Below are 144,179 nucleotides of genomic sequence, written 5' to 3'. Positions count from 1 at the left end.
ACCACATTACCCAGAAATCCTCATAACATGATTGTTCCACACTTTATCCAGCCAGTAAAGGTGGATGTTAGCATTGGTTCAAATAAACTTTTGAACAGACTTTCTCACATAGGGTTGATATAACTTTGTTCTATTGTATGGAAAGTATATGAATAAACAACTAATCCAAAATAAATATGTGCTTAGAGAGCCCACATACTTTCTTAGGAAACACACTGAAACTAGAAAAACAGAAGAGGACAGGCATGCATAGGTCATGATACCAGAGTCAAGCTTTTACATATTGTCATTTCACATGACCAGAGCAAAAGAAGCCCGGTCTCCAGATGACAGAAACCTGGCACCTAAATATGTATTTACGTATCGGTATCTGTAAAGGAGTGTGAGGTCATGAATGCTCAACGTCAACAAAACAAAGGAACTGATCGTGGACTTCAGGAAACAGCAGAGGGAGCACCCACCCCTCCATCTACTTCGACAGGACCGCAGTGGAGAAGGTGGAAAGCTTCAAGTTCCTCAGCGAATACATCACTGACAAACTGAAATTGTCCACCCACACAGAAAGTGCAACAGCACCTCTTCAACCTCAGGAGGCTGAAGAAATTTGGCTTGGCACCTAAAACCTTTACAGATGCACAATTGAGAGCATTCTGTCGGGCTGTATCACCGCCTGGTACATCAACTGCGCCGTCGACAATCGCAGGGCTCTCCAGAGGGTGGTGCAGTCTACCCAACGTATCACCGGGGGCAAAATACCTGCCCTCCAGAACACCTACAGCACCCAATGTCACATGAAGGTCAAAAAGATAATCAAGGACAACAACCACCCGAGCCACTGCCAGATCACCCCGATATCATCCAGAAGGCGAGGTCAGTACAGGTGAATCAAAGCTGGGACAGAGAGACTGAAAAACAGCTTCTATCTCAAGGCCATCAGACTGCTAAACATCCATCACTAGCATATTATAGGCTGTTGCCTATATACATAGACTTGAAATCACTGGCCACTTTAATAATGTTTACATATTTTGCATTACTCATCTCATATGTGTACACTTCACTCTGTCCTGTTCTACTGTATCTTTGTCTATGCCGCTCTGACATTGCTCACCCAAATATTTATATTTTCTTAATTCCATTACTTTACTTTAGATTTGTGTATATTGTGTGTATTGTTGTGAAATTGTTAGATATTACTTGTGAGATATTACTGCACTGTTGGAGATACAAACACATGCATTTTGCTATACCCACAATAACATCTGCTAAACATGTGCATGTGACAATTAAAATTGGATTTGATTTGATACATTTCTTCATATAGCCAGTGTCATTCAAGACCTTTTTCGCATTCTCATGTTTCCCACTTGGATTTCATCACGGAGCCAGACACAAGGGGTTTCTCTGGGTAATCTGTAATTAAAAGGTACAGTGGATGTAGGAGAATATTTTGAACCATAAAGTTCAAATCCCAATCATCAGTGACATAGTATTAGTTAACAGAAGGATAATACAATGTTGTCACTACTGTAGTTACATGCTTTATTACACAGTTAATGCAGTAAATGAGCAATTTAAAGTGTTACCTAATATTATTGCAAAAGATTGCCAGTTACACATCAACTAAAAATAATATAACCAAAAATTAAATCCTGGAGCACACTAATCCAAAGTTTACAGGTGTTCAATCTTTCATTGTTAACCAAGGTACGATACGGCATTTTAGAAGCAGTGGGAGTCAGCTGCTTCCCCTTCTCAATTAAATTCAGTGGTGTGTAGTGGTTAAACTGGTGTTGTCCATCTCAAGTTTTCCCCTCGATGTCAGATGAGCATACACCCCCGACTCCCCCTGACTCCACCCTCTAACACCCCCCCGCCCCCCCACACAGCTGTCCACATTCTCAGGGAAGCTGTGAAGGCCAAGCGTGCAGCCACCGAAATGAGCTGCTAATCCCAGTACAGGCTCCCAAACATATTACAATACCAAGGCCATCAGTCCATCAGCCACTGGGCGTGCACACACACACACACACACACACACACACACACACACATCTGTCTGAGTGCCAGTTGTGTATGGCTATTTGTTTGGCCATGTGTTTGCCCAAGTCCAATTGGTGCAGCAGAGAAGATTCCACTTTACCAAACAAGTGTTTTGGGACTCTGTTTCCCCACTCACTGGAGCGAGGTCATTGCGGGCGCTTATGAAAGTGAAATTAATACGAGCTGATCTCCATGGATGAGAGGTCATGCCCTGTGTCTCTCGGGAGTGTGGACATCACCTGGGACACCTCAACCACTAATGCTATCAGCATATTCAACACCATGGCTGCTTCCCAAATAATACGCTATTCGTAGTATAGTGCACTTTTCACCAGAAACCATTGAGCTCTGGTCAAAAGTAGTGCACTATAAAGGGAATAGGATGCTATTTGGGACACAGGCCAAATTTACCATTCCAGACACTGCTACACAGGATGACATAAAGGCCCAAGGAAAAAAATCCACTCAAGCCAGGTTCACAGACATCAATAAATAACTAATTTGAAGACAACTCACTTTCAAGACAATAACGAAACGGAAACGTTGATTAAATATAGATGACCAGTTGAAAATATGTACAATAATAAGGTTGCTGATTAGTTTAATTGCAAAGGTAAGTTTTTGTTTGAATATGACTATCATGCATTTTTAACCAGGAGAAAGGATTCCAACAATATTTTAACAATAATTTAAATATGAATCACTGTCACAGAGTTGGCTTTTGGATATCATAATTTAACCAATGTTTGGGGGAATTGTCATCAATAACCACTTTTGGGCAACTTACTCTTATATTTATTCAAAACAATGAAGAAATACTTAAAATACTGTCAAGTCATGGCTGTCGTTAAATACTGTTCAGTTGAACTAATCGGCGAAATTAAGCTATCGTGTTGATGTCATCATTTAAAGGAAGGATAATATTGAAAACAATTCTAGATCATGTATTACCTGTTTATCTTCACCTGTTTTCTATACGTATAATATTATGTGCACTGTGGAAATACCAAATGGACATACCATATGTACCTTTTGAGGAGAGAAACGTCAACATCCTTTTCACCAGCATGTGCAGACGATATTGGGTTGAAGTGAGGCATGCATGTGGTCAGATTGTAATAAACCCCACAGAGGGTCTCCATGAAGCCTCAATTTCTTTTGAATTCCACAGATACCTTAGCTGTCTACAGGCATAACAAGAGTGATTTTTCACAGCTACCTGCCTGTGACACATTTTCCACTTATCCATCAGCAGGCCTCCAAATGAAAGCAATTGCTTCATCTGTCCCTGTGATGTATGGACAGTCACGTGTAAGAGTGTGTGTATCCAAGCTAAATATAAACATGCACATATGACTAACAAAGGAGAATTGGACAAAATAACAATGATGCATAACATGGAAATACTTTCATTTTCCCATCTTTTGCGTCTTTGCTGCTGAAATTTTCTTTAATTCATTGGATGTAGTGATCACAGTATAGTAGCCTTATCTAGGAAAATCAAAGTTCCACAGGCTGGGCCTAATATAGTGAAAAAGAGGTCAAACAAGGAGTTTTGTAGTGATTCCAATGTTGATGATGTTAAGAATATTTGCTGGTCTGTGGTGTGTAATGATGAGCAATCAGACGCTGCACTTGACATTTTTATGAAATTGCTTATTCCAGTTACTAATAAGCATGCACCTATTAAGAAAATTACTGTAAAAAATGGTAAATCCTCTTGGATTGACGAGGAATTGAAAAATGGTACGGTTGAGAGGATTGACGCAAAAAGACTGGCAAATAAGTCTGGCTGCACAACCGATTGGCAAAGGTATTGCAAATTGTGTAATTTAACTGAATAAAAATAAACTACAGTATGAAACAAAAATACATGATAATGAATGATAGTAAAAAGCTTTGGAGCACCTTAAATAAAAATTTGGGGCAAAAGGCAAACTCGGCTCCATCATTCATTGAATCAGATGGCTCATTCATCACAAAACCCTCTGATATTGCCAATAACTTGAATGTTTTTTTAATTGGCAAGATTAGAAAACTTAGTCACGACATGCCAGCAACAAATGCTGACACTACACATCCAAGTATAATTGATACAATTATGAAAGACAAGCATTGTCATTTTGAATTCCGTAAAGTGAGTGTGGAAGAAGTGAAAAACATATTGATGTCTATCAACAGTGACAAGTCACCAGGGTCTGACAACTTGGATGGAAAATTACTGAGGATAATAGTGGACTGTATTGCCACAATTATTTGCCATATCTTCAATCTAATCCTACTAGAAAGTGTGTGCCCTCAGTCCTGGAGGGAAGCAAAAGTAATTCCGCTACCCAAGAATAGTAAAGCGCCACTTTACTGGCTCAAATGGCTGACCAATCAACCTGTTACCAACCCTTAGTAAACTTTTGGGAAAAATTGTGTTTGACCAGATACAATGCTATTTTACTATAAACAAATTGACAACAGAATTTCAGCACGCTTATAGGGAAGGACATTCAACAAGCACGGCACTTACAGAAATGACTGATGAGTGGCTGTGAGAAATTGATAGTAAAAATGTTATACTTCAGTGAGGCTTTGACATTATTGATCATAGTCTGCTGATGGGAAATGTATGTGTTAAGGCTTTACAGCCCCTGCTAAAGTGTATTCGGAAAATATTCAGACCCCTTTACTTTTTCCACATGTTGTTACGTTACAGCCTTATTCCTCATCAATCTACACACAATACCCCATACTGACAAAGTAAAAACAGGTTTTTAGAATTTTTGCAGATTTATTAAATATAAAAAACGTTGATAATAAATGTACATAAGTATTCAGACCCTTTACTCAGTACATTGTTGAAGTACCTTTGGCAGCAATTACAGCCTCGGGTCTTCTTGGGTATGACGCTAAAAGCTTGGCACACCTGTATTTGGGGAGTTTCTGTATTTGCTATTTTCAGGTCTCTCCAGAGATGTTCGATCAGGTTCAAGTCCGGGCTCTGGCTGGGCCACTCAAGGACATTCAGAGACTTGTCCCTAAGCCACACTTGTGTTGTCCTGGCTGTGTGCCAGGTTGTCCTGTTGGAAGGTGAACCTTCGCTCCAGTCTGAGGTCCTGAGCACTATGAAGCAGGTTTTCATCAAGGATCTCTTTATTACTTTGCCCGTTCATCTTTCCCTCAATCCTGACTAGTCTACCAGTCCCTGCCACTGAAAAACATCCCCACAGTATGATGCTGCCACCACCATGCTTCATCGTAGGGATGGTGCAAGGTTCCTCCAGACTTGACGCTTGGCATTCAGGCCAAAAAGTTCAATCTTGGTTTCCACAAACCAGAGAGTCCTTTACGTACCTTTTGGCAAACTCCAAGCGGGCTGTCATGTGCCTTTTACTGAGGAGTGGCTTCGGTCTGGTCACTCTACCATAAAGGCCTGATTAGTATAGTGCTGCAGAGATGATTGTCCTCCTGGAAGGTTCTCCCATCTCCACAGAGGAACTATGGAGCTCTGTCAGAATGACCATTGAGTTCTTGCTCTCCTCCCTGACCAAATCCCTTCTCCCCTGATTGTTCAGTTTGGCCAGGCTGTGGTTCCAAACTTCTTCCATTTACGAATGATAGAGGCTACTGTGTTTTGGGGGACCTTCAAAGCTACAGAAATGTTTTGGTACACTTCCCAGATCTGTGCCTCGACATAGTCCTGTCTCAGAGCTTTATGGACAAATCCTTCAACCTCATGACTTGATTTTTGTCAACAGTGTGACCTTATATAGACAGGTGTGTGCCTTTCCAAATTAATTTATTTTACCAAAGGACTACAATCAAATTGTAGAAACATCTCAAGTAAATCAATGGAGCTCAATTTCGAGTCTCGCAGTAAAGGGCCTGAATACTTATGTTAATTCTGTTTTTATTTTTAATAAATGTGCCAAAAATTCTAAAAACCTTTGTTTTGTGTGTAGATTAATGAGGATTTTTTTATTTAATCCATTTTAGAATAAGGATGTAATGTAACACAATGTGGAAAAATGTAAGGGGTCTGAAAACTCTCTGAATGCACTGTATATTGTGATTAAAGAGTTACTTGTCTAACAGAACACAGAGTGTGTTCTTTAATGGAAGCCTATCCAACATAATCCAGGTAGAATCAGGAACTCCCCAGGGCAGTTGTCTAGGCCCCTTCATTTTTCAATCTTTACGAATGACATGTCACTGGCTTTGTGTCTATGTATGTGGATGACTCAACACTATACACGTCAGCTACTACAGCAAGTCAAATCATTGCAACACTTAACAAAGAGCTGAGGTTAGTTTCAGAATGGGTGGCAAGGAATAAGTTAGTCCTAAATGTTTCAAAAACAAAAAGCATTGTATTTGGGACAAATCATCCACTAAACCCTAAACCTCAACTAAATCTTGTAATAAATAATGTGGAAAATTAGCAAGTTGAGGTGGATACACTGCTTTGCGTAACCCCGGATTGTAAACTGTCATGGTCAAAACATGTTGATACAACGGTAGCTAAGATGGGGAGAAGTCTGTCATTAATAAGGCGCTACTCTGCCTTCTTTTTTATTTGATTCTTTATTTTTAATTCACCTTTTTTTAACCGGGTAGGCCAGTTGAGAACAAGTTATTATTTACAACTGCGACCTGGCCAAGATAAAGGAAAGCAGTGTGACAAAAACAACAACACAGAGTTACATATAAACAAACATACAGTCAATAACACAATAGAAATATATATGTACAGTGTGTGCAAATGTAGGGAGGTAAGGCAATAAATATGCCATGGAGGTGAAATAATTACAATTTAGCATTAACACTGGAGTGATAGATGTGCAGATGATGATGTGCAAGTACAGATACTGTGGTGCAAAATAGCAACAGGATAAATAACAATATGGGGGTGAGGTAGTTGGGTGTGCTATTTACAGATTGGCTGTGTACAGGTACAGTGATCGGTAAGCTGCTCTGACATCTGATGCTTAAAGTTAGAGAGGGAGATATAAGACTCCAGCTTCAGCGATTTTTGCAATTTGTTCCAGTCATTGGCAGCAGAGAACTGGAAGGAAAGGCGGCCAAAGTAAATGCTGGCATTGGGGATGACCAGTGAAATGTACCTGCTGGAGCGTGTGCTACGAGTGGGTGTTGCTATGGTGACCAGTGAGCTGAAATAAGGTAAGGCTTTACCTAGCATAGACTTATAGATGACTTGGAGCCAGTGGGTTTGGCGACAAATATGTAGTGAGGGTCAGCCAACAAGAGCATACAGGTCGCAGTGGTGGGTAGTACATTTGGCTTTGGTGACAAAATGAATGGCACTGTGATAGACTACATCCAGTTTGCTGAGTAGAGTGTTGGAGGCTATTTTGTAAATGACATCGCCGAAGTCAAGGATCGGTAGGAAAGTCAGTTTTACGAGGGTATATTTGGCAAGGAGGCTTTGTTGCGAAACAGGAAGCCGATTCTAAATTTAATATGCCTAATGTGAGTCTGGAAGGAGAGTTTACAGTCTAGGTATTTGTAGTTGTCCACATATTCTAAGTCAGAACCGTCCAGAGTAGTGATGCTAGTCGGGCGGGTGGATGCGGGCAGCAATCGGTTAAAGAGCATGCACTTAGTTTTATTAGCATTTAAAAGCAGTTGGAGGCCACAGAAGAAGTGTTGTATGGCATTGAACCTCGTTTGGAGGTTTGTTAGCACAGTGTCAAAAGAAGGGTCAGATGTATACATAATGGTATTCTCTGCGTAGAGGTGGATAAGATAATCACCAGCAGCAAGAGCAATTTTTTTTTATATATACAGAGAAAAATGTTGGCCTGAGAATTGAACCCTGGGGAACCCCCATAGAGACTGCCAGAGGTCCGGACAACAGGCCCTCCGATTTGACACACTGATCTCTATCTGAGAAGTAGTTGATGAAACAGACGAGGCAGTCATTTCAGAAGCCAAGGCTATTGAGTCTGCTGATAAGAACACTGTGATTGACAGAGTTGAAAGCCTTGGCCAGGTCAATGAAGACGGCTGCAGAGTACTGTCATTTATCGATGGTGGTTATGATATCGTTTAGGACCTTGAGCGTGGCTGAGGTGCACCCATGACCAAATTGCATAGTGGAGAAGGTAAGGTGGGGTTCGAAATGGTCGGTGATCTGTTTGTTAACTTGGCTTTAGAAGATTTTAGAAAGGCAGGGCAGGATGGATTTCGGTTTATAACAGTTTGGGTCTAGAGTGTCTCCCCTTTTGAAGAGGTGGATGACCGTGGCAGCTTTCCGACCTTTGGGGATCTCAGACGAGAGAGAGGTTGAATAGGCTAGTAATAGGGGTTGCAACAATTTTGGGGATAATTTTAGAAAGAGAGGGTCCAGATTGTCAAGCCCAGCTGATTTGTAGGGATCCAGATTTTTCAGATCTTTCAGAACATCAGCTGTCCTGATTTGGGTGAAGGAGAAGTGGGGGAGGGGACTTGGGCAAGTTGCTGCAGGGGTTTCTGAGGTTGGCAAGGTTAGGTGTAGCCAGGTGGAAAGCATGGCCAGCCGTAGAAAAATGCTTTTTAAAATGCAATTACCGATTATCGTAGATTTATCGGTGGTGACAGTGTTTCCTATCCTCAGTGCAGTGGGCAGCTGGGAGGAGGTGCTCTTATTCTCCATGGACTTTACAGTTTCCCAAAACTTTTTGAAATTAGTGCTACAGGATGCAAATTTCTGCTTGAAAAAGCTAGTCTTAGCTTTCCTAAATGACTGAGTATATTGGTTCCTGACTTCCCTGAAAAGTTTCATATAGTGAGGGTTATTCGATGCTAATGCAGAATGCCAAAGGATGTTTTTGTGCCGGTCAAGTGCAGTCAAGTCTGATGTGAACAATAGGGCAATATCTGTTCTTAGTTCAATTTGTTTTGAATGGGGCATGCTTATTTAAGATGGTGAGGAAAGCACTTTTAAAGAGCAACCAGGGATCCTCTACTGACGGGAGGAGGTCAATATCCTTCCAGGATACCAGGGCCAGGTCGATTAGAAAGGCCTGCTTGCTGAAGTGTTTTAGGGAGTGCTTGACAGTGATGAAGGGTGGTCGTTTGACTGCGGACCCATTATGCATGCAGGCAATGAGGCAGTGATCGCTGAGATCCTGTTTGAAGACAGCAGAGGTGTATTTAGCGGGCAAGTTGGTCAGGATGATATCTAAGAGGGTGGTTACGGATTTAGGTTTGTACCTGGTAGGTTCCTTGATCATTTGTGTGAGATTGAGGGCATCTAGCTTAGATTGTAGGACGGGTGTTAAGCATGTCCCAATTTAAGTCACCTAACAGTACGAACTCTGAAGATAGATGTGGGGCTATCAATTCACATATGGTGTCCAGGGCACAGCTGGGGGCTGAAGGGGTTATATAACAAGCAGCAACGGTGAGAGACTTGTTTCTGGGAAGGTGGATATTTAAGAGTAGAATTTCAAATTGTTTGGGCACAGACCTGGATAGTATGACAGAACTCTGCTGGCTATCTCTACAGTAGATTGCAACTCCGCCCCCTTTGACAGTTCTATCTTGTCGGAAAATGTTATAGTTAGGAATGGACATTTCAGGATTTTTGGTGGTTTTCCTAGGCCAGGATTCAGACACAACTAGGACATTTGGGTTGGCGGAGTGTGCTAAAGCATTCAATAAAACAAACTTAGGGAGGAGGCTTATAATGTTAACATGCATAAAAACCAAGGCTTTTACAGTTACATAATTCAACAAATGAGAGCGCTTGGGGAATGGGAGTGGAGCTAGGTACTGCAGGGCCTGGATTAACCTCTACATCACCAGAGGAACAGAGGAGGAATAGGATAAGGGTACGGCTAAATTATTTAACAACTGGTCGTCAAGTGCGTTCAGAACAGAGAGTAAAAGGAGCAGATTTTTTGGCGTGGAAGAATAGATTCAAGGCATAATGTACAGACAAGGGTATGGTAGGATGTGAATACCGTGGAGGTAAACCTAGGCATTGAGTGACGAGGAGAGAGGTTTTGTCTCTAGAAGCACCATTTAAGCCAGTTGAGGTCACTGCATTTGTGGGGGGTGGAACAAAGGGGCTAGCTAAGGCATATTGAGCAGTGCTGGAGGCTCTACGGTAAAATAAGACAATAATCACTAACCAAAACAGCAATAGCCAAGGTATATTGACATTAGGGAGAGAAATGTGTAGCCGAGTGATCATAGGGTCCAGTGAGTAGCTAGGCGAGCTGATTGATTCAGACAGCTAGCGGGCCGGGGCTAGAAGGCTAGCAGATGATTCTCCTGGGGACGTCGCAACGGAAGAGCCTGTTGAAACCCCCTCGAATGGATACGTCGGAAGAACAGTCGTGATGGATCGGCGGGGCTCGGTGTCGGCATTAGAAGGGTCCAGGCCAATTGGAAAAATAGGTATCGTAGCCCAAGAATTGGCTGAAGGACCTCTTCAGGTAGCTGGGAGATGGGCCTAGCTCCAGGCTAGCTCCAGGCTAACTTGTGCTTACTCCGGGACAGAGACTTTAGCCAGGAGTAGCCACTCGGAAGCAGCTAGCTAGCTGCGATGATCCGGTGTAAAGGTTCAGAGTAGGAATCCGGAGATGTGGTAAAGAAAAATCCGTACGATATGCTCTGGGTTGATATTGCACTGCGCAGTCTGGCAGGAATTGAGGCTGGCTGATGTCAAGTTAACGGTGATGAATGCTAGCAGTGGCGAACTGACTACTAGCTAGTAGCTAGTTAGCTGGCTAGCTTCTGATGGGGGTTCCGGTTCTAAAGTGTAAAATATAGCAGATCTGTACCATATTGGGTGAGGCGGGTTGCAGGAGAGTATGTTCAGTCCATAGACGGAAATTGAGATTAAAAATATAAAAATTACGAAATACATACCAAGAAAACAATATATACATAGGACGGGACAAGACAAAACAGACGTCCGACTGCTACTCCATCTTGGATCAATGTTCTTAACAACACTATCAACATGGCAGGTCCTACAGGCCCTAGTTTTGTCATACCTGGACTACTGTTCAGTCATGTGGTCAGGTGCCACAAAGAGGGACTTCAGAAAATTACAATTTGCTCGGAAAATTGCAGCACGGCTGGCATTTAAATGTACACTGAGTGCTAACATTAATTATATGCATATACATCTCTCAAGGCACAAAATGGAGGAGAGATTGACTTCATCACTTCTTGTTTTTGAAAGAAGCGTTGACATGCTAAATGCACTAAGGTCTCTGTTTAAACTATTAGGACACATGTCAGACACCCATGCCACCAGAGGCCTCTTCACAATCCCCAAGTCAAGAACAGACTATGGGAGGCGCACAGTACTACAAAGAGCCATGGCTACATGGAACTCTATTTATTCCACATCAGTTAACTGATGCAAGCAGTAGAATCAGATACTCAAACCCATTTACAAATACACCTTATGGAACAGCGTGTGAAGACACATACACACATATGCACACACACGCTAGCACACTCACTCTATTCGCACGTACATTGTAATATTGTTGTTTGGTGGTATTATACACTTTGTATTGTAGATATGTAGTGGTGTAATAACATTATATGGGCTCCTGAGTGGGGCAGCGGTCTAAGGCACTGCATCTCAGTGCAAGAGGCGTCACTGTAGAACCTGGTTCGAATCCAGGCTATATCTGGCCATGATTGGGATTCCCATAGGGCGTTGAACAATTTGCCCAGGTTTGGCTGGGGTAGGCCATTATTGTAAATAAGTTAAATACCTTGCCGAGTTTATTAAAGGTTAAATTAAAAAATATGATGCACAGTTTTATCTTTTGTTTTTTTTGTGATGTAAGTGCCTTAATGTGTTTGGACCCCAGGAAGAGTGGCTTCTATCTTGGCAGCATAATGGGGATCCTAAGAAATACAAATATAAATGATCAGCTTCAGTTATACATCCATGGGAAACATACACGTAATAAAATAAAAAAATAAGTAATTATTCTACACCTGTAACATATTTTCAGGAGTTTGAAGGCTTTTTTAAATGCAAACTACCCATCTTAAATGCAAGGAAAACTTTAAACCCATCCACTTAGATTTTAAGTCCCCCATATGGTCTGTGACTGCTGTAGGGTCCTGTTCCTTATAGTGCCAAAAATCCCCATCTGTCTGCTCTCTGTTTCTACTCTCTAAGCGGAGCTGACTGGAAGTGTCAGGTTTCAGACCCCACATTTGCATATGGAGTGACGTGTCACATTCTCTGGCAAGTGAGCCCAACTTGAGAGACAGCAAATTAACAGTGACAGTCTAGCGAGTCCAGCTCTCACTATGATGTTCCTTGATGGATTTAGAGCTCTTAACATGAAAATATACTAAATAATTTCAAATAATTTAAAGAATACTAGAATACTTGCTAGATTACAGACACGTAATATAGATCGGCAGGTAAGGGCACTCTCGGCCTCCCCGAGTGGCGCGGTGGTCTAAGACAATGCATCACAGTTCTAGCTGTGCCGCTAGAGATTTTGGGTTTGAGTCCGGGCTCTGTCACAACTGGCCGCAACCAGGAGACCCATGGGGTGGTGCACAATTGGCCCAGACTCGTCCGGGTTAGGTGAGGGTTTGACTGGCAGGGATGTCCTTGTCCCATCGCGCTCATGACTCCTGTGGTAGGCCGGGCGCAGTACACGGTCGCCAGGCGTATGGTGTTTCCTCCGATACATTGGTGCGGCTGGCTTCTGGGTTAAGTGGGCATTGTGTTAAAATGCAGTGTAGCTTGGTTGGGTTGTGTTTAGGAGGATGCACAGCTCTCAACCTTCACCTCTCCCAAGTCCGTACGGGAGTTGCAGCGATGAGACAGGACTGTAACTATCAATTGTATACCACGAAAAAGGGCAAAAAAAAGGTAAGGGTGCTCTTGAGCGGCTAGATGTTCTTTATCATTCGGTCATCAGATTTGCCACCAATGCTCCTTATAGGACACATCACTACACTCTCTATACTCTGATAGCTGATCATCTCTGTATACCTGTCGCAAGACCCACTGGTTGATGCTTATTTCTAAATCCCTCTTAGGCCTCACTCCCCCCATCTGAGCTACATAGTGGCAGCCCTCATCCTCCACACATAACACGCATTCTGCCAGTCACATTCTGTTAAAAGTCCCCAAAGCACACACATCCCTGCGTCACTCCTCTCTTCAGTTCCCTGCAGCTAGCGACTGGAACGAGCTGCAACAAACACTCTAACTGGACAGTTTTCACTCTATCTCTTCATTCAAAGACTCAATCATGTACACTTTTACTGACAGTTATGGCTGCTTCGCTTGTCTCTATCTTCTTGCCTTTGTGCTGTTATCTGTGCCCAATAATGTTTGTACCATGTTTTGTGCTGCTACCATGTTGTGTCATTGCCATGTTGTGTTGCTACCATGCTGTGTTGCTGTGTTGTCATGTGCTGCTGCCATGCTATGTTATTGTCTTAGGTCTCACTTTATGCAGTCTTGTGGTGTCTCTCTTGTCGTGATGTGTGTTTTGTCTTATATTTTTATTGTTAATCCTAGCCCCAGTCCCCGCAGGAGGCCTTTAGCTTTTGGTAGGCCAGTCATTGTAAATAAGAATTTGTTTTTAACTGACGTGCCTAGTTAAATAAAGGTTAAATAAAATAGAAATAAAATAAAAATAGCACTTTCTCTTGGTCACAGATGGATGAAATCACGTTGTGCTTAAATATAAAGTTGTAACGAAGCTGCACACATTTGAATGGTGTCTCTGCACTGCTCAGTGGACATTTAGTAGAAAATTATCTGTCGACGGTTATATGAAATTTTGCCAATATGGCACTGTCACTAAGTATGATCATATTTATGTTACGGTTATAAGAAAAATGAAATATTATAGTAAATTCTTTATAATTTGACTGTTACTATATTTAGAAAGCATTTCAGTCATTTCTAGTCCTATTGCCATACTTTTGTTGAATAGGAAAACTTTTTTTTCATAAAAATTTGACTATGTACTTGAGCTTGTGTTCTGAAAAGGGACTATCACTCAGCAATTTATAACAATTTTTTACCAGAAAGGAGAGTTCTAGACCTTCCTAAAAATATGCAACATTACCAGTTATTCTTTATGGCCATCTCATGAAAAATAGTTACTTTTGGGGATGTCTATTTTAACGGAAATCTAAATGTTGCCCTATCATTCAACTGGTTTTCAGGAAATCCCATAGATTGGGGTTGAGAGGATTGTGTAGAGAATCAGCAAATGCCCTAATGACAGTGCTGACATACAGTGTGCTGCCCCCATTTGTGGGGCTATGTGGTGTGTCAGGGGCTTGTGGGGGGGCTGCTGAAAGACCGGCTGGAGCCTGAGTGATCGGTTGTCAGCAAGCCACTCTAGTTTCAGACAGAGTCCAGGCTCAGGTGACTCGTAGGGTTATGGACCTCCATATAGTTTCAGTACGGGCCTCGGGGAGCTCAACCACTTTTCCATCCCGCAGTCCTGATGGAGGCTAAGTCTTTTACGTTTACTCACCGTCCTAAAAAATATATATGCCGTCCAATTGCAACTGCCACAGCTGACGAAGGCAAAGGGCAAACTGCATGGCCTGAACATGTTGGCTGTAGACATGTTGGCTGTAGACGATTTGTTGGCCTTGTTTTTACGTTTCTTTCATGAAGATGCCAATTTTATAAAGGTTTTTAACTTCAACTACTTGGATGGTCTATGTCAAACAGCCTCAAATTTTTATGTCAATGCCACAGCTGACTATAAGAAATTTTGACTGTAAATATAATAATAAACCCTGCATTACTTTGCACAAATCATACATTGATTCACAACTCTGATAGATAACTGTCAGTCATCGCCTTAATTTTTAACACAATACAACGTCGAGAGTGACAGCAATGGACAGTACAGGGCCAGGTTTCCTGATAGCGATGTATGTTAATTCTTACCAAATAAAAATGCATTTGGCACATCATTGCGTATATGTTAGTCTACACATCATGAAATATAATGAGACAAATTACAGACAGTAGCCTACAAGTAGCAGCATATAACTAAATTGAGTTATCATGAAATGTATTTAAATATGATTTAAATAGGCCTATAGCCTACTGTTGATATTTGAATATAGTCATGTCGGTTTTCATTTGAAGCATATTTTTATACGTTGCTTGTTTGTGTCAATTGCAAAGACATTGGCAACTTTATATTTGTAGTCAACTTTGTTCTGAAGTTGTCAGAGGTCACAGAGAGATGGATAAACCATGTGATTCTATGTTTAGCGGAGATCTTCTGTGTATAAAGTGACGCTGGCCCAGGTCAAAACAATGGAAATGTCTTCCAAATTATTTCCAGTTGACAGCGTTCAGTGTAACTATTATCATACCGAAGCATGTGGTACAGTCACTCCAATTAATACATGTAAATAAAATACACTAATAACCTAAATTAATTATTCAGTTTTAACACTGATGTCAGATACATTTTTTCATACCTTGAGGTGAAATAAAAAGCCTCTTCATTACATCTAACCACAATATTATTAATTTGTGTCATTATCCACGGAGACAAAGTGAGTGATGTACATTTCAGCATGTAATTGCTCATCCAATCTATTCTACAGAGTAGGATTGTCTGTCTGTAGCTTATTTGTTTAATTTCCACACAACAGGCATTGGAATATCAAACATCAGCCCACGTTGCTACTTGCTAGACTCTCAGACCAAAAGCTGCTACCTGAAACCATAATGGGTTCTTTAGCTTGTCCCTGCAGGATAACCTTTTTTTGGTCAAGGTAGAGACACACATGTAATTATTTTTTTTATTTCAATCAAAAAGGGTTCTTCAGATGAATGTTTAATATAGAACCCTCAAAGAACCCTTTTAGAACCCTTTTTTCTAAGAATGTATAAGGTACACAATGTTCCTTGTTTAAAGTAAACTAACCCTATATCATGCATCTTGTTCTCTGTATGCAGGGATGCTTCAACTAACGAGGACATGCTGATGTTGTTTATATTGTTTTATGCTGATTTTATCTTCATATTGCATTTGGCCCACTGAGTTGAAACCCATTCAAAAATGCAGTATGTATAATGAGAAGGTATTGACCCAGCCTAATGTGCATGCATTGTACTGTCCTCCTTGAGGTGTTTCTAACCCAAATTAGACAGACAGACAAATTCCATTTAAGAACTACATGGGTCAGGAAATAGCCTCCTAGCTCCAGTGGTTTATTGAAGTCACATGGGCATGAAGTCAATGAATAACCCGTTTTTTTTGAAGTCGAGGACTTCATTTTATTTTGATCAAAATACATTTCAAAATACATTTTTATTGTGCCTTCTGGAACATGTGAACTTTCATGTGCCTTAATAACAAATGTGTATGCCATCTGTAAATAAGAATAAAATAGTTAAATTCCAAGCCTTGTTGGTTAAGCCACAGAAAAACACTGCTTTAAAAAAAATGTATTGTGTAGTGGAGCTGCAAAAGTGTTTGCTCTCCACTTTCTGGAGGAACGAGTTTTGAAATCAGTGGAATTAGAGTATGATAGCTACATCTTCAAACTAAGGGCAAACGTGGCATGGCATCAGTGACAGGGAGACGTGTCCATCATGCATGATGATGTATACGGTTAAGATAGTCTAGATAGCTACATTTTCAGATATTACACGTTTCTAATTTTGACAGAAAGTTGTTTAATTTCAATCAAAACTGTACTGTTAGCTTGCTAGCTAACGGTAGCTGGCTGGCTCCCTAGCTAACGTTATGTGTATGACGTTATTTTTCGTATCCCAGAACCGTTTGCTTTGCTAGTTAGAGTCTAATGTTAGCTAGCTAACATTGAACCTGGTTGGTTAGCTCCCAGCAGATTCATCCAGGGTAGTAACAACATGATATGGCACTATGTTCATTGTTTTTTAACTTGCTAACATTAGCTGGCTGGCTTGTTAGCTAACTTTACGTGACGTGTTTGATCTTACATGTTATTTACCTAGCTAGGTTTATTGTTTACCTAGTTAGCTACATGTCTTAAGCTAAAGTGTACAACACCAGTTGAATATGGCCGGTGTCAGTAAACATCGGCAAAAATCCGTAATGAAATTGTTGACAGCAGAGCTGGTTAGGCTGTTTTCATGTTACCCAGAGGTAAACAAATCATTGGCCAGAGCTTCAAGTGTGCGCCCTGAACGCTCCGAGAGCCAAACGAGATGGGTGGGGCTAAAGCTTAAGAGGATGTGAAAGATGCTGAATGGGTGTAGACAAAGAAGAGCTCTTCACTAGAGATCACAACATTCAAAGGCCATTTTCTCAAAAGTGTTTACAAGTTTACAAGTTTATCAACTTTCAAAGCAGAATTACTTTCCCATTGTTCCTCAAAGATGCAGTGTATTTTTCCTGGAGAAAAGTTGCACACTCCACAACAATTGAATAACACCCCATTTCTTAAAAATGACACCCCATATTGTGAAATTTCAAGTACCATATACCACACCATATACCATTTTGTAGCTCTGAGTCTCTACTTTTATCTAATGTAAAAAACACAATTTTGAATTTTGCCACATAAGACCAAATCCATGTGGTGAGTCACATATTACTGACAAGTTATCAATACATAGGAATGACTGCCTAACAACAATTGCCAGTACCAAATAGCCTACTGTAAGATAGAAAAGCATAGCTGACAGCTGTGTTCTATACAGAAATGCAAAAATAAATGTTACATGTTAAATGCTTCCAGATATAGTTAAATTAACTATTAATTAAACATTTGAATACTCAAAAGCAATGCTTATGCAGGCATAACAAAAGGATGACAGCATATCATCATGAATACATCACTGACCTTTTCTCTTTGGAAAAAAAGTTTGTCCTCCGTCCTCTCTGTTCCGTCCTCTCTGCTCCATGACCCGGAAACTGATAAGTGGTTGAGTGGTTGAGGAGTGTGGCAATTCGTTAGTAGGCAAATGGAAGATGGTCCTCCCCTCCTTGATAGACTCCTTTTGGCTAGGAAGCACAAGTGTTTCCTACCTCGGAAGAGTTTTGATATCTGCCACACTCCCTTTGCATCAGCTGTTGCCTTGTTGGAGGAGAAAAGCATGCACACATTTAAAAATGAAATATATAATTATATATAATTATAATTATATATTATATTTTATATAATATATAGAAATATTTATCCTTTTATCTATAAAATGTCCAGAACAACTAACTTAATCTGTTTTCATCACGTTACACAAAACATATTAAGTTACATATGAAAGAACTTCTCATTTCATGCATTTTCGTCCATGTTCACTCTCCTTGCTGCCTCTCCTCGATTACCTTTGACCTTTTTCTAAAGGACACAAGAGAGGACGGAGAGAGGATGCAGTTGTTTAATGGCGCCGGAGGGGACGGCTCGCGGTTTAAGGGCTCCTAACCGACTGGGCTATTTTGTCATTTTTGGGGGGATTGTTTGTAACTCATTTTGTACATAATGTTGCTGCTACCGTATCTTATGACCAAAAAGAGCTTCTGGACATCAAAACAGCGATTACTCACCTCGAACTGGATGAAGAGTTTTTCTTTAATATGAGTCCGACGTGAAGGATATACTGCTTTGTCGAGACAATGCCCAAATCTCCATCATCAACGTGAAGAAAAGAAGTAGAAAAAGGGGGAGGAGGGCAGGGTTCCTTGTAAGAATTTGCTGATGAGTAGATAAACGACCACTACCCTCGGTATTATTGACCAAAGTGAAAACAAACTGAAAGATCCACGATTAAGACTATCCTGCCAACAAGATATTAAAAACTGTAATATTTTATGTTTCACTGAGACTTGGCTGAATGACGACACGGCTAATATAGAGCTGGCTGGCTTCTCTGTGTTTCGGCAGGACAGAGCAGCTACTTCTGGTAAGGCGAGAGGCGAGAGTGTGTGTCTATTTGTCAATAACTGCTGGTGTGCAATGTCTAATAGTATTGCTCGTCTAAGGTAGAGTACCTCATGAAAAGCTGTAGACCACACTATTTACCAAGAGTTCTTTGTATCCGTCTATTTACCACCACAAAATGATGCTGGCACTAAGACTGCACTCAACGAGCTGTATAAGGCCATAAGCAAACAAGAAAAAGCTAATCCAGAAGCAGGGCTCCTAGTGGCCGGGGACTTTAATGCAGGCAAATTTACATCTGTTTTACCTTATTTCTACCAGCATGTCACACGTGCAACCAGAGAAAAAAAAACTCTAGATCAACTTTACTCCACACAGAGACGCATACAAAGCTCTCCCTCGCCCTCCAAGCAAAAACTAAAGCAGGAATACCAGTGACTCGATCACTACAGAATTGGTAAGATGATGCAGATGCTACGCTACAATAAGTTTTTGCTAGCACACACTGGAATATGTTCTGGAATTCAGCCAATAGCATTGAGGAGTACACCACCTCAGTCACGGCTTCATCAATAAGTGCATCGACGACATCATCCCCACAGTGACCGTACGTACATTTCCCGACCAGAAGCTATGGCAAAATCCACACCGAGCTTAAGGCTAAAGCTGCAGCTTTCAAGGAGCGGGACACTAATCCGGACACTTATAACAAATCCCGCTATGCCCTCAGACAAACCATCAAATAGGCAAAGTGTCAATACAGGAATAAAAAACAAGTGCTTGAAAACTATTACGGACAACAAAGGAAAACCCAGCCGTAAGCTGCCCATTGACTACCAGATGGCTAAATGCCTTTTATGATCACTTCGAGGCAAGCAACACTGAAGCTTGAATGAGACCACCAGCTGGTCTGGACGACTGTGATATGAGTTCTGTTATACTCACAGACATTATTCAAACAGTTTTAGAAACGTCAGAGTGTTTTCTTTCCAATGCTAATAGTAATATGCAAATATTAGCAACTATGACTGAGGAGCAGGCCGTTTGATATGGGCACCTTTCATCCAAGCTACTCAATACTGCCCCTGCAGCCATAAAAACGTGCATTTGCTATCTTGCATGTGTAATTTAATGAAAGTTTAATTTTTATAGTAATTTTATTTGAATTTGCAATTTATTTGCAATCTGCATTTTCCCTGGCTTTTGGCCAGATGGGATGCTAGTGTCCCACATATCCCAGGCAGGTTAAACGGGTCAACATTCACAAAGCTGCGGGGCCAGACGGATTACCAGGACATGTACTCAAAGCATGCGCGGACCAACTGGCAAGTGTCTTCACTCACATTTTTAACCTCTCCCTGGCCGAGCCTGTAATACCTACATGTTTCAAGCAGACCACCATAGTCCTTGTGACCAAGAAAGCGAAGGTGACCTGCCTAAATGATTACCGCCCATAGCACTGACGTCGGTAGCCATGAAGTGTTTTGAAAGACTGGTCATGGATCCAAGATGGCGTAGCAGTCAGACGTCTTGTTGCGTCGTGTCCCTTGTATATATCGTTTTTTTACATATTTTTCTTCGCATATCTTTTAAAACATTTTGCTAAACCTCAACATCTAAATACTCTCCTGCAACCCGCCTCACCCAATGTAGCGTGGATCTGCTTTTTTTTCTAAAGTATTTATATTTACTTCGGATCCGGAACCCCTCAACTGAAGCTAGCCAGCTAACTACCAGCTATCAGTCAGCAAACCATTGCTAGCGGTCATTAGCTAACCGGTCATCAGCTAACCTTTAGCTCGGAAAGCTCTCGCCAGTTCGAACAACGCGACTCTAACCAGAGCATAACGGACCTATTATTTTTATCCCCGGATTCCCACCGCAAATTTTCAGCTGGATCTTCACAACTAGCTAACTAGCTAACCCCAACCCCGGATGATTACTCCTGGCTAGCGTTTCCATCCACTTAGCTTGAAGCTAGCCCGGCCAGAGCTCCTGTGCTACCACCGAAGCATACTCCTGGGCTACAATATCCGGACCTACGACCGATGTCACCGCATGAAGAGGCATAAACAGACTCACCCCATCGCGACGTCCCCCAAAGGCTAACTTTCTAGCCCTTGCTATCTGCTTGCTTGCTAATTCGGCCTGCTAACTGCTAGCTTGCTTAGCCCCGGTCCGATAACTGCAAGCTTGTTTAGCCCCGGCCTGCTAACTGTCTGAATCGCCGCGTCCCCAGCCAGCCCAACCACTCACTGGACCCATATTTACTTTAAATCTCTTTTCGATTTTTAATTAGACCTGCCTCACCCAATGTGATGCGGAATCGCTATTATTTTTAATTTTTAGAACACATTCAAGAACCTCCAGAAGCTAACCAGCTAACTAGCTAAAAGCTATTTAGTCATTGTTAGCCACTGCTAGCGGCTTTTACCTTCTGCACAGCCAGCCATTTTTTAAAACCTGGATAATACTCGCCAGTCTAGCTTCCCTGCCCCATCCACCGCTGCCCTCTGGACACTGATCACTTGGCTACATAGCTGATGCATGCTGGACTGTCCATTAATCAAATCAAATCAAATCAAATTTTATTTGTCACATACACATGGTTAGCAGATGTTAATGCGAGTGTAGCGAAATGCTTGTGCTTCTAGTTCCGACAATGCAGTAATAACGAACAAGTAATCTAACTAACAATTCCAAAAAAACTACTGTCTTATAACACAGTGTAAGGGGATAAAGAATATGTACATAAGGATATATGAATGAGTGATGGTAGAGAGCAGCATAGGCAAGATACAGTAGAGGATATCGAGTACAGTATATACATATGAGATAAGTATGTAAACCAAGTGGCATAGTTAAAGTGGCTAGTGATACATGTATTACATAAGGATGCAGTCGATGATATAGAGTACAGTATCAACGTATGCATATGAGATGAATAATGTAGGGTAAGTAACATTATATAAGGTAGCATTGTTTAAAGTGGCTAGTGATATATTTATCATTTCCCATCAATTCCCATGATTAAAGTGGCTGGAGTAGAGTCAGTGTCATTGATAGTGTGTTGGCAGTAGCCACTCAATGTTAGTGGTGGCTGTTTAACAGTCTGATGGCCTTGAGATAGAAGCTGTTTTTCAGACTCTCGGTCCCAGCTTTGATGCACCTGTACTGACCTCGCCTTCTGGATGACAGCGGGGTGAACAGGCAGTGGCTCGGGTGGTTGATGTCCTTGATGATCTTTATGGCCTTCCTGTAGCATCGGGTGGTGTAGGTGTCCTGGAGGGCAGGTAGTTTGCCCCCGGTGATGCGTTGTGCAGACCTCACTACCCTCTGGAGAGCCTTACGGTTGAGGGCGGTGCAGTTGCCATACCAGGCGGTGATACAGCCTGCCAGGATGCTCTCGATTGTGCATCTGTAGAAGTTTGTGAGTGCTTTTGGTGACAAGCCGAATTTCTTCAACCTCCTGAGTTTGAAGAGGCGCTGCTGCGCCTTCCTCACGATGCTGTCTGTGTGAGTGGACCAATTCAGTTTGTCTGTGATGTGTATGCCGAGGAACTTAAAACTTGCTACCCTCTCCACTACTGTTCCATCGATGTGGATGGGGGGGTGTTCCCTCTGCTGTTTCCTGAAGTCCACAATCATCTCCTTAGTTTTGTTGACGTTGAGTGTGAGGTTATTTTCCTAACACCACACTCCGAGGGCCCTCACCTCCTCCCTGTAGGCCGTCTCGTCGTTGTTGGTAATCAAGCCTACCACTGTTGTGTCGTCCGCAAACTTGATGATTGAGTTGGAGGCGTGCATGGCCACGCAGTCGTGGGTGAACAGGGAGTACAGGAGAGGGCTCAGAACGCACCCTTGTGGGGCCCCAGTGTTGAGGATCAGCGGGGAGGAGATGTTGTTGCCTACCCTCACCACCTGGGGGCGGCCCGTCAGGAAGTCCAGTACCCAGTTGCACAGGGCGGGGTCGAGACCCAGGGTCTCGAGCTTGATGACGAGCTTGGAGGGTACTATGGTGTTGAATGCCGAGCGGTAATCACGGTACTCCATTCTGCTTGTTTATGTTTTATCTGTCGGCCCCAGCCACACTCAGGCTCTGTGTGTAGTTAATCCGACCCTCCCTGCCTAGTCAACGCCATTTTACCTGCTGTTGTTGTGCTAGCTGATTAGCTGTTGTTGTGTCACCTACTGTTTTAGCTAGCTCTCCCAATTCAACACCTGTGATTACTGTATGCCTCGCTGTATGTCTCTCTCAAATGTCAATATGCCTTGTATACTGTTGTTCAGGTTAGTTATCATTTTTTTAGTTTACAATGGAGCCCCTAGTTCCCCTCTTCATACCCCTGATACCTCCTTTGTCCCACCTCCCACACATGCGGTGACCTCACCCATTACAACCAGCATGTCCAGATATACAACCTCTTTCATCATCACCCAGTGCCTGGGCTTACCTCCGCTGTACCCGCACCCCACCATACCCCTGGCTGCGCATTATGGCCTGAATATATTCTACCATGCCCAGAAATCTGCTCCTTTTATTCTCTGTCCCCAACGCTCTAGGCGACCAGTTTTGATAGCCTTTAGCCGCACACTCATACTACTCCTCCTCTGTTCCGCGGGTGATGTGGAGGTAAACCCAGGCCCTGCATGTCCCCAGGCACCCTCATTTGTTGACATCTGTGATCGGAAAAGCCTTGGTTTCATGCATGTCAACATCAGAAGCCTCCTCCCTAAGTTTGTTTTACTCACTGCTTTAGCACACTCTGCTAACCCTGATGTCCTTGCCGTGTCTGAATCCTGGCTCAGGAAGGCCACCAAAAATTCTGAGATTTCCATACCCAACTATAACATTTTCCGTCAAGATAGAACTGCCAAAGGGGGAGGAGTTGCAGTCTACTGCAGAGATAGCCTGCAAAGTAATGTCATACTTTCCAGGTCCATACCCAAACAGTTCGAACTACTAATTTTAAAAATTACTCTCTCCAGAAATAAGTCTCTCACTGTTGCCGCCTGCTACCGACCCCCCCTCAGCTCCCAGCTGTGCCCTGGACACCATTTGTGAATTGATCGCCCCCCCATCTAGCTTCAGAGTTTGTTCTGTTAGGTGACCTAAACTGGGATATGCTTAACACCCCGGCAGTCCTACAATCTAAGCTAGATGCCCTCAATCTCACACAAATCATCAAGGAACCCACCAGGTACAACCCTAAATCTGTAAACAAGGGCACCCTCATAGACGTCATCCTGACCAACTGGCCCTCCAAATACACCTCCGCTGTCTTCAGGATCTCAGCGATTACTGCCTCATTGCCTGTATCCGCTACGGATCCGCAGTCAAACGACCAACCCTCATCACTGTCAAACGCTCTCTAAAACACTTCTGTGAGCAGGCCTTTCTAATCAACCTGGCCCGGGTATCCTGGAAGGACATTGACCTCATCCCGTCAGTTGAGGATGCCTGGTCATTCTTTAAAAGTAACTTCCTCACCATTTTAGATAAGCATGCTCCGTTCAAAAAATGCAGAACTAAGAACAGATATAGCCCTTGGTTCACTCCAGACCTGACTGCCCTCGACCAGCACAAAAACATCCTGTGGCGGACTGCAATAGCACCGAATAGTTCCCGCGATATGCAACTGTTCGGGGAAGTCAGGAACCAATACAAGCAGTCAGTCAGGAAAGCTAAGGCCAGCTTCTTCAGGCAGAAATTTGCATCCTGTAGCTCCAACTCCAAAAAGTTCTGGGACACTGTGAAGTCCATGGAGAACAAGAGCACCTCCTCCCAGCTGCCCACTGCTCTGAGGCTAGGTAACACGTACACCACCGATAAATCCATGATTATCGAAAACTACAACAAGCATTTCTGAACGGCTGGCCATGCCTTCCGCCTGGCTACTTCAACCTCGGCCAACAGCTCCGCCCCCCCCGCAGCTACTCGCCCAAGCCTCTACAGGTTCTCCTTTACCCAAATCCAGATAGCAGATGTTCTGAAAGACCCGTACAAATCAGCTGGGCTTGACAATCTGGACCCTCTATTTCTGAAACTATCCGCCGCCATTGTCGCAACCCCTATTACCAGCCTGTTCAACCTCTCTTTCATATCGTCTGAGATCCCCAAGGATTGGAAAGCTGCCGCAGTCATCCCCCTCTTCAAAGGTGGACACACCCTGGACCCAAACTGTTACAGACCTATATCCAACCTGCCCTGCCTATCTAAGGTCTTCAAAAGCCAAGTCAACAAACAGGTCACTGACCATCTCGAATCCCATCGTACCTTCTCCACTGTGCAATCTGGTTTCGAGCCGGTCACGGGTGCACCTCAGCCACGCTCAAGGTACTAAACGATATCATAACCGCCATCGATAAAAGACAGTACTGTGCAGCCGTCTTCATCGACCTTGCCAAGGCTTTCGACTCTGTCAATCACCATATTCTTATCGGCAGACTCAGTAGCCTCGGTTTTTCGGATGACTGCCTTGCCTGGTTCACCAACTACTTTGCAGACAGAGTTCAGTGTGTCAAATCGGAGGGCATGCTGTCCGGTCCTCTGGCAGTCTCTATGGGGGTGCCACAGGGTTCAATTCTCGGGCCGACTCTTTTCTCTGTATATATCAATGATGTTGCTCTTCCTGCGGGCGATTCCCTGATCCACCTCTACGCAGACGACACCATTCTATATACTTCCGGCCCGTCCTTGGACACTGTGCTATCTAACCTCCAAACGAGCTTCAATGCCATACAACACTCCTTCCGTGGCCTCCAACTGCTCTTAAACGCTAGTAAAACCAAATGCATGCTTTTCAACCGTTCGCTGCCTGCACCCGCACGCCTGACTAGCATCACCACCCTGGATGGTTCCGACCTTGAATATGTGGACATCTATAAGTACCTACGTGTCTGGCTAGACTGTAAACTGTCCTTTCAGACTCATATCAAACATCTCCAATCGAAAATCAAATCTAGAGTCGGCTTTCTATTCCGCAACAAAGCCTCCTTCACTCACGCCGCCAAACATACCCTAGTAAAACTGACTATCCTACCGATCCTCGACTTCGGCGATGTCATCTACAAAATAGCTTCCAACACTCTACTCAGCAAACTGGATGCAGTTTATCACAGTGCCATCCGTTTTGTCACTAAAGCACCTTATACCACCCACCACTGCGACCTGTATGCTCTAGTCGGCTGGCCCTCGCTACATATTCGTCGCCAGACCCACTGGCTCCAGGTGATCTACAAGTCCATGCTAGGTAAAGCTCCGCCTTATCTCAGTTCACTGGTCACGATGGCAACACCCACCCGTAGCACGCGCTCCAGCAGGTGTATCTCACTGATCATCCCTAAAGCCATCACCTCATTTGGCCGCCTTTCGTTCCAGTTCTCTGCTGCCTGTGACTGGAACGAATTGCAAAAATCACTGAAGTTGGAGACTTTTATCTCCCTCACCAACTTCAAACATCTGCTCTCTGAGCAGCAAACCGATCGTTGCAGCTGTACATAGGCTATCGGTAAATAGCCCACCCAATTTTACCTACCTCATCCCCATACTGTTTATATTTATTTACTTTTCTGCTCTTTTGCACACCAATATCTCTACCTGTACATGACCATCTGATCATTTATCACTCCAGTGTTAATCTGCAAAATAGTAATTATTCGCCTACCTCTTGCCTTTTGCACACAATGTATATAGACTCACTTTTTTTCTACTGTGTTATTGACTTGTTAATTGTTTACTCCATGTGTAACTCTGTGTTGTCTGTTCACACTGCTATGCTTTATCTTGGCCAGGTCGCAGTTGCAAATGAGCACTTGTTCTCAACTAGCCTACCTGGTTAAATAAAGGTGAAATAAATAAATAAATAAAAACATCAACACCATCATGCCAGAAACCCTAGACCCACTCTAATTCACATACTGCCCCAAAAGATCCACAGATGATGCAACCTCTATTGCATTCCACACTGCCCTTTCCCACCTGGTCAAAATAAACACCATAATAAGAATGCTGTTCATTGACTGCAGCTCAGGGCTTCAACACCATAGTGCCCACAAAGCTCATCACTAAGATAAGGACCCTGGGACTATTCACCTCCATCTGCAACTGGATCCTGGACTTCCTGACAGACCGTCCCCAGGTGGTAAGGGTAGGCAACAACTTCTCCCTCAATGTGAGCAAGACGAAGGAACTGATCGTGGACTATGGGAAAAGTAGGGCCGAACAGGCCCCAATTAACATCGACGGGACTGAAATGGAGCTGGTCGAAAGTTTCAAGTTCCTTCGTGTCCACACCACCAACAAACTATCATGGTCCAAACATACCAAGACAGTTGTGAAGAGGGCACAACAACACCTTTTCCCCCTCAGGAGACTAAAAAGATTTGGCATGGGTCTCCAGATCCTCAAAAAGTTCTACAGCTGCACCATCGAGAGCATCTGACCGTATGGCGCTACAAAGGGTAATGTGCAAGGCCCAGTATATCACTGATGCCAAGATTCCTGACATCCAATACCTTTATACTAGGCGATGTCAGAGGAAAGCCCCAAAAATGGTCAAATACTCCAGTCACGCAAGTCATAGACTGTTCTCTCTGCTACCACATGGCACACGTTACTGGAGCACCAAGTCTAGGACCAATATTCTCCTTACCAGTTTTTACCCCCAAGCCATAGGACTGCTGAACAACTAATCAAATGGCCTCCCAGACTATTTACATTGACCCCCCCCCCTCTGTTTTTACACTGCTGCTACTCGCTGTTTATTATCTATGCCACTTTAAATTACCTCGACTAACCTGTACCCCCACACATTGACTCGGTACTGGTATTGTTATGTACATTTCTTCTTTTACTTTTTGATTGATTCAACTTTAAAAATGTTATTAATTTATTTAGTAAATGTTTTATTAACTCCATTTCTTGAACTGCATTGTTGGTTAAGGGCTTGTAAGTAAGCATTTCACAGAACATGTGACAAATAGAATTTGATTTGAGTAAATCTAATTGCAAAAAGGCCACTGTCCTGAGAAATTAGCTTAATCAATTGAAACACTTCCTGCTTCTTGTTTACAGCGCCACAGAAGAAAGTACCATAGAAGAAAAATACAATTAACTAGGTGCCAAACATGATATGGCCTTCACGAAGTGCATACAAAACCCGAATGAGAGGCAGAACATGTATTGTAAACCACTGCACAATGGAACTCTTTAGTTGGATAACATCACTCCACTGTTGTAGTAACACAGATGTTACCTTCTCCAAGGTTCTCAATCAAAAACAATAATTTTAAAGACACTTTCAGCTAAAGAGCAAGGAATTTATTTTACTGGATTCCTTTTACATACATACATAAATTAGTTATGCATCTTAAATGCAGTACAACATTCATGCAAACAACTGTGTGAAATGGCTTATAGTGCAATAGCCATGACAACATGTCATTTTTGCAGAAAGGAAAATACAACAGTGCACAGAGGATGGAAAAACATTTCTCAAGTTGTGACTGCAACATAATTAAATAACAGATTTGGCTGACCTAATTATGGTTGTCTCTGCATCAGCATGGCATGCACTGAAAAAGCCAAATGATGAATTAGCAGTTGTCTGGGAAAGAGAGCGCCTGAAGGGGGGACGAATAGCCTACCTGCAACTGTATTTGATTAGAAAATACACAAGCAGGTGTAATAGATGTGATCGTACTTCGGAACTCTCTTTTTTTTTCAACGAGCCAGCCAACGGTCCCAGTTGATTGGTGTTTATTCACTTGCATGTCAATATCAGACTGGGTATTTAAACATCACAATGACAAAAAAAAGTACAAAACACAATACATTTAAGTACCTGATGATAGAAACAAAGAAGCACATTAGATGTGCAGGACAACAGTATATTGATGGCTGTAGATTCATGATTCATATGTTAGTATGAACATAACTGAATTAGCAGTGAGATAATGTGACCATTACAAATATAGCATGCTAGCTACCTCGCTCTTCCAGAAATAACATACAAAAGCACATCCCAGGAAATCCCCAATATCTAAAAGGTACCTTACACACACACACATACACTGAACAAAAAAATAAACACAGCATGTAAAGTGTTTGTTGGTCCAATGTTTCATGAACTGAAATAAAATATTCCAGAAATGTTCCATACTCACAAAAAGCTAATTTCGCTCGTATTCTGTTCACAACTTTGTTTACATCCCTGTTAGTGAGCATTTCTCCTTTGCCAAGATAATCCATCCACCTAACAGCTGTGGCATATCAAGAAGCTGATTAAATTGCATGATGATTACACAGGTGCACCTTGTGCTGGGACAATTAAAGACCACTTTCATTGTCAGTTGTGTTACTCAACACAATGCCACATTTGTCTCCAGTTTTGAGGGACCGTGCAATTGCCATGCTGACTGCAGGAATGTCCACCAAGTTGTTGCCAGAGAATTGAATGTCCATTTCTCTACCATAAGCCGCCTCCAACGTAGTTTTAAAGATTTTGGCAGTACGTCCAACCAGCCTCACAACCACAGACCACGTGGAACCACACCAGCCCAGGACCTCCACATCCAGCTTTTTCACCAACGGTATAGTCTGATACCAGCCACCCGGACCAAATAATTTCTGCACAAACTGTCAGAAACCGTCTCAGGGACGCTCATCTGCATGCTCGTTGTCCTCACCTGGGTCTTCACCTGACTGCAGTTCGGCGTCATAACCAACTTCAGTGGGCAAATACTTACCTTAGATGGCCACTGGCACACTGGAGAAGTGTGCTCTTCATGGACGAATCATGGTTTAATCTGTACCGGGCAGATGGCAGACAAGAGTGTATGGCGTCATGTGAGCGAGTGGTTTGCTGATGTCAACATTGCGAAAAGAGTGCCCCATGGTGGTGGTGGGGTTATGGTATGGGCAGGCATAAGCTACAAACAACAAACATAATAGCATTTTATCGATGCCAATTTTAATGCACAGAGACGAGATCTTGAGGCCCGTTGTCGTGCCATTCATCCGCCACCATCACCTCATGTTTCAGCATGATAATGCACAGCTCCATGTCGCAAGGATCTGTACACAATTCCTGGAAGCTGAACATTTCCATTGCCTGCATACTCACCAGTCATGTCAACCATTGAGAATGTTTGGGATGCTCTGGATCAATGTTAACGACAGCGTGTTCCAGTTTCTGCCGATATCCAGCAACTTCGCAAAGCCATTGAAGAGGAGTGGGACATTCCACGGGCCACAATCAACAGCCTGATCAACTCTCTGAGAAGGAGATGTGTCGCGGTGCATGAGGCAAATGGTGGTCCAACCAGATACGGACTGGTTTTCTGATCCACACCCCTACTTTTTTAAAGGTATTTGTGACCATCAGATGCATTTCCCAGTCATGTGAAATCCATAGATTAGGACCTAATTTATTTATTTAAATTGACTGATTTGCGTATACGTAAAATATTTTGACATTTTTGCATAATGAACTGATATACATAGTAAATATGAATACAGTATTAAATAGAATACAGTATTTCAGACCATGACCATCTGCATAGAATTATCAGACTGGGAAGAATTGATGTTGGAGATCTCCCCCTATCTCCAAGCATAACTAATGGCATAACACCTTATTCATATGTCAGTTCAACAAACTAATAGGAATACATAAACTTGCAGTGGCAATTGGAAACATAACCAAGCCTGTTGCACCTGGGACGCTGGCTGGTCAAACAGAAAAGCAGCGTTAGCCTGGTTATCTGGTACCTCCTGACAGCTCACAGTGGGAGACATGTCATATCTGCACATAAGGCGGTGAATGACAAACAAAACTGCTTATTGTGTTCCATGTGTACAGTAAGGCCCAGGCACAATACCATATATCACTGAATAGAGGGAAGCTCAACTGGGTAACGACAGACCCAGGCTATATTTACTGCTTGAGACAAAGAGATAGAGAGAAAGGGGGGGAGAGAGAAATTGGGGGAGAGAGAGCGAGAGGAAGAAAGATTGGGAGCTGTTTCCTCTATCACTCACAGAAAATAATAAATCACATAATAGAAGGATAACCTGCTGTAAAGAAAGAGAGGGTTAGAGAGAGGAAGAGAAAAAAAACCTTCAGCTCAACTCCAATTCCAAAGCTCCTGTCTCTCTATAAGATGTCAGATAATTTCAATTAAAAAGGGGTTTTGTGAGACAAGAGGATAAATACTTCAGAGGGGGACCTGTCACTTTGGAGAGGTGGCTTTTTTTGTGAGAGGACAGGGCGGCTGAAAATGAAGTGAACTCAAAGCCCCCGCTGCCCGGGAGCACGTGATGAGCATTATTGCATTAGCCTCTCGCCCAATCACATAATGAACTCTCTGTCAGCCAAGACAAAAGTCTGGCCACACCCCTGCAGCTCCTTAAGGAGCTGGAAGAATATGAACAGCAGGATTAACAAAGAGGGGGCCTGGAGGAAGAAGCGGGGTGGGTTAGGTTTGTGGGGGTGCTTTCTCCCAGTAAGAGATAGTAAGATTCGGAGCTTAGTGTTGTCAAATGTTTTATTCATCCTCTGCCGTGAGTGCTGCCAAACAGATTACCATGTTTACTGCAGGTCTCATTTGAGAGATAAATCTTTTAATGGTGGAACTGGCAGGGTGGGTCAGCAGCAACCCAAAGGCCTGTCATGTCACACTGTTGTGAAGAACAGAAGAGCGGCAGCCCTAATGAAAAGGGAAAAAGAAAATGAAGGAAAACGTCCTATTAAGCCAAGGTGTGTGAATTAATGATAGCTTTGAGCAGACAATGATCAATATGCTCTACCTCTCCCCTGGAGGAGCACCTGTAGCCGGATCGAGCTATTTTGGTGGCATCACGTCAAACAATTTGAGGGATGTTGCAGGGTGAGGGCCTGGCAGAATTTACCATGTACTTTGTTGTAACTCAGTGGAATTCTTCCCTCTTCCTCTCGTCTACTCTCCTTTTGTTCTTGTCTATTACAGAGGATGAGATGAAACTCCTCTGGGCCTGGAGTACTGGAGAAACCTCATTTTCAGTGCATAATCATCTACAAAATGCAATACCGTGGATGTAATTTTTAAAGACAAAAAAAGAGAAGGAAAACAGGAAACGAGTGAGCTCAAAACATGAGGGGTGGAAAAAGAAAGAGGCAGCGGGTTTCCTGACAGCTAGCTAGCAACCTATGCTGGTTTCTTAACAGTATTTTATAAGAACACCTGACAGTCACACTGTGTTCGCCCAACATTCGTTTTCCTAGCCTCTGTTTCTTTATCAAATAAACCTTCAGATTCACTGTAAGGCTCCCGCTCTCAGTCAGCACGTTGGAAAGAGACTTAGCCAAGTATTCCACACCATTTCCAATTAATGAAACCTCTCTTGGCAGGAAACTAGTAAATTACTATCAGGACTATTGTTTCATTTCTCCAGATGAGCTCTCCATGGTCATAATTTCTTGCTCAAGACAGAATTGATGACAAACTGGCCCAGTTAAATAATAGGTCACTAGAGGAACATTAACTAGAGGAACATTTATTTTAAAATGTTGTCATTTTGTATTGCCAATTTATAAGTAATCTACATTATGTCTAAAATAAAAATGAGAGGTTTAGGATTTTCTGCCAAGCTGCAGAATGCAGATGTACGAACTCAAGGTACAAAGCACAGAGAGGGTGAAGAATTTGTATAATAATAACTTTTTAATTGAATGAAATCATCACAAAACTTTGAAAACTGGTAACATTAATTGAAACAAAACAAAACTTCAGTTTCTTCTTCTTCTACTAGCTCTCCAAGATAACAGCCTCTAAAGCGATCTACGATATGTAAGACTTTCAAGTGAACTCAAGCTTAGGTGTGAATCTCAGAATTAACATAGGTCTTAACCTAGAATAGCAGGGAGTTGTCATAAAGATCATGAATATGCAAGTCTATGAACTAGTTTGATACCTAAGAATAGCCAACAGAAGAGGTGAGGGTAACATTTCATTGGCAAAGATTTATCACTGTGTTCAATCATTTCTTTGTTTGCTGCAAATAGTATGGTGTCCATGTTATGAGAGCTGCAGTGTCAGCCGGCTTTGTTTCCATTTTACCAATAGTCTCTCGCCTATTGTGCCCGATGCAGCTAAATCCAGGTCTTTTTCTAAATGTCGCTTTTAATTTATCTTACTTCGAATGTATTTCTTGCACAACAAAATAAGGAAATAACAGGAATAACAACCTTCATCATCAATACACATATTTCAGCTTAACATGTTGCATCCTAGGTTGTCTGTGAGATGAGTGCCTGCAAGACAAAGTGTGAACACCCTCCCTCTGAATCATAAGGCAACACACTGAAATACACAAATGAAAAGTGTTTCATTCTTTCTAGACCATAAGTTAATAAAAAATCCACTCTGTTGGCACCAGACTGTCTGACACAAATTCAAATTGATTCATAATTGAGTTTGTATGGATTTTTTATCCAGCTTTTGCTGGTTACATTAAGGCCTGACTTGTCTCCTTTTGCAGTGGAGTGTACAGCAAATGTAAACCATGCTCTGTGCACTGTATGCCATGCATTACCATTGCCTGCTCAAATAATAACAGACAATTTTGCCTCCTTTGATTTGTCGATGTGCAACCATTGAAGTGCATGTGAAGAGTCACACACACAGGTACAAACACACACAACATACACACTATACACACATACACCTCCATTGTGTGTTGTAGTAAAGTCGTGGCCGGAGAACACACACTTAATGTATTGTGAAATCTGAGGTAAAATGTATTTGAATGTAAAAATATATATATATTTTAATGTATATTACTGCGTTCATTTTTGCTGGACCCCAGAAGAATAGCTGCTGCCTTGGGGAGCCATAATAAATACAAATACAAATAGTTAAGGTCACCTTTTTCTTTGAAACAACCTTTTCGTTCTTCAATGTCAAATGGGGCTTACAGTTTAGAGCTCTATCCATCTCCTGATCATGGTCATGGGTCAAACTTCACCAGACAGCGGCCAAACGGATAAAGGGGTAAGTTAAGGATTTATGAAAGTTCTGGAACCAGGGTGAACACCTCCGAATGGAACAAAAAACAGAGAGTGAAGCTGTAACACGTACTGAACATTTGTCCTTAATAGTTCAATGTGCTACTGATAATGATTTGATTTTCTATTACATACCGTGCAATGGAGAGAAAATTGAAATTGAAAATTGAACACATTTGAACCTTTGCTATAAACTGTGGGGACTTGAATATAAACTTTATCCATTCATCTAAATGCAAGGTATATGTCCCAAAGTAAATGTATGAAATATGCCAAAGCACCCAAATACTTATTAGATATATTGAACAAATTATAACAAATGATAACATCACAATAAACAAAAAATAAAATAAAATCTTAACAGTGTAGAGGATGTTCTTACTATTTGTATAAAATACCCAAATGCAGTACAAAACCACACTTGATCTAGCCCTAGTGAAGGAAGTAAGGAACTATCACATAGGCCTACCCATGCAGTGCTTCATTAAAGAGGCAATCTGCAGTTTGAACAATAACAAAGCGAGACCCCACCATGTTTCTGGTAAACAGCTGATGGATGGGGCTGGAGAAATGTAATCACTCTCAAATTCATTGACAGAGAAATGGATATAAGGACAGACCAGACTATATACAAATTATAGTTTTAGCCATGTTTTGAGGCTATACAGTGTTTGTTTGCCATGGCGAACATTCAGATATGACGTTGATGTTTTAGCACGATTCACTGAGTTTTTACACTACGGCGCAGACATTGTTCAACGTGCCAATAAATCATCACAATCTACTGTTTTGTTTTTTACATTTTTTTATTTCCAGCATCTTGACGCTAAAATTGGGATCATGTACAGTATATTCTGCAAATGACTATACAAAAAAAAGAGTAACTGAGAGAAATGTACAATCTCCTGAATGTATGGTATGTGCAAGGTGGCGACTATTGTTATCCACCTCTGCTTGTAAGGTTCTTCTTCTTAGTCAACCCTGGGTTATGTTTCTTTGTGTTCTTGAACATAGCCATGTTTCTTTGTGTACTGGAACATAGCTCTCTTTCATTTTTGTTCATTGATTTCACCTGTGTTGGTTTCTCACCTGGTCTCATCAGCTCCCTATTTAGTTCAGTTGTTTCTGTTTGTATGGTTGTGAGGTATTGTTTGTTTTTGACTGCCGAACTGTGTTTGACCACTGCCTGCCTGTGACCACGATTCCTGCCTTTCCTGCGAAGGCTTAATAAACATCTGCCGTGCTCTGCGCGTGAATCTACACCTTTTTCTCCCTGAGTATTCATTACACCGCTATTACATTTTTTACAAGCAAAGTGGTAAAACAAGCTTATATTTTGGGTTCTTCAAGAATCAATGGATATATATAATCTAATTATGGATTTAGCGGTCACAGATTGCCCCTTTAAGAAATTTGAAATATTCCAGTTTAATTTGCTCGGACCCACTGTAGTGTGTTTATTAGTCATCCCTGGCAATACTGTGCTACATTAATATTATAGAGAAATATTATTCACCATGTGCCTATCCATAAAAAGGGGTTATGTGGCCTCTAAATTCTATTAATAAGCTAGCTGTTTTAATTTTTAAAATCTTTATTTTGACAGGGAATCAATGATGAGACCAAGGTCTCTTTTCCAGATGAGCCCTGTTTTAGTACAATACACATCAAAATACAACTAATTAACACATCAAACTACACATTAATTTACACATTAAAATACCCTCTATTATACACAACAATACATGAAAAGCAAAACACATCAGAAAAAAACAGAAACATACTTCAGTAAAAAGGTATCGCAGAGTTTATGCAGGAGGGCTTCACTAACAAAAAAGTGTAATACATCGGTCTACTAGACTTCAAAGGCCAGTCTACTTTCTGATACAGAATACAGTGATGTATACTGAACTGAAAGCGTAGCACACTATGATAAACTTTGTCCAATGGCTTCAATACAGTGGCAGCTGCATTCATATAGACAATATATTGGTTTAAAAATGTAGCGGCACGGGTTCTTAAATTATCATAGTAAAAGCCAAGCAGAATTTTTTATTTATTTAACTAGGCAAGTCAGTTGAGAACAAATTCTTTCTTATACAATGATGGCCTACCCCAGCCAAACCCTTACCCGGACAACGCTGGGCCAATTGTACGCGGCCCTATGGGACTCCCAATCACAGCCGATTGTGATACAGCCTGGGATCAAACCAGGGTCTGTAGTGACGTCTCTAGCACTGAGATGAGGTACCTTAGACCGCTGCGCCATTCGGGAGCCACTCGGGAGCCCAGAATGCAGACTTAATGTACATAATCAAATTTATCATAATTGTAGCCAAGCAGAATGCAGACTTTGGTTCCACTGGGATTAGATTTTTAACGGGTTTTGAAAATGAAAATATATGCTTCTCAATTCTCACTACTCAACTTGACCTCTCAAATATGTATTCAATATATATTTTCACCCCTGAAATGATTAGTAGGTGCTTGTTTGATTCACTGTGCAACTAAATCCTGAATCTGTCCACCACAAACACATTCAGTATCAAAAAGTTGAGAACATTCTAAATGTTCATGGAAAACAAAACTAAAAACAAAAATGTACACAATTAAGACATATTGTACATAATCAGAGTAGAAGGCTTTCGATAGTTCATTTCCAATAGCTTCAATGTCAATATTCTTTCAAGGTTGCATCGTCTATGATTTACTGGGTAATGGTAGCCTTCTGTTAGTATGGGGCCCAGAGCATGGCAACTGCTCGGCTTCCAACTGCAAGCGCTACAGAGGGTAGTGAGTACGGCCCAGTATATTACTGGGGCCAAGCTTCCTGCGATCCAGGACCTCTATACCAGGCTGTATAAATGACCAAAGACTCCAGCCACCCTAGTCATAGACTGTTCTCTCTGCTACCTCATGGCTAGTGGTACCTGAAGTGCCAAATCTAGGTCCAAAAGGATCTTCAATCAAATCAAATCCAATTTTATTGGTCACATACACGTGTTTAGCAAATGTTATTGCAGGTGTAGCGAAATGCTTGTGTTTCTAGCTCCAATAGTGCAGTAATATCTAACAAGAAATATCTAACAATTTTCACAACAATACACACAATACACACACATCTAAAAAAAGGAATGAAATTAAGAATATATAAATGTATGGATGAGCAATGTCAAAGCAGCATAGACTAAGATACAGTAGAACAGACTAGAATACAGTATATACATATGCGATGAGTAATGCAAAATATATAAACATTATTAAAGTGACTCGTGTTCCATTTACTAAAGTGGCGAGTGATTTCATGTCTATGTATATAGGCAGCAGCCTCTAATATGCTAGTGATGGATGTTTAGCAGTCTGATGGCCTTGAGATAAAAGCTGTTTTTCAGTCTCTCGGACCCAGCTTTGATGCACCTGTATTGACCTCAACTTCTGGATGATAGTTGGGTGAACAGTAGGGTGGTTATCAGTCCTTGATGATCTTTTTGGCCTTCCTGTCACATTGGGGGCTGTAGGTGTCCTAGAGGCCAGCTTCTACCCCACTAACAGCTTCTACCCCAAGCCATAAGACTGCTGAACAGCTTATCAAATGGCTACCCTATTTGCATTTACCTCCCCCTTTTTTTTATGCTGCAGCTACTCGCTGTTTATTATTTATGCATAGTCACTTTACCCCTACCTACATGTACATATTACCTCAATTACCTCGACTAACCTGTAGCCCTGCATATTAACTCGGTACCGGTACCCCCTGTATATAGCCTCATTATTGTTATTTTATTGTTGCTCTTTTATTTTTTAAAACTTTAGTTTATTTAGTAAATATTTTCTTAAGTCTTATTTTTCTTAAAACTGCATTGTTGGTTAAGGGCTTGTAAGTAAGCATTTTACAGTAAGGTCTACGCTACACCTGTTGTATTTGGCGCACGTGACAAATAACATTTTATTTAATTTAATTCAATGACCATGCTCCAGCTTAGCCTACTGTATGTCTGTAGCCTCCACCCCAGTCCTCTATCAGCCAGACAGATGTCTCGGAGCCAAATGGTCTAGACTGCGGGTAGGACCTACCTAAACTCTGCCAGGGCCAGAGGAACTGTTCCCCTACAAGAGGCATGTCTGGCTGGCTTCCCATATGGTGCAATGGAGGTGATAGACTGATAAAAGGATTGCCAACTGGGCATTTCCCATCCCCTTGCACTTATGCCCTTTGCCCAAACCGAGGTAGGTAGAGCTGGAGAGCTGGAGACATTGGGCCATTATGCACAAAGGAAGTTAAGGTAATTGTGACAAGATGCTGACCCGGTGCCCTGTTCAAATTTCTCCAGGATGGGACTACTTCCTGGACAAATACAGATGGGCCAATGATGAGTCAGGTCTAAATTAGCACTCCTTTACATTATCATAGGTGCCAGTCCTATGAGACTGATTTACTCATCAGCTGCCCCAGTAAAGTAAACTTAAAACGTAAACTGTGATGCCTGTAAGTGACAACTCAATTATATGGGCTCTGGGGAAAAAAGCTTTTCAAACATTAGATATATGAGAGTTACTTTGTAATGTTTATTGGGAACTGTTCATTTTTTATTTATAAACTGTTAAAGTAAGGTATGTTATAGTAAAGTTGTAAAAGATGTGGTGGTTACTCAAAACGTATCGATGACCAACGCTCAGGGAAGGAGGACAAGCAAAAAAATGGTTTTGTTCTTGTTCTCTTTACATTCAATGAATTCAATATCCACCAGTGTTAAATTTTTCGGATGCTGGGCATTTTTCAAGGATGCTGGTTTATTTTATATTATTTCAAAAACCTATACGAAACTGAACAATGTATTGAGCATGGTGTTTTAAGGATTCATGGCAACACAAGTAGTGAAGCATTATAATGCACATCAGTGTGTACAACTGTTATTTCCATTATGTTATTTTGACAAAATGAATGCGAGACAAATCCAAGACTCTTCTTTTGTTATTTGAATTAATAAACAGTTTACAGACTGATGTCTATTTACACTCTGTGTTGTTGTTTTTGTTACACTGCTTTGCTTTACCTTTGCCAGGTCGCAGTTGTAAATGAGAACTTGTTCTCAACTTGCCTACCTAGTTAAATAAAAGTAAAATAAAAAGGTTCTAAAAAAAAAGTTTCTCACGCGCAATATGAGTATATTACACATACATAAGCAACAAACAACTGATCTCTTGTGGAATAGTTTATTAAGGGTACAGCCACAACAAACATACAGTACCAGTCAAAAGTTCCAGGGGTTTTCTTAATGTGTACTATTTTCTACATTGTAGAATAATAGTTGAGACATCAAAATGATGAAATAACACAAATGGAATCATGTAGTAACCAAAAGTCTATTTTATATTTGATATTCTTCAAAGTAGCCACGTTTTGCCTTGATGACTGCTTTGCACACTCTTGACAATCTCTCAACCAGCTTCATGAGGTAGTCACCTGGAACGCATTTCAATTAACAAGTGTGACTTGTTAAAAGTTAATTTGTGGAATTTCTTTCCATCTTAATGCATTTGAGCCAATCAGTTGTGTTGAAACAAGGTAGGGTGGTATACAGAAGATAGCCTTATTTGGTAAAATACCAAGTCCATATCATGACAAAGAACAGCTCATATAAGCAAAGAGAAAAGAGAGTCCATCATTACTTTAAGACACGAAGGTCAGTCAATCCGGACAATTTCAAGAAATTTGAAAGTTTCTTCAAGTGCAGTCGCAAACACCGTGAAGCACTATGATGAAACTGGCTCTCATGAGGACTGCACAGGAAAGGAAGACCCAGAGTTACCTCTGCTGCAGAGGATAAGTTCATTAGAGTTACCAGCTTCAGAAAATGCTGCCCAAATAAATGCTCACAGAGTTCAAGTAACAGACACATCTCAACATCAATTGTTCACAGGAGACTGCGTGAATCAGGCCTTCATTAGACGCAGAGTAGGTGAATGAATGATCTCAGCATGTGTGGTTCCCACTGTGAAGCATGGAGAAGGAGGTGTGATGGTGTGGGGGTGCTTTGCTGCAGACACTGTCAGTGATTTATTTAGAATTCAAGGCACACTTAACCAGCATGGCTACCACAGCATTCTGCAGCGATACGCCATCCCATCTGGTTTGCGCTTAGTGGGACTATCATTTGTTTTTCAACAGGACAATGACCCAACACACCTCCAGGCTGAGTAAGGGCTATTTGACCAAGAAGGAGAGTGATGTAGTTCCTCGTCATTTGACCTGGCCTCCACAATCACCCGACCTCAACCCATTTAAGATGGTTTGGGATGAGTTGGACCGCAGTGTGAAGGAAAAGCAGCCAACAAGTGCTCAGCATATGTGGGAACTCCTTCAAGACTGTTGGAAAATCATTCCAAGTGAAGCAGGTTGAGAGAATGCCATGAGTGTGCAAAGCTGTCATTGAGGCAAAGGGTGGCTACTTTCAAGACACTAAAATATAAAATATATTTTAATTCGTTTAATCTTAATTACCCCCCCTTTTTTCAATTTTCGCCTAAAATGACATACCCAAATCTAACTGCCTGTAACCCAGGCCCTGAAGAAAAGATATGCATATTCTAGGTACCATTTGAAATTAAACACTTTGACTTTGTGGAAATTTAAAAGGAATGTAAGAGAATATAACACAATAGATCTGGTGAAAGATAATACAAAGAAAAAACTGTTATTTTGTATTTTTTTGTACCATCATCTTTGAAGTGCAAGAGAAAGGCCATAATGTATTTTTCCAGCCCAGCTGCAATTTATTAGATGACAGCAATGTATATGCAAAATGTCAGACTGATCCAATGAACCATTGTATTTCTGTTCAAAATGTTGTATCAATTTGTTCATTAACTTTTCATGTTCAAAACTGTGTACTCTCCTCAAACAATAGCATGGTATTCTTTCACTGTAATAGTTTCTGTAAATTGGACAGTGCAGTTAGATTAACAAGAATTTGAGCTGTCTGCCAATATCAGATATGTCCTGGGAAATGTTCTTGTTACTTACAACCTCATGCTAATCGCATTAGCCTACGTTAGCTCAACCGACACTGATCCTGATTAAAACGTTTTTTGTTACTACATGTTTCCATGTGTGTTATTTCATAGTTTTTTTGTCTTCACTATTATTCTACAATGTAGAAAATTGTAAAAATAAAAAAATAAAAAATAAAAAACTTGAATGTGTAGGTGTGTCCAAACGTTTGACTGGTACTGTATATCAACAGTTGTGTTGTTATGTCCAAAATTATTGTTTCCAAAATGTTATGTTTTCAAACCAAACTCCACTCTCATATAACTTTCCGGATTAAGTGCATGACTGATGTTTCCAATGAGTGATATGTTACCTTTCAAAATGCTTATTTTATTTTGCTTTGTCAATTTATATTGTTCTATCAAGAAACAACTGAAACATGCGTACTGTGTTCTTGTCACTAGTTTGACCATTTAAGTCCTACCACTCCACAGAAGTGAAGGAAAACAGTATTTTTGAATAAGATGTGAGTAATAAAACCCCAAGACCCACCAACTTAATTTTTAATGTCAATGTGAAGAAGACTCCACCCACAATCTTAGCAATGTCGTCAAAGATCGGTTCATTGGTGGAATAAACACAAAGAATTAAAAACAAAAGTAAATTATCTGTGTGTTTCTGCCCTTCTGTACCGAGGCAGATATGGTAAATAATTATAGATAGGAAAACAATTAAATCAATTTTCCTTGCTGCCAGAGACGCCAGCTATAATCTCGATTTATCCGGAGTTTGATTCGGCTTATGCATCTTTTGTTTCTCAGACCTAAACCAATCAAAAACGTAGACCTATACAAATTCAAACCCTTTTTAAAGTTACTCGTTAAAAGTTGATTAACAGCTCTGGTAAACTTCTTTATTGACATCTGAGGTAGAGGGGACAAGAGGGTAAAATATTTCCACAAAAGAATGCCAATAATGACCTATGTAGCGAGTCAGCAGAGGAGGTGAAAGCAATTTTACACAGTCTACAGAAACCGTACATGGATGCAAATTTGAATAGCCTTTCATGTCTTGTTTTTTTTTGTTTAAACCATTTATTTGATTAAGCACTGAGAGCTTGGTGGCAGGCTATGTGGAGAAAATAATTATGACAACTGTGTATCCTATTTATTTATTGCAGCTTAATTACTTTTCTCCCTTGTTCCTGAATAGAGTTTGAGAAAAAAAGGGTAATGCATCACTTGTCTGATCTACTATTAAACAGGGCTGAGGAGGATTCATTAATGGACTGAGATCGAATTGGGATTAAGGAGAAAAACGATGAACACGAGGGTCCTTCCCCCAAAAATGTTTTGTGGATTTTGAGTGGCTTTTACATGGCCCTGTGGACATGTTGTAATTTGTACGTTCAATTGCATTGCAACAATGTTAACAGTGCGCTTCAAAAAGTATTCATACACATTGACTTATTCCACATTTTTTTGTGTTACAGCCAGAAATCAAAATGGATAACATTTTTGTTTTTTCACCCATCAAGACACAATACACCATGATGACAATGTGACATTTTTGCAATTGTATTGAATATAAATTACATAAATGTCTCATTTACATTAGTTTTCACACTTGTAGAATAACTTTTGGCAGCGATTACATCTGTGAGTCTTTCTGGGAAAGCCTCTCAGAGCTTTCCACACCTGGATTGTGCAACATTTGCCCATTATTATTTTCTAAATTCTTCAACCTATGTCAAATTGGTTGTTGATCATTGCTAGACAACCATTTGCAGGTCTTGCCATAGATTCTCAAGTAGATTTAAGTACAAACTGTAACTCGGCTACTCAGGAATATTCACTGTCTTCTTGGTAAGCAACTCCAGTGTAGATGTGGCGTTTTGTTTTCGGTTGTTGTCCTGCTGAAAGGTGAATTCATCTCCCAGTGTCTGGTGGAAAGCAGACTGAACCAGGTTTTCCTCTAGAATTGGCATGTGTCTAGCTCCATTCCATTTCATTTTTATCCCGATTAACTCCCCAGTCCTTAAATTACAAGCATACACATAAGATCTGGGCTATACAGACGAATCCGGACATTCTGGTATTTACTGAAACTTGGATCTCTGAAGACATTCTGGACTGATATTAATATTGAGGGTTATAATGTGTTCAGAGCTGACAGACAGGGTAGTAACCATTATTATAAAAAATATAATATATGAAATCCATTTCTCTTGTCAATTTTTAAGCCTTTGTCTGGGGAAAAATGTATCCATAACTTTTATAGCAGTCTTCCGTCCTAACTTTGTGCACTCAAGGAGTTATCTAGTTTCTTGTGGTCTTCTTTTACTGAATCAGAAGTTATTATCCTGGGTGACCTAAATCATGATCGAGAAATGTAGGCTTTAGACAATATAAAATACATGTGTAACGTAAACCTAACCCAGCTGATGACTAAGCCTACATGGCCTAACCCTAAAGATCCTTCAAAGTCAACTCTGATTGATCTTGTTCTAACAAATATACCAGAGAAATATGTTTCTACTGGTGTGTGCCCAAGAAATATGTGACCATTGCACAGCTGTTTGTATTAGAGATGTGAGAATACAAAAATCTAAGCCTGTGTCATCGCAAAGAGGAATTTTAAAAACTTTAGCTTAAGCCAATTTGCAAATGTCTTCAATACTATTGTGGATAATCATGCTCCCTTCAAAAATTAAGGGTTAAAGGTAGATCGAATGCTTGGTACACTCAGGAATTATGAGAAGTCATTCATAAAAGAGATTCTGCTTGGGTCAAAGCCAGGAACACAGGCTTAGGCCCGGACTGGCAAGCTTTTATGCAACTGAGGAATCATTGTGTCAGACAATTCAGAAAGGTAAAATTAGATTATTATGTAACCGCTCTTTAGAATTGTAATGGGAGCCTGAATAAATTCTGGAAAACTGTCAAACTGTCCTCTCTGCCACAACAAATTAATTCGGACACTGGCCTCATTATGAGAAAAAATGAAATTTTCAGGCAATGTACAACTTGGTCTTTTTTATCTGAGAAATGTATTTTGAATGTCAACCAATCAGGTTGGGCCTGGGCATAGCACTATTACAGCAATCAGTTTAGGTCTTAATGATCTTGTCAATGTTTTATACACTAAAATGAAATGTGCTGCTTTGTTTGTGGACCTGTTAAAAGCTTTTGATAGTGTTGATCATGCTATTTCATTGAATAAGTTGTCCTCGAAATGCCTGAGCTCTGTTGCCTGTTCATGGTTTAATAATTATTTAAGTGACAGAACTAGCCAACATGACTGGTGGGGTTAAGTCTGAATTTCTTGAAGTACATAAAGGTGTAAACACCAATGGTAAATCTGTTAAAAAAAATGTTACTTCATATACAGTATAAACTCAGCAATAAAAGAAACGTCCTCTCACTGTAAACTTAACATGTGTAAATATTTGTATGAACATAAGATTCAACAGCTGAGACATAAACTGAACAAGTTCTACAGACATTCGACTAACAGAAATGGAATAATGTGTCCCTGAACAAAGTGGGGGTCAAAATCTAAAGTAACAGTCAGTATCTGGTGTGGCCACCAGCAGCATTAAGTACTGCAGTGCATCTCCTCCTCATGGACTACACCAGATTTGCCAGTTCTTGCTGTGAGATGTTACCCCACTCTTCCACCAAGGCATCTGCAAGTTCCCAGACATTTCTGGGGGGAATGGCCCTAGCACTCACCCTCCGATCCAACAGGTCCCAGACGTGCTCAATGGGATTGAGATCCTGGCCATGGCAGAACACTGACATTCCAGACTTGCAGGTAATCATGCACAGAACGAGCATAATGGCTGGTGGCATTGTCATGCTGGAGGGTCATGTCAGGATGAGCCTGCAGGAAGGTACCACATGAGGGAGGGGGATGTCTTCCCTGTAACGGACAGCGTTGAGATTGCCTGCAATGACAAAAGACTCAGTCCGATGATGACGCCTCAGACTATGACGGACCCTCTACCTCCAAATCGATCCCGCTCCAGAGGACATGCCTCGGTGTAACGCTCATCCTTCAGCGAGAAACGCGAATCCGACCATCACCCCTGGTGAGACAAAACCGCAACTCGTCAGTGAAGAGCACTTTTTACCAGTCCTGTCTGGTCCTGCACCGGTGAGTTTGTGCCCATAGGCGATGTTGTTGCCGGTGATGTCTGGTGAGGACCTGCCTTACAACAGGCCTACAAGCCCTCAGTCCAGCCTCTCTCAGCATATTGCGGACAGCCTGAGCACTGATGGAGGGATTGTGCGTTTGTTGCAGTTGTTGTTGCCATCCTGTACCTGTCCCGCAGGTGTGATGTTCGGATGTACTGACCCTGTGTAGGTGTTGTTACACGTGGTCTGCCACTGCGAGGACAATCAGCTGTCCATCCTGTCTCCCTGTAGCACTGTCTTAGGCGTCTCACAGTACGGACATTGCAATTTATTGCGGTATCACTACAGATCCGGGTTCGGTCCCGGGCTGTGTTGCAACAGGGAGACACATGAGGTGACGCACAATTAGCACAGCGTGCCAATTAGGGAGCGTTTGTAGGGCCGGGATGTCCTTGTCCCATCGCGCTCTAGCAACTCCTGTGGCGTGCCAGGCACATGCATGCTGACACGGTCGCAAGTTGTATGGTGTTTCCTCTGACACATTGGTGCGGATGGCTTCCTGGTTAAGCAGGCAGTGTATGAAGAAGCAGTGTGGCATGGCGGGGTCGTGTTTCGGAGGACAAATGCCTCTCGACCTTCGCCTCTCGAATCCGTACGGGAGTTGGAGCGACAGGACAAGACTGTAACTACCAATTGAGATGAACTACATTGTCTCCAATGAACTACATTGTCAGAGACATGTGTTTAGGTGGCAGGGAAGTCAGGCGCAGGAGAGTCAAACTGAGTGTAAAATGGAGTCTTCTAATAAATGTCCAAGTAACATGCTCCATAACACTAATAAGAAAAATGAATATAAACAAATATGGGTTCAGAAGACCAGTCGCGCACCTATACAAAATAACACTACACTGACAATAAACAATCTCTGACAAAGACATGAAGGGAAACAGAGGGTTAAATACACAACGGGTAATGGATGGGATTGAAAACAGGTGTGTGGAAAGACAAGACAAAAACAATGGAAAATGAAGAATGGATCGATGATGGCTAGAAGACCGAAAAAGACCCGAACAAGGAGAGGCAACGACTTCGGCAGAAGTTGTGACATACATGTTCACTCATTAGATGGTTCTCCAATCGAGCGTGTTCCCACATATACATGTAAATACTTCGGCATTTGGATTAATATGGATTTCACGTTGAAAAAACATATAGATGCGTTGGTTAAAAAGCGAAGATTTAAAGTTGGCTTTGTCTACAGAAACAGATAGTGCCTTTCTTTAAGCAGTAGGAAGCAGATTATTCAGTTAACCTTTTTATCTGTTCTTGATTATGGTAATATTTATCAAAGTGTAGCTGCTACTGCTCTTAAACCTTTGGATGCCATCTATCATAGTGCCCTTCATTTTGTTACAGGTGACGGTTACGTTGCATCCTGTATCAAAAAGGTTGGCTGGATTTCGCTAAAAGACCCATAGATCTCTACATTACTCCCTTTTTGTTTACAAGGCCCTACTTCATTAACTTCTGCCCTTGTCTAATTTTGCTTTTGAAGCATAGACACCTGAGTTGCCTAACCTGTTCACTCACAGGATTGGTTAACTCTTGAAGTTTCTAAGGTCTCCCCAAAGCTGTCTAAATCTGCTTTTAGTTTTAATTCAACATATTGCTGGAACAAAATTCAAAAAACATTGGGGACATATTTGTGGAGGACTGTAAGTGTTTTTCTGGGTGATTTGTGATGTTTTATTTCTGCTTCCCATGACTGTGTTTTTGTATTTTAATATGTAAAGTTATGTTGTACTTAACAGGGCACATTTGAAAAAGAGACCCAGGTTTCAAAATGTCACCCCTGTTAAAATAAAGGTGAAATAAAAAACATGATGCAGCCACCACTCTGCTTGAAAAAATGGAGAGTGGCACTCAGTAATGTGTTGTATTGGATTTGCCCCAAACATAACACTCTCCCACATTTTTTGCAGCATTATCTTAGTACCTTATTGCAAATAGGATGCATGTTTTGGAATAATCTTATTCTGCACAGGCTTCCTTCTTTTCACTCTGTCAATTAGGTTAGTATTGTGAAGCAACTACAATGTTGTTGATCTATCTTCAGTTTTCTCCTATCACAGCCATTAAACTATGTAACTGTTTTAAAGTCATCATTGGTCTCATGGTGAAATCCCTTAGCAGATTCCTTTCTCTCTGGCAACTGAGTTAGGAAGGACACCTGTATCTTTGTAGGGAATGGGTGTATTGATAGACCATCCAACAAGTAATTAATAACATTACCATGCTCAAATGGATATTCAATATCTGCTTTTTTTGCCAATAGCTGATGTTCTTTGCGAGGCATTGGACAACCTCCCCGGTCTTTGTGGTTGAATCTGTGTTTGAAACTCACTGATCAACTGAGGGACCTTACATATAATTGTATGTACGGGGTACAGAGATGAGGTAGTGATTCAAAATAACTTATTTGGGCTTGCCATAACAAAGGGGTTGAATACTAATTGACTCAAGACATTTCAGGTTTTATATTTGTATTAATTTGTAAACATTTCTAAAGACATATTTCCACTTTGACATTATGGGTTAGTGTGTGTAGACCAGTTTATTTCCAAAATTTGGAAAAAGTCATGGGGTGTGAATACTTTCTGAAGGTACTGTATATTATAATAGTCTTTGATAAAGTTGGAAGTATTTCCCTCCCCAAAAATGTTTCAGTTTTCTTATTACTCATTCGAGTAAAAAACTATTCACCCCCTTGGTGTTTTTCCTATTTTGTTGCATTACAATGTAACTGTCATCGTAGGTGGAAGAAGGAGAGGACCAAGGTGCGGCGTGGTAAGTGTTCATATTGTACATTTAATCAAAACTGAACACTAAACAAAAAAACAACGAGGGAGAACGAAACCGTTATGTCAGTTGATACCCACAAACAGAAAACAACTACCCACACCCATAGTGGGAAAACAGGCTGCCTAAATATGGTTCTCAATCAGAGACAACGATAACCAGCTGCCTCTGATTGGGAACCATACCAGGCCTAAACATAGAAACACCTAGACATACAACATAGAATACCCACCTACATCACACCCTGACCAAACGAAAAATAGAAACATACAAAGCAATCTACGGTCAGGGCGTGACATACAACATGTAATTTAAATAGACTTTATTTGGATTTCATGTAATGCACATACACAAAATAGTCCAAATTGGTGAAGTGAAATAAAAAAATACTTGCTTCAAAAATAAAAAAAAATAAAAATTGAAAAGTGGTGCGTGCATATTTATTCACCCTCTTTGCTATGAAGCCCCTAAATAAGATCTGGTGCAACCAATTACCTTCAGAAGTCACATAAAAGTCCACAACCTAATTGTCACAAGATCCATCACATGATCTCAGTATATATACACCTGTTCTGAAAGGCCCCAGAGTCTGCAACACCACTAAGCAAGGGGCACCACCAAGCAAGTGGCACTATGAAGACCAAGGGACTAAGTTGTGGAGTAGTAGAGATCAGGGTTGGGTTATAAAAAATATCAGGAACTTTGAACATCCCACTGAGCACCATTTAAATCCATTATTAAAAATGGAAATAATATGGCAACACAACAAACCCGCCAGGAGGGCCGCCAACCAAAACTCATGGAACAGGCAAGGAGGGCATTAATCACAGAGGCAACAAAGAAAAGAGCTGCAAAGCTCCACAGCGGAGATTGTTGTATCTGTCCATAGGACCACTTTAAGCCGTACACTCCACAGAGCTGGGCTTTATGGAAGAGTAACCAGAAAAAAATATGAAAACATGTTTGGTATTCACGAAAAGGCATGTGGGAGACTCCCCAAACATATGGAAGAAGGTACTCTGGTCAGATGAGACTAAAATTGAGCTTTTTGGACATCAAGGAAAACGCTATGTCTGGCGCAAACACAACACCTCATCACGAGAATACCATCCCCACAGTGAATTATGGTGGTGGCATCATCATGCTGTGTGGATGTTTTTCATCAGCAGGGACTGGGGAACTGGTCAGAATTGAAGGAATGATGGCTGGTGCTAAATACAGGGAAATTCTTGAGGGAAACCTGTTTCAGTCTTCCAGAGATTTGAGACTGGGACGGAGGTTCACCTTGCAGCAGGACATTAACCCTAAGCATACTGCTAAAGCAACACTCAAGTGGTTTAAGGGGAAACATTTAAATGTCTTGGAATGGCCTAGTCAAAGCCCAGACCTCAACCCAATTGAGAATCTGTGGTATGACTTAAAGATTGCTGTACACCAGCGGAACCCATCTGACTTGAAGGAACTGGAGCAGTTTGCCTTGAAGAATGGGCAAAAATCCCAGTGGCTAGATGTGCCAAGTTTATAGAGACATACCCCAAGATACTTGCAGCTGTAATTGTTGCAAAAGGTGGCTCTACAAAGTATTGACTTCGTGGGTGTGAATATTTCTGCACACTCAAGATTTATGCTTTTTGTCTTATTTCTTGTTAGTTTCACAAAAAATAATATTTTGCATCTTCAAAGTGGTAGGCATGTTGTTTAAATCAAATGATACAACCCCCCCAAAATCAATTTTAATTCCAGGTTGTAAGGCAACAAAATAGGAAAAATTGCCAAGGGGGTGAATCATTTTGCAAGCCACTGTACCATTATCACAATTTGTGTTACAGATATACTTCTATAAAGCTCCTTTCAACTTGGTTTCACATTTAAGATGATGTTGTTATTCAACTGTAAAGGTGATTTACCTTTCTCTGGAATTCATTCTGACTAAATACATGTTGTCCTTTGAAGTGAACAGAGAACATTTGAATCCCATTGATTTTCCACCTAGCCTACAGTGAGGGAAAAAGGTATTTGATCCCCTGCTGACTTTGTATGTTTGCCCACTGACAAAGAAATGATCGGTCTATAATTGTAATGGTAGTTTATTTGAACAGTGAGAGACAGAATAACAACAAAAACATTCAGAAAAACGCACGTGAAAAATGTTATAAATTGATTTGCATTTTAATGAGGGAAATAAGTATTTTACCCCCTCTCAATCAGTAAGATTTCTTGCTCCCAGATGTCTTTTATACAGGTAACGAGCTGAGATTAGGAGCACACTCTTAAAGGGCTTGTTACCTGTATAAAATACACCTGTCCACAGAAGCAAACAATCAATCAGATTCCAAACTCTCCACCATAGCCAAGACCAAAGAGCTCTCCAAGGATGTCAGGGACAAGATTGTAGACCTACACAAGGCTGGAATGGGCTACAAGACCATCGCCAAGCAGCTTGGTGAGAAGGTGACAACAGTTGGTGTGATTATTCACAAATGGAAGAAACACAAAAGAACTGTAAATCTCCCTCGGCCTGGTGCTCCATGCAAGATCTCACCTCCTCACCTCCTCCTCACCTCCTGCTTTGGGGGTATTTTTCTGCTAATGGAACAGGACAACTTCACCACATCAAAGGGACGATGGACGGGGCCATGTACCGTCAAATCTTGGGTGAGAACCTCCTTCCTTCAGCCAGGGCATTGATAATGGGTCGTGGATGGGTATTCCAGCATGACAATGACCCAAAACACACGGCCAAGGCAACAAAGGAGTGGCTCAAGAAGAAGCACATTAAGGTCCTGGAGTGGTCTAGCCAGTCTCCAGACCTTAATCCCATAGAAAATCTGTGGAGGGAGCTGAAGGTTCAAGTTGCCAAACGTCAGCCTCGAAACCTTAATGACTTGGAGAAGATCTGCAAAGTGGAGTGGGACAAAATCCCTCCTGAGATGTGTGCAAACCTGGTGGCCAATTACAAGAAACGTCTGACCTCTGTGATTGCCAACAAGGGTTTTGCCACCAAGTACTAAGTCATGTTTTGCAGAGGGGTCAAATATTTATTTCCCTCATTAAAATGCAAATCAATTTATAACATTTTTGACATGTGTTTTTCTGGATTTTTTTGTTGTTATTCAGAAGACACACTGTACGTGATGTCCAGATTTTTCTTACAGATTTGATGCATTCTAACAGAATTTCCCCTACACAGAACTTAGAATGCATCAAATCTGTCAGAAAAATCTGGACATCACGTACAGTGTGTCTTCTGTTTGTGAATTTTTGCACTCAAACATCTGAGTTATGTGGGCAGTGCTACCCCAGGATAATGTCAAATCCCTTTTGATAATCAAACATTAGTTAGCAAGCTGGATCATAGTATGGATAAAGTGTTATTCCAACTCCACACATCTAACCCAGTCAATGCAGAAAAAACCTAACTGACCAAAACCTATAATAACAAGCTTATAGATCCATAGTTATGAGAGATATAATGTTAAGTTTTGAGTGAATGAATCAGAAAACCAGTCAGTATCTGGTGTGACCACCATTTGCTTCATGCAGGGCAGCACATCTCCTTTGCATGAAGTTGATCAGGCTGTTGAATGTGGCCAATGGAATGTTATCCCACTCCTCTTCAATGGCTGTACGTAGTTGCTGGATATTGACGGGAACTGGTTACATGTCGATCCAGAGCATCTCAAACATGCTCAATGGGTGACATGTCTGGTGACATGGTTGGCTTTGGTTGTGCAAACACACAGTTTCATTAGCTGTCCGGTTGGCTCCCGCAGGTGAAGAAGCCAGATGTGGAGGTCCTGGGCTTGCGTGGTTACAAGTGTTCTGCGGTTGAGAGGCCGGTTGGACGTACTGCCAAATTCTCTAAAACGACGTTCGAGGCGGCTTATGGTCGAGAAATTAACATTCAATTCCCTGGCAACAGTTCTGGTGGACATTCCTGCAGTCAGCATTCCAGGTACCTGACTGAGGTTTTTGGTGTAACCACAAAGTTTCCCACTTCGACACCAAAACCAGGGGACCTTGAAAGCTTTACTCTTGAACCAAAGCTACTGCAGTTCATGTTGTTGAATGGGAACCTATTTGCTGAGGAATGTGATTTTTCCTATTGAGTATGTTTTGTAATCATCTTGTGAATATGTATTATGTTGTATTTATAAATTGTGTATGTACATGCAGGGCTCCCTTGTTTAATATATCTAAATCTCAAAGGAACTCCCTGCTAAGACAAAGTAAAAATAAAATTTACCAAGCACTGCCAGTTTTACTCCATTTTTATTTGTTAGCTGTCAAAAAGGTGTGTTCTCTCAATTTAAGATGACAAAGATGTCCTAATATGGATGTAGTATTGCTGTCACAAACTGCCTTTGGTGGTCTTGATACCCACAAAATCCCAAACACCCACACAGTTCTCTAATCACCCCCTACATCTATGATATATGGTTTAACCCTAATCTACAATGTTTCTTAATCCCTGTCTGAAAATTGGGCTGTAATCTGCAAAGGAAACTAAATATGCTCAGAGATAAATTCATTATAACATTGTAGAGCGTTAGGAACTATTGGATTTTTCAGATTTAATCGTGTTTCATCCAGCACCACAAAATAGCTTGAATAACCGATCATCTGGAATGATGTTACAAATGTGCAATATTTGATTCATTTGTCTGGTTAGGGTTTCCTTCATAGACATTGTTTTATTTTTTTGTCAATCATCAAAATGATTTTGTAGAAGATCTTGAACACCTACTGTGCAAGAAAGAGTTACTCATGATGTTTAGCTGATTTAGGCCTAGATTTAATCTGGACAGCGGAAGATCTGTATTACAGCTCGATTAACCTTTTTTTTCTATTTACCCAGTTAGATGAACTCATCCATACCATTTACATGTCTCTGCGTGTAACATGAAGGAAATTAGAGGTAGTTTTGTGAGCATATGCCACCATACCTGTAGACTTCCAGTCATTGCACTGATGCTAGTTAGCATTGGCTTGCGAAACTCAAATCAACTGTTATTGGCTGCATACACATATTTAGCAATTGCTATTGCGGGTGTAGTGAAATGATTGTGTTCCTAGCTCCAACAGTGCAGTAATATCTAACAATTCAAATCAAATCCAATTTTACTAGTCACATGCGCTGAATACAACAGGTTATAGTGAAATGTTACAGTGAACCTTACAGTGAAATGCTTACTTACGAGCCCCTAACCAACAGTGCAGTTTAAAAAAATACAGATAAGAATAAAAGATAAAAGTAACAAGTAATTAAAGAGGAGCAGTAAAAAATAGCAATATATACAGGGGGGTACCGATAAAGTAAATGTGCGAGGGCACCGGTTAGTTGAGGTAGTATGTACATGTTAATTAAGTTAAGTAAGTGACTATGCAGATGACAACAGAGAGTGGCAGTGGTGTGGAGAGGGGGGCAATGTGAATTGTCTGGGTAGTCATTTAACTAGATGTTCAGGAGTCTTATGACTTGGGGGTAGAAGCTGTTTAGAAGCCTCTTGGACCTAGACTTGGCGCTCCGGTACCGCTTGCCGTGTGGTAGCAGAAAGAACAGTCTATGACTAGCGTGGCTGGAGTCTTTCACAATTTTCAGGGCCTTCCTCTGACACCGCCTGGTATAGAGGTCCTGGATGGCAGGAAGCTTAGCCCCAGTGATGTACTAGACAGTTTGCACTACCCTGCTCGGAGGCCGAGCAGTTGCCATACCAGGCAATGATGCAACTAGTCAGGATGCTCTCGATGGTGCTACTGTAGAACCTTTTGAGGATCTGAGGACCCATGCTAAATCTTTTTAGTCTCCTGAGGGGGAAAAGGCTTTGTCGTGCCTGCTTTATGACTGTCATGGTGTGCTTGGACCATGTTAGTTTGTTGGTGATGTGGACACCAAGGAACTTGAAGCTCTCAACCTGCTCCACTGCAGCCCTGTCGATGAGAATGGGGGTGTGCTCGGTCCTATTTTTCCTGTAGTCCATAATCATCTCCTTTGTCTTGATCACGTTGAGGGAGAGGTTGTTGTCCTGGCACCACACAGCCAGGTCTCTGACCTCCTCCCTATAGGCTGTCTTGTTGTCGGTGATCAGGCCTAACACTGTTGAGTCATCGGCAAATGTAATGATGGTGTTGAAGTCGTGCCTGGCCGTGCAGTCATGAGTGAACAGGGAGTACAGGAGGGGGCTGAGCACGCATCCCTGAGAGGGCCCCTGTGTTGAGGATCAGCATGGCGGATGTGTTGTTACCTACTCTTACCACCTGGGGGCAACCCGTCAGGAGGTCCAGCATCCAGTTGCAGAGGGAGGTGTTTAGTCCCAGGGTCCTTAGCTTATTGATGAGCTTTGAGGGACTAATGTGTTGAACGCTGAGCTGTAGTCAATGAATAACATTCTCACATAGGTGTTCCTTTTGTCCAGGTGGGAAAGGGTAGTGTGGAGTGTAATAGAGACTGCATCATCTGTGGATCTGTTGGGGCGGTATTCAAAATTGGAGTGGGTCTAGGATTTCTGGGATGATGGTGTTGATGTGAGCCATGACCAGCCTTTCAAAGCACTTCATGGCTACAGACGTGAGTGCTACGGGTCGGTAGTCATTTAGGCAGGTTACCTTAGTGTTCTTCGGCACAGGCACTATGATGGTCTGCTTAAAACATGTTGGTATTACAGACTCGGACAGGGAGAGGTTGAAAATGTCAGTGAAGACACTTGCTAGTTGGTCAGCGCATGCTCGCAGTACACGTCCTGGTAATCCATCCGGCCCTGCGGCCTTGTGAATGTTGATCTGTCTAAAGGTCTTACTCACATCGGCTGCGGAGAGCGTGATCACACAGTCTTCCGGTACAGCTGGTGCTCTCATTCATGTTTCAGTGTTATTTGCCTCGAAGCGAGCATAGAAGTAGTTTAGCTCGTCCGGTAGGCTCGTGTCACTGGGCAGCTCTCGGCTGTCCTTCCCTTTGTAGTCTGTAATGGTTTGCTGGCGCTGCCACATCCGACGAGCGTCAAAGCCGGTGTAGTATGAATCGATCTTAGTCCTGTATTGATGCTTTGCCTGTTTGATGGTTCGTCGGAGGGCATAGCAGGAATTATTATTAGCTTCCGGGTTAGAGTCCCGCTCCTTGAAAGCGGCAGCTCTAGCCTTTAGCTCAGTGCGGATGCTGCCTGTAATCCATGGTTTCTGGTCGGGGTATGTACGTACGGTCACTGTGGGGGGGACGTCGTCGATGCACTTATTGATGAAGCCAATAACAGACATGGTGTACTCCTCAATGCCGTTGTAGGAATCCCGGTACATATTCCAGTCTGTACTAGCAAAACAGTCCTGTAGCTTAGTATCTGCTTCATCTGACCACTTTTTTATTGATCTAGTCTCTGGTGCTTCCTGCTTTAATTTTTGTTTGTAAGCAGGAATCAGGAGGATAGAATTATGGTCAGATTTGTCAAATGGAGGGCGAGGGAGAGCTTTATATGCATCTCTGTGTGTGGACTATAGATGGTCCAGAGGTCTTTTCCCTCTGGTTGCACATTTAACATGTTTATAGAAATTAGGTAAAACTGATTTACGTTTCCCTGCATTAAAGTCCCCGGCTACTAGGAGCGCCGCCTCTCGGTGAGTGTTTTCTTGTTTGCTTATGGCAGAATACAGCACATTCAATTCTGTCTTGGTGCCAGCCTCTGACTGTGGTGGTATGTAAACAGCTTAAAAGAATATAGATCAAAACTCTCTCGGTAGGTAATGTGGTCTGCAGCTTACCATGAGAAACTCTATCTCAGGCGAGCAGACTTCCTTAGATATTGTGCACCAGCTGTTGTTTACAAAATTACATAGACCGCCGTCCCTTGTCTTACCAGACGCTGCTGTTCTATCCTGCCGGTACAGCCAGCTGTATGTTGATTTTGTTGTCATTCAGCCACGACTCCGTGAAGCATAAGATGTTACAGTTTTTAATGTTCCGTTGGTAGTTTAATCTTCCCAATAACTCATCCATTTTATTGTCCAAAGATTTCATGTTTAAGAGCAGAATTGAGGGGAGTGGAGGTTTATTCGATCGCCTCCTACTCCTCAGAAGGCAGCCAACCCTCCGGCCTCTCTTTCTCCCCCTCCTCTTCACGCAAATCACTGGGGTTGCGATCTGGGGTTTTATCACTGGGGTCGTGATAAAATGGATGAGTCATTGGGAAGATTAAACTATCAGCCGGGGCCTCCTAGTAGCCGGGGACTTCACAACAATACACACAAATTGGTAACACTTTACCTTAAGTGTGGATGCATTAATATGTAACTAAATAGTTATACATGTATTTATATAATACTAGTTACATGTAATAACTATGTAAATACTATGTAAGTACACTGTAAGGAGGGTGTAGCTGTATAGGTTGGTACACAAGTGGAACAAGGACATGTAATTACAAATCTGCTTGTCAGAAGTTGTTCCACATGTGTAATTACTCATGATTTATGTTTATGATGTCTTGTTCCAAATCGAACTAACTATATGTTCTGTCATTCCATTTATGCAGTATCCTGTGCAGCACCATGTTAACGATGCATCCTAACATATAACCTTGTTACATGTTACTACATAAGTCACTATCACCAAAACAAGCTAGACTAGGACTCCATCAGCTGTTGTAACAATGCACACTATATCATTAACTACAGCTTCAGTTGACTTATTTACGTATTATTTGTTTTAAACAATGTACTGAATTAAATGTAAGAGCAATGTATTTACAATGGATATACATGTAACTATAATGTACCTACCCAGGATCAAGCAACTTAATGTAAAGTGAAACACATAATGGCTAACCGTGTAAATACTATGTACCTGCTTTGAAAGAGGATTTGTGGTTTGCTTGCTTCAAAGGTGTATTGTAAGTGGAATGTTGTTCAACATAATGTAATGTATAATGTTAATGTACAGATGAAGTCGGACGTTTACATACACCGTAGCCAAATACATTTAAACTCAGTTTTTCACAATTCCTGACATTTAATCCTTGCAAAAATCCCCAGTTTTAGGTCAGTTAGGATCGCCACTTTATTTTCAGAATATGAAATGTCAAAATAATAGTAGAGAGAATGATTTATTTCAGCTTTAATTTATTTCATCATATTCCCAGTGGGTCAGAAGTTTACATACACTCACAATTAGTATTTGTTAGCATTGCCTTTAAAATGTTTATCTTGGGTTAAACGTTTAGGATAGCCTTCCACAAGTTTCCCACAATAAGTTGGGTGAATTTTGGCCCATTCCTCCTGACAGAGCTGATGTAACTGAATCGGGTTTGTTGTACTCCTTGCTCGAACACGTTTTTTCAGTTCTGCCCACAAATTATCTGTGGGATGGAGGTCAGGGTTTTGTGATGGCCACTCTAATACCTTGACTTTGTTGTCCTTAAGCCATTTTGCCACAGCTTTGGAAGTATGCTTGGGGTCATTGTCCATTTGGAAGACCCATTTGCAACCAAGCTTGAACTTCCTGACTGATGTCTTGATATGTTGCTTCAATATATCCACATAATTTGCCTCCCTCATGATGCCATCTCTTTTGTGAAGTAAACCAGTCCCTCCTGCAGCAAAATACCCCCACAACATGATGCTGCCACCTCCGTGCTTAACGGTTGGGATCGTGTTCTTCGGCTTGCAAGCCTCCCCCTTTTTCCTCCAAACAAAACCATGGTCATTATGGCCAAACAGTTATATTTTTGTTTCATCAGACCAGAGGACATTTCTCCAAAATGTACGATCAATGTCCCCATGTGCAGTTGCAAACCGCAGTCTGGCTCTTTTATGGCTGTTTTGGAATAGTGGCTTCTTCCTTGCTGAGCAGTCTTTCAGGTTCTGTCAATATAGGACTCATTTTACTGTGGATAGATACATTTGTGCCTGTTTCCTCCAGCATCTTCACAAGGTCCTTTGCTGTTGTTCTGTGATTGTTTTGCGCTTTCGCACCAAAGTACGTTCATCTCTAGGAGACAGAACGCGTCTCCATCCTGAGCGGTATGATGGCTGCGTGGTCCCATGATGTTTATACTTCCGTACTGTTGTTTGTACAGATGAACGTGGTACCTTCAGGCATTTGGAAATTGCTCCCAAGGATGAACCAATTTTTTTCTGAGGTCGTGGCTGATTTCCTTTGATTTTCTCATGATGTCAAGCAAAGGCACTGAGTTTGAAGGTAGGCCTTGAAATACATCCACTGGTACACCTCCAATTGACTCAAATGATGTCAAATAGCCTATCAGAAGCTTCTAAAGCCATGACATCATATTCTGGAATTGTCCAAGCTGTTTAAAGGCACAGTCAACTTAGTGTATGTAAACTTCTGACCCACTGGAATTGTGATACAGTGAATTATAAGTCAAATAATCTGTCTGTAAACAATTGTTGGAAAAATTACTTGTGTCATCCACAAAGTAGATGTCCTAACCGACTTGCCAAAATTATAGTTTATAGTTGTCTACATTGTATTTAATTTTTGTAGTATTAGGTTATTACTTATGTGGAAACTAGTATGTCACTTATTAAGTAACTACAATGTTGGCAACAACTTTTAATGAGCTAGCTAAAGCAGCCAGCTTGTCTAAACGGTTTGGCTAAGCTATCCTTTGCTAGCACCACACTGACAGTAGACTAGACTAGCTGGTAGCATTAACCTTAGTTAGCTTATTAACTAAGGTTGCTAGCTAGCTATGCTACTGTACAGATTAATGACTTTGCATTTGCTTATGAAGGACATCTAAATTAGATCCAGACTATTTGAGTGGGCTTCTACTCGGCTACACACGGTCAAGCTAGGCAGAACATGGCAAATGGCCATACATGGCCAAGCTATAGCCAGGCTCCTACCTAATGCTATTAACTGTAGTTAGCTAGCCATCAAAAAGTTACCTGACAGTTCGATAACTGATGTAAGCTGGCTGGACAACCAACCACTTTCAGGCTGGACAAACAACCACTTTCAGCAAACTTGCTAATCCATTTCACAGGATTTCTTCAATTTCCAGCTGGATACAAATTTAAACCTTTAAAGTGCGCGTCCAAATCCAATACTGGCCACAAGCAGATAACTATCCAGTATGCATGCAAAGATCTATACATATGTAAGTTAATGTTACAACGGGTATTGATTGGCATAGAGAAAGAACTGTACTGTAAGAAATGTTTGACTATGTAAATGTTGAGTGAATCTAACTTTCATCTTGAGTTGGCATGTAGCCTAGTTAGCCAGTCTCATAGGTTCAAATCAAATCATCAAATCAAATGTTATTGCTCACATACACATGGTTAGCAGATTGCGAGTGTAGTGAAATGCTTGTGCTTCTAGTTCCGACGGTGCAGCAATATCTAACATGTAATCTAACAATTACCCAATACACACAAATCTAAGTAAAGGAATGGAATAAAAATATATACATATACATATATGGATGAGCAATGACAGAGAGTCACAGGAAAGATGCAATAGATGGTATAAAATACAGTATACACATATGAGATGATTAACGCAAGATATATAAACATAATTAAAGTGGCAGTATTAAAGTGACTAGTGATCCATTTATTGTGGCAAATTATTTCAAGTCCATATGTAGGCAGCAGCCTCTCTATGTTAGTGATGGCTGTTTAACAGTCTGATGGGTTTGAGAGAGAAGCTGTTTATCACTCTCTCAGTCCCAGCTTTGATGCACCTGTAATGACCTCGCCTTCTGGATGTTATCTTTTTGGCCTTCCTGTGACATCGGGTGCTGTAGGTGTCCTGGAGGGCAGGTAGTTTGCCCCCGGTGATGCGTTGTGCAGACCGCACCACACTCTGGAGAGCCTTGCGGTTGTGGGCATTGCAGTTGCCATACCAGGCGGTGATACAGCCCGACAGGATGCTCTCGATTGTGCATCTGTAAATGTTTGTGAGGGTTTTAAGTAACAAGCCAAATTTCTTCAGCCTCCTGAGGTTGAAGAGGCGCTGTTGCGCCTTCTTCACCACACTGTCTGTGTGGGTTGACCATTTCAGTTTGTCCGTGATGTGTACGCCGAGGAACTTTCTACCTACTCCACTGCTGTCCATCAATGTGTATAGGGCGCTGCTCCCTCTGCTGTTTCCTGAAGTCCACGATCATCTCCTTTGTTTTGTTGACATTGAGTGAGAGGTTGTTTTCCTGACACCACACTCCAAGTACCCTCACCTCCTTCCTGTAGCCTGTCTCGTCATTGTTGGTAATCAAGCCTACCACTGTAGTGAACAGGGACTGGGGCTGAGGAGGGGGCTGAGCACACACCCTTGTGGGGCCCCAGTGATGAGAATCAGCAAAGTGGAGATGTTGTTTCCTACCCTCACCACCTGGGGGCAGCCTGTCAGGAAGACCAGGACCCAGGGCCTCAAGCTTAATGATGAGGTTCTAAGCATGTACACTGCTAGGCCGGGCTGACGTTGACCAGTGGAGGCTGGTGGGACGGTCTCATTGCAATGGCTAGAATGGTATACATGGAACAGAGTAAAACATGTGGTTTCTATATGTTTAATATGTTCCATTTATTTTATTGCAGCCATTACAATGAGCCCGTCCTCCTATAGCTCCTCCCACCAGCCTCCTTTGAAGATAATAATCTAAGCTTTCCAGTGGCCAGTGTCCTTAATAATTGTGTATGTGCTGCTCGGAAGATTTGATTTCCAGTCTTTCTACAAGGGTACAAGCTCCTCTGTGTCCAGGCTGCATTCCAACTCTGGACACTGGACTGCAAGCCCATGTAGAGCGAGTGAAGAGCTTAGGAGATGCATATCCTTCTGGTCTAGCTTTGGCCTGCAGCCTACCACTCAAGATGTTTCACATCTGCGCGGAAAGCTTTTGTTCTCCTATTTCCAACAATGTGGATGTATTCCTACTGCTACTGAAACATTTTATTGATAATCATAGTGGAATGGAATTGAATGTAGTAGAATTACTTAGCCTACGTTCCATTTCAGTTATCACTTAGTGTCAGTCTCTAAAAGACGAACCTGTGTCTGAGTTAAATGTACATGTTTCCTTGCAGGATTTGTCAAAACAAGAGAAGGCAACATCAGACTCCCTCCTGCTCCATCCGGAAGGATTCAATGTTTAGCCATCCTCGAAATCAAATAAAATTTTATTCGTCACATACACGTGTTTAGCAGATGTTATTGCGGGTGTAGCGAAATGCTTGTTCCACTTAGGGATTGGGTAACATTTCTTCATCGGTAGGTTAATGAATTGAGTCTGGGGCCCATTTATGATTTTGGGTTTCATTTATGGAAGATAAATGTACGTTTCTATTGTCATATACTATTGATCTGATTTGTTCATTTCTTTGTTGCAAAATTGCAGATTTGCACAGGGGGTACTATTGAGGAAAGTTGATATTATAGATGGCGATGCATGGCACTCAAAGATCCTGAAAAGGATTTTAAAAAAACTGAGAAAGGTGAACGGTGCTTTGTGATTGTTACAGTTGTCGGTCAACACAAAATTATGAGCAATTGTGACCCTGAAAAAGGCACCAGCTTTGTTTACCTATATTCACTCTGAGGAAATTTTTGATCCCTTACAAAATCTATACAAAAAGGGTATTTTTAATAGTCAGGCTTTTGGGATATTTCATGCATTATTTACTGGACAGCTTAAAGTAGTTCAACATTTAGCTTGCTTCGCCACCCATCCCGACCAGTGTTTCCCACAGGTACAGTAAGTGGCTTGCGAAAGTATTCAAACCCCTTGGCATTTTTCCTATATGGTTGCCTTACAACCTTGAATTATAATAGACTTTTGGGAGATTTGTATAATTTGATTTACACCTACCACTTTGAAGATGCAAAATATTTTTTATTGTGGAAAAAGCAAAAAATAACAACAAAAAAAACTGAAAACCTGAGTGTGCATAACTATTCACCCCCCCAAAGTCAATGCTTTGTAGAGCCACCTTTTGCAGCAATTACAGCTGCAAGTCTCTTGGGGTATGTCTCTATAAGCTTGGCACATCTAGCCACTGGGATTTTTGCCCATTCTTCAAGGCTAAACTGCTCCAGCTCCTTCAAGTCAGATGGGTTCCGCTGGTGTACAGCAATATTTAAGTCATACCACAGATTCTCATTTGGACTGAGGTCTGGGCTTTGATTAGGCCATTCCAAGACATTTTAATGTTTCCCCTTTAACCACTCAAGTGTTGCTTAAGCAGTATGCTTAGGGTCATTGTCCTGCTGGAAGGTGAACCTCTGTACCAGTCTCAAATCTCTGGAAGACTGAAACAGGTTCCCTCAAGAAGTTCCCTGTATTTAACACCATCCATCATTCTTTCAATTCTGACCAGTTTCCCAGTCCCTGCTGATAAAAAACGTCCCCACAGCATGATGCTGCCACCACCCTGCTTCACTATGGGGATGGCGTTCTCGAGGTGATGAGAGGTGTTAGGTTTGTGCCAGACATAGCGTTTTCCTTGATGGCCAAATAGCTCCATTTTAGTCTCATCGAACAGAGTACCTTCTTCCCTATGTTTGGGGAGTCTTCCACATGCCTTTTGGTGATCACCAAATGTGTTTTCTTATATTTTTTTTTAAGCAATGGCTTTTTTGTGGACATTCCTCCATAAAGCCCAACTCTGTGGAGTGTACGGCTTAATTTTTATTTTATTTTTATTTCACCTTTATTTAACCAGGTAGGCTAGTTGAGAACAAGTTCTCATTTGCAACTGCGACCTGGCCAAGATAAAGCATAGCAGTGTGAACAGACAACACAGAGTTACACATGGAGTAAACAATTAACAAGTCAATAACACAGTAGAAAAAAAGGGGAGTCTATATACATTGTGTGCAAAAGGCATGAGGAGGTAGGTGAATAATTACAATTTTGCAGATTAACACTGGAGTGATAAATGATCAGATGGTCATGTCAAGTAGAGATGTTGGTGTGCAAAAGAGCAGAAAAGTAAATAAATAAAAACAGTATGGGGATGAGGTAGGTAAAAATGGGTGGGCTATTTACCAATAGCCTATGTACAGCTGCAGCAATCGGTTAGCTGCTCAGATAGCAGATGTTTGAAGTTGGTGAGGGAGATAAAAGTCTCCAACTTCAGCGTTTTTGCAATTCGTTCCAGTCACAGGCAGCAGAGAACTGAAACGAAAGGCGGCCAAATGAGGTGTTGGCTTTAGGGATGATCAGTGAGATACACCTGCTGGAGCGCGTGCTACGGATGGGTGTTGCCATCGTGACCAGTGAACTGAGATAAGGCGGAGCTTTACCTAGCATGGACATGTAGATGACCTGGAGCCAGTGGGCCTGGCGACAAATATGTAGCGAGGGCCAGCCGACTAGAGCATACAGGTCGCAGTGGTGGGTGGTATAAGGTGCTTTAGTGACAAACGGATGGCACTGTGATAAACTGCATCCAGTTTGCTGAGTAGAGTGTTGGAAGCAATTTTGTAGATGACATCGCCGAAGTCGAGGATCGGTAGGATAGTCAGTTTTACTAGGGTAAGTTTGGCGGCGTGAGTGAAGGAGGCTTTGTTGCGGAATAGAAAGCCGACTCTAGATTTGATTTTCGATTGGAGATGTTTGATATGAGTCTGGAAGGAGAGTTTACAGACTAGCCAGACACGTAGGTACTTATAGATGTCCACATATTCAAGGTCGGAACCATCCAGGGTGGTGATGCTAGTCAGGCGTGCGGGTGCAGGCAGCAAATGGTTGAAAAGCATGCATTTGGTTTTACAGCGTTTAAGAGCAGTTGGAGGCCACGGAAGGAGTGTTGTATGGCATTGAAGCTCGTTTGGAGGTTAGATAGCACAGTGTCCAAGGACGGGCCGGAAGTATATAGAATGGTGTCGTCTGCGTAGAGGTGGATCAGGGAATCGCCCGCAGCAAGAGCAACATTATTGATATATACAGAGAAAAGAGTCGGCCCGAGAATTGAACCCTGTGGCACCCCCATAGAGACTGCCAGAGGACCGGACAGCATGCCCTCCGATTTGACACACTGAACTCTGTCTGCAAAGTAGTTGGTGAACCAGGCAAGGCAGTCATCCGAAAAACCGAGGCTACTGAGTCTGCCGATAAGAATATGGTGATTGACAGAGTCGAAAGCCTTGGCAAGGTCGATGAAGACGGCTGCACAGTACAGTCTTTTATCGATGGCGGTTATGATATCGTTTAGTACCTTAGGCGTGGCTGAGGTGCACCCGTGACCGGCTCGGAACCAGATTGCACAGCGGAGAAGGTACAGTGGGATTCGAGATGGTCAGTGACCTGTTTGTTGACTTGGCTTTCGAAGACCTTAGATAGGCAGGGCAGGATGGATATAGATCTGTAACAGTTTGGGTCCAGGGTGTCTCCCCCTTTGAAGAGGGGGATGACTGCGGCAGCTTTCCAATCCTTGGGGATCTCAGACGATATGAAAGAGAGGTTGAACAGGCTGGTAATAGGGGTTGCGACAATGGCGGCGGATAGTTTCAGAAGTAGAGGGTCCAGATTGTCAAGCCCAGCTGATTTGTACGGGTCCAGGTTTTGCAGTTCTTTCAGAACATCTGCTATCTGGATTTGGGTAAAGGAGAACCTGGAGAGGCTTGGGCGAGTAGCTGCGGGGGGGGGCAGAGCTGTTGGCCGAGGTTGGAGTAGCCAGGCGGAAGGCATGGCCAGCCGTTGAGAAATGCTTGTTGAAGTTTTCGATAATCATGGATTTATCGGTGGTGACCGTGTTACCTAGCCTCAGTGCAGTGGGCAGCTGGGAGGAGGTGCTCTTGTTCTCCATGGACTTCACAGTGTCCCAGGACGTTTTGGAGTTGGAGCTACAGGATGCAAATTTCTGCCTGAAGAAGCTGGCCTTAGCTTTCATGACTGACTGCGAGTATTGGTTCCTGACTTCCCTGAACAGTTGCATATCGCGGGGACTATTCGATGCTTTTGCAGTCCGCCACAGGATGTTTTTGTGCTGGTCGAGGGCAGTCAGGTCTGGAGTTAACCAAGGGCTATATCTGTTCTTAGTTCTGCATTTTTTGAACGGAGCATGCTTATATAAAATGGTGAGGAAGTTACTTTTAAAGAATGACCAGGCATCCTCAACTGACGGGATGAGGTCAATGTCCTTCCAGGATACCCGGGCCAGGTCGATTAGAAAGGCCTGCTCACAGAAGTGTTTTAGGGAGCATTTGACAGTGATGAGGGGTGGTCGTTTGACTGCGGCTCTGTAGCGGATACAGGCAATGAGGCAGTGATCGCTGAGATCCTGGTTGAAGACAGCGGAGGTGTATTTGGAAGGCCAGTTGGTCAGGAGTACGTCTATGAGGGTGCCCTTGTTTACAGATTTAGGGTTGTACCTGGTGGGTTCCTTGATGATTTGTGTGAGATTGAGGGCATCTAGCTTAGATTGTAGGACTGCCGGGGTGTTAAGCATATCCCAGTTTAGGTCACCTACAGAACAAACTCTGAAGCTAGATGGGGGGCGATCAATTCACAAATGGTGTCCAGGGCACAGCTGGGAGCTGAGGGGGGTCGGTAGCAGGTGGCAACAGTGAGAGACTTATTTCTGGAGAAAGTGATCCTATGGACAGATACACAAATCTCCGCTGTGGCTATTTGCAGCTCCTTCAGGGTTATCTTTGGTCTCTTTGTTGCCTCTGATTAATGCCCTACTTGCCTGGTCCTTGAGTATTGGTGGGCAGTCTGCGCGTATTTGTGGGTGGCCCTCTCTTGGCAGGTTTGTTGTTGTGCCATATTCTTTCAATTTCTTTAGAACTGTTTTGATGGTGCTCAGTGGGATGTTTAAAGTTTTGGATATTTTTTTATAAACCAACCCTGATCTGTACATCTCCACAAATTTCTTCTTGACCTGTTTGTAGAGCTCGTTGGTCTTTATGGTGCCACTTGCTTAGTGGTGTCCCTTGCTAAGTGCTGTCCCTTGCTTAGTGGTGTTGCAGACTCTGGGGCCTTTCGGAACAGGTGTATATACTGAGATCATGTGACACTTAGATTGCACACAAGTGGACTTTATTGAACTAATTATGTGACTTCTGAAGGTAATTGGTTGCACCAGATCGTATTTAGGGGCTTCATAGCAAAGGGGGTGAATACATATGCACACACCACTTTTCAGTTTTTTATTTTTCAGAATTTTTTTAAGCAAGGATTTTTTTTTTTTTTACATCACCAATTTGGATTATTTTGTGTATGTCCATCACATGAAATCCCCCCAAACTCTATTTAAATGACAGGTTGTAATGCTACAAAATAGGAAAAATGCCAAGGGGGATGTAATACTTTTGCAAGGCACTTGTCATAGTAGCAGGCCGGGAAGGGCCCTAATTTATTATTGTGAGCCTACACTATTCAGGCAAATTAAATAAAAGCTGTTACAACTTTGTTTTGAATGCTTTTTTTAGAGCTGCAACTCAGTTATTACTTTGATTACTCAATTTGAAAAAGCCTGTTTTTCTGACAATATAGGCTGAATGTTTTATCAAATATGAAAATGTAAACAGTGCATAACAGTGCAAATAGCAACGTTTGACACATTCAAATCCAGTTATTTTGTGACACCTTCCATTAAAATGTATTTCAGCATGAAATGGTGCAGTGTCAGCTCAAGACGATTTGGGACCCTAAGTGAGATTTGATTTCGGTGTCCCTCCTATAGAACTGGATGGTCATGGTTTCCTGAGACACTCAAGTCTTCTCATATCACTAACATTTGTCTTAGCTCTCATTATTGAAGGTCTGCAACAGCCCTGAGGAGGTTCAAGAGGAGGAAGTGTTTCCAAATTGGGTCAAGTTCTCTACGGAGATTAGTGATGATAGATTAATCCAAATTCTTGCACACGAGGAAGGTATAGCATTTTCATGTAGTAACATTCATTATCTGGGCTTGGGAACTGAGAGATCATTATTTAACTGATGGTAATCAATTGCCTTTTTAAAGTACACCTCAGTAGATATACGGATATGGAAGAAAAAAATTGAGGGCTTGTACATTTCATATATTGAATTATTTGATAAATAGATCTCTGTGCTCTTATACACATCATCAGTGATGTTTCCGAGGATCATGTTTCGGGACTTCCAACATTACACAACTTCACCCATTAGACCTTAGCTTGTGTCATAATTCACGTTATGCTAGTTCCCATGGATTTAATGATCACCCGCCATTCCAAGGTGTGACTTACCAATGGGCAACTCCCTGTCACAAAATAATAATATGCACTTGTTCCTATTTTTCAGTACAATTGTGGAAGGACGGGCGAACGTGGAGAAGACTGGGTTGGGTGTTTGGAATGATGGAGGTCAAACACAACAGACGGCACCCAGTTCTTCTAATGGTGGAAAACTGTTCACAGAAAACCTTAATCCCCATCATCAGACGAAGTGTGCGAAAAGGTTCTATAATTCTGAATAATTACTGGAGAGAGTCTGTCAGGTCTCTGAATAGGCGGGGTTACAATCACCGGACAGTCAACCACACAAACAACTTTGTGGATCCTGACACAGAATGTAGTACACATCACAATGAAAGAGCGTGCCAGACAATAAAGGGACAGATCTGGAGGCTAAAGGGCAATCGGACCAAAAAAAGTTTAAAGAAGCATCCCCATTTTATTGAGTGGGTGTACTGGTTGGGTAAAGAAAATAAGAAAGGAGTGCTCTCTCAACTCTTCAAAGACCGAGTATTAGTGTATCAGCTGTAAGATTTTCACTCTTAGCATTGTCATGACTCTCTCTCCTTGGTGAGGATCGACGGTGCCAGATCAGTTCGGCAGAGGGCTGACAGATATGCACCCCCTGGAGGAAATGAAGCTGGCAGTGCACTGTGCCTATTTAAATAGCGGCCCTTTAAATGCGCGCAACCCCTGCAAACTCTATTTTGCCAAAAACAAGAGAATCTCAACTTTTCATTTATATCAACCAATACAATATCTTTGAAATTATGATCCAACAGCAAATTAATGTGTTTAATTCTTTTGACAGGATTATAAACATGTTTTTTAGGTCACTCCACGTAAAATGTTTTGATACGTTAAACGGGAGACTCTGAATTCCAATGCTTACAAACATATCACTGTCCGATCAACAAGCTATGCGTCAACCCTCAAGAAAATGTATTACCAAACTTCAGCTACAGTAGTCAAAAACACCTTGTAACATAGTAAATACATATGAATTACATGAGTAAATTAAATGTGTGTCAAATTACATTAAGTTGCTTGTTCTTGCTCAGAAACATTGTATTTACAATACTTTTTTTTATAACAACATGGTAATATCTTAGCTTTTGCTATACCCTGCAAAATATTTAATAATGGAAAAACTTTGGATCACTGCTATTCTAACTTCCGCGACGCATGTAAGGCCCTGCCCCGCCCTCCTTTCGGAAAAGCTGACCACGACTCCATTTTGTTGATCCCTGCCTACAGACAGACACTAAAACAAGAAGCTCCCGCGCTGAGCGCTGAGGTCTGTTCAACGCTGGTCCGACCAATCTGATTCCACACTCCAAGACTGCTTCCATCACGTGGACTGGGATATGTTTCGTAATTGCGTCAGACAACAACATTGACGAATACGCTGATTCGGTGAGCGAGTTCATTAGAATGTGCGTTGAAGATGTCATTCCCATAGCAACGATTAAAACATTCCCAAACCAGAAACCGTGGATTGATGGCAGCAATCGCGTGAAACTGAAAGCCCGAACCACAGCTTTTAATCAGGGCAAGGTGACCGGAAACATGACCGAATACAAACAATGTAACTATTCCCTCCGCATGGCAATCAAACAAGCTAAGCGTCAGTATAGAGACAAAGTAGAATCTCAATTCAACGGCTCAGACACAAGAGGTATGTGGCAGGGCCTACAGTCAATCACGGATTACAAAAAGAAAACCAGCCCAGTCACGGACCAGGATGTCTTGCTCCCAGGCAGACTAAATAACTTTTTTGCCCGCTTTGAGGACAATACAGTGCCACTGACACGGCCCGCAACTAAAACATGCGGACTCTCCTTCACTGCATCCGACGTGAGGAAAACATTTAAACGTGTCAACCCTCGCAAGGCTGCAGGCCCAGACGGCATCCCCAGCCGCGCCCTCAGAGCATGCGCAGACCAGCTGGCTGGTGTGTTTACGGACATATTCAATCAATCCCTATACCAGTCTGCTGTTCCCACATGCTTCAAGAGGGCCACCATTGTTCCTGTTCCCAAGAAAGCTAAGGTAACTGAGCTAAACGACTACCACCCCGTAGCACTCACTTCCGTCATCATGAAGTGCTTTGAGAGAGTAGTCAAGGACCATATCACCTCCACCCTACCTGACACCCTAGACCCACTCCAATTTGCTTACCGCCCAAATAGGTCCACAGACGATGCAATCTCAACCACACTGCACACTACCCTAACCCATTTGGACAAGAGGAATACCTATGTGAGAATGCTTTTCATTGACTACAGCTCGGCATTTAACACCATAGTACCCTCCAAGCTCGTCATCAAGCTTGAGACCCTGGGTCTCGACCCCGCCCTGTGCAACTGGGTACTGGACTTCCTGACGGGCCGCCCCCAGGTGGTGAGGGTAGGCAACAACATTTCCACCCCGCTGATCCTCAACACTGGGGCCCCACAAGGGTGCGTTCTGAGCCCTCTCCTGTACTCCCTGTTCACCCACGACTGCGTGGCCATGCACGCCTCCAACTCAATCATCAAGTTTGCGGACGACACAACAGTGGTAGGCTTGATTACCAACAACGACGAGACGGCCTACAGGGAGGAGGTGAGGGCCCTCGGAGTGTGGTGTCAGGAAAATAACCTCACACTCAACGTCAACAAAACTAAGGAGATGATTGTGGACTTCAGGAAACAGCAGAGGGAACACCCCTATCCACATTGATGGAACAGTAGTGGAGAGGGTAGTAAGTTTTAAGTTCCTCGGCGTACACATCACAGACAAACTGAATTGGTCCACCCACACAGACAGCATCGTGAAGAAGGCGCAGCAGCGCCTCTTCAACCTCAGGAGGCTGAAGAAATTCGGCTTGTCACCAAAAGCACTCACAAACTTCTACAGATGCACAATCGAGAGCATCCTGTCGGGCTGTATCACCGCCTGGTACGGCAACTGCTCCGCCCACAACCGTAAGGCTCTCCAGAGGGTAGTGAGATCTGCACAACGCATCACCGGGGGCAAACTACCTGCCCTCCAGGACACCTACACCACCCGATGTCACAGGAAGGCCATAAAGACCATCAAGGACAACAACCACCCGAGCCACTGCCTGTTCACCCTGCTATCATCCAGAAGGCGAGGTCAGTACAGGTGCATCAAAGCTGGGACTGAGAGAATGAAAAACAGCTTCTATCTCAAGGCCATCAGATTGTTAAACAGCCACCACTAACATTGAGTGGCTGCTGCCAACACACTGACTCAACTCCAGCCACTTTAATAATGGGAATTGATGGGAAATGATGTAAAATATATCACTAGCCACTTTAAACAATGCTACCTAATATAATGTTTACATACCCTACATGATTTATCTCATATGTATACGTATATACTGTACTCTATATCATCTACTGCATCTTTATGTAATACATGTATCACTAGCCACTTTATGCCACTTTGTTTACATACTCATCTCATATGTATATACTGCACTCAATACCATCTACTGTATCTTGCCTACGCCGCTCTGTACCATCACTCACTCATATATCTTTATGTACATATTCTTTATCCCCTTACACTTGTGTCTATAAGGTAGTAGTTTTGGAATTGTTAGCTAGATTACTTGTTGGTTATTACTGCATTGTCGGAACTAGAAGCACAAGCATTTCGCTACACTCGCATTAACATCTGCTAACCATGTGTATGTGACAAATAAAATGTGATTTGATTTGATTTGATTTAATATTGAAAGTGCATAGTGATTAAACCTAAAGTTGCTGTAATAATGTGTTTTCTACATTGAGATGGATTCAAGTACTGTATTGGGTGTCTGTGTCAGCCATCATTGTAACATAGTAACTACATAGTAATTGCATGAGTAATACAGACTGTGTTTCACTTTACATTAAGTTGCTTGTTCCTGTGTAGAAACATTGCAGTTACTATACTTTTCTTTATAACGACATTATAATAACTGACATGTTGATATATCCTGTGAAATATGTAACTGCATTAAAAGTATTTTGTAATTACACTTTTAGCTGCTGTAACAATAGTTATTCTACATTGAAGTGTATTTTTCCAATGATTGTAATAAAAACTACTGTGTTTCACTTTACTTGAAGTTGCTTACTCACGAGTACCTACATTAACATTATACATTACATTATTTTGAACAGCATTTCACTTACATTACACCTTTGAAGCAAGGGAACTAAACCCCAAATCCATTTTCAGAGGCAAGTACATAGTGTTTACAAAGGTTATACCATTATGTGTTTCACTTTACATTAAGTTGCTTGCTCCAAGGTAGGTACATTATAGTTACATGCATATCGATTGTAAATACTTTGCTCTTACATTTAATTCAGTACATCCTTTAAGCCAAATAATATGGAAATAAGATAACTGAAGATGTAGTTAATGATAGGATGTGCATTGTTACAACAGAGTCCTACCCTAGCTTGTTTTGGTGGTAGTGACATATGTATTTACATGTAGCAAGGTTACATTTTAGGATGCATCGTTAACAAAAGTGTAATTACAGAACATGTTAGTTACGTTTGGAACAAGGCCTCTTGTAATAACATAAACATAAATCATGAGTAATTACACATGTGGAATTAATTACATATCCTTGTTCAACTTGTGTAATGAGCTATATCACTAAACCCTTTTGACAGTGTAATTACATGTAACTACTATGTTAAAAATACATTTATTACTATTTAGTTACATATTAATTAATGTACACAAGGTAAAGTGTTTCCAGAAATCCCTTCAGGGAATTTTGTTTTACCCCCTTTCAAGCCTCAAGGCATCAGATAATGTTTTAAAACATTTAGGTGTATTTTGTATTACTGGTTAATATAAGCTAACTTGCTAGTATACTTGCTAACTAACTAACTAGAAAATTGGCTAGCTAGCTTGTTCCAGTTAGTTTTCTTGTCATGAATGAAGCAGGTAAAGAAGCTACCTTGTGGAATGGTTATGTGAAATTAATATTTACTTTCAATATCAACACAATTTGGATTAATGATCTATGCATTGACGGTTTGAAGTGGATCACAGGCCAACAGTCTATCACCACGTTGGTAATAACAAACAGGGTAGGCAGGATCATTGAGGGTGTGCAACTTTTATATTCTGTTAAACAAATAAAATCATTTTTTTGCAAAGATTGGCCAACGTTTGCATTTTTCATAAAATGTGTTGTTATTGGAGCTCTGGATTTGCTATGCTGCATTTTTTTCAAACAGAATTAGCAGAGATGTGCCTTGGAAATAGCAACATAGACCAAATATGTGAGCCACCACCTGGATTCGGTCTAATGCAGCAACATTGAAAAACATTTTTTTTTCATTGGATAAAAGTAGAGACTCTGAGCTAGAAAATCGTATATCATACACTGCAGTTGAGGAACAGTGAGAAACTAATTCTGCTTTGAAAGTTGATAAACTTGTAACCCCACTTTTGAGAAAATGGACCGTGACGGTTTTGGTACACATTCAGTATCATTGACATGCTCTTTACTTCTTGGTGACATGGGGCAGTATTTTCACGTCCCGATGAAATGCATGCCCAATTTCAACTGCCGGCTACTCATCCCCAGAAGAGAATATACGCATATTATTAGTATTTGGATAGAAAACACTCTGAAGTTTCTAAAACTGTTTGAATCATGTCTGTGAGTATAACAGAACTTATGTAGCAGGCAAAACCCAGAGGAAAAACCATTCCGATTTTTTTTTTGAGGTCACTCTCTTTTCAATGGGTTTTCATTGGGAATCCAGATTTCTAAGGGACCTTCTTGCTGTTCCTACCGCTTCCACTGGATGTCATCAGTCTAGAAATTGGTTGAGGTTTTTCCTTTGTGTAATGAAGAAGTATTCCTGCTCAAAACGAGGGTCACTTCAAGTGTACTGTTTGTTAGAGGCGCGTGACCAGAAAGGTAGCGTCAGTTTGTTTTCTTCCTGTATTGAACACAGATCATCCCGTCTTCAATTTTATCGATTATTTACTTGCAAAAATACATAAAGTTGTATTACAAAAGTAGTTTGAAATGTTTTGGCAAAGTTTCCAGGTAACTTTTGAGATATTTTGTAGTCACATTGCGCAAGTTTTCTGGATCAAACGCGTCAAATAAATTTACATTTTGGATATATATCGATGGAATTAATCGAACAAAAGGACCATTTGTGATGTTTATGGGACATATTGGAGTGCCAACAGAAGAAGCTCCTCAAAGGTAAAGCATGATTTATATTTTTATTTCTGCGCTTTGTGTCGAGCCTGCAGGGTTGAAATATGTTTTCTCTCTTTTGTTTTATGGAGGTGCTATCCTCAGATAATAGCATCGTTTGCTTTCGCCGAAAAGCCTTTTTGAAATCTGACATGTTGGCTGGATTCACAACAAGGGTAGCTTTAATTTGGTATCTTACATGTGTGATTTCATGAAAGTTTGATTTTATAGTAACCTGGCTTTTGGCCAGGTGGGACGGTAGCGTCCCACATATCCCAGAGAGGTTTTAAGCCTTAGCCCCACCCATCTCTTTAAGGATTCACAACATAGTAAACAAACAAAGATTTCAAGACTAAATGTGGTTAAAGTAGTAGAAAAAAGTAGAGTAAAAAATAAACTTTATCTAGTCCTTGGCCTGTATCCGAATATGATTTTGGTGCAGGTCATGTTGTTCTTCACAATACTGTCTCTGATAAACACACACTATATCAAATCAAATCAAAGTTTATTTGTCACATGCACAGGAAACAGAAGGTGTAAACGGTACAGTGAAATGGTTATTTGTATAGTGGAGTCTTTTGTTTATACATGTAGCTAGCTAGCTAAACAGATAACCATAATCCCAACTCTAATGCCATATTCCAAACAACTGGGAACTTGGAGGAAAAACAACTCTTACTGGGAAAAATCGATTTGTACAGTCATCCACCTTGGAATTCCAACTTGGGAACGGTGACCTCTTTCTAGAGCTCCTACACAGATCAAACACGTAACGTTAGCTAGTGAGCCAGCCTACTAATTATAGCTAGCAAGCTAACAGTACTCTCAACTTGCAATCAAAATGACTTTCTGACAAAATTAGAAACGTATAATATCTGAAAATGTAGCTAGACTCTTACCGGTATATAGTACGTGTTGAACGCTTCTCCTTCTGGATGCCATGGTTTCCCGTTAGTTTAAAGATGTAATCCGGAGACTGATGTTACAACAGTCTTTCTGTGTTCTCTTTTAGGACTCTCTCCAAATTTGGCAATCATCTCTCTGCTTTCACCGGGCATTCCACTGATTTCGAAACTCGGTCAACTTCTTCCATGACAATGACACTGTTGCGCCGGCAACAGAAAGAATCAATTGGACAATTATTTGATTTACATAGGGGGGCACGCTCTTATCATGAGACCTATGTGTGCCACACTGTTTTTACTACAACCTTTTGAATGCAATGTTCTAACAGTGTAATAATACATTTCATATATACACAAACATAATCATTTAGTTGTGTTTATGGAGGTCTTAGGTACAATTAGAATACAAAAAAGCATTTTAATACATTAGTTTGTTACTGTAGGATATATGTAAAATCACAAAAACACCCAAACACCCAAAAGGGGTTTCTAATGATCAATTAGCTTTTTAAAATTATGAAATTGGATTAGCTAACACAATGATGTGCCATTGGAATACAGGAGTGATGGTTGCTGATAATGGGTCTCTGTACGCCTATGAAGATATTCCATTAAAAAATCAGCCATTTCCAGCTACAATGGTCATTTACTAACATTAACAATGTCTACACTGTATTTCTGTTTTTTATGTTATTTTAATGGACAGGAAATGTGCTTTTCTTAAAAAAAAAAGACATTTCTAAGTGACCCCAAACTTTTGAATGGTAGTATACATGTGATTGTCTCCATGACTTCTGCAAAGTGACTAGACACTCACTTTTGCAAGGATGAAATTAGGATCATGTCACGAATTCCGCCGAGGTTGGCTCTCCTGCACGTTCGGGCGGTGCTCGGCGGTCGTCGTCACCGTCCTACTAGCCACTACCGATCCCTTTTCGTGTATCTGTTGGTTTTGTCTGATTGGTTTCACCTGTGTGTTGTTTAGTTAATTAGTGTCTGTGTATTAGTAGGTTGTCCCGCCCTTGTTTTGTGCGGAATTGTTTATTTTGTCATCTATGTCTGTCGGTGTGTCTTGTGTTCTTATTTTCTCCGGTTCGTCTTTTATCCTGTGTTGGATTGTTCACCCTGCGTGTATTTGGGTTGACCGTGTTTCTTGTTCACCGGAGAATAAACTTTCATATCGCTATCTGCTCTCTGCGCCTGATTCCACCCACCTTGAGTAGACGTGACAGAATCCCGCACCACCATGGAATCAGCAGGAGCAGCAGCGTCTCCTCTCCCATCGATGGAGGAGAGGGTCCTCCATCATACCAGCGTGATTCACCAGATTGGTTCTGCTATGGACCAAATGATGGAGAGAATGGATCGATGGGAGAGGGGTGGCCTCCCCACCTCATCTCTAGCAACCCCTTCTCCAGCACCTCCTGTTTCTGCGACCATATCTGGCTCCGGGGCTCTTCGGCTCTTCGGCCCACCTTGAGTAGACGTGACAGATCAAGTCCTTTAATTATAAATATTGTTACTAAATCACATAAATATTTTTCTGAAGTACTGCAAAGAAGACAATGTTTACTTAGACACAAATCAATAACATACTGCAAAATAAGTCAGTATCAATCAATCAATTCAAAAGTGAACAAGACCAATCAGTCAATAACTAAATGTTTCTGATTCCCCATGCCGTTTTTTTTATTTTTCATGCTGATCAACACATTTGGAAAGAGATTTTGTGAAACATAAATCCTAATAATCTTTCATGACCGCTAGGCTCATCCTCCATACAGCCATGTTATATCTGAATGATCTTGGAGTTTGGAGGAGCGTTTAGAGAATGGGTGACAAAGGATCCTGCTGGGGGGAGCAACCCAGGGAGCCCTCCGTAGCTCAGTCAATACGAGGCAGAAGGGTCTGTTGCTGCTGTGGTGAACTAATCTGCATTCCTCTGACACACTTGCAGGACCTCAGGACTGGACAGTCCATAAGCAGCCATAAAATCTATTTTTCAGTCCCGTAGGCTAGGCACTGTGTTCAAGGGAATGGCCAGAGTCCAGTGTGGGAGATTAGGACAAAAAAAGCATAAAGTCAGTCAACAATTACACAACTGATGTAGCAGCCCTGCTACAAACATGTAATACCCCCAGAATGGTCAGCCATTTAGGGAAATTGAACTCTCACACTGTCCATTGACCTGAGTGTTCAGAACACTGACTGTGAAACTGTATTCAGAAGCTAAGAACGGTTTCATATCCATGGTATCGTATTCTAGTAAAACACATTCTCCTCCCCTGGCAGGATTATGACTCTCCCATCTTTCTTGGCTGTGCTTTCAGTGTTCGAGATACTCCTTCTCCGTGTCTGCACTTGGGAAAGTTAAAAGGGACACTGGCCACTAGTCCCAGATCCATCATTTATCTGTGGTAGGCTAATCCTAGTTTGGAGGAGGCAGGAGGCTCAGCTCCACATGATGATATATTATTGCTATCACTTGCTTTTGTTTAATTATAGGTATATGTATGAAGTCTGGTATCATTTGATATCTTTCTGAACGTACCAGTACTGGAAAACTTTCCTCTACTGCCCTGATACTGAAATAGTGATCTGGGGGCAAAACTGGCCCATAACAGCATTTCATGTGGTGCCTGAATTTCACAGGTGTCATATATATATATATGTATTTATTTCATATTTAAATATATTGTATTCAAGAAACAAGATTATAAATTGGGTATTAATTACTGCAGAATCATTGCTGAAGTACATTCATTGACCTCTGACTTGTCATTTAAAGCTAATTCCCACACAACTACAGTACAATAATATTATGAGAAGGACATCATCCATTGTGGACTGATTCCTTCATGTGAAGCTTCAGAAGCCTTTTATTTATGTGTGGCACATTTCTGTCATGTTGAAAGTATGACATATCACTCAATGACAAACAGTATAGAGTAACCAAACTCCTCTTTTCTGTCTCACCTGTAAAACCATTGGCTATAAACCATGCAATAAACATCCTATAAAACCATTATGAAGTTTTCAAAACATAACTTTTAATTTTTGTTCAAATGTCCCATTTACAGAATTATCAGAATAATCGAATGACAGCTATATAAAAAAAATATAAATATACTGTACATGATATGGATATCCAATATCAAACATTCAGTCAACAAAATATACATTTCTTATGGTTATTGTTCTATGAGATTGCTATGATTATACAGATCCAAATGTGCCAATAAAGAATTTCCAATACAGTTCTATCTATAAAAACATACCCATATGTGCAGCACAAGCACCATTGAACTGAGGACCCCATGAATCTATGGAAAAACATAAATGAAGCAAAACAAAATAAGCATTTTTATAGTCAGAAACATACAGTGCTTAGGACTGCGTTGTGACTTGATGGCTTATTGATATCACAAAGTGTTTTTTCGGAGAACAATGGAGATAAACGTGCATTTATGATAAATAAAACTCGGCATGAACAATAATATCTCTCCCAAATGAGCCACACATTTTTGTGGTTTGGCAACCCGCACGGGAAAGCTTGGAGTATGATTGCTGGTTTCTGTTTAGTTTAAGTTAGGTAGAGTTTAATAATCCAGAAGTTCTCGGGTAGGACAATGCATAATAAAGTATGCTTGGAGAGTTCAAGCTTTTGTCCTGCAGTGGTTCCCTTGTATCGGAGTTGGCTTTCTCCGTTAGAGAGCATTCCACATGTGACCCCTCTTGTATTTGTACAAGAATGTATAACTCAGTGGAATGGGCAGTGAAGATAATAAGTTTAGGACTTCCATAGTTGAGCCTGTAATTGAACCCACAAATGCTGATGCTCCAGATACTTTAACATACTCAACTAGTCTAAAGAAGGCCTGTTTTATTGCTTCTTTCATCAGGATGACAGTTTTCAGCTGTGCTAACATAATTGCAAAAAGGGTTTTCTAATGATCAATTAGCGCTTTTAAAATGATAAACTTGGATTAGCTAATACAACATGCCATTTAAACACAGGAGTGATGGCTGCTGATAATGGGCCTCTGTATGCCTATGTAGATATTCCATTAAAAATCAGCCGTTTCCAGCTACAATAGTCATTTACAACATTAACAATGTCTACACTGTATTTCTGTTCAATTTGATGTTATTTTAACGGACACAAAATGTGCTTTTCTTTCAAAAACAAGGACATTTCTAAGTGACCCTAAACTTTTGAACGGTACTGTATATTTGAGTTTAAGACCAAATAGGGGCTTGCAATGTGTGATGAAAGGCTGGGAGCTCTTCGGGTCTTTGTGGGTATAGTAAGCAAGACACCTCCATTCAGAAAGTAAAGAATAGGCGGTCAATAGGTATGGGGACAATGCAACAGCACTCTGGGACATGAACAATCATTAGGGCTGTCAGAGGGTGACAGAGACTGTAATTAATGATATTTTCTATTTTCACAGAGTAGAATAAGGATGTGACAGAGCATTATTAATGAGTCCAGCCTTGTTGGTCTGAACAATAGCAGTTTATTAGCGGGAAGACAGATTTAACAGATCTCTTTACAACAAAGAATGCAGACACATTGAAAAATGGAAACAATCTGTCAGTAGAACCAAGTGTAATTTTTTTAAATTCAACAAAAATGGTTATATTGTAATCATATTCTTCCTTTTCCCTTTAACCATCTGCTATGTGGTAAGCTAATCAACAACAAACCAAGTCAGTTTCCCAAAGCTGTCAATAGCTAGTGACATTGGGCTAGGCGTTTCATAACATTGTATTTGGTAACAGGCATTCTGCAGTTGTCTTACATTGACAGGGGCCTGTGTGATTGGAAGTCAGATCAACATGTTCTGCTTTACCTTAAAAAACAGTCAAACTTTGCTAGATTGTGTGATACAAAAATGAATGAACTGAATATTAGAAATTACATTTTCAATGCCATTAAGAATCTAAATGTATCCAAGAAAAAAAGCTGTCATGTTCCGTCTTGGAGAACTAATCTATGATTAGCTACAGTATCTCATAGTTGTGTTACACAATGCAGTCTGCCAATATGGCCTGCTGCAAGAATATTCAACTTAGTATCAACACAATTTCAGTCAAGGCTCAGTGCACTCCAACATTTCCCACACAATACTGAAGCAATTAATCTAGACCAGTAAGCATAAACGATGAGCTAGACTACAATATTAAAATAATACAACAGGACAACTAAGAGGAAAATATCAATTGATGCTTTCCTGAGGAGCTCTTCTGCCATCCCAATGTTGGTGAAACCAATATTGAAATTGATTAGCAACTTTGTATGGGTGTATAGGGATAAGCAGTTGCTCGCACCATAGCTGTAACTGACCACTTTGAACAAGGCAAATTTAGTTTACATTTCAGAATGCATATATTCCAGACATCTGCTGACAGTATCCCTCATATCACTTTTTTTTTAGTTTCACTCGATTAAGTTCGTAAAATAAGGTATGAACTTCATGGCGGATTCATGATAATGTTTTTATAGATCTTGAGAAAATCCAAAAGTGGATAGATGAAGAAAAAAATCATTTCCAGCACGTGATTGACTCACAACCAATAACCTTTACTGTATTATGTTTGTTTTAAATGCTCAAAGAATTCAAACTCATTTAGCACTAACCAGGCAATACTTTACCAGATTAAAACTGCCACTTCAAGCTTTATTGATGTATCCAAGAAAGGCAGGGCGACCCAGCTGCAAAACTGATCAAAAGAAAGAGGGGAATGGGATATTGACATCAACTGTTTCAGTAATAGACTCAGAGAAAAACATTGAAAAAACATGATTTTCATACACTTCCTTAACCACAAAAAAAATACAAAATGTGAATGAATATGTCTGTTTGTTAGGCAGCTGTGTGCATGCATACTCTCCATTGATTCGTAATTTAGCCATATTATCTAGGCAATTCCTTTTTTCCCTTTTGCAATCCCTTATTGGTAATATGCTAATGACATCCGCCATGATTAGTGATTTTCTTCTAATCATCATTCCACGGTGGGCAGAGCAATCATAGAGGTAGAGCTTACGATTTACAGCAAGCGTCTGCCTGCTCTCCCCATCTGCCAGACTTGATTTAATTTGAATAATAACGGAATATTTAGATTCAAAGACCACTTTAGTGTACTAACATATTTACGCAGATTGATGAAATAAAGTAGAAACAAGAAGTGTGGAAGACATTTTCCCAGCATGCTCTAACACTGCTTCTGATAAAATGCATCCAGTTCTTAGATAAACTTAGCATGGTGTTCTGGTATTAGTGGTGTTTAAGCTTAAAAAGTTTACTGTAAGTCTCACAACTAGGCCATGTTTGATTTCTATAGATTTCTTAGGGAAGGGGAAAGTCTGACCTTTTTTGTTGATTATCCCTTCTTATACAACGGGTGGGTCTAATCCTGAATGCTGATTGGTTAAAACTGCATTCCAGCCCGTGTCTATTCCACAAGTTACCACCGGCTAAATCTATGACGTTAAAATACCTATTTACTCTGTTCCATCTGACTGTGTAATCCACTGTCTCATCAGCCCAGCCAGGCAACTTATAAACTTGATCTCCACTTTAAAAAGCATCTAGACATTATCTCAAATTTATTTTATACTAACATTTAGTTTTCAACAGCGGAGACCTGCTGTCCCATAGTAATGAACGTGTTGGCAGTCGGGACGAGACAGACAGGCAGGCAGCATTTCTCAGCCAGTTTAAATCATGAATCAGCTGGCATCAGTTTTATGGATATATACCCCAAAAATCTTATTTGAAAAAGGTGAAACGAAACCAAGTGCAGCTAATTTGCTAGTCTTTCCAACTTCAGTTTGAAGTGATTGTGTTACTGTAGCTGTGTTGTTGGCTAGCTCCTCTGAACATCAGTGTCCTGATGAGTGAGCACATTTTCTAAGCGAGGCGAAATCGCGCCTCATTAGTTTATTGTCAAATGTCACTGGAAAACAGATTCAACAAATGAAAATGCAGCTATATTGCTGTTATTCTGGCTTTTTGACTGTAAATTAAGTGTAGTTGGCTACCTAGCAAGCAAGAGATAAAAACGTTGCCAGCCAGTTTAGAACGAACGACTGGGTTGTGTCCATAGATACAGAACAAAAAGGCCGAATGACTGGGTCGCGTCTCTGGCAACCGAACCGATAGAACGAACGACCAGACAGCTTGGGTAACAGCCCTAGATTTGTGTCGGGACTATATCTTGTGGAAGGATGAAAGAGTATGAATAAATGAATCCAAAGAAAATTTTTAATGAATGCATATCGGGCCTAACAACACCCGTGCCAATATCTTCCCCAAACACCGGCTACTCGGGCATTATCACTTAATTACATATTTAATTGACTTAGAATAATTCCAATAACTTATATTTTCTCTCAAATGTAGCTTCTAATTCTAATGTTCTTCATACCCAGTCCCTTTACTTGTTGATTTAACTCTATAATATGGAAACCTTAAAGGGAAAGTTCAGGATTTTACAACTTTATGTTAGATGATACCTCACCCTGAAAGTAGTCTCTGGGCCAGGATAAACTGGAGTAGGTTTTAACAGCCACTATAAACTTCATCTAACATTAGCCATCACTAGCTCAGAGTCAATGGAAGTGATATCGGCATTGGTGCAATGTTATTTTATTGGCCAAATCACCTTCAAAGGCCCAATGCAGCCATTTCTATACCAATTTCATATCATTTCTGGGTAACAAACAACCTTACTATAATAGACCTTGCTATAATAGATTTCCATTAAAATTGTCAAAAATGTATTTTTAGCATAAAACTATTTCTCATGCAAAAAGTTTACTAGCACTGTCTGGGAATTGTCTGAGCGAGGAGGGAAAATTGAAAACTAGCTGTAAAAGGCAGAGAGGTTTGGAACTCACATTATTATTGGTCTATAACCAATTTACCGCATGGTGATGTCACCATGGAAAGCCAAAACGCCCACCCATGCTAACCTGCTGAATAAAACATCCAGTGTTGATTGTATTTTCAGCCAGCAACTATCAGGAAATAACACTGCTAAAAAACAAACACTTTTACAGTATTCATTTCATCAGCTGTTGTACACTATTATATAAACCATAGGAAAAACTAAATTCAGACTGCACATCATAGCCAAATATGGAGTTGATTTCAGTTGATTTGCCAATTACATTTTAACAGTTGCATTGGCTTTTTGCTTGCAGTGGCTAGTTACAGTTTCTCCAGGACCATCAACTACTTTCAGGCTAGCTAACCATCTAACACTAATTTTGAAAATACTGAACTTCTCCTTAAAGCTGTTCAAGAATTACCCACACAAAGCCAGATGATAATACTGTTATTATTACTAAACTTTCTGCTTTACAGTGAGTGCTTGTGGGGATTATTATTATATTAAATGATTTCCTCAAGAGACTTGTAACGCCTGTCGTCGGAAGGAGTGGACTAAAGCGCAGCATGTTCGTGATTTCTTTTATTATCAAAAAACACTCAAACAAAGTAACAAAATGACGGTGAGATCCAAGGTCTCACTCATAAATGCCATCTCTGGGGTTGCGTGCGGAGTGATCTAATGGTGACTGGCCATGCATGCTGTTACATGAAGTGAGGTTTATCTAACAACACCTTACAGCAGGCCAGGACACCAATACTGCAGTGCTAAAGCACTTTATGTTTTAAAGTTAATTAAGTAGATGATCTATCAGCAACTAATCTAGGCAATGTAATTCTATGGGGCCAGATTCACTGTATAGTTTGCCCGGATTACATTTACCTAATTTAGGGTTTTTAGTGAGGAAAGTATATAGCTATCAGTGGAATAGTTGGATGTGGTTCACAAGTGGTAGTACATACTGTATACATAGCATACATGTTAAACACTTTATAATGTAGCCTTCTGGATAATGCCCTTCCAAAAATAATTGTTAACATTTTACATTAAGTTGCCCCTATTACTATGTACCTAACACAGTAATATCTGTGTTAACATAGTTACATAGGTTTTTATCATATCATTACATGGTAATAGGGTTGTGGCGGAATCAGTTATTACTGCCACGAAATCCGCATGTAATACCAGGGTTGATAAATAGGCTAGGACCTGGTAGCAACAATTGTAACTTGACACATTGTAACTTGACACACCCTGTTATTAACTACCGGTAATTTTCAATTTGTTTATTTCTATGCTGGCTCCCGAGGGGCACAGAGGTCTAAGGCACTGTTTCACAGTGCTAGAGGCGTCATTACAGACCCTGAGTTGTTCCCAGGCTGTATCACAACCGGCCGTGATCGGGAGTCCCATAGGGCGGCTCACAATTGTCCCAGCGTCATCCTGGTTAGGGTTTGCCAAGTTAAATAAAGATTTTAATATTGTTTTTTTATTTAACTAGGCAAGTCAGTCAATAACAAATTCTTATTTACAATGACGGCCTACCAAAAGGCAAAATGCCTCCTAGGTTGAGGGCTGTGTAACGGATTTCCTCCTCTTCGTCTGAGGAGGAGTAAGGATCGGACCAAAGCGCAGCGTGGTAAGTGTTCATGATGATTTAAATTAAAGAAAGCACTGAACACTGAACACTCACAGGGAAACAAACACCCACAAACCAAAAGTGAAACCCAGGCTACCTAAGTATGATTCTCAATCAGAGACAACTAACGACACCTGCCTCTGATTAAGAACCATACTAGGCCGAACACAAAATCCAACATAGAAAAAAAACCATAGACTGCCCACCCCAACTCACGCTCTGACCATACTAAAACAAAGAATAAAATAACAGAACTATGATAAGAACGTGACAGTACCCCCCCCCAAAGTTGCGGACTCCGGCCGCAAAACCTGAACCTATAGGGGAGGGTCTGGGTGGGAGCCTGTCTGCGGTGGCGGCTCTGGTGCGGGACATGGACCCCACTTCACCATAGTTTTTGTCCGCCTCCTCAACCGCCCCCTTGGCCTTTTATGAGCGGCGACCCTCGCCACAGACCTCGGACTGGGGACCCTCGCCACGGGTCCCGAATGGACGGGAGATTCCGGCAGCGCCGGACAGGTGGGAGACTCCGGCAGCGCCGGACAGGCGGGTGACTCCGCCACTTCGGGCAGGCGGGAGACTCCGGCAGCTCCGGAGTGAAGGACGGCTCTGGCTGCTCCTGGCTGGCTGACGGCTCTGGCAGCTCCTGGCTGGCTGACGGATATTCAAACTATTCAAATTCAATTACCCATTTCAGACTCAAAGCAATACAATTTTTAGCATTTCCCCATAATCCAAAATGTAGCTAGCTAGCTAGCTAGATGGCTAGCTAGGGACTGGAAGCCTAATGTCAACACGTTCTCTAACACAGTTAATAAACATTACTAAATTGTCAGTTTGCATTGAGTTTACAATGATATTTCACTATTTTTGAGACTTCGCTACCTTGCACTTTTGCACGTTACAAACATTTAAAAACACAACAAATTAAGAGACAGCAATGCAATAGCATGTGGCTTCCATTTCAGCTGTAGAGGAGAGTGTGTGAGGTGAGAGGTCAGTGTGATCAGTTCCTGGTGACAGCCTTCGTGTTCTTCCGGTTTCTTATATTTCTTCTTTTGAATGTGCAAACGTACAGTACAATGTCAAATCAAATCAAATCCAATGTTATTTGTCACATGCGCCGAATACAACAGGTGTAGACCTTACAGTGAAATGCTTACTTACAAGCCCTTAACTAACAATGCAGTTTTAAGAAAAATAAGAGTTAAGTAAAAACTAAATAAGTAAAAATAAAATAATTAAAGAGCAGCAGTGAAATAACAGTAGCGATGCTATATGCAGGGGCTACCGGTACAGAGTCAATGTGCAGAGGCAAGGTTAGTCGAGGTAATTCAAGTAATATGGGGGGGTGCACAATGCCATTTGATTAGATGTTCAGGAGTCTTATGGGTAGAAGCTGTTATGAAGTCTTTTGGACCTAGACTTGACGCTCCGGTACCACTTGCCGTGTGGTAGCAGAGAGAACAGTCTATGACTAGGGTGGCTGGGGTCGTTGACAATTTTGTGAGCCATGACCAGCCTTTCATAGCACTTCATGGCTACAGACGTGAGTGCTACGGGCCCGTAGTCATTTAGGCAGGTCTTACTCACATCGGCTACAGAGAGCGTGATCACATAGTCATCTGGAACAGCTGATGCTCTCATGCATGCTTCAGTGTTGCTTGCTCTGGTTGCACATTTAACATGCTGGTAGAAATTAGGTATAACGGATTTAAGTTTCCCTACATTAAAGTCCCAGGCCACTAGGAGCGCCGCCACTGGATGAGAGTTTTCCTGTTTGCTTATGGCCGTATACAGCTCTTTGAGTGCTGTCTTAGTGCCAGCATCAGTTTTTGGTGGTAAATAGACAGCTACGAAGAATATAGATGAAAACTCTCTTGGGTAAATAGTGTGGTCTACAGCTTATCATGAGATACCTAGGGCAAGCAAAACCTTGAGACTTCCTTACTATTAGATTTTGTGCACCAGCTGTTGTTTACAAATATACACACACCTCCACCCCTTGTCTTACCGGAGGCAGCTGTTCTATAATGCAACATAAAATCCGCCAGCTGTATGTTATCTATGTCTTCATTCAGCCATGACTCTGTGAAACATAAGATATTACAGTATTTAATGTCCCGTTGGACAGATATACATGATCGTAGTTCGTCTATTTTGTTATTCGATTATTGTACGTTGCCTAATAGTATCACGTTTAGGTAAGACCAGGATGCAGACAGTGTAGAAGTAACAAGAGTTTGTTTCAACCAAAGGGGCAGGCAAACGACAGGTCAAGGCAGGCAGAGGTCAATATTCCAGAAAGGGCGTAAAAGTTCAAGAACGGCAGGCAGTCTCAGGGTCATGGCAGGCAGGGGTCAAGAATCCAGAATGGTGTTGTATGGTACAAAATGGAAGGCAATCTCAGGGTCAGCGCAGGCAGAACGGTCAATACCGGGAAGGATTAGAAAACAGGAGGAAGAAACAGGCAAGAGTAGGGAAGCAAACACTGGTAGGTTTTACAAACAAAACAAACTGGCAACAGACAAAAGGAGAACACAGGTATAAATACACAGGAGATAATGGGGAAGATGGGTGACATCTGGAGGGGGGTGGAGACAAGCAGAAAGACAGGTGAAACAGATCAGGGTGTGACAAATAGGACTGATGGTAAAGGCAGATTCCCCACTTACCGTCGGATCCTTATAAGGCACCCCAACCAGTGGCCATGGTGCCCTTTGGCTGAATATTGCACCTCTCAATCATGTCTCTCTGTCACATGATCAGGTGTTTCTCACAGGCTACAAGTGAAGACATACACGTCGGGGACTCAACTACACGTCCTTATCCAGCCAACAAGATGTCAACAAGATGTCAGCCAACAAGATGAGTAGGCCTCATGAACAGTAAAAGCACAAGCCTATGTCAATCTACTATCCACCGTAGTACAAAAGTTGACCTATTCTATTCTGTGCGAGAAATACATATTCCTTACTTTGTCTGGGATAGTTGTGGGATGTGATAGATCCCAAATGAATACAAACACCAACATAAAAAAGGCAATGAGGCTGACGCAACCGATCAAAACGTTTAGCTTAAAATGTTGATAAACTATTAGGCTATTTCTTCACATTATAAGCACAACAATGCCCACACGGCAGTAGGCTATAAGTGTGAATGTTCCATTAGCAGGACAACACTATTCTCAAAAGTGACCACAAATGTGATTATGCATGTAATGCTTTTATCATAAAGGGGCATTTTTATGGTGAAAATGATCTTTCCCTAACTTGAAACTCACGCCCTGTGTATGTAGAACTATACCAGTTAGGCTCTACACCCGCTGTAAAGCAAATTAATAAGCTTCATTTTAAGAAGTTATTTGGCCACTTTAGTGGAGATTACAAACCTTATCAAAACATATACATTTATGGGCTAAGCTACATGAGGTGTGTGACTATGATTTGAAAAAGTTGCAAAAAAAAGCATGCTTTGTTTGCCTTAAACTGGGCATCATTCACAAGTGATAGGTTAATATTGTCACCCATCACACTATTCTTGAGTTGATCTTGTCTTTACATTTACTAAATAATATATGTGTGAAATTTGTTTGATTGAGAATGGAACATTATTATGTACCTGTCTCGAAACAGGGGCAGCAGAAAACAAAATCAATGCACTTAAATAGCAAATGGAGGATGCTTTTCCCGAGGATCATTTTCATGCCAGCCATACTGTTGTAAAGGAAAGGAAAGTTGAGAAATAAATACAGTAGGCCCAGCCCATAAAAAGCTGATGGTATCCTGCTATTTTTAATAGAGGCCATCACATTCCTCAAGCAATTGCATAGACTATAGAAATGTTGCGCAACATGAGCTCATGGAAATTGACTGCCGTCATCACTTGTGACAGCTGGTATGGCGGTAATACGGTCACCATAACAACCCTATGCACAACCTAGATGCAAGCCAACATCTTAAGTATTACTACTCCAACCTTGTGAAAGTGGCAAACTGACATGTTTTCATATTCGTCAAAAACTGCTTTATATTGAAAGGAGTGCATTTGATTTGATGGCATGCACATGCGCAGGTCAGCGTGGGATGACCATTAGACTCTATACAGTGTATATGCACATGTGTTCAGCTAGCCAACGTCGCCATGACATCGCCTACAAGCTTGATCGGCAATTTCTATTGGAGAAGCAGTTTTCCCTATCTTCATACTGTACTGTCTTTAGCCACATACTATTTCTGTCTCTTAATTGTTCATGTTTATAAAGGGTTGCAATTGGCAAAAGTACAATGCAAATCTTAAAAATAGTGAAATAACAGTGTTTGTTTTATAAGTGTTGACGGTTTTGTAAAACGTGTTGACATTGTGCTAGTGCTTCGCTAGCTAGCTAGCTAACTACATTAGTGAATGATGGGAAAGTACATTTTACTAACTAAAATATTTATTGCTTTGAGTCTGAAAGTGGAATTGAACTTGAATGGTTGACCGAGTGGCGCAGCGGTCTAAGGCACGGCATCTCAGTGCGACATCACTATAGACACTCTGGTTCGCATCCAGGCTGTATCACAACTGGCCCTGATTGGGAGGCCGTCATTGTAAATAAGAATTTGTTCTTAACTGACTTACATTTACTTAAATAAATGTAAAATAATAATAATAATAATAATAATAATAATAATAATAGAAGTCTTTGTCAAATCCATTAAAGAAAATGTGTACAGAAAATGTTCTCCTGGTTAGCCTATTGTCTGCAAAGCTTGTTACATTGTAACTATTAAGTAATTAAAATGTCACTTCACTTTACATTAAGTTGCTTGCTCCTGTACTTTACAAGTACATTGTAAATACAGTACATGTATATACCTTGTAACTACATTGTAATTATTGAGTTGGTTGTTAAATATTGTTACATTGTAAGTACAATATAACTAACATGGTTAGCTGTACCTAATATTCTCCTGTCTCCTAATTTCTCCTGGTTAGCCTATTGTCTACAAAGGTTGTTGCATTGCAACTACATAGTAATTATAGAGGTTTACCCTAGTGTGTTTCACTTTACTTGAACAACATTGAATTTACATTACACATCTGAGGCTAGGGAAATAAAGCCCAAAACCCTTTTCAAGGCAGGTACATAATATATACAAAGGATATACAATTATGTGTTTAACTTTACATGTAGTTGCTTGATCCTTGGTTGGTACGTTATAGTTACATGCATATCCATTTTAAATACATTGCTCTTACATTTAATTCAGTAAATCTTTTGAGCCAGATAATATAGAAATAAGATAACTGAAGCTGTAGTTAATAATAGGGTGTGCATTTTACAACAGCTGACGGAGTCATAGCCTAGATTATTTTGGTGGTAGTGACTTACAGTACATGTATATCCCTTGTAACAACTTCGTAATTACAGAGTTAGTTGTTAAAGATTGTTAGATTTTAGTTACAATCTAACTAAAAGGGTTAGCTATACCTAATATTATCCTGTCTCCTAATTTCTCCTGGTTAGCCTATTGTCTGCAAAGGTTGTTACATTGTAACTACACAGTAATTATAAAGGTTTACCCTACTGGGTTTCACTTTTATTTAAATTGCTGTCTCCTGGGTAGGTACACGATAATTACAAGTATATGCTATGTAACTACATTGTTCTTAGATTACACTTGAGTCGGTATTGCCTTTGAGCCAGGTCATAACATGGAAATAAACAAATAAAAAATGACCAATAGTTAATGACAGGATGTTCCTTGTTACAATTGCTGTTACCAGGTCCTAGCCTATTTATCAACCACCTTGGGATTACATATGGATTCAATAGCACTGGCACCTTGCAATTGTGTAATAATTGATTCTGAAACAGCCCTATTACCATGTAATTACATACCTTAAGGGAACATTTTGACATTTCCTGTATGGTTAGTGAGAAAGTCCATATTGCAAATGTACGGTCCCTTACTAGACGTCCGAAAACGTTTGTAAAATTTGCGGCCGGCGTCGGGCCGAGCGGCAGGGCCGAGCGGCAGGGCCGGACCTACCGGGAAGTCATCAAACAAACTTTCTCGGACATTCGGTTTCCGTTTTATAAAACATTTTTTCACATTTTGGTCAAATCCCACAAGAGGGCATAAGCAATCATATTGCAATTGTACAAAACATCACGAATCACGACGGGGCCTTATCTCCAAAACTGAAAATATTTCGAAGCCGAAACTTGGTGAGCGTAGGTTTGGCATAATGGGCAGTTGGCCCCAAACAATATGGTGTCTAGGCCTCAACGGTTTTTGAGTTATGGCCATTTCTCTGGGATTAAAGGTCCAAAATGAAAATAGAGAAATTATTTTTCCACTTCACGTCAAAGTCACGTGCATTGCACGTGCATTTGCAATATGATTCTATAGTGAAAAAAACATCACCAAATGGACATGATGAAATCAACGCAAGGAGTGATGGAAAGGAACAGCTATCACTGTCCGGCCATCCCGAGTTCATCAGGCCAGTCAATTTTGCATTTCTGCAGGATTTTTGAGCATGTCAAATGTCTTATGGCATTTTGCCCCAAAAAAGTGACTTTTGACTTCCTATGAAATCATATTGCAAATGGACAAATCATATTCCTTATGCACAAGTAAAAAAAAAAAAATGATTTTTTTTTTTTACAAAAGTATATTCATACAGTTCTTACACATGATTAATTGACATAAAATCGAAACAATTTCGAAAAACGGTCCAGATAGCACTTTTTTACGAGGGTGATACGTTTTTTTTTAAAGTTCACATTTTCGACTTTTGACTTCCTATGAAATCATATTGCAAATGGACAAAACATATGCCTTATGCACAAGTAAAAATAAACAAATAAATGATGATAATAAAATATGACTAAAGTATGTTGATACAGTTCTTATACATGTGTAATTGACACAAAAATCGAAAGAATTTTGAAAAACGGTCCAGAAAGCACTTTTTAAGGTTGTGTGTAGTTTTTTATAAAATGTTGCTATTTTTGAGTTTTGACTTTTGACTTCCTATGAAATCATATTGCAAATGGACAAAACATATTCCTTGTGCGCAAGTACAATAAAATAAAAATGATGATAATAAAATTGGACAAAAGTATATTCATACAGTTCTTACACATGTGTAATTGACAAAAAAATTGAAAGTGTTGCATTTCCAATATGAAAAACCAAGGTGGAGCGCACTCGCCACCTGTTGGAATTTTAAAGTGTTACAACTGGCATTTACCATATGGCATTTGCAATCAACTTTACACGAATCAACGCCGGATTGGGTGGTATTGGACACCGTGTATATGGTTTGTCCAATGCCAATGTTTTCCCATTCATTTTTGTCCATTTCAGGGGGGTATTCCCTTACATAGTAAAACATCTGTAAATACTACGTAAAAACTATTATTACTGTGTTAGTTACATGGTAATAGGGACAAAGTAAACGTCCCACAAGTTTGTGTCAAATTTGCGGCACACTAAATAATAGTGTGCCATGTTTCCAGAAATGTGCAAATGTTTTCCACTAGTGGTGAATCTGTGGCAAACCTTTGTCAACAATAATATTTATTTTTCTGTTAACTTCTTGACGCACACATCCCTGTAGCGGGATCATTTTCGTCAGCAACCGCTAAATAGCATAGCAACAGTCAAATAATACAGTCAAATAATATTACTAGAAAATATTCATATTCTTGAAATCACAAGTGCAATATTGCGAAACACAGCTTAGCCTTTTGTTAATCACCCTGTCATCTCAGATTTTGAAATTATGCTTCACAGCGAAAGCAATCCAAGCGTTTGCGTAAGTTTATCGATATTCTAGCATAGCATTATGTACACTTAGCATCATCAATCTTGGTCACGAAAATCAGAAAAGCAATCAAATTAACCATTTACCTTTGATGATCTTCGCATGTTTTCACTCACAAGACTCCGAGTTACACAGCAAATGTTCCTTTTGTTCCATAAAGATTATTTTTATACCCAAAATACCAACGTTTGTTTGTCGCGTTATGTTCAGAAATCCACAGGAAAGAGCGGTCACGACAGCACAGACGGAAATTCCAAATAGTCTTCATAATGTCCACAGAAACATGTCAAACTTTTTTTATAATCAATCCTCAGGTAGTTTTTAAAATATATATTCGATAATATATCAACCGAGTGTGTAGCTTTTTCCATAACAGCGGGAGGAACAATGGCCGGTTTACTCAATTGCGCAAAACTCAATCTGAGAGCCCCCACCTCTCCACTTACGCAATGTGATCCTTCACGCTCATTTTTCAAAATAAAAGCCTGAAACTATGTCTAAGGACTGTTGACATCTTAGGGAAGCCACAGGAAAAGGAATCTGGTTGTTAAACAATTCTCTTGAGATTCTATTTGAATCTGTTGCATAATATTTAACAGAATACTTTCGGGTGAACAAGAGTTCCAAGACCAGTAACCATTGACTACCAGTCATCGGGAGAAGAAAAATTAGTTGGAAAATGGAAACAAAGATATCTAGCTAGTTAAGTTAACCTGTAAGGTAAATGGTGGTCACTTAAAACCTGTTATGGCAAGGCGATCCCCGAGGGGAACTCCACCCCCCATTCAGCTGAAAAGGTGGCGCAGGCAATTCAAATATATTCTTTAGAAATATTTAACTTTCACACATTAACAAGTCCAATACCTCAAATGAAAAATAAACAACTTGTTTACCTACCCATCATGTCCGATTTTTTTTTTACAGCGAAAACACAACACATTTATGTTAGACCACCACCAAATGAAAGGGAAAACGCAGCCATTTTTACCAGCCAAAGAGAGAGTCACAAAAGCAGGATTAGAGATAAAATGAATCACTAATCTTTTGAAAATCTTCATCAGATGACACTCATATGACATGTTACACAATACATTTATGTTTTGTTTGATAATATGCATATTTATATCCACAAATCTCGGTTTACATTGACGCCATGTTCAGAACTGCCTCCAAAATATCCGGAGGAATTATAGAAAGCTATGCCAGATAAGAGAAATACTCATCATAAACTTTGACTACAGATACATGTTCGAAATATAATTAAAGATACACTGGTTCTTAATGCAACCGCTGTGTCAGATTTTTTTAAAACGTTATGGAAAAAGCCTACCACGCAATTATCTGAGACAGCCCTCAGATGTAAAAGTATTTCTCCGCCATGTTGGAGTCAACAGAAATACAAAATTACATCATAAATATTCCCTTACCTTTGATGATATTTCATCAGAATGTAGTGCAAGTGGTCCTAGCTCCACAATAAATCATTATTTTGTTCCATAATGTCCAATACTAGTGTCCAATTAGCTGCATTTGCTATCACTTTCAGCTCACGTGCCTAAAAACTGACTGCTGGTCCAGGACAATTCGCACGAAAACTTCAAAAATATATATTCCAGGTCGAATAAACTGGTCAAACTAAGTAGAGAATCAATCTTCAGGATGTTATTTTCATATATATCCAATAACGTTCCAGCCGGATCATACGTTTTCAACTGCAGCCAAATGGAAAGATGGTGGCACCCACAGAGAAATGCGCCACAGGAAAATGGCATTCTGTCGGGATACTGACTATTTCCCCTCCCATTCGGTCAAAGTTCACAGCAAAAGCTCCATTACACTTTCTACTGAATGAGGACATCTAGTGGAAGGCATAGGAAGTGCTACCAGATCCATATCTTGTTGGTGCGATGACGTCAAAGTTGACCCACATTCAGAATTTCACTTCTTGTTTGGAAGATTGCCTGCCCTATGAGTTCTGTTATACTCACAGACATAATTCAAACAGTTTTAGAAACTTCAGAGTGTTTTATATCCAATAGTAATAATAATATGCATATATTAGCAATCTAGGACAGAGTAGGATGCAGTTCACTATGGGCACGCAATTCATCCAAAGTAAAAATAATGCCCCCTATCCTCAACAAGTTTTAAGTTACCTACCGAAGTTGTCCGGTGAGTGTCTTACTTATTCATTAAAATTCATAGGCAAAGGGTGTCTACTTTGAAGAATGTAAAATGTAAAATAGATTTTGATTTGTATAACACTTTTTTGGTTACTACATGATTCCATATGTGTTATTTCATAGTGTGGATGTCTTCACTATTATTCTCCAATGTAGAAAATTGACATAAAGAAAAACCCTTGAATGAGTACAGTAGGTGTGTCCAAACTTTTGGCTGGTACTGTATAACTACATTTAGAAAAAAATGCAGATTGAACGTAAAAGTCCCAAGTTCTCAAATTGTTAGTATCCTTATTGTTTTCTAGAAGTTCACAAGTCTCCGCAAATTTGCCACAACAGCTTGCCACAAAACTAATTAGCATGTGAAAATAGGGTAAGGGTAGGTGCCATTGCAAAGACACAGACAAGCAAATTGTGCAAAAACTGGTTGGTTGGTTGGACCTAGATACTGTGAATCCTACAGTAAGCGATAGCAAATGATGTCAAAGGTTTTGATACTTTTATGACACTGTACAGTTAATTCAGTAATTGTATCTTGTGAAATAAGTCAACCATGCATCTTGATCATATAACAGTATTTAGAGGACTATTTAAATGTATAAAGTACCCCCTTAAAAATGAAATGGGGTGTATATCAAAGAGGTTTTATCCTGTAGTTGCCATTTCAAACAAATAAATACACAATTTTCTCCACCCACTGCAAAATAATGTCTCTGGCTTAAATCCCAATCCAGTAGTCACCTTTCCACACTATCATGCAGACCCAAACTGTACTTGGCTAACTTGGATATTCTCCTTTCACAATGCCCTTTCCAGTGTGGTTCCAGCAACCATGGTGGATGCGTAACTGGTCCAGCCCAGTATTGCTCAGCTCAGTATATTGAAAAGGGTATAAGAGTGACAATGGTGAGGTATTCACACCCACTGCAGTCATGTTGCCCTGAGCTGAGCGAAAAGACAGGCTGTGCTGTTGTCGCGGTGGAGGTGCAATCCTCTCCCCTTCAGCTGTGTGTAGCACATCTGAGAGCTATGAGGTGCTAAATACAGAATGATGAGCCGAACCTGACCGTGAATACTTGTCTACTGTCCCCCTCTACATCTCATCTCCACCTTCACAGACTGCTGCCTCCCTGCTGCCACACACAAGTACAGTAGATGCCCTTCACTATCCCCATCCCCCTACCTGGAAATGGTTGTACATTTTTTTTTAATATGCATTGCACGTCCAAAATGTGTATTTAAAAAAATATAATACGGTATCTATGTACCTGCTCCAGTGACTAACTTAGATCAGCATTGTGTTCTCAAGAGTGAGCATTGGGGAAATTGTCTGGCTGGGCAATGTAGTACTCTATAGTACATGGAGCCTAAGCATAAGGGCTATTTTCAGAAGACTTTTTTATTTTTGTGAAACATATTGCACTACAAATACACTACCGGTCAAAATTTTTAGAACACCTACTCATTCAAGGCTTTGTCTTTATTTTTTAAACTATTTTCTACATTGTAGAATAATAGTGAATACATCAAAACTATGAAATAACACATATGACATCATGTAGTAACCAAAAAAGTGTTAAACAAACCAAAATATATTTTATATTTGAGATTCTTAAATAGCCACCCTTTGCCTTGATGAACACTTTGCACACTCTTGGCATTCTCTCAACCAGCTTCATGAGGTAGTCACCTGGAATGCATTTCAATTAACAGGTGTGCCTTGTCAAAAGTTAATTTGTGGAATTTACATTTTTTATTTTAAAGTTAATTTGGGGATTTGTTTTATGTGTTTGAGCCAATCAGTTGTGTATACAGAAGATAGCCCTATTTGGTAAAATACAAAGTCTATATTATGGCAAGAACAGCTCAAATAAGCAAAGGGAAACAACAGTCCATCATTACTTTAAGACATGAAGGTCAGTCAATATGGAACTTTTCAAGAAGTTTGAACATTTCTTCAAGTGCAAGTGGCAAAACCCATCGAGCGCAATGATGAAACTTGCTCTCACAAGGAGCACCACAGGAATGGAAGACCCAGAGGTCCCTCTGCTGCAGAGGATACATTCATTAGAGTTTTTATCTTACCTTTATTTAACTATGCAAGTCAGTTAAGAACATGTTCTTATTTTCAATGACGGCCTAGGAGCAGTGGGTTAATTAATTGGCTTGTTCAGAGGCAGAATAACAGATTTTTACCTTGTCGGTTCGGGGATTCGATCTTCTAACCTTTTCGGTTACTAGTCCATCACTCTAACCACTAGGCTAATTGCAGCCCAAATAAATGCTTCACAGAGTTCAATTAACAGACACATCTCAACATCAACTGTTCAGAGGAGACCACTACTAAAGGACACCAGTAATAAGAAGAGACTTGCTTGGGCCAAGAAACATGAGCAATGGATGTTAGACTGGTGGAAATTTGTCCTCTGGAGTCCAAATTTGAGATGTTTTGTTCCAACCGCCGTGTCTTTGTGAGATGCGGTGTGGGTGAACGGATGTTCTCCGCATGTGTATTTCCCACCATAAAGCATGGAGGAGGAGGTGTTATGGTGTGGGGGTGCTTTCATGGTGACGCTGTCTGTGATTTATTTTGAATTCAAGCCACACTTAACCAGCATGGCTACCACAGCATTCTGCAGCGATACGCCATCCCATCTGGTTTGCACTTGGTGGGACTTTCATTTGTTTTTCAACAGGACAAATACACAATACACCTCCAGGCTGTGTAAGGGCTATTTGACCAAGAAGGAGAGTGATGGAGTGCTGTATCAGAGGACCTGCCCTCCACAATCCCCCACCCTCAACCAAATTCAAATGGTTTGGGATGAGTCAGACCGCAGAGTGAAGGAAATGCAGCCAGCAAGTGCTCAGCATATGTGGGAACTCCTTCAAGACTGTTGGAAAAGCATTCCAGGTGAAGCTGGTTGAGAGAATGCCAAGAGTGTGCAAAGCTGTCATCAAGGCAAAGGGTGGCTATTTTAAGAATCTTAAACTTTTTTGGTTACTACATAATTCCATGTGTTATTTCATAGTTTTGATGTCTTCATTATTAATATACAATGTAGAAAATAGTACAAATAAAGAAAAACCCTTGAATTAGTTGGTGTTCTAAAACATTTGACCGATAGTGTACATGTGTAGGGTTACTACCCAGAGGCCATCACTACACAATACTTTAATGTTTGAAAAAAGTACCATTACATGTTTGATCATTTGTGCAATTGTAACTTGGCAGGGCATTTTTAAAACAAGCAATTGACATATCAAGGCACATTTTAAAAGTAGAAACATTGATTTTGTTAAATGCAGGAAGTATTCTTTTCAGCTCGGGACAAGGTGTTCTGTTGAATTATAGCAGCCGATTACCCACAGCTCCGGACGGGACTACTCAGAGTATTTGTTTACACAAAAGGAAATTAAACTATTCCCATTTAACCGCCTTGATTACAGGCCTCTATGCCTCATTCCCTCATGCACATGATACAGATTCTAATTTTACACTGGGCATCTCTGCTTTTCCCACTGAAAAAAAAGAAGAAACAAAAAGAGGTACACCGAGGTGGTGATACAATTCGCTGCCATCTCCAAAATGAGGCAGATAGCCTAGCGGTTAAGAGCGTTGGGCCAGTCATCGAAAAGTCACTGGTTTGAATCCCTGAGCCGACTAGGTGAAACATCTGTTGATATGCCCTTGAGCAAAGGCACGTAACCCTAATTTCTCCTGTAAGTCAGTTTATAACTTCAGACATCAACATGAAAAGCATATTTTTCCCCACATTCATCTATCTCACTCTACAACAATGATGTTGGTTAAATCTACAGTATCTTTATTTTAAACACACATGCCCCTCCCGTAACAGTGGCGTACTTGCCAGTTTAATCCCTGCCTGAAATGAGTGCTGGGGTCGGCAGAGTGGGGCTCTGGAGAGCAGGATGGGGCTGATCCTGAGTAAGCTGGCCTTTGGCCTCAGCCCTATTAATCCGATCCACAGCACTGGCAGAACCAGCAGCAGGAGCAGCAACAGCGGAGCAGTCACTTAGAGAGAAACTACACAGAAGTGTCCCTGATACTATTGCCCCCTAGAGGAAACAACACTGTAACACTTTCTGGAAGCCACCTGTGTGAGATACTGTGTCTCAATTGCCTAAACCATCCTCCCATGGCCTCTTCTCCATTGCGCTGATCTGAATAAACTAAGAACAAACCAGGTGAAAGCCAGCCTTATGATGAGCTTCTTCCATTGTTTTCAGCTGTCAACTCTTTCCCAAACAGTGTAGGTCAGGGGGAGGATATGAGGAGAGGACATATTTTAAACAATTAAGACAGACTCACTGTAATGCATTTAGCAAAATGCTTCGATACAGTAAAGGCTGTTGTATGGAGCCACTCATATGAATGCTTATTAAAAAAACATATGATATGCTATGTATCATTTTACCTGTGTGTAATACATTGTTAATGCATTAATAGATGTTAAAGGAGTGGTCAACTTTTTTTAACCAAATCAACATTTTTATGTAAATGGCATGTCATAGAAGAGTCCAGACACTTTTTTTGCAATTTCACTTGGTTTTGAGAAACTTACAGAACCAGCAATAACCTTCCTCATTGCTCATTCTATAGTAAAGGGCAACTGATAGACATGAACAAAGGTCCCAAAAACACCCAAATACGTACTTTTAGAAACGGCAAATCTCTCAGTATAGTGATGCAGGTCTTTAGATGTTGTACACATGAAATGGTATAATCCTTTGTCCTTACGGTTATATTCCATGTTTTTACTACAACTAATTACACTAGTAAAAACATGTTGTTACATTATGACTACAATTATGACTAATTGTATTTCAATTGTATAACAATCTACTATTAAGTTTTACCGAAAGCTCTACGATAGTGTCAGGAGACATCCTCAGACTGTCTCTCGGAATGACTCTATGTGTAGTTCAATACAAACTAACGTACCTACTACAATGTCTATATTCTTTTAAAAAATACAGAAACGTGCCCACATTAGAATCCAGTGCACTGTACGACTCTGTTAATGTTTCACCCTAGCCTATCAAACACAATATGAGATGATTACATTTTTGTTATTTTATGTGATGAGGAGCATTCAGGGTTGCTAATTCGAGATGTCTTTCTTTACGAGCGTGATTAATGGCCTCTGCAATATGATCTGATTTACGTTGTGGGTGTCAGCAGGAAAATATGATGGATGAGGCCAGCTGTTTATAGATATTGACACGTAGACAGGCCTGTGAACACATTAATCACAGTATGGGGTAACCTGAACTGAGGGAGAAACTGTTGACTTCTCTTATAGAGATATACTCTCTGCAGGTGATGAGGAGAGAAAATGTAGTGTACAGAATCAGTGGATCATAAACTTTGATGATGCAGCGATAAAGACATTGCCAGCTGGGGTCAGTGACAAAAGAAAATCTCATGGTTGAGTTAAGAGAGATTAGGTGTCTAAACAAAGATAAACTGATCTGTTGATGTTGTAATATGACATTTAATGACAGTAGATAGTCAGATGTCAGTACTAAAATGAACCTTGAGAGACTAATGGCTCTTTCTTATCTTTTGTCACATCATCCTGTCATAGTAATAGGCTAATAGTGGTTCTGTTGGAGTCATCACTGGCACAAAAAGGTATCAATAGCTCTGCTGTGGTGGCCCAGGACAAATGGCTGTACATACGGATAACATCTTAGTTATTCTGCTACACTCCACATGAAAAAATACCACAGTACTTACTATAGAATTATATAGTATTTCTATAGAATTCTATAACTGTAGTATACTGTAGAATACTATACTACACACTGTAGTATCGCTTGATCATGTGTAGTACTTACTATAGACTGGTGTAGTATACCAGATATTGTGATCCCTATAGGTTATAGAAAAGATCAGAAGCTCTGATTTATTCATTCAGAACCTAGTTCTACAGATTATGGAAAATGTACTATTTCAATATTTCTCCAGTTGGGTTCCTGAAGGAGAAAGCCTCCACTTTTATGTTGAAGATAATAAAACAAAAACACTAACGCAAATACTACAGTATACTACAGTCCGCACAAACACTATTGTAAATACTATAGTATTTATGCCACAGTATGCTATAGTATTCTTTCACGTGGGACATGGCAAATTTCATTGTCCTCAATAACATAGCCATACAATAAAGCATATAAATCAATTGTCATATACCATTGTTTTTTATTTAAATGTATTTAAACATGGAAATCCCAATGAGATCAAGGACTCTTATACAAGGGACTCCTGCACACAAACATACAAATTCACAATATTTACAATTCCAACACAATAAAAGAAAAGTAACTTACAAAACAAGATTCTGAAAAACAAACACATTCTTCTGTAAAAACTGTAACTTCTGTAAAAGTCATCAAGCAGCTGTCTGAATTGCCCTAATGACACCAAAACATCCAACTTTAGAGAGCTCTAGAGATCACTCCACAAGTGAGGTGAAAATAAAAATAAACACAGATCTACCTAACTCAAAAGACATCAAAGGGATCTCCAGAGTTAGCCATCCCTCTGATTGGGTCTGGTGACTCTACAGTGTGTCTGTAATTTAAATGAAGTAAGGTATGTTGGAAGTTTGCACAAGAGGGCTTTATAAACAAAAAGAAAGCAGTGTATTGATCTATGAGACTTAAGAGAGGGCCAGCCTACTTTCTGATACAGAATGCAGTGATGTGTACTGCACCTGTCGTCCGTAATAAAGAGAAGTGTGCTATTATAAACTGATCCCAATTGCTTTATTAATACAGTAGCAGCTGCATTATAGACGATATCGCCGTAGTCCAAAGCCGGAATAAATGTTGACTGAATTATTTGTTTTCTGCTATTTAACGTAAGGCATGCCCTAGGAAGTCCATTTTAATTCTTAACTTCCTCATCAATTTGCTTTTTGTCAATACTTATAAGCAGGGACACGATCAATGTGGCCACAATCCAATGTACATTTGCATAAATCAGATACATTTTTAAGCTTTTTGGAAAATAACATAAATACTGAACAAAAATATAAACGCAACATGCAACAATTTCAAAGATTTTACTGAGTTACAGTTTTATAAGGAAATCAGTCAATTAAAATGAATTCATTTGGCCCTAATCTATGGATTTCACATGACTGGGCAGGGGCGCAGCCATGGGTGGTCTGGGAAGGCATAGGCCCACCCACTGGGCAGCCAGGCCCAGCCAATAAGAATGAGTTTTTCCTCACAAAAGGGCTTTATTGCAGACAGAAATACTACTCAGTTTCATCAGCCGTCTGGGTGGCTGGTCTCAGACGATATCGCAGGTGAAGAAGCCAGATGTGGAGGTCCTGGTCTGGCGTGGTTACACGTGGTCTGCAGTTGTAAGGCCAGTTGGACGTACTGCCAATGTCTCAAAAACGATGTTGGAGGCAGCTTATGGTAGAGAAATGAACATTAAACTCTCTGACAACAACTCTGGTGGACATTCCTGCAGTCAGCATGACAATTGCATGCTCCCCCAAAACTTGAGACCATCTGTGGCATTGTGTTGTGTTACAAAACTGACATTTTAGAGTGGCCTTTTATTGTCCCCAGGTGCACCTGAGTATTGATCATGATGTTTAACTTCACTAGGGTAGGGGGCACTATTTTCACTTCTGGATTAAAAGCGTGTCCAATGTAAACTGCCTGCTACTCAGGCCTAGAAGCTAGGATATGCATATAATTGGTAGATTTAGATAGAAAACACTCTAAAGTTTCTAAAATGATTGAATAATGTCTGTGAGTAAAACAGAACTGATATGGCAGGCGAAAACCTGAGAAAAATCCACCCAGGAAAACAAAAATTGAGGACACTCTATTCAATGGGGTTTAGATTTCTGTGGCACTTGCTTGTGGCACTTGCTTGCAGCTCCTATCGCTTCCACTGGATGTCAACAGTCTTTAGAAATTGGTTGATGTTTTTCCTTTGAGAAATGAAGAAGTAGGGCTGTTCAGAATGTCGAGTGTAGTGTACTGTTTGTTAGGGGTGCGCGACCTGAAAGCTCGCTCCACATTTGTTTTTATCCGCTACTGAATGCAGTTTATCCCATCTTAAATTGTATTGATTATTTACGGTAGAAAATACCCAATGTTGTATGAGGAAAGGTGTTTGAAATGTTTGGAACAAGTTTACATGTATCTTATTAGATATTTTGTAGTCATGTTGCATGAGTTGGAACCGGTGTTTTTCTGGATCAAACGAGCCAAATAAATGAACCTTTTGGAGATATAACGACGGAATTAATTGAACAAAGGGACCATTTGTGATGTTTATGGGACATATTGGAGTGCCAACAAAAGAAGATCTTTGAAGGTAGCATGAATTATATTGTTATTTATGCATTTTGTGTCTTGCCTGGCCGGTTGAAATATGAATGTCATGTGTTTGTTTGGTGGGGTGCTATCCTCAGATAATCGCACGTTTGCTTTCGCCGTAAAGACTTTTTGAAATCAGACACGTTGGCTGGATTAACAACAAGTGTATCTTTAATTTGGTGTATTGCATGTGTGATTTCATGAAATTCATATTATTATAGTTATTTATATATTTATAGTATTTATAGTAATATATATTTATAGTAATTTAATTTGAATTTGGCGCTCTGCCATTTCACTGGTTGTTGTCGAGGGGTTCCGCTAGCAGAACGTCTAGCCGTACCAAGTTAAAGAGAGACTTTTAACTTCTTGACGCTACCCATCCCGTTAGCGGGATCATTTTCGTCAGCAACCGCTGAATAGCATAGACAACAGTCAAATAATATTACTAAAAAATATTCATATTCATGAAATCACAAGTGCAATACTGCAAAACACAGCTTAGCCTTTTGTTAATCCACCTGTCGTCTCAGATTTTGAAATTATGCTTTACAGCGAAAGCAATCCAAGCGTTTGTCTAAGTTTATCGATAGCATAGCATAACATTATGTACACTAAGCATTAAGTAGCTAGGTCACAAAAATCAGAAAAGCAATCAAAGTAATCGTTTACCTTTGATGATCTTCGGATGTTTTCACTCACGAGACTCCCAGTTACACAACAAATGTTCCTTTTGTTCCATAAAGATTATTTTTATACCCAAAATACCTCCGTTTGTTTGTCGCGTTATGTTCAGAAATCCACAGGAAAGAGCGGTCACGACAACGCAGACGTATATTCCAAAAAATATCCATAATGTCCACAGAAACATGTCACGTTTTTTATAATCAATCCTCAGGTTGTTTTTAAAAGATGTATTCGATAATATATCAACCGGGTATGTAGATTTTTCAGTAACGCCGGGAGTTTCTCCCGGCCATTGTTTCAATGGCTGTTTTACTCTGTAGCGCAAAACTCAGTCTGAGAGCCCCCACCTATCCACTTACGGAATGTGATCTTTCACGCTCATTTTTCAAAATAAAAGCCTGAAACTATGTCTAAAGACTGTTGACACCTTAGGGAAGCCATAGAAAAAAGAATCTGGTTGATATCCCTTTAAATGGAGGATAGGCATGAATAGGAACAGAGAGGTTTCAAAATAAGAGGCACTTCTTGATCTGGATTTTCCTCAGGTTTACTTCTGCAATATCAGTTCTGTTATACTCACAGACAATAAAGGTAAATGACAAAAAAAAATATCCAAGAGAATGAACTTTGGAACAATATTCATAAGATAGGAATGTTAAGAATGGTCCGGGCGATCTAAAGAATAGTCCTGTCACATTGTTTATTATTTTGTGATGTCATTAAGGATGGTATAACAAAGTAACTAAGTTAGGAAGGAAACACATCCTATATGTCAAGTTTACATCTAAATGTTATATCAAATCAATTATTAAGTTTAAGAGTATTTTTGAAAAGATAGAAATGTGGTTTTAGTTTTCTAATGAGATAATTGTTTTTCAAATAAGCTATGCACATTCAGTAGCCACGCCCAAGTGAACTCAGAGTTTGTGTCAGCATGACGGAACGCTCCTTTGGCCAGAGTGCTTAAAAGGACTCGCTAAGAATTTAACATACGGACCAGCCAACGTACAGCGCGAGTTGAACATGACAAATCGTTTAAAATGACAAAACCAGCCTGACGGACAGTGTGAGCTGAACGTTAAGAAATGGTTTAAACTCTACAGACCAGCCTACGTACAGCTCGAGCTGAACGTTACAAATGGCCAAAACTACAAGACCAGACAGAGTGGAGCGGTAGCTACACGGCTGAAATTGGTGAGACCCGTACACTACTGTTGTGTAAAGTGGTCGGGAGCTCAACCATTGAAACAATAACATGTGAGACTGTTACGTTCCCCAGATTATGTGTTGTAGTTTATGTATTTGCATGTGTTTATTTCAGGAAATGGCTTCCTGAAATCCCTCAAGCAGCTGATTGGTCGACTCCAGGGCTAATTGGAGAGCTGACCCCGCCCCCTCGTCAAGACGCAGCTGTCTCCAATTACCCATTCCTTCTGACGCTATATAAAAGCCAGTGTTCTGTTCAGGAGGGAGATTCTTTCATTGTAGAGGATTTTGCTAGAGGTTGATTTTGCTGGGAGTTCATTGCTGAGAGTTGGTATGTTTTGTGAGTTTGTTGCTCAGATAGAATTTATTTGATGTCCTTTGTTTCTTAGTTTGTTTGTGAAATTGTTTAATATTCTGTTTCATTTGTTCCCAGGGGGGAAGGGGAAGGCACCTAGGGAGTGCTTAGGCAAGAGGCCCGCGGGCATACATATACCCGTAGCATATTCGCTGTCTAGGCACACTAGGTAAGACCTGGGCGGACCACCCCTTGTATTTTGGTTAGGGCACCAGGTGGTGCTAAATTAGGTAAGTGGTGGGTAGGCAGGTAAGATAGGAGAGGGGGGGGCTTTGAGATTTACTTTCTTTGCTTTGGTTCCGTCCAGCCCCTTTTCCCCATATTACCGTGTAAAGGAATAAAGTCCTTGTAAACGGTACCACATTCTGCTTGTTGTCATTTTTACTCGCACCTACAGTCCATACCTTTTTCGCTTCACAGAGAGTTTAGTTGTAGCAGGGTGTTGCGTTCCCTCTTCATAGAGGCGTGCGTAACAGAGACGTTAGTCTACACATTGAAATGGTGAGAAACTCTGGAGCTCTCAACCTCAACACTAGAATAGAAGATAACCTCACATAGGGGACCAGAAACAGTCTCAGTCTGCAGATGTGCATGTAAAAGTAGTCCTAGAACTTTGACTAAAGACACAAGATGGGACGGTGAATCCACACAGACAACCATTGGTACATCTGAAGGAACTGTTCTAACAAACACTCCACAACCAGAGAATCTCTACAAAGAAGAAGGACATGGTGACTTCTGGTGGACAACCAGAGCCTTACAACGAACCACTACCCATAGACCAGGCCTGGACAACTCCTGTCCTCGGGGGCCTGATTGGTGTCACACTTTTGCCCCTGCCCCAGCTAACACACCTAACTCCAATAATCAGCTAATCATGATCTTCAGTTAAAAATGCAATTAGTTTAAATCAGGTGTGTTTGTTAGGGATGGGGGAAAAGTGTGACACCAATCAGGCCCCCGAGGACTGGAATTGCCCAGGCCTGCCATAGACGGATTGATTGGTTTCAACAGATAGACAGAGATCAGGGACAGCTACGGGTAAAGAGATATTGCATTTATAATCTGAATGAGCGGTGGTTAGGGTGCTAAGTATGAATATTTCCGTGAGCGTGAGTGTCTTATTGTCTCTCCCTCTCTTTACCTACCATTCCCTCTCCATATGTGTAACATATCTTGTCCGTCCTCTAGGGACTTTTATCTCATGTAAGTGTGTATCTGTATTCTGTGTTATTATAAGTGTTAGTTAGAAATAAATGATTAAATACACTTGTGTAGTACTGAATATTCAGAATGGCTAGGGTCCTTGTGGATCCAAGGATTATGCGACGTTCAGAATGAGACTAATGAGGTAATGATGATTAATAAGCGACTGTTATTGATGTAAGAGATATCTATACATCTTTAGAGTTTAAGTCAGGAGTTAGTAACTTGTTAAACAACTTTTACCGTGGTGCCCCAAATTCCTAATGAGTTAATTGTTACATGATTAATTTAATTGAGTAACAATTAAACATAGTCCGTTGATAAAATAAATAACAGTCATCAGATTAATGATTGTAACGTCACAACAACATGATAGATCATTAGTAACAGTAAAAATACAGTAACCTTCACACAGCTAGATGGCCGGGGGGTGTGTTTTGTTGTGCTCTATCCTCAAACAATAGAATGTTTTTTTTGTTCTAATAGCTACTGCAAATTGGACAATACAGTTAGATTAACAAGAATGTTAGCTTTCTGCCCATATAAGGCATGTATATGACCTGGAATTGGCTGTTGTTTACAACGTCATTCTAGTCACATTATCGCATAATGAGCAACAACTGTCACGGTTAAGGGACACCGATTCCGTAGAGGTTAACTGATTTCCAAAATGTAGACGGATCACCAGCAGTGTCTGAGATAGAACTTAGATAGTAGCATGATGTAGCTTTCTTAATTGAGGAGGTGCATCTATTCCTCAAATGCATGAAATGCTGCCAATCAGCCACAGAGTACATTTTTTTAGCCTTGGCCCAGGCTTGATTTTTCATCATAACAAGATCTGATTTGGGATTTGTTCTATTTTTTTTACTGTAAGGCATTTAAAGGGGAATGGAAACACTTCAGGAAGTAAAGCTGAGAAAATAGATGCATTCAATCCACTAAACATGTGCTTGTAACAGTAACATAAATACATTTTTTGTATTTTGATCTTCAACAACATTTATTAGAGGTATGGGTAGCACCATCTTGAACTGCCATAGTAATGACTGATGCCAATGCATCATTGGCAGGAGTGAAAAAAATATTTTGGTACACAGACTGAAAGGGAATGGTGCCACAGGGAGGCATCTCGCCTGGATCTGAAAGGTTTTCACAACTTTGACAGTTCTGTCATTAAGATCAGGACAACAATGTTACTAAGGTAAGAAACTGAATACATTTTTATTTGTGTTGGTCATTATATAATGTACATTTTAATTTCCGATTGACAAGATGAGTGTGTTTTTTTATATAACAAGTCGAGTAAAAAATCAGCCAAAATGAGGTAGGTAATTAGCCTACTTGATTTAGCTCTTCTCTTGGCTTTTCTATTTGATGTAGCTAAATGTACAAAATAAAAAACATTGACAATTTGAAGAGCATTTATCATAGGTATGAGCTAGAGCTACATACAATGAACCGGCTAGTGATTAGATATGAATATTACCAGCCTGTTCAACCTCTCTTTCATATCGTCTGAGATCCCCAAGGACTGGAAAGCTGCCGCGGTCATCCCCCTCTTCAAAGGGGGAGACACCCTGGACCCAAACTGTTACAGACCTATATCCATCCAGCCCTGCCCTTCTAAGGTCTTCCAAAGCCAAGTCATCAAACAGATCACTGACCATCTCGAATCCCACCGTACCTTCTCCGCTGTGCAATTGCAATCTGGTTTCCGAGCCGGTCACGGGTGCACCTCAGCCACGCTCAAGGCACTAAACTGTGCAGCCATCTTTATCGACCTGGTCAAGGCTTTCGACTCTGTCAATCACCATATTCTTATCGGCAGACTCAGTAGCCTCGGTTTTTCGGATGACTGCCTTGCCTGGTTCACCAACTACTTTGCAGACAGAGTTCAGTGTGTCAAATCGGAGGGCATGTTGTCCGGTCCTCTGGCAGTCTCTATGGGGGTGCCACAGGGTTCAATTCTCGGGCCGACTCTTTTCTCTGTATATATCAATGATGTTGCTCTTGAATGATGTTGCTCTTGGATCAGGCGATTCCCTGATCCACCTCCACGCAGACGACACCATTCTATATACTTCTGGCCCTTCCTTGGACACTGTGCTATCTAACCTCAAAACGAGCTTCAATGCCATACAACACTCCTTCCGTTGCCTCCAACTGCTCTTAAACGCTAGTAAAATCAAATGTATGCTTTTCAACCGGTTGCTGCCTGCACCCGCACGCCCGACTAGCATCACCACCCTGGATGGTTCCGACCTAGAATATGTGGACATCTATAAGTACCTAGGTGTCTTGCTAGACTGTGAACTCTCCTTCCAGACTCATATCAAACATCTCCAATCCAAAATCAAATCTAGAATCTGCTTTCTATTTCGCAACAAAGCCTCCTTCACTCACGCCGCCAAACTTACCCTAGTAAAACTGACTATCCTACCGATCCTCGACTTCGGCGATGTCATCTACAAAATAGCTTCCAATACTCTTCTCAGCAAACTGGATACAGTTTATCACAGTGCCATCCGTTTTTTTACTAAAGCACCTTATACCACCCACCTCTGCGACCTGTATGCTCTAGTCGGCTGGCCCTCGCTCCATATTCGTCGCCAGACCCACTGGCTCCAGGTCATGGCATGGCTACAAGTCCATGCTAGGTAAAGCTCCGCCTTATCTCAGTTCACTGGTCATGATGGCAACACCCACCCATAGCACGCGCTCCAGCAGGTGTATCTCACTGATCACCCCTAAGCCAACACCTCATTTGGCCGCCTTTCATTCCAGTTCTCTGCTGCCTGTGACTGAAACGAATTCCAAAATTTTTTGAAGTTGGAGACTTTTATCTCCCTCACCAACATCTGCTATCTGAGCAGCTAACCGATGGCTGCAGCTGTACATAGTCCATCGGTAAATAGCCCACCCAATTTACCTACCTTTTGCAGACAATATATATAGGCTCTTTTTTTCTTTTTTCTTTTTTTTCTACTGTGTTATTGACTTGTTTACTCCATGTGTAACTCTGTTTTGTTGTCTGTTCACACTGCTGTGCTTTATCATTTATCATTTATCATATTCGACACTGATCTCGACAAACCATTTCTGTATGGACCTCGCCTTGTGCAAAGGAGCATTGTCATGCTGAAACAGGAAAGGAACTTACTCAAACAGTTGCCGCAAAGTTGGAATCACAGAATTGTCCTGAAAGTCATTCTATGCATTAGCGTTAAGATTTCCCTTCACTGGAACTAAGGGGCCTAGCACGAACCATAAAAACAGCCCCATGCCATTTTTCCTCCTCCGCCAAACTTTAGAGTTGGCACTATGCATTCGGGCTGGTTGCGTTCTCCTGGCATCTGCCAAACTCAGATTCATCTGTCGGACTGCCAGACGGTGAAGTGCGATTTATCACTCCAGAGAACGCATTTCCACTGCCCCAGAGTCTAATGGTGGCAAGCTTTACACCACTCCAGCCGACGCTTGACAATGCGAATGGTGATATTAGGCTTGTGTGTGGCTGCTCGGCCATGGAAACCCATTTCCTGAAGCTCCAGACGATCAGTTCTTGTGCTGACGTTGCTTCCAGAGACAGTTTGGAATTCAAGTAGTGAGTGTTGCAACTCAGGACAGATGATTTTTACACGATACACGCTTCAGCACTCGGTGGTCCTGTTCTGTTGCCTACCACTTCGCAGCTGAGCCGTTTTTGCTCCTAGACGTTTCCACTGAAGCAACTCTAGTAGGGCAGAAATTGACAAATCCACTTGCTGGAAAGGTGGCATCCTATGACGGTGCAACATTGAAAGTCACTGAGCTCTTCAGTAAGGCCATTCTACCTCCAATGTTTGTCTATGGAGATTACATGGCTGTGTGCTTGACCTAATACATACCTGTCAGCAACGGGTTTGGCTGAAGTAGCCATAACCATTCATTTGAAGGGGTGTCAACATACTTTTGTATATATAGTGTAGAATTTACAGTATGTACCCTTCTGATGAAAGCCAGCTATAATGACTTTTGACACTCAGGTTTGTAGTCAGCTTGGTAACTAAATCATCCTGGTCTAGCTGGTTTGTGACGTTGCTACTTACAGGAATGAATTATAATTATTTCAGTTATGGACTATCAGATATGAAATGTTACATGTTTTCTCACATTTTTGAGTGAAAACTTTGTCACCTTGCAATCTGATTGATAACTTGTACAATTCCCTTTCATTCATGATTCCCTTTTTATGTACTGAAGTGTCATCGCCTCATGGGGAAGATGAGGAGATTGAAATGGAGGAGCCGGAGGAAGTTGGAGCCACCACATGGATCGAGGCATTTAGCCAAGTCTCTGTGAGAACCAACATATCGGGGCTTGTAACCTCCACATAGATATCAAGAAGGTCTATCTTTGACATCAAACTTTGCATGTTGATATGTAACAGCCCAAGACCTTAATGTGGCTTGAAAACAGTTGGCGTATCTATATTTATGGTATCTGAAGTATAAGCACTGGAAAAGCTTACTACATTGGGCTTCCCAATTGGGCTAACAGTAACAGAGCTAACCTTGGAATTCAACTTCATTGTCACAAGATTTTTACTGACAATACCCCTGGGACCAAGGTTATCTGTAACAGTTTGATGATAAGGTTGTGAAATAGTGTGAATGGAAATAATTTCCTGAGTAGGGATTAAACTGTTGTGTTATGTATGCTCATGATATTAACTCTTGATCCTACTTGAGACGCAGACGTCCCACCTAGAGCTCTGGAAATGCAAATGCGCTACGCTAAACGCTAATAGTATTAGTTAAAACGCAAACGTTCATTAAAATACACATGCTTGGTATTGAAATAAAGCTACACTCGTTGTGAATCTAGCCACCAAGTCAGATTTTTAAAATGCTTTTCGGCGAAAGCATGAGAAGCTATTATCTGATAGCATGCAACACCCCAAAAGACCCGTAGGGGATGTAAACAAAAGAATTAGCATAGTCGGCGCTACACAAACCGCACAATAAAATATAAAACATTCATTACCTTTGACCATCTTCTTTCTTGGCACACCTTGATGTCCCATAATCAATACTGGGTCTTTTTTGGATTAAATCGGTCCATATATAGCCTAGATATCGATCTATGAAGACTGTGTGATAAACGGAAAAAATAGCGTTTCATAACGTAACGTCATTTTTTAAAAGTTAAAAAGTCGACGATAAACTTTCACAAAACACTTCGAAATACCTTTCTAATGCAACTTTAGGTATTACTACACGTTAATAAGCTATAAAAATCATCAGGAGGCGATGTAAATTCGATAGCTGGTCGTGTGGAAAAAATGTCCGGAAAAACACAGAGACAATGCCTCAAGTTGGTGGTCGGAGGGAATCGGTTCCCTTTGGTCGGTTCTACCAAGAATCAAATCAGAATCAAATGAGAAGACTCTATACATCCTGTGGAAGCTGTAGGTACTGCAACCTCGGCCTCATTTAATACGGTTCAACTTTAACAATGGGTTGAAGTGGCGCATGGATATTTTTGTCCATCTCCAGTGATCAGATTTTCCTGCGCTTTTCGATGAAACAGACCTTCTGTTATAGTCACAGCCGTGATTTAAACAGTTTTGGAAACGTCTGAGTGTTTTCTATCCACACATACTAATCATATGCATATACTATATTCCTGGCCTGAGTAGCAGGACGCCAAAATGTTGCGCGATTTTTAACAGAATTTCCGAAAAAGTAGGGGGGAGGCTTAACAGGTTTAAAGTGATGCTGTCCAAATATGGACACTGTACGGTGGTTCTTCCTGTCAAAGTTGCTCATACTGCAACACACCTTGCGGGCTGCCGCAGAATTCTATGGCACGTTATTTAAGTGTCAGCCATTGTTGCCACTTCTAGTGACTCCCCATCCCGCATGAGGGAGCCTAATCATCGACTGACACTAATTAGCATAATGCAACGGACATAAATATTCCTAGAAAATATTCCTATTCATGAAAATCACAAGTGAAATATATTGAGACACAGTTTAGCCTTTTGTTAATCACCCTGTCATCTCAGATTTTCAAAATATGCTTTACATCCAAAGCCATCCAAAGCTAAAGTTTATCGATAGCCTAGCATAGCATTTTGTCCAGATAGCAGCAGGTAACTTGGTCACGGAAATCAATAAAAGCAATCAAATTAAATAGTTTACCTTTGATGAGCTTCGGATGTTTTCACTCACGAGACTCTCAGTTAGATAGCCAATGTTTCTTTTTTCCAAAAATATAATTTTTGTAGGTGAAATAGCTCCATTTGTTCTTCACGTTTGGCTGAAAAATAGCCCGGAAATTGCAGTCACGAAAACGCTGAACAATATTCCAAATTAGCTCCATAATATCGACAGAAACATGGCAAACGTTGTTTATAATCAATCCTCAAGGTGTTTTTCAAATATATATTTGATAATATATCCACCGGGCCAATTCGTTTTTCAGTAGGACCGATTGGAATAATGGCTACCTCTGTATTTTACGCGAGAATCTCTCTGGAAGCATCATGTGACCACTTGCGAAATGTAGCCGCTTACGGGTATTCTTCAACATAAATGCGTAAAACTACATCACAATGCTGTAGATCCCTTGGGGAATACGGAGAAAAAGTAATCTGGTTGATAGCCCATTCACTGCTCAATAGGGACGCATTGGAACGCAGCGCTTTCAAAACATGAGGGACTTCCGGATTGGATTTTTCTCAGACTTTCGCCTGCAACATGTCTGTTATACTCACAGACAATATTTGTACAGTTTTGGAAATTTTAGAGTGTTTTCTATCCTAAGCTGTCAATTATATGCATATTCTAGCATCTTGTCCTGACAAAATATCCCGTTTACTACGGGCACGTTATTTTTCCAAAATTGAAAATACTGCCCCCTAGTCACAAAAGGTTATTAATGCTGGTTAGTGTTAGGTTGACCACCAGAAGGCTCAGTCCCCCATAGTACAGAGACATGTCTTGGGGACTTGAAGCAGTGGGGAGTTGCTGGGCTGGAGAGTGTGAGATGGCTCATTAATAGAAATGAGGTCTGTGATGTAGGTGGGACTCAATCCATTCAAGGCAACACTAGGAGGAGGATTTTAAAGTCAATCCTATAGTTGACAGGTAGCCAGTGGAGTTCAGCAAGGCTGCGGGTGATGTGGGCTGACTTCTTGGTCCTAGTCAGGACTCTGGCAGCACTATTCTGGAGAAGTTGTAGCCTCTGAAGTGATTTCGCTGGAAGGCCCCCGAACAGAGCGTTTCCATAGTCGATCGAGTGGATAGTTGCTGGTTGAAAATACAATCTACAGTACACTGGACCTTCTAATCAGCAGGTTTGCATGGGTGGGAGTTTCGGCTTTTCATGGTGACATCACAATGCGATAAATTGATTAATAGAGTTCTAAACCTCTCTGCCAATATCAGCTAGTTTTCAGTTTTCCCCTTTCCATTCAGACCACTCACAGACAGTCCTAGAAAAAGTCTTTCTTGAGAATTCTTTTTGATAAAATTGCAATTTTTTGGCAAATTTAATGGAAATCTATCACAACAAGGTACTTATTTATTGTTACCCAGTAATGATTTGATATTGATTTAAAAATGGTTGCATTGGGCCTTTATAAATCCTAATCAATCAACAGAAGGTATTATTGTCACCAATGGCAAGGGAGTGAAGTTGAAATATTCAGATGTTTTTTACCCTCATTGATTTCACTCTTCCACCCAGAACAGCTTCATCAGTCACAAATGCTGAATCCTGAATACAGTCAGATAGAGAATGTACCTGGATGGGAGATGGATGCTTGACCTAAAGTAAGATTGGGTGGGGGAAACACACCTCCTTGGCGAGCATCAGCACTGAAAACTATAAAAGCCTAACACTCCCCGAATGAGTAAACCTCTCTCACAGCAGGCCTGGCTGTCAATGTCATAGCTATTATGATAATATCTTATTGCGCACAAAAAGCAAGAACAGACAACAGAAATCAAGCTGACAAATTAGACTCGAAATCAGTTTCATTAACATAATGTCTGGAAGTTCATTAATAACGCTGTTTTAATTATTCATGCTCTTGTTTCACCAGATACAGCAGTTTTCCCCTGCTGTGCTACATGTCTGGATTAGCTAAAAATAAATGTGGCAAAGAGAGAAGGAGAGCAAATAGAGAGAGAGGGAGATAGGCAGGCCGCATCACTTTCACAGAGATGGGTCATTATTTCAGAGCTGCAGGGGTGACAGTTAAACACTATGTTCTGTTCAATTTGAATCTATCTGTAACATGTAACCATCTGGGCTTACGTCCATCTAACATACCTTGATGCAATGCTTAAGTAGTTCTGTATGGCTAAAAATGGAGCTGTGATTTTTTTTTTATTGTGGATAATAGTCCCATGGGTTTAAATGCAGCTATCATTTCTGAAATTGTTGCATGTTGCTTTAATTGGTTTAGATGATTTGTCATAGTTTGTGTCACCAGATTGTGAACATTGCCGACAGAACACTTGGTCTCGGTCATCCATTCAACTTCTTATTTCAGTCCCTTTTGATAACTTAAAGTGCAACTGAAGGCAATAAACATCTTCTATGATAAAAAAAATGGCCTATATGGCATCGATATTAGTCAGAAACATTTATTCTAGTGTCAAATTGACTACAAAGTGTAGTCAGTCTTTATGAGAGAGTTTGTCATGACTTACTTGAGGGTTGGATTGGGTTTTCGTTTCGACAATGCTCACTAAGACGGGATATACAGCTGTGGTGCAGCGCATAAGACAACATGTCACACATTTTTTTACTTGAGAAATAATGCACCAAACACCTTAGCTACATGTAACATTGCGCAACTAAAATGTCCTCTGCAAAAATGAAAATATTACAGATTTCTTGAGTTATCTTAGATTCATTCTGATAATGTTGAGAAATAAATACTGCTTTGTTCCTATGCTGTCTTTTGTTCCCCCCCCCCGGGACACTGACTCACCTGATGAAGAAGATGAAGCCGTAGGCTACTCATGGTGATGGTAAATGAGCTACTTTGAAAAACAGTGCAGCTGTTCGGCCAAAATTGGGATTATATATATTTTTTATTGTATTGGTTCTATAGACAGATTAGTCTTCTCTTTAAAGCATTAGGCATTTCCTTTCCAAGCTTGACGTTTTTCCCGCAATTGTGTTTTAAAATCTGTAAAAGGTAAACCTACAGCCGCTACCAACCATAGAAATATAATCCATAGACAGCCGTTCACATTCAAGGCAGTACTGGCAGCCATTGCTAGTGTATCCATGAGTTCAACAGTCAAATTATCCGGGTAATAGGTTCCACAACTCTTCTAAGCTCGAGACCATGGGTCTTGACCCTGCCCTGTGCAACTGGGTCCTGGAATTCCTGACGGGCCGCCCCCAGGTGGTGAGGGTAGGTAACAACATCTCCACCCCGCTGATCCTCAACACTGGGGCCCCACGAGGGTGCGTTCTCAGCCCTCTCCTGTACTCCCTGTTCACCCATGACTGCATGGCCATGCACGCCTCTAACTCAATCATCAAGTTTGCAGGCTACACGACAGTGGTATGCTTGATTACCAACAACGACGAGACGGCCTACAGGGAGGAGGTGAGGGCCCTCTGAGTGTGGTGTCAGGAAAAAAAACTCACAATCAATGTCAACAAAACTAAGGAGATGATTGTGGACTTCAGGAAACAGCAGAGGGAACAGCTCCCTATCCACATCGACAGAACAGTAGTGGAGAAGGTGGAAAGTTTTAAGTTCCTCGGCGTACACATCACGGACAAACTGAAAGGGTCCACTCACACAGACAGCGTGGTGAAGAAGGCGCAGCAGCGCCTCTTCAACCTCAGGAGGCTGAAGAAATGTTGTCTTGTCATCAAAAACACTCACAAACTTTTAAAGATGCACAATCGAGAGCATCCTGTCAGGCTGCATCACCGCCTGGTACGGTAATTGCTCGACCCACAACCGTAAGGCTCTCCAGAGGGTAGTGTGTTCTGTACAACGCATCACCGGGGGCAAATTACCTGCCCTCCAGGACACCTACACCACCCGATGTCACAGGAAGGCCAAAAAGATCATCAAGGACAACAACCACCCGAGCCACTGCCTGTTCACCCCGCTATCATCCAGAAGGCAAGGTCAGTACAGGTGCATCAAAGCTGGGACCGAGAGACTGAAAAATAGCTTCTATCTCAAGGCCATCTGACTGTTAAACAGCCATCACTAACATTGAGTGGCTGCTGCCAACATACTGACTCAACTCTAGCCACTTTAATAATAAAAAATTGGATGTAATAAATATATCACTAGACACTTTATTTAATGTTTACATACCCTATATTACTCATCTCATATGTGTATAGTGTACTCTATACCATCTACTGCATCTTGCCTATGCCGTTCGGCCATCACACATTCATATATTTTTCATGTACATATTCTTATTCATTCCTTTACACTTGTGTGTATAAGGTAGTTGTGAAATTGTTAGGTTAGATAACTTGAGATATTACTGCATGATCTGAACTAGAAGCACAAGCATTTCGCTACACTCGCAATCTGCTAAACATGTGTATGTGACAAATACAATTTGATTTGATTTGATTATCTGTCTATGGCCAAAATGCAATCAGCTGTAGTTTTTGGTGCATATAGCGTTAACTGTCAAAACAAAGGAATATTTTGAATAAACAAGGGATACAAAGTATATGTTATGGTGTGGTGTGCCTCTTGGCATGGTTTATGTCCAATTGTAGAATCTATGCCAAGAAGCATTGAAGCTGTTCTGGCAGCTCATGGTGGACTAACACCCTTTTAACACACTTTATGTTGGTGCTTCCTTTATTTTGGCAGTTACTTATATGTGCATGTGATAAAAACTTAATCCACGTTATTTTTTGGAAACTCTTAATCCTCTGTCGCTAAATTATACTCTCTGGTGTATTTTGAACATTGAGAGTGGGCTTCTGTGGTTGGATAAAAAAAACAAATATTATGGTCACACTGATAGAGCTCCAGAGTTCCTCTGTGGTGATGGAAGAACCTTCCAGAAGGACAACTATATCTGCAGCACTCCATCAATTGGGCCTTTATGGTAGAGTGGCCATAAGGTTCTGAGCCACTCATCAGTAAAAGGCACATGACAGTCTGCTTGGAAAAAGTAACAGAGAAAAGTACAGAGAGATTATTAATGAAAACCTGATCAGGAGCTCAGAAGGGTCGAAGGTTCACCTTCCAACAGGACAATGACCCTAAGCACACAGCCAAGACACGCAGGAGTGGCTTCAGGATAAGTCTCTGATTGTCCTTGAGTGGCCTAGCCAGAGCCCAGACTTGAACATAATCGAACATCTCTGGAGAGACTGGAAAATAGCTGCGCAGCGACGCTCCCCTTCCAACCTGACAGAGCTGGAGAGGAACTGCAGAGAAGAATGGGAGCAACACCCCAAATACAGGTGTGCCAAGCTTATAGTGTCATACCGAAGACTCTAGGCTGTAATCACTGCCAAATGTATTTCAACAAAGTACTGAGTAAAGGGTCTGAAAACTTATGTAAATGTAATATTTCAGTTGTTTATTTTTTAATACATTTGCAAAAATGTTTTAAAAAATAAAAAAAAGTTTTTGCTTTGTCATCATGGGGTATTGTGTGTAGACGGACGACATTTAAAAAATACATTTTAGAATATGGCTGTAATCTAACAAAATGTGGAAAAAGTATAGGTCTGAATACTTTCCGAATAACTGTGGATTAGGTTTTATCACAAGCACATATAGGTAACAGTCAAAATAAAGTAAACACCAACATTATAAGGCCCCAAGCGAGACCCAAATGCAGACACAGGAAGCAGATGGTTGAGCTCTGATATTTATTAATCCAAGGGGTAGGCAAAAGGTAGTTCGGGGACAGGCGGTCAGAGTCCAAAACAGTACAAGACAAAGGGCAATCTCGAGGGCAGGCCAGGCAGAGATTCAGTAACAAGGGGATAGGCAGGCTTGAAGACAGAGCAGGCAGAGTGGTCAGGCAGGTGGGTTTGGAGTCAGGACAGGTAAGGGTTGAAACCAGAAGGACAACAACCAAAAGAGACTGGGGGGAAAAAATAGGAGCAACGAAAACCACTGGTTGACTTGGCAAACAAGACAAACTGGTACAGAGAGACAGAAAACACAGGGATATATACACCGGAGATAATAAGCAACACCGGGGAGAGGGTGGAGACAATCACAAGGACAGGTGAAACAGATCAGGGTGTGACAAACATAAAGTGTGTATATTATGTATGTTTTTTTTTTGCCCACGGGCCTTGGACAAGGGGCTTCATCCCCGGTAAGCCACTGCATTAATCCGTCTCTGATCGAACCACACCCACAAGACTGAAATCTATTTTTTCTAATGAGTAACAGAGAAACACATGCAGAATCAGTGCATTCAGTTTCTCTTAAATGATTTCCATAACTACATTTTGGACTGTTTTCTAATTGTGGAAGACTCTTATGTCTGATGCCGTGTCATACTTTATTCCCCAAAATCTAAATTAAGCCTCTGCTCCATAGAGGTGGACATCATGACGGCAGGCTAAACTTCACAGCACAACTCTCCCTCTATAGCTTTATATTTTCGGATTCAAACCAGCAGTGAGCTCCTTCTCTGGCTTTATATCCCCCTTTCAAACCAACAGTAAGCAGCAGACTCAGGGGGATAACCAATTCAATTATTTCATGTTCATTGTTTGAGTAGTTTTAAGGTATGTGTCTTTTCCTGTGTTGTCGCTTGTACCAGATACATATCACTTGATCATCTCTGCAAGTCTGATTTTGTCTCAATTCTCTACTGTTTATGTTTGTCTTGTATTAAGCTTTACATGTTGCCAACAATGGTTTATTGTTTAGAGATACAATTTATTTTAATTTCCATGGAGGTTCATCCAGAAAAGCCCTCAAAATACATTGACTGTCACTGTACATGAAATACACTTTGAAGTTAATAAATAGAGAGAAAAAACAGATGTTTATTGAGACTGAGAAGCACCATGTATTTAGTTAGGTGAGCTGCTGATAGAAATCGGAACTGTCAGACCATTGAACATTTAGGATGGTGATATTCATTCCATTGAGCATACATATACCCCCTTGGCAAGTACCTCCGCTCATGCACTAGGAACACGTACACAAATGCAAAGTGATTTCCCACATGCAATGAGCACACCATAATATACGTTTTAGTTTCCTGCATCTTCACAAGGGGTAGCTCACTGGAATCCTTAGCAACATATTAGCTGTCCCAAAAAGAAAATCCTTGCTGACAGCTGCTTTCTCCATGGTGCTCCCATGTTGTAAAGCTGCTACTCTCAGAACTGTATGCAGACAATTGACCTATTGTTCACATTGTAATTAAAGAGACCTCTACTGCATTCGCTATGAACTGCATTTGAAAACTACGGCACCGGTTTCTCTTTCACAGGTTCCACACATTACCTTGTAATGAGAGACGGATGACAGAGAGAAAAGGGGACCATGGTGCCATTTTAAGACAAAGGAATCATCTGGCAGCCTCACTGTTATGAAAAGATGGCAATGTTACATTTCCAACCCTGCTTTGTGCTTGTGAAGACTTGGTTCTGTTTAACCTTTTTGGGATAGGGGGCAGCATTGTCACTTTTGGATGAAGAGCGTGCCCAGAGTGAACTGCCTCCTACTCTGTCCCAGATGCTAATATATGCATATTATTATTAGTATCGGGTAAAACTGTTTGAATGATGTCTGTGAGTATAACAGAAAAAAAATGAGAAAAATCCAACCAGGATGTGGGAAATCTGAGGTTTGTCGTTTTTCAAAGCTTGGCCTACCGAATACACCGTGTCTATGGGGTCAAATTGCACTTCCTAAGGCTTCCACTAGATGTCAACCGTCTTTAAAACTTGTTTCAGGCTTCTGCTATAAAGGAGGGGGGAATGGGAGCTGAATGAGTCATGGGTCTGGCAGAGTGTCTCAGGCTCATGACGCGCGGTCCCGACAGAGTTAGCTCTCGTTCCAGTGCTTTTCTACAGACAACGGAATCCTCTGGTTGGAACCTTATTGATAATTTATGTGAAAAACATCCTAAAGATTGATTCCATACATCGTTTGACATGTTTTTACAACCTGTAACGGAACTTTTCAAGTTTTTGTCTGAATGCAGTGGTCGCGCCTCATGAAGATGGATTACAGGGCTGAACACGCTAACAACAAGTGGCTATTTGGACCTACATGATGGACTTTATGGAACAAATCAGTCATTTATTGTCGAACTGGGATTCCTGGGAGTGCATTCTGATGAAGATCATCAAAGGTAAGTGAATATTTATAATGTTATTTCTAACTTCTGTTGACTCCAACATGGCGGATATTTCTTTGGCTGGATTGGGCTCTAAGCGCCGTGCTCAGATTATGCTTTTTCCGTAAAGTTTAAAAAAAATCTGACACAGCGGTTGCGGATAGTGAGACGCTAGCGTCTCAAGTGGCCAATAGCCTCGGGAAATGCATAGCGCCAAATTCAAATAAAATGCGATAAAACTCAAACTTTCATTGAATCACACATGCAGGGTACTCAATTAAAGCTACACTCGTTGTGAATCCAGCCAACATGTCAGATTTTTAAAATGCTTTTCGGCGAAAGCATGAGAAGCTATTATCTGATAGCATGCACCCCACCTGAACCACCTGAACGAGTTGTAAAACAAAAGAATTAGCGTAGCCGGCGCTACACAAAACACTGAAATAAAATATAAAACATGCATTGCGAGCTTCTTTGTTGGCACTCCAATATGTCCCATATATGTCCCAATATGTCCCATAAACATCATCATTGGTCCTTTTTTTCCGATTAATTCCGTCCATGTATACCCAAAATGTCCATTTATAAAGCAGGTTTGATCCGAAAAAAAACAGCTTTCCAAAACGTCACTCCAAAACATTTCAAAAGTTGCCTATAAACTTTGCCAAAATATTTCAAACTACTTTGTAATACAACTTTAGGTGTTTTTAAACGTTAATAATCGATCAAATTGTAGACGGGGCAAACTGTTTTCGATACAGAAAGTAAACAAAACATGCTCCTTTTTCACTCATGCGTAACTATCAAAAGTGTAACGTTGTTCCAGGAAGTGCCTCTTCTTCGTTTCACCAATGATTAACTTCAACCCAATTCCAAAGACTGGTGACATCCTGTGGAAGTCGTAGGAACTGTAAAATGGGCGCTATCTAATTTCCCTTGGCAAAGACACCTGAGGGAACGGTCAGAGGCAAAAAAATAAATAAATTGTGTTTTCTATCCACACCTACTAATCATATGCATATAATATATTCCTGGCATGAGTAGCAGGAAGTTGAAATTGTGCACGCTATTTATCAAAAAGTGGAAATGCTGCCCCCCATCTCTAGCGGAACCCCTCGACAACATTCCGCTGAAAAGGCAGCGCCCGAAATTCGAAAATATTTTGGGGAAATATGTAAATTTCACACATTAACAAGTCCAATACAGCAAATGAAAGATAAACTTCTTGTTAATGTACCCATCATGTCCGATTTCAAAAAGGCTTTACAGCAAAAGCACAACATATGAATATGTTAGATCAGAGCCAAGTCACAAAAACACACACAGCCATTTTTCCAGCCAAAGAGAGGAGTCACAAAAAGCAGAAATATAGATAAAGTTAACCATGAACCTTTGATGATCTTCATCAGATGACAGTCATAAGACATCATGTTACTCTATACATGTATGTTTTGTTCGATAATGTTCATATTTATATCCAAAAATCTCAGTTTACATTGGCGTGTTATGTGCAGTAATGTTTTGATTCCAAAACATCCTGTGATTTTGCATAATAAACATTGATAAAAGATACAAGTGTTATTCACAGAATTAAAAAATTACCTTAATGGGTTTGGATTTGAGTGACATGCCCTCTCCTCTCAGGCAATGGTGCATTGATAGGCATCAACCTTGTTGTGCAGTATGCCACTGTGCCTGATACAAGGGGGGCTGCTATAGACCACCAAGTGCTAACAGTCAGTATCTGGATAATATGTGTTAAATGCTTGATAATGTATGTGATATCAACAGGGAAATATATTTTCTGGGTGATTTAAATATTGACTGGCTCTCATCAAGCTGCCCACTAAAGAAAAAACTGTAACCAGTGCTTGCAACCTAGTTCAGGTTGTCAGTCAACCTGACAGGGTATTTACAGACAGCATAGGAATGAAATCATGAACATGTATTGATCACATCTTTACTAATGCTGCAGACATTTGCTTTAAAGCAGTATCCAAATCTATAGGATGTGGTGATCACACTATAGTAGCCATATCTAGGAAAACCAAAGTTCCAAAGGCTGGGCCTAATATAATGTATAAGAGGTCATACAATACATTTTGTAATGATTCATATGTTGATGATGTAAAGCATATTGCTGGTCTGTGGTGTGTAATGAGGAGCAACCAGATGCTGCACTTGTCAGCTTTATGAAATTGCTTATTCCAGTTACTAATAAGCACACACCCATTAAGAAAATGACTGTACAACTGTTAAATCCCATTGGACTGATGAGGAATTAAACATGTGTATGGCTGAGAAGATGAGGCAAAAGGTATGGGAAATAAGTCTGGCAGCCCAATCGTAAAAATCTTTGGAGCACCTTAAATGGCATTTTGGGAAAAAAGGCTAACTCGGCTCCATCATTTATTGAATCAGATGGCTCATTCATCACAAAACCCACTGATATTGCCAACTACTTTCCATTGGCAAGATAAGTAAACTTATGTATGACATGCCAGCAACAAACACTGACACTACACATCTAAGTACAGTGCCTTGCAAAAGTATTCAGCCCCTTGGCATTTTCCTATTATGTTTCATTACAACCTGTAATTTAAATATATTTTTATTTGGATTTCATTTGATGGACATACACAAAATAGTCAAAATGTGTGAAGAGAAATTTAAAAAATAGCTTGTTTCAAAAATAAATTTTTTTAAAAAACAGAAAAGTGGTGTGTGCATATGATCTGGTGCAACCAATTACCTTCAAGAGCCACATAATTAGTTAAATAAAGTCCACCTGTGTGCAATGTAAGTGCCACATGATCTCAGTATGTATACACCTGTGCCGAAAGGCCCCAGAGACTGTTTACAGCATATCTGGACTCACATCAATTAATAATAGACAGTCAATCATTGACCAGAGGTTCATCAACAGAGCCACTCATAATCCATCATTGAAAGAAGCTGTGGGAATGGACCACAGACACACCCATGTCCATAATGCTGAAACTGACCCCAAAAAAGTCAAAAATAAACATAATAACATAAAATATACAAAAATACAATTTACAAAATACAAACAAAATGTGTGTGTATAAAAGTGTGGATATATGTGGATGCATTCCTTAGCACCCCCACCCCTCTCCCCGCATAGCTGTGAGCTGTCATTTTAATAAAGCTGGTTTTAAACACAACAAACTCATGTCGGGAAAGGAAAAAACAGTAACTAATCTATGCCTGTTCTGATAAAAACCTTAGGGCATTTAGACTCGGGGGATGCCTTGCTTGACCACAACCTCCTTCCTTGCTCCCGGACTGCCCCTTAATGGACAGGAAAGAGCGAATGCTCTGAGCTGTGCAATCAGGCCCATTGTCTATTGTCGGGCCCAGAGTCTTCAACACCAATATGCAAGGGGCACCACCAAGAAAGCGGCACCATGAAGACCAAGGAGCTCTCCAAACAGGTCAGGGAAAAATGTTGTGGAGAAGTACAGATCAGGGCTGGGTTAGAACAAAATATCAGAAAATTTCAACATCCCACTGATCACCATTTAAATCCATTATGAAAAAAAATGGAAAGAATATGGCACCACAACAAACCTGCCAAGAGAGGGCCGCCCACCAAAACTCACAGACCAGGCAAGGAGGGCATTAATCAAAGGCAACAAAGAGACCAAAGATAACCCTGAAGGAGCTGCAAAGCTCCACAGCGGAGATTGGAGTATCTGTCCATAGGACCACTTTAAGCTGTACACTCCACAGAGCTGGGCTTCACGGAAGAGTGGCCAAAAAGTAAAAAAATAAGCAAACATGTTTGGTGTTCACCAAAAGGCATGTTCAGAAAGGCTGGTCAGTTGAGGCTAACATTGAGCTTTTTGGCCATCTAGGAAAATGCTATGTCTGGCACAAACCCAACACCTCTCATCACCCCGAGAATACAATCCCCACAGTGAAGCATGGTGGTGGCAGCATCATGCTGTGGGGATGTTTTTCATCAGCAGGGACTGTGAGACTAGTCAGAATTGAAGGAATGATGGCTGGTGCTAAATACAGGGACATTTTTGAGGGAAACCTGTTTCAGTCTTCCAGAGATGTGAGACTGGGACAGGGTTCACCTTCCAGCAGGACATTGACCCTAAGCATATTGCTAAAGCAAAACTCAAATGGTTTAAGGGGAAACATGTACATGTCTTGGAATGGCCTACTCAAAGCCCAGACCTCAATCCAATTGAGAATCTGTGGTATGACTTTATGATTGCTGTACACCAGCGGAACCCATCCAACTTGAAGGAGCTGGAGCAGTTTTGCCTAGAAGAATGGGCAAAAATCCAGGTGGCTAGATGTGCCAAGCTGATAGACATGCCCCAAGAGACTTGCAGCTGTAATTACTGCAAAAGGTGGATCTACAAAGGTTTGACTTTGGGGGTTGAATAGTTATACACACTCAAGTTGTCTGTTTTTTTGTCTTATTTCTTGTTTGTTTCACAATAACAAATATTTTGTATCTTCAAAGTAGTGTTGTGTAAATCCAATGATACAACTTTTGAAATCCGTAAAGTCAGTATGGAAGAGGTGAAAAAAACATTGTTGTCTATCAACAATGACAAGCCAATCTGGATGGAAAATTACTGAGGATAATAGTGGACGGTATTGCCACTCCTATTTGCCACATCTTCAATTTAAGCCTACTAGAAAGTGTGTGCCCTCAGGCCTGGAGGGAAGTAAAAGTAATTCCGCTACCCAAGAATAGTAAAGCCCCCTTTACTGGTTCCAATAGCTGACCAATCAGCCTTAAAAAATTGTGTTTGACCAGATACAATGCTATTTCACAGTAACCAAATAGACAACAGACTTTCTGCACGCTTATAGGGAAGGGCACTCAACAAGCACAGCACATACAAAAAATGCTGACGATTGGCTGAGAGAAATGTATGATAAAATTATTGTGGGGTCTTGTCAGACTTCAGTGCAGCTTTTGACAGTATTGATCATAGTTTGCTGCTGGAAAACATATGTGTTATGGCTTCACACTCTCTGATATAATGTGAATATAGAGTTACTTCTCTAACAGAACACAGAGGGTGCTCTTTAATGGAAGCCTCTCAAATATAATCCAGCTAGAATCAGGAATTCCCCAGAGTAGCTGTTTAGGCCCCTTACTTTTTTCAATCTTTACTAACGACATGCCACTGGCTTTGAGTAAGGCCAGTGCGTCTATGTATGCGGTGACTCAACACTATACACGTCAGCTACTACAGCGACTAAAATGACTGCAACACTTTACAAAGAGTTCGTTTCGGAAGGGTTAGCAAGGAATGTTAGTCATAAATATTGCCAAAACTAAAAGAATTGTATTTGGGACAAATCACTCACTAAACCCTTAACCTCAACAACATCAACCTGTTATGGCAAGGAGTGGAAGGGGAACTCCCGAGGGGAACTCCACCCCCCCATTCAGCTGAAAAGGTGGCGCAGGGAATTCAAAATTATTCTTTAGAAATATTTAACTTTCACACATTAACAAGTCCAATACCTCAAATGAAAGATAGACATCCTGTTCATCTACCCATCATGTCTGATTTTTAAAATGTTTTACAGCGAAAACACAACATTTATTTATGTTAGACCACCACCAAATCAAAGGGAAAACGCAGCCATTTTTTCCAGACAAAGATAGAGTCACAGAAGCAGGATTAGAGATAAAATGAATCACTAACCTTTTGAAAATCTTCATCAGATGACACTCATATGACATGTTACACAATACATTCATGTTTTGTTCGATAATATGCATATTTATATCCATAAATCTCGGTTTACATTGACGCCATGTTCAGAAATGCCTCCAAAATATTTGGGAGCAATTATAGAAAGCTATGCCAGATAAGAGAAATACTCATCATAAACTTTGACTAAAGATACATGTTCGACATATAATTAAAGATACACTGGTTCTTAATGCAACCGCTGTGTCAGATTTTTTTTAAACGTTACGGAAAAAACCTACCATGCAATAATCTGAGACAGTGCTCAGACGTAAAAGTATTTCTCCGCCATGTTGGAGTCAACAGAAATACGAAATTACATCATAAATATTCCATTACCTTTGATGATCTTTCATCAGAATGCAGTGCAAGGAGTCCTAGTTCCACAATAAATCGTTGTTTTGTTCCATAATGTCCAATCCTAGTGTCCAAATAGCTGCATTTGCTACCACTTTCAGCTCACGTGCCCAAAAACTGACTGCTGGTCCAGGACAACTCGCACGAAAACGTCAAAAATATATATTCCAGGTCGAATAAACTGGTCAAACTAAGTAGAGAATCAATCTTCAGGATGTTATTTTCATATATATCCAATAACGTTCCAACCGGATCATACGTTTTCAACTGCAGCCAAATGGAAAGATGGTGGCACCCACAGAGAAATGCGCCACAGGAAAATGGCATTCTGTCGGGACAGTGACTATTTCCCCTCCCATTCGGTCAAAGTTCACAGTAAAAGCTCCATTCCACTTTCTACTGAATGAGGACATCTAGTGGAAGGCGTAGGAAGTGCTACCAGATCCATATCTTGTTGGGAAAGGAGGGGGCGATGACATCAAAGTTGACCCACATTCAGAATTTCACTTCTTGTTTGGAAGATTGCCTGCCCTATGAGTTCTGTTATACTCACAGACATAATTCAAACAGTTTTAGAAACTTCAGAGTGTTTTCTATCCAATAGTAATACTAATATGCATATATTAGCAATCTAGGACAGAGTAGGATGCAGTTCACTATGGGCACGCAATTCATCCAAAGTGAAAATACTGCCCCCTATCCTCAACAAGTTTTAATGAATATTGTGGAAATTGAGCAAATTGAGGTGACTAAACTGCTTGGAATAAACCTGTCATGTTCAAAACATATTGATACAACAGTAGCTAATATGGGGAGAAGTCTGTCCATAATAAAGTGTTGATATGCATTCTTAACAACACTATCAACAAGGTAGGTCCTACAGGCCCTGGTTTTGTTGCACCTGGACTACTGTTCAGTAATGTGGTCAAATGCCATAAAGAGGGACTTGGGAAAATTGCAGTTGACTCAGAACAGGGCAGCACGGCTGGCCCTTAAAAGTATAGGAAGAGCTAACATTAATGGCATGCAAGTCAATATCTTATGGCTCAAGGTGGAAAAGAGATTGACTTCATCACTACTTGTTTTTGTAAGAGGCCATGCCACTAGAGGTCTCTTCACTGTCCCCAAGTCCAGAATGGACTATGGGTGGCGCACAGTACTACATAGAGCCATAACTACATGGAACTCTATTCCACATCAGGTAACTGATGCAAGCAGTAGACTCAGATTTCTTTTTTAACTGGTGAAAATACACCTAATGGAACAACGGGGACTGTGATGAGACACACACAAAGGTACAAACACATGCATATGCATGCATTGTGATATTGTTGTATGCTGTGGCGTTTCTAGCTTGTATGGCTCCCTGGGCGACAACTAAAACTATATAAAATATATACAGTTCTATTTTCTGTACCCTAGATAACCCCAGCACAACTTCAAAACGTAGGCTACTATTCTAATTAGAGTTATGTTCCGTGGCAAAGTCTCCACATTCCATGAGGAGCAATCTGATGGGCCCTAGAATATGCATTCATAGTTGGTGAATTTATACGTCACTGACTTCATTACCAATGAGATTTTAATTACAATGGCATCCATGGGTCTGTCACTCATCATACAATAGCTCTGTATTGATTGTGATTATGTTTTCAAAAAATATTTCAAGTAAAACTTCCACTTCAAGCAGTCTTGTTAGAATGGGTTTCATTTCTCGCCAATTGCATCATGTAGTGAGTGATGAAATGTCTTTTTGAGATATGAATGCTCTCTGTAGCCATTCATGCTACCCACCTGCCATCACTGTCTGACATTGTGTTGTGATTCTTCATATTGTTCCACATGCCTGGTCTTGGCATCATCACATTTAATTACTATACAAATTAAGGTAGATAGATCAAAATGATATGCCATCAAAATGATCTGTCTATTATTTTGAATCTAACATATTCATGTCAAATTAGATATTTAATGTCCCCATCTACCCATATCTATGGTCTACAAAAGATTGATTAATTTACTATGTAGTGGTCAATCATTTATTCCCAAGAGGTTTGGATATTTTGCATGCAAAGCTAAGAAAAACAATGTTGTTGGAAGACAAGCATTATTTATTAGTCCTTTTCCATGAGTTATTTTAATATGCAGAGCCACAGCAATCCATTCAATATAGAATATCAGTTAAAAAACTGTATTTATAATGGTGCACATCCTATATCACTGAAGACCCAACAATATGCATGCACTTAGATGTACTCTAAGTGCTAAGACAACAATTGGTTAACCCTGATTCCGAATCCCATCACAGGGAAAGGCTTTGCACTCTCAGTTTCTGCCGTTGAGACATGACCTGACTCAAAAGACCCATTGCTAATGAACATCGTCAATTCACACAAATGTAGTCTATGGATCAGGGTTGTGTTCATTAGGACACATTTAAACTCAGTTTTTCACATTTCCTGACATTTAATCCTAGTAAATATTCCCTGTCTTAGGTCAGTTAGGATCACCACTTTATTTTAAGAATGTGAAATGTCAGAATAATAGTAGAAAGAATTATTTATTTCAGATTTTATTTCTTTCATCACATTCCCAATGGGTCAGACGTTTACATACACTCATTTAGTATTTGGTAGCATTGCCTTTAAATGGTTTAACTTAGGTAAAACATTTTGGGTAGCCTTCCACAATCTTCCCACAATAAGTTGGGTGAATTTTGGCCCATTCCTCCTGACAGAGCCGGTGTAACTGAGTCAGGTTTTTAAGGCTACTTACTCACACATGCATTTTCCGTTCTGCCCACAGATTTCCTAAAGGATTGAGGTCAGGGTTTTGTGAGGGCCACTCCAATACCTTGACTTTGTTATCCTTAATTTTGCCACAACTTGAAAGATTGCTTGGAGTCACTGTCCATTTGTAACCAAGCTTTAACTTCCTGACTGATGTCTTGACATGTTGCTTCGATATATCCAAATAATTTTCATCCCTCATGATGCCATGTATTTTGTGAAGTGCACGGTTGGGATGGTGTTCTTCGGCCTGCAAGCCTCCCCCTTTTTCCTCCAAACATAACGATGGTCATTATGGCCAAACTGTTCTATTTTTGTTTCATCAGACAAGTGGACATTTCTCCAAAAAGTACGATCTTTGTCCCCATGTGCAGCTGCAAACCGTAGTCTGGCGTTTTTATGGTGGTTTTGGAGCAGTGGCTTCTTCCTTGCTGAGCGGCCTTTCAGGTTCTGTCGATACTTTTGTACCTGTTTCCTCCAGCAACTTCACAATATCCTTTGCTGTTGTTCTGGGATTGATTTCCACTTTTTGCACCAAAGTACGTTCATCTCTAGGAGACAGAAAGCGTCTCCTTCCTGAGCGGTATGATGGCTGTGCAGTCCCATGGTGTTTATACTTGCGTACTATTGTTTGTACAGATTTATGTGGTACCTTCAGGCGTTTGGAAATTGCTCCCAAGAATGAACCAGACTTGTGGAGGTTTTTTTCTGAGGTCTTGGCTGATTTCTTTTGATTTTTCCATGACGTCAAGCAGAGGCACTGAGTTTGAAGGTAAGCCTTGAAATACATCCACAGGTACACCTCCAATTGACTCAAATGATGTCTATTAGCCTATCAGAAGCTTCTAAAGCCATAACATTGTTTTCTGGAATTTTCCAAGCTGTTTAATGTTATGGCTGCTATCCCCGTACAGGGACCAACATCAGGGGAAATTTCAGAGTGACAACTAAAAATATAACTTCGTAACATTAAAGGCACAGTCAACTTAGTGTATGTAAATTTCTGACCCACTGGAATTATGTGAAATAATCTGTCTGTAAACAATTGTTGGAAAAATTACTTGTGTCAGGCACAAAGTAGATGTCCTAACCGACTTGCCAAAACTATAGTTTGTTAATAAGAAATGTGTGGAGTGGTTGTAAAACGAGTTTTATGGACTCCAACCTAAGTGTATGTAAACTGTATGTCAGTATGACACTATGCAATAGCTGACAGGTATACTGCTTCCGTGTCCATTGATCATTTTTCCTCCTTGAGCAAATGATTTGGCTAGGTTAGAAAAACACTGCTCAGAATCCAGCAACGTTATTGCTGCTCAAATATGTCTTAAATACACTGGGATCCAGAACTACTTCTCAATGTCCTGTCAATGATCGGTTCTCAATATCTTCCAGTAGAAGCAGTAGTCCTACATCTGCCTACAGAGAGAACATTTATGTATTTGTTGCTATATCTGTTGATTACAACTTGTTGGCTATAACACATCATGTGGACATGTAAGTTGAAATGCAAGATACAAGACACAGTGTACAGTATATGACATGACTTGACCTTCATGCTGACCATCATGCAGTTTGTGTACTTTGATCATCCTACTGTATAGTTCAGTGGTAGACTGCTAATACAATAAATGCTGCAAAATGAAAAATGTTCTAGGTTTAACTACAGATCAAATAAGGTTTATGTTAGAGTATTTCACTTAAAGCTGGAATCCATAGAGGTTGAAACTGCCATGTCCGTTTGTGATATTACAACAACAAAGACATTACTTCAAAACACCATCACAGTTTTTATCCCTCTGACATCATTGCACACGCAATTAACATTAGAGTATGTACTACGATTCATTTTACCATGATGCTGGATATGCATTTCCTCAAAACAAAAACAGTAACAAATGCACATGGGGCGTCCAGTGGGGCTGTTTAGCCTTTCGCAGATCTCAGCTTTAATATGTCTCTAAAATGTTTGTAAAAAAATTGCTTTCATAATTTTCTATATATATTTATTTTTATTTTGATGATGAATAGGCTAATACGTTATTACCCATTCCTCATCAACTGGAGGCCATATTTCTTCCAGTTACCTTGGGCTTAATTTAATACCCTGGATCTCACCCAGCCGACTGTGATCCTATCCTACTATGCACCCTGATGGCATAAATACGTGTAAAACACCTGCACTAATTACCTTCTCTGCCAGATAATTTATGAAATGCATTAACAGGATGCATAAAACGATTCGTTGGTCAGAATTATGAGCAATTCTTCATTCAGCCATCCAAATATATCGCTCAACCCTGGGGAGTGAGAGCAGTGAGCACATCTCACTGAAATGGAAGGTATTATCTTTCTGGGAATATTTGTTTTCATTACTATTTATAGGAGGAATACTAAACAAGATGATCCCACAGACAAAGATGAGCATTGCTATGTTCTCTGAAACAGCCATCCTTGGTTGTTTACATAGAAATAATCCACATAATATTGTATTTATCATCCTGTCAATGCTCCAGTTTTTCAAAATGTGTAATCCTCAATATTACATTTTATACAAATAGCTGATTCTTCTTTGTACCCTTTCTGAATATTGTCATTGTAAAGTGTTTTATAGTTTCAGTAACAGTGCATTTTCTGCACTGCAGGTGGGCGACAAAATTAGAGCAGTGCTCAGTCTTGAGTGTTCTGGAGGACTAATTGAGGGAAAACTTCTCAGAGAGGTGACTTCTCTGATTACATTATATCAGTGAAATATTCATATTGTCTCACAAGAGTCCATGCACACTTTGATATAAGTATGGTAATGAACAGAGCTAACTTCCCTCCTTGATTGCCAGTGAGTCATAATTTCATAAATCTAAGAATTATCCATGTATGGGTTTGATAGCAGACACAGCAGAGACGGGGCAAAATTGATCAAGTAGATTTGTTATTTACTATCAAGCATGAAGATTTTCCACCAAAATAGCTTAATTGATTAATCAAGTCAAATCCAGCACCATCTAATTGCTGAATAGATTTTTATCAAGCACAGACTATAATCATTGATGATGATTTTGTGAAATGTGAAGTTTGTTTATGAACTGATGACCAAACAGATGACCAAACTCTGAGCTCATCAATGATATTTCATAACTCATTGTAAAAATAATGAATTCCCCAACAAAATCATAATGATGGTCCTATACTCTATACAAATGAACAGATACCTCACATTTAATAAGGATCCGCCACTTATTTATCAATTTTCGCCCAAAATGACATACCCAAATCTAACTGCTTGTAGCTCAGGACCTGAAGCAAGGATATGCATAATTTTGATACCATTTGAAAGGAAAGACTTGGACGTTTGTGGAAATGTTAAATTAATGTAGGAGAATATAGCACCCCAAATCTGGTAAAAGATAATACAAAGAAAAAAACATGCATTTTTTGGTATTTTTTTGTACAGTCATATTTGAAATGCAAAATTAAGGCCATCATTTATTATTCCAGCCCAGGCGCAATTTAGATTTTGGCCACTAGATGGCAGCAATGCATGTGCAAAGTTTCAGACTGCTCCAATGATCAAACCATTGCATTTCTGTTCAAATGTTTTTAATTAAGACTGACTAAATGTGCCTATTTGGTTTATTAATATATTTTCAGGTTAATAGCTGTGCACTCTCCTCAAACAATAGCATGGTATTCTTTCACTGTAATAGCTATTGGACAGTGCAGTTAGATTATCAAGATTTTAAGCTTTCTGCCAATATCAGATATGTCTATGTCCTGGGAAATGTTCTTGTTACTTACAACCTCATGCTAATCACATTAGCCTACATTAGCTCAACCATCCCACGGGGGACCCACCGATCCGTAGAGGGTTTTAAGTAATCAATTAAATTAACTCACAGAATAACGCAATTGTGTCAATACCCACTGTCTTGGCAGGCAGTGTACACTGAGTGCCAGGCGCATCGATTTGAGTGTGTCAAGAACTGCAATGCACCTGGGTTTTTCACACTCAACAGTTTCCCGTGTGTATCAAGAATGGTCCACCACCCAAAGGACATCCAGTCAACTTGACACAACTGTGGGAAGCATTGAAGTCAACACGGGCCAGCATCCCTGTGGAAGGATTTTGACACCTTGTAGAGTCCTTGCCCTGACGCATTGAGGCTGTACTGAGGGAAAAGGGGGGTGTAACTCAATATTATGAAGGTCTTCCTAATGTTTTGTTCGCTGTGTACACTTGATCCTCTCTAATCCTATGGGAGCAATACCTTGCCTTATATTCATTTTGAGGGGCACAACTTGTTTAAGTGTACAGTATGTTAAGGTGTTGAATTTAACGTAACGCTACCAGGGGCGGCAGATTATGGAATTAATCAGCTTTTCATCAGATAAGTCACTCCAAAATGTTTGTTATCGGTAAATTGATATGTAAGAATACATTTACCAGGATTATTGCTATTTTTGCATAGAATCCTCTATAATATTTCTGCTCTACAATTACTTGTTAAGTTAACATGATTAGTTAGTATTATATTTAACCTCAATCTTCATGGTGATTTACAAGTTTTCTCTCTGAAAAATGTAGTTCATTTAATCTGATTGTCATAAGGATCCATGACTTTGTCCACACAGGACATCTGAAAACATAAAATACATTTAGATGATTTTCATTACATTTGGGGTATTTTATTTAACTTTTGTACACCTGTGGTGTTCCCGGGTCAAAAATGACCGGTCATTAGAAATTAATGGGTGAAACTACAATTAGTGTACAAAATTGAGTTCAGGCACATGCCCATTCATCAGATGAACACACCTCCTCTCCCAGACTCCCACATGCATGTGTGTTTGAGTGTAACAAACACACACACACACACACACACACACACACACACACACACACACACACACACACACACACACACACACACACACACACACACACACACACACACACACACACACACACACACACACACACACACACACACACACTCTCTCACACACACACACACACACCACACACACACACACCACACACACACACACACACACACACACACACACACTCTCACACACACACACACACACACACACACACACACACACACACACACACACACACACACACACACACACACACACACACACACACACACACACACACACACACACACACACACACACTCACTCCCCTTCTTGGCTTCCATGGCAACCCCCACGGGAACCTTTCCCCAATAGAATCTTTCCCCCACGGGAACCACACCTGTTGGCATTCTCACAAACAATTGCAACATTGTTTCAATAATATATAGAAGTTTTCTCCCAGCTCTGGTATAAAAAGCTTTTTGAGGCATTGCTCACAATTCATTCTGTTGTAGCACAATGACCAAACGATATACTCTATTTGAGGCTCTTGATCATATCTTTGATCATGACACTGCTGAGGAGGAGAGAGGCCAGGAAACTGACAGTGAAGTAGTCTGTGATAAATAGTGATAAATCTGTGATAAATATCTTTCATCTGAGTATTTGTTATAGTCAACATAATCCATACAATATGCTTTTTCTACTCAAAAATGGGTTGCATGAGCTCAGGTCAATGAGGCCTTACAGGCCATAAATAGCTAATTGAAGTTCAAAATTTGTAATGTTCAAAATAATGTAAGTTGATAAAAAGATCTAACACAACATTAGGTGATAATATATGTATTATTATGGATTTATAATCAGCTATAATGGGGCGGTCATTTTGGACCGGGAACACAGAATTAATTAACATGAAACAAACACAACAGGATGGTTAAATACTTTATTCACTAATAAATGTCATTTAGTTCTATGAAACAACCAACATTACACTATAACTGATATTACATACAATCTTAAAATTGCACAGCATATCAGGTTTGATTCACCTCAGACGTCCAATTATCAGTGATCACTCTGATAGTGATCAAAATAGCATTTTGGCCAGAACAGTCTGTTTTAGCCTCCTGATTACTATAGTTACTGTAAATCATGGAAATGAGAGTTCTGCTGACTGCCCACTTAACTCATTGGCTGTGTCCCTTCCTCTCACGGTTGACAGCTAGTTGGATGTGACAGAGTGCAATATTATCCTTCAGACACAGTCTTCCCAATTTCAGACAGCTACAGCATGAGAGGATGATGTGTTTGAATTATTGATACATTCTCAAGGTTGAGTGCATCATGCTTTTTGTGAGGCTCCAAATACTCTGAAGAAAGCTTAAAGGAAGGGGAATGTAGCAGAGTGTGATAACACATGATTAACTGGAGACAATATTACTGTTGCACATTTTTTTACTCATTTTGAAAATGTACAAACTAGGACACATACCTCTCATTGACCTGAAAGACAGACATCTAAATAAAATAAATGTTTAATAAAGTTCAACGTTCTCAATGAAATGAAAGTTCTTGGCATAAGGTTTGTTATAATTAACTGTGCTAAGTAAATGCATTCTGGAGAATGGCTTGAGCTATCTCAGAGATGAACTATAGGATAAGAAATCTCCCAGTGGATTTACATGGCCTTTGGGTCTCTTCAAGAGCAAACATATATGAGGAGGTGCTTGGCATTATAGGCCTACTATGGCTTGGTGAAAATGTTGTGGTATTTTACACATACTGTTTCGCTCTACCTTTGTCACTCACTTAGAAACTCTTATTTTGCTAACTTATAAAGATATAAAAGGTTGTTAAACACAATCAGTAAATCATTAAACAATGTCATTACACTGAATCAAGCTAAGATGGTCCTTCAACTATTAATGATGCTCAGATGACTGGTTTGAAAAGGAAATGCGTTTATTAGTCTGAAATAAAAGGCATTGGCCATTTTCCACATTGTTGTTACGCTCTCTGAAAAACATGAGATTAGCTCAGTTAAATTTAATTAAAATAATTTAACTGGTAAGAATGTAGTGGGCCCTGTTTGACACCATTAGACTGTGAAGTATATTGATGTATATGTGAATTGTTTGCACATGTAAATCCAAACATCTTGCCAAGGGCACTACGCATTTTAACATACAGTACTGATGTTGTACCAATCAAAATTCTAATCAAATTAAATTGTTTAAAACACTGCTTCATACAACAAATCCCATCATCTTTAAGATTATAAAGAGTCACACTCTTATAAACAGAAATGGCTCCTAACCATAATGTCCCCATTTAAGGGTCATAGTAGGTGGTAATGGAATGCATCAATATCGTAAGTGAACACAATACTCATCATAGGTGGAAAAAGTACTGAATTGTCATACTTCAGTAAAAGTAAAGATACCTTAATAGAAAATGACTCAATAAAAGTGAGTCACCCAGTAAAATATTATTTGAGTAAAAGTCTAAAAGTATCTGATTTTAAATGTCCTTAAGTACAGTACTCAATTATCATACCTGACTAAAACTACAAAGTAAAAGTAAATGGTATACATCAAATTCCTTATATTGAGCAAACCAGAGAGCAGGGTGTTCTTGTTTTTTAAATTTACAGACAGACGGGCTCAATCCATCACTAACTTAATTTACAAATTCAGTATTTGTGTTTACTGAGTCCGCTAGATCAGACACAGTAAGAATGACAATGCAGGAAAATAGACCTTGGTCTCAGCATTGACTTCCTATCAAAATAAAGGGTTAATCAGAGCATTCTGTACTAACAACAGCAGTCAAAAAGCCAAGCTAACTTGCTAGCTACTTCCAGACACAAATGAGAGAACAGCTCACTGAACATTACTCGCCCTAGCAGAGCTGGTTAGCCTGTTATGTTATCCAGAGCATTAATGACTGCAACTATGCAGTCAGATTGTCCGTTAGTAAATTCAGAGAAGTTCGCACTCGGAGCGTTCAGAGCACACACTGGACGCTCTGGCCGATCGGTAGGGTTGATCTGAACATTCTGACCTCGCAGTCAAGCATTGGCTAGCTTGCTAGCTACTTCCAGACACAAATGAGAGAACACTCCACTCTGACCATTTCACTCGCCCTAGCAGAGCTGGTTAGGCAGTTGTCATGTTATCCAGACCGTTGGTGACTGTAACTGTGCTGATTGCAACAATTGAATTACAATTTTTGACACTTTTGCTGACACCGGCCATATTGAACGGGTGTTGAGTGTTCATAAATTCATCAGTTATTCTGCGCTCTGGCACACTCAGAAGAGAGTGCTCTGAAATCGGAGTAGATGACCAGACTAAATTTACGAACTCACCCGAAATGGTTACTTACATTTTTGTTAAGACATGTAGCTAGCTAGATAGGTAAACAATTAAGCATAATCCCAGCTCATGACGTTACTACCCTGCATGAATCTGCAGGTAGCTAACCAAATAACCTCAAATGCATTGTATGATATACTATTTTGTAGCTCTGTGTCTCTGCTTTTATCCAATGTAAAACCTTTCCAATTTTTCTACATAAGACCGAAGAATCAAGACGGTCAGTCACATATGGGTACTGTAGGTTCGTGAATTGTACCATATTGCTGTCCTGCCTGAGCATGCCTCAGCATGCCTGGGTGTCAGAGTAAATGTAATGGAGGTAGAGTAAATGTAATGGAGTTAAAGTAAAAGTTGACCTAAAAAATAAATATGGTAGTAAAGTACAGATACCCCCTAAAATACTCAAGTTGTACTTGTGTATTTTTTATTTAATTACTTTATACTGCCAAACCCTCCTGTGTCCTTACAAGTCAACTTCTATTTAAATGCCACCCCAAAAGTGACCTGTGTTCTGTATTATTAATCATACATTGAACTGTGTCCATCTATTCTGCCAACAATGCCTTAGTGTTATCTCCTTCTTTGATAAAATGCTTGCGTGAACTGGTTGAAGGAATCAAGGAGGCATTGATGCATTGTTCTTGACTTAAGTTCCATTACGTGTTCTTATTTTATCACTATATTAAATCATACCTGACCCCCTAGGTTCAGGCAAATGGTTTTGGGACCTCACTTAAAGCGGGCCAAAGCTCTCGAGTCCAGGTCTTGTCTTGATGTCAGATACATTTTTTGATTTGGTCTTGACTCGGTCTCGGACAGTGAGACCAGCCAAGACCAGCAGAGTAAAACATTCATAATTATCAGCTTCCATTCAGTCAGTACATAAAACCGCTTCGCCAGGCCAAATATACTGCATCCATTCCTTTCTGGAAAAATTATTTTAGCTGCCTTTATACAGTGCATTCGGAAAGTATTTAGACCCCTTGACATTTTTCACATTTGTTATGTTAGCCTTATTCTAAAATGTATTTTAAAAAATGTCTCTCCTCAATCTACACACAATAGCCCATAATGACATTTTTATTTACATTTCTGCAAATATATAAAAAATACAAAACTGAAAAATCACAATTACATAAGTATTCAGACCCTTTACTCAGTACTTTGTTGAAGGACCTTTGGAAGAGATTAGAGCCTCGAGTCTTCTTGGGTATGACACTAAAAGCTTGGCACACCTGTATTTGGGGAGTTACTCACAATTATCTCAGCAGATCCTATCAAGCTCTGCCAGGTTGGATGGGGAGGGTCGCTGCACAGCTATTTTCAGGTCTCTCCAGAGATGTTCAGGTCTGGGCTCTGGCTGGGCGACTCAAGGATATTCAGAGACTTATCCTGAAGCCACTCCTGCGTTGTCTTGGCTGTGTGCTCAGGGTCATTGTCCTGTTGAAAGGTGATCCTTTGCCCCAGTCTAAGGTCCTGAATGCGTTGGAGCAGGTTTATCTTTCCCTCAATCCTGACTTGTCTCCCAGTCCCTACCGCTGAAAAACATCCCCACAGCATGGTGATACCACCACCATGCTTTACCGTAGGGATGGCGCCAGGTTTCATCCAGACATGATGCTTGGCATTCAGGCCAAAGAGTTCAATCTTGGTTTTATCAGACCAGAGAATCTTGTTTCTCATTGTCTGAGAGTCCTTTAGGTACCTTTTGACAAACTCCAAGCGGGCTGTTGTGTGCCTTTTACTGAGAAGTGGCTTCCGTCTGGCCACTCTACCGTAAAGGCCTGATTGGTGGACTGCTGCAGAGATGGTTGTCCTTCTGGAAGGTTCTCCCATCTCCACAGAGGAACTCTGGAGCTCTGTCAGAGTGACCAAGGCCTTTTTCCCCCTTTTGCTCAGTTTGACTGGGCAACCAGCTCTAGAAATACTCTTGGTGGTTCCAAACGTATTGCTTTTAAGAATGATGGAGGCCACTGTGTTCTTGGGAAACTTTTTGGTACCCTTCCCTATCCTGTCTCGGAGCTCTATGGACAAGTCCTTCGACCTCATGGCTTGGTTTTGGGACCTTATATAGACCGGTGTGTGCCTTTGCAAATCATGGCCAATCAATATAATTACCACAAGTGAACTCCAATCAAGTTGTAGAAACATCTCAAGGATGCTCAATGGAAACAGGATCCACCTGAGCTCAATTTTGATTCTCATAACAAAGGGTCTGAATACTTTTGTATATACGGTATTCAGCCTAGTTTCAGCCAAATATATTCTGCAGGCAGCAAGAATGTGCTGCTCTCAAAAGGTTTTGGCATGGAGCAGCTCACAGAAGAATGACATTTGTAGCCAGTTGGTAAGGAAAGGCGTTTCAACTTCTGATATCTACTAGTAAATGCTAACTATGGAACCAATGGGTATGTATATCAGGTATTGAAAAGGTTTAGTCCGAAGTGTTGGTTAGTAGGTTATTTGGGATGTGCAATTGCTATCATGCACTGTTTGCATCAGGAACTTAGACCGTCAATTTATTGTATTTTTTCCATAAAAAAAGGGATGTGATTTTGAGAATACAAATCTTTAAAAAAAACTGGAAAACATAGGATTTTTCTCACAGGGTGCCTTTCCTTTGCTGGGCCGGGCATATACCTTCTTCTCTTGGCACCACTACACCACTGCATATGGTCGATGTAAAGACAGTAGTCACACACAACAATTATGATAAGCAGTCCATAAACTAGGACATAATAAGCCAGTAAGACCCAATCATAAGAATACAAAAACACTACCATTAAGCATTTCCCAATCGAAGTTTACAACTATTACTTCCCATTGCAAAAAGCATTTCATGTTTAGCACACAAAGTAACAGGTGACCTAAAGTTCAAAGTAAAACTGACAGGGTTTTACCTACTTCGCATACCTGTATATAAAACAAATATATATATATATATATATATATATATATATATATGTATATATATTTATAAAATCAATCATTTTATCAGTTAGAAATATATAATTCCCAGTTTACACTACAAAACCAACTTCCCAAGAGGTTTAAAAAATAGGTTCTTTAAGGCCTCCCAAGGGGCGCAGGGGACTAAGGCACTGAGGCGTCACGACAGACCCAGCTTCGATCCCAGGCAGTGTTACAGCTGGCCGTGACTGGGAGACCATGAGGCGGCACACAATTGGCCCAGCGCTGTCCAGGTTAGGGAAGGATTTGGCCGGCCAGGATGTCCTTGTCCCATCGTGCCTTAGCGATTACTTGTGGTGAGCCGGGTCAGCAAACTGACTTTGGTCACCAACTGGACGATGTTTCCTCTGACACATTGGTGAGGCTGGCTTTCGGGTTAAGCGAGGATTGTGTCAAGAAGCAGTGTGGCTTAGCAGGGTTGTGTTTGGGAGGGTGCATGGCTCTTGACCTTTGCCTCTCCCGAGTCCATAGGGGAGTTCCATGACGTACACTAAGGCATTGTTGGCAGAATAGATGGGCACAGTTCAATGTATGATTAATATAATTCACCAATACATTTCTTGGTAGTCCAAAAAATATTGCTATCAGGTGATAAATCACAGCTGGCCTGCTGCTTCCATTTGGGATGCACTGTTTCAGTTCCAATTACTCTATTATGGACAAAAACGGAAGAATGTCACTAACGCTGGGAATGGCAAAACATTCTAATGAGCAAGGGCAATGATAACAAGTCACTCATAACGTGACTAACCGGCTAGAATATCTATTTATGTAGCACACTAAAAACACTGAGCCTAACGTTAGCTAGATAGCTAGCTAGCTGCTAGGAGAATGTCATGTCATGCCCTTGGAGGAATGGGTGAGTAACTGACACTTACCCCTCATATCTTTTTTCAATAGCTATACAGAGAGATTCAGGTGTCATTTGGTTAGCTAGCAAGAACTTGAACCACTGTCATCCAGTTAGCATATCTCTTGCGTTCGCAAATTTACTCTGGCTATCTACACCGATTTTTGAGCACTCTTGTCTTTGTGTGCCAGAGCGCAGAACAACTGGTGAATTTACTAACGTGCAACACTTGCTGAATAGGTGTCAGTAAACGTAGGCTAAAAAAGTAATAGTTAGTCAAGAAAGTTCTAGATACCATGTAAACAGCCTAACCAGCTCTGCTATGGCAAGTAAAATGGTCAGAGTGAGGTGTTCTCTCATTTGTGTCTGGAAGTAGCTAGCTAGCAAGCTAGCCAACTTTAGCCATTTCGCTTGGGTGTTTGGTTTGGACAAGCATACATTGTTAGGGAAGCTGCAGATAACAAGGAAGCTACAAATCCCCATTGTTTATCAGTGCAATTTTGATGGCCAACTAGCTGAAAAAGTTAGATAGGGTTGTATCTTGCTCTGGCTAGCATAAGTTGTTGATCATGTTTGTATAAAGGGCTACTGTCGCTCTCATTGGCTATAGCTCACCAGTCTGTGTAGACTTCGGTCCTGGATAAGACAGATGTTTTATTTGGTTTTATTTACTGCAGTGTTTATTTATTGTCCAAACTTCCGTCCTCTTTCCCAGTCCAAATTCTAAGAAATTATGAAAACGTGAAAATGACCATATCTAAGTGGTCACTTGTCAGGAAATGTAAAACAAAAAGTGTAAAAAAAAGTGTAATATTCTCCCAAGATGGCGTAGCAGTCAGACGTCTTGTCGTGTCGTGTCCCTTGTATATATTCATTTTTTTTACATATTTTTCTTTGCATATCTTTTAAAACATTTTTCTAAACCTCAACATCTAAATACTCTCCTGCAACCCGCCTCACCCAATGTAGCGTGGATCTGCTTTTTTTTCTAAAGTATTTATATTTACTTCGGATCCGGAACCCCTCAACTGAAGCTAGCCAGCTAACTACCAGCTATCAGTCAGCAAACCATTGCTAACGGTCATTAGCTAACCTTTAGCTCGGAAAGCTCTCGCCAGTTCGAACAACGTGACTCTAACCAGAGCATAACGGACCTATTATTTTTATCCCCGGTTTCCCACCGCAACGGTACTTTTTCATCTGGATCTTCACAACTAGCTAACTAGCTAACCGCAACCCCGGATGATTACTCCTGGCTAGCATTTCCATCCACTTAGCTTGAAGCTAGCCCGGCCAGAGCTCCTGTGCTACCACCGAAGCATACTCCTGGGCTACAATATCCGGACCCACGACCGGTCTATCGATGTCACCGCATGAAGAGGCATAAACAGACTTAACCCCCATCGCGACGTCCCCCAAAGGCTAACTTTCTAGCCCTTGCTATCTGCTTGCTTGCTAATTCGGCCTGCTAACTGCTAGCTTGTTTAGCCCCGGCCTACTAACTGTTAGCTTGTTAGCACAGGCCTGCTAACTGTCTGAATCGCCGAGTCCCCAGCCAGCCCATCCACTCACTGGACCCACATTTACTTTCAATCTCTTTTCGATTTTTAATTCGATTATACCTTCCGGTAACCTGCCTCACCCAATGTGACACGGAATTGCTATTATTTTAAATTTTTAGAACACATTCAAGTACCTCCAGAGGCCAACCAGCTAACTAGCTACAAGCTATTTAGTCATTGTTAGCCACTGCTAGCTGCTTTTACCTTCTGCACAGCCAGCCAGTTTTTTTAGCCTGGATAAAACTCGCCAGTCTAGCTTCCCTGTCCCATCCACCGCTGCCCCCTGGACACTGTGATCACTTGGCTACATAGCTGATGCCTGCTGGACTGTTCATTAATCACAGTACTCCTTTCTGTTTGTTTATGTTTTATCTGTCGGCCCCAGCCGCACTCAGGCTCTGTGTGTAGTTAATCCGACCCTCTCTGCCTACTCAACGCCATTTTACCTGCTGTTGTTGTGCTAGCTGATTAGCTGTTGTTGTCACACCTACTGGTTTAGCTAGCTCTCTCAATCAACAACTGTGATTACTGTATGCCTCGCTGTATGTCTCTCTCAAATGTCAATATGCCTTGTATACTGTTGTTCAGGTTAGTTATCATTGTTTTAGTTTACAATGGAGCCCCTAGTTCCAATCTTCATACCCGTAATACCTCCTTTGTCCCACCTCCCACACATGCGGTGACCTCACCCATTACAACCAGCATGTCCAGAGATACAACCTCTCTTATCATCACCCAGTGCCTGGGCTTACCTCCGCTGTACCCGTACCCCACCATACCCCTGTCTGCGCATTAGGCCCTGAATATATTCTACCATGCCCAGAAATTTGTCCCCAACGCTCTAGGCGACCAGTTTTGATAGCCTTTAGCCGCACCCTCATACTACTCCTCCTCTGTTCCGCGGGTGATGTGGAGGTAAACCCAGGCCCTGCATGTCCCCAGGCACCCTCATTTGTAGACTTCTGTGATCGAAAAAGCCTTGGTTTCATGCATGTCAACATCAGAAGCCTCCTCCCTAAGTTTGTTTTACTCACTGCTTTAGCACACTCTGCTAACCCTGATGTCCTTGCCATGTCTGAATCCTGGCTCAGGAAGGCCACCAAAAATTCTGAGATTTCCATACACAACTATAACATTTTCTGTCAAGATAGAACTGCCAAAGGGGGAGGAGTTGCAGTCTACTGCAGAGATAGCCTGCAAAGTAATGTCATACTTTCCAGGTCCATACCCAAACAGTTCGAACTACTAATTTTAAAAATGACTCTCTCCAGAAATAAGTCTCTCACTGTTGCCGCCTGTTACCGACCCACCTCAGCTCCCAGCTGTGCCCTGGACACCATTTGTGAATTGATTGCCCCCCATCTAGCTTCAGAGTTTGTTCTGTTAGGTGACCAAACCTGGGATATGCTTTACACCCCGGCAGTCCTACAATCTAAGCTAGATGCCCTCAATCTCACACAAATCATCAAGGAACCCACCAGGTACAACCCTAAATCTGTAAACAAGGGCACCCTCATAGACGTCATCCTGACCAACTGGCCCTCCAAATACACCTCCGCTGTCTTCCACCAGGATCTCAGCGATTACTGCCTCATTGCCTGTATCCGCTACGGATCCGCAGTCAAACGACCACCCCTCATCACTGTCAAACGCTCCCTAAAACACTTCTGTGAGCAGGCCTTTCTAATAGACCTGGCCCG

Source organism: Oncorhynchus tshawytscha, linkage group LG18 (assembly GCF_018296145.1).
Source record: "Oncorhynchus tshawytscha isolate Ot180627B linkage group LG18, Otsh_v2.0, whole genome shotgun sequence".
NCBI classification, from domain to species: Eukaryota; Metazoa; Chordata; class Actinopteri; order Salmoniformes; family Salmonidae; genus Oncorhynchus; species Oncorhynchus tshawytscha.
This window is presented reverse-complemented; position numbering follows the sequence as displayed.